This window comes from Struthio camelus, chromosome 4, assembly GCF_040807025.1.
Source record: "Struthio camelus isolate bStrCam1 chromosome 4, bStrCam1.hap1, whole genome shotgun sequence".
NCBI lineage: Eukaryota > Metazoa > Chordata > Aves > Struthioniformes > Struthionidae > Struthio > Struthio camelus.
This window is the reverse complement of record NC_090945.1, coordinates 10,222,561-10,362,991: the sequence shown is the minus strand read 5'-3', so window position 1 is coordinate 10,362,991 and position 140,431 is coordinate 10,222,561. Positions and strand designations below refer to the sequence as shown.

General features: G+C 45.6%; 4 protein-coding genes across 48 annotated transcripts; 2 read left to right on the top strand and 2 right to left on the bottom strand.

Moving 5' to 3' along the window:
* Nucleotides 1-19,229: 19,229 nt before the first annotated feature.
* Nucleotides 19,230-29,985, bottom strand: COPS4 (COP9 signalosome subunit 4). The gene is made up of 10 exons (XM_068941431.1): nt 29,607-29,985; nt 27,342-27,421; nt 26,373-26,524; nt 25,009-25,112; nt 24,050-24,203; nt 22,780-22,930; nt 22,208-22,378; nt 20,722-20,837; nt 20,253-20,337; nt 19,230-19,790 (listed from the first exon to the last, which is right to left on the bottom strand). The coding sequence occupies exons 1-10, from the start codon at nt 29,678-29,680 to the stop codon at nt 19,657-19,659; spliced, it is 1,221 nt and encodes a 406-aa protein (XP_068797532.1). The 5' UTR covers nt 29,681-29,985; the 3' UTR covers nt 19,230-19,656.
* On the top strand, nt 29,812-75,864 carry LIN54 (lin-54 DREAM MuvB core complex component). 19 transcript variants are annotated; one of them, XM_068941401.1, is made up of 16 exons: nt 29,814-30,006; nt 32,300-32,411; nt 46,552-46,660; nt 49,065-49,792; nt 56,390-56,510; nt 59,719-59,864; nt 61,432-61,587; nt 64,165-64,381; nt 65,244-65,317; nt 65,467-65,664; nt 66,857-66,948; nt 68,307-68,378; nt 70,739-70,841; nt 71,142-71,279; nt 72,144-72,346; nt 73,058-75,864. In XM_068941401.1, exons 4-16 carry the CDS (start codon nt 49,100-49,102, stop codon nt 73,257-73,259), a joined length of 2,415 nt encoding a protein of 804 aa, XP_068797502.1. In that variant the 5' UTR covers nt 29,814-30,006; nt 32,300-32,411; nt 46,552-46,660; nt 49,065-49,099; the 3' UTR covers nt 73,260-75,864. The 19 variants fall into 19 exon arrangements, with proteins under 19 accessions (XP_068797492.1, XP_068797502.1, XP_068797507.1 ...); XM_068941391.1 differs by lacking the exon at nt 46,552-46,660 and having other exon boundaries at nt 29,812-30,006; nt 56,390-56,513; XM_068941406.1 differs by lacking the exon at nt 61,432-61,587 and having other exon boundaries at nt 29,817-30,006; nt 46,552-46,650.
* THAP9 (THAP domain containing 9) lies at nt 74,024-84,388 on the bottom strand. Of its 2 annotated transcripts, XM_068941390.1 has the most exons (5): nt 83,982-84,182; nt 83,685-83,880; nt 83,051-83,348; nt 82,091-82,241; nt 74,024-81,251 (listed from the first exon to the last, which is right to left on the bottom strand). In XM_068941390.1, the coding sequence occupies exons 1-5, from the start codon at nt 84,059-84,061 to the stop codon at nt 79,289-79,291; spliced, it is 2,688 nt and encodes an 895-aa protein (XP_068797491.1). In that variant the 5' UTR covers nt 84,062-84,182; the 3' UTR covers nt 74,024-79,288. The 2 variants fall into 2 exon arrangements, with proteins under 2 accessions (XP_068797491.1, XP_068797490.1); XM_068941389.1 differs by having other exon boundaries at nt 83,685-84,388.
* Nucleotides 84,389-84,658: 270 nt separating this feature from the next.
* On the top strand, nt 84,659-132,045 carry SEC31A (SEC31 homolog A, COPII coat complex component). 26 transcript variants are annotated; one of them, XM_068941361.1, is made up of 29 exons: nt 84,703-84,761; nt 86,518-86,600; nt 87,179-87,302; nt 89,985-90,183; nt 91,444-91,539; nt 93,533-93,673; nt 94,999-95,141; nt 96,143-96,242; nt 97,694-97,855; nt 98,038-98,190; nt 99,653-99,895; nt 100,406-100,480; nt 103,200-103,250; nt 104,430-104,507; nt 106,729-106,804; nt 107,470-107,648; nt 109,399-109,525; nt 110,809-110,954; nt 112,802-112,975; nt 113,617-113,790; nt 116,487-116,579; nt 117,250-117,379; nt 118,410-118,766; nt 122,222-122,269; nt 124,036-124,094; nt 126,272-126,544; nt 127,284-127,403; nt 130,423-130,494; nt 131,448-132,045. In XM_068941361.1, the coding sequence occupies exons 2-29, from the start codon at nt 86,522-86,524 to the stop codon at nt 131,625-131,627; spliced, it is 3,852 nt and encodes a 1,283-aa protein (XP_068797462.1). In that variant the 5' UTR covers nt 84,703-84,761; nt 86,518-86,521; the 3' UTR covers nt 131,628-132,045. The 26 variants fall into 26 exon arrangements, with proteins under 26 accessions (XP_068797476.1, XP_068797462.1, XP_068797466.1 ...); XM_068941365.1 differs by lacking the exon at nt 84,703-84,761 and adding an exon at nt 85,363-85,469 and having other exon boundaries at nt 118,410-118,721; nt 122,222-122,260; XM_068941363.1 differs by lacking the exon at nt 84,703-84,761 and adding an exon at nt 85,363-85,469 and having other exon boundaries at nt 118,410-118,721.
* Nucleotides 132,046-140,431: the final 8,386 nt, after the last annotated feature.

The window sequence follows — 140,431 nt, the reverse complement described above, 5'->3', positions numbered from 1 at the left end:
GATCATCTTCAAGTTCAGAATATGACTAAATCTCAGAGAAACTGTTAACCACTGGGACCATGCAGCTGAAGCAGTCACAACTGCAGGCATGTTGCACTAGATACCCTTCTGTCCTGCCCACTCAACACTGTTTAAAGGTGTGAGCAAGCAAAAGGTAAGACATGCTGGCTCCCCTCTATAGTCAAGCAGAAAAAAACATACCATCCTCTTTCCTGGGGAGGGTATAACCCACCCATCTTGGGTCAACCATCCTCCTCAGCTGTTTCCTCCCTGAGCTAGAAGGGATTTGATTATTAGCTCTCAGTATAGTGGAACAGTTGGTGCCACATGAGAACTCGAGCTTTCATTCTGTGTCCTGCAAGGCAGCCTGGGACAAAATATTTTTCCCCCCATTTCTTCCTAATTAGGGTGGGCTAGTATTCGCTCCCCAGATTTGGGAATTAAAGCTGCAGGACTGGGGTCCACGTCCTCCCTTATCCGAATCCCTGGCGTTATGGGATTTCAGGACCGAGGTGCAGTTCTGGCCACATATGAATTCCTGGGACCTATTTGTCTAGACACGCAGGGACTTTGTGTGGCCTATCACAGCCATAGGCCACTCCTTCCAAGAGCCATCTCCAGGTTTAGTGAGTCTGAATAATTCAAACCCTCAGGGGATCCTAAATTTTTACTTAATTCTTGGTTGGGTTCTGTAAATTTTTTCTTGTCTGAACAGATCAGTACATTGCTGCTTATTCTCTTTTTAAAAAAGAATCAATAGAAGAGAAAAGACTAATTCCTGCCTCCAGGCATTGGAACAAATATCACTCAAACAATCCTGCTGAGCCTTCTCTCAAGCCTTCCTCAGAGGCATTTTAAGCCCAGAAGCTGCCACCAGGGACCAGCATAATTCAACAACTTGCCTTCCAATGCTAGAGAAATTCCTGTAGGCAATTTCCATCCAACAAAAATAAACCACCAGCTAACATGCTATGCACAGACATTTTCACAAGACATCAGGAAGATCTCCGATAGAGGAGAAATTGCATTTTGAAAAGATTTCTCAATTTACTGTATTTCAGAAAGGCCTTTTGTAGTCTCAGTTTAGCAACCTGTAGGCTGTTCCTGAGACTCCCTAACACATTAGCCTGTAGGCTCTTGTTGTGTTCAGAAACATTATGCTTCCTCTGCGTTAGTGCTGAAAATAAACCATTGCACCACTATGAATCATTGTGTCCCCTTAGGAGCTCCGAGTGTTTCAAAAGAGCAGGAAAAGAAACCAGCTACAGAGCACGTCAAGAAGGACCCATGTGACCAAGTGGCAAGGGTCTGAGAATGAACCAGGTGTTACAGGCTAGCACTGAGGTTTTTTGACAGGAGAGGAGTTGCTCTGTGTTTCAGAAACACAAGAAGAGTCTAAGAGCAGGGGTGGCCTGGAGAGAAATGGTTCCTTATGGGCCAATTCCTACTCTTAATAATGGGAAATGAGTTCAGCTCCTGCACATCTCAAGCTGCTGACAGCAGCACTGAGGTCAAAGTTTGAAGGAAAGCAAGAAGAAAGAAGTGTTTAAAAGCTCAGATAGAGGAAGTCTGAGAGAAGCGTTCATCTGTTCCTCTGTGCGTTCCCCTATGTTGGGTGCTGTGACTGCTGGCTGCTTTCAGAAGCAGTTGTGCTGACCTCATTCAGCCTTCTACTAGTCAACTGTCATAAAAGGGCAAGAACTGTCTTTGGGGAGAGGGCAGTTCAGAAATTTCAAAGCAATGCAAGTTGCTATTAGCCATGCTCAAATCAAGTATGTTATGGTATAATGAAGAGATTTGGAGGCTAGCTTAAACATGCTGAACTGAGTGCCTAAATCAAGTTAGCTCTCAAAGTTGATGATTCAGTGCAGCCCATGCACTGCTTCTCTTTGCAAAACAGCTCGGATGCATCCATGTTAGAGAGCAGCTTGCAGCATGGACACAGTGGGCCAAGATCAGTTTGAAACAGAAATTGACCTCCTGCCAGCTGACTAACACAGCAAAGTCCAAGAAGGCACCTTGCTTTGCACTGAGGGCTAGCACAGCTTCCTGTCTTGGTCTGTAGTTTGCAGACCCCATGGGAGTTACTGCTGTCCGCTGTACAGAAGAACGTGCAAGAGCAGCAGGCTGCTTCCTGCAGACATAGCCTTCACCCTTGCAGTGGAAACTTCCACTGTGGTACTCAGCTTCTCATGAAGGAAAATTACCCAGCTGTTTCACCCCTCTTGCAGGTGCAGAGCTGCAGTTAAGGTTTTGGGTAACTCTCCAGGTCACCATGCAAAACAGACATTTCCAGGAAATAAAAACAAATGGCATGGAAAACATGAATAAAACATACTCCATGCATAGCAGTAAAGAAAAGTTTTTCTCACAAGCTGAAACAGTTTTGCACATGGTTGATTCTTTGAAGCATGCCCCAGAACAACCAATCAGATTAAAAAGTAACTTTTTATGGGCTGAAGATCAGAAGATTATAGGTACCAAAACACACACCATTTTACAGCACACATTCGTACTAGCAGGTCACAGGACAGCATATTTTGACTTGATTTTTAACCTAGATTCTGCTGCATATGTTTTGTGTGAGCCATTTCATTCAAAGACAGCGCTCCTCTGCTCAGATTTAGGCCCATGCTGACGTACTTGCGTTGAAGTAGGACTAAAATACGCCCACTCTTCACAGAAAAGCCATTTCCATAGCTACAGTTCTGCTAACTCAAGCTGGGCTCTTTCCTTCTCATGGACTACCATTAGGTAACGTAGATTATGTTACACTGACCTCTTTACAACTCCATGACCGTTACTGGGGAAGATGCTGGCACTCAGAGCTGCTCCAACTAACTGCTGTCAGTCCAGGGCACAAACTGCAGCCACGTGCACTGAGCCACACTTGCTGTTTAAGACTAACAGGAAGGACACAGCATAGGTTTTTAGCTGTCCCAAACATAACAAAAGGTTTCAACATCCAAAATTCATGTCTGAGAACATGCCCTTTTCACAGAAACCTATTCACCTGGCTTATACAGCACTTCTGAGTACAGTAATTATAACGTATGCCCAGAACCAACGGTATCGTGAACCAGTTTTCCATTCGCCCACAAGGCCAGCTTGAAGAAGCCACCTGCCTCCACCAGGGCTATACTTTGTGAAATACTCAGGACACAATCTTGTTTTTCTAATCCATTGTCCGTTCTGGAAAGTATTCCATAAAAGTAGCTTAAAAAAACAGCTTTCAGCCAAAAGAGGAGCCCCACTCTTAGCTCCCCCAGACATTTCTCTAACTGCAAAGCCTGTAATGGCAGCCCAGAAGGCAATTACAAGTTGCATTTAGTTTACTGAAGCACATTGACTTCAAATTGCGTAGGAGTCCATACTCAGTGTAGAAATACAGCAAGCATTTACCTGCAGGAGAGCTACACTGGTCCTCGGCACTAACAGAAGGCTTGCACACCTGCCACTACCTAGTTTTATGTGCTGTGAGACAGGATCCGTGTTTAGTTTTTGAAGCCTTGTAAACGTGAGGTAACCAATTCCCTTTCCACAGAAATACATCTCATCTTGTGAGAATGCAATGACTTATTCTGCTAGTCCCAGCAGTTTAGGAGTTGGTTGTACTGTACTGGCGAGGAAGAAGCACTAAGCATTTGCAATAGAGTTTCTCTTATTGTAATACAAGCTAATACCACAATCAGTTCTGATAGCAGCCAGAAACTATAACATGACAACAAAGAAACAGGGTGCCTGCCAACTCTACAAATGTGGGAAACAAAAAAAACTAGCCTGGAGCAGCACATGGAACATCTTTAAGCATCTGTAAATACCGTAATTGTTCTAGACCCTCAGGAATGGGTAGCAGGTGGTTGATACCCGTCTCCTAGTAAGATATTCAAGTTAAAATAAGTCATCAGAAGCCAACATAATAATTACGACACCTCAGTGAAAGAAAGGCCCAGCAATAGCCATCTATGTGAATAAAGTAGTCTACTCAGTGGGAGCCAGAGTAACAAAACACATCCTTAACAGCCTTACGTAAAACAACGGAGTACAACATTCATGCAGAGCAAATTGATATCCCCTTTAAGCATCCGCAGCTGTCTCTGATCTCACTTCTCTTACAGCTCTTATCTCCATCAAGTAACAGACCTGCCCCTGATGCCTGCCATGAGGACAGTGAGCACAGGACAGACAGGTGGGTTTGTAACAGGAATCACTGAACACAAGCCAGAATATACATTCCTGACAAACCTCTTCCTACAATCTATCAGCCCCATTTCTGTGAACAGCAGTTCTGTGCTGACTGTCCCATGAGCTGCAGTACATTGCCCCAGTGCAGGCTAGCACACCGAGCACCTTGGCAAGGTGAAGTGCATGGTCTCAGAGTCAAAAACAAGATCACGGCAGGAACAGCCCTGTCCACGGGCAAAGAGGGGAGAAGCACTTTGAGATGAAATTAACTGCCTGCATGTCAAGACATCTAATTGGCTGGTCAGTTACAAGTGTTTAAATTGACCATCACACAAGAATTCCAAGTGATGAAGTACTACCAGTTACAATTCAAACGCTCCCCTTCAGTGGTCTCACTAACTTAGGACTCTTAAAAGCTTTGCACATTTATGCCAGGAAGCCGGCCACTGATTGGATTTTTAAGATAAGATGCACAATTTCATGACCTCTGCAAGTATCACAAACTATGTAAAGACTAAGCAAGACCAGTGCCATAGGCTTCAGTTTCACTGCAGAAAACATTTCCAAATAACTCCACCATTCTGCTAATGTCTCTAACAGTACACACACAGAAGTTAGAGAAGACTGATTTGAAAAACATCCACCTGCCTTTTAGTTTTCCCAAGAATCCTGCTCTGTCTCTCATTGGTATTAATAAGATATTATTGTTACTGAACCAGGGGGTTGTAGTCCTCACAAGCTGGCAAAGACCAGTTATCACCTTATCAATCACGTTGTATAGCTCTCCTGCAATAGGCAGCTCAATAAAAACACAGGCACATAGCTACCCAAATAGGTAGAAAACATTCTTGCCGAGTGGACCACCACAGAAAATAAACAAGTCTTTCACAGGTGGGAAAACATCTACAAGAAATTCACTGTTCAATTCAAACCTTTAAGTATGCATTTCATCAGTTAAATCTGAACTCTCCAAACAAAGTGTTACCATAGTATTGGAAAGTGCAATTTAACAGATCCAGAAGTGAACGTAGGTATTACATAATTATGTGATTAGTGCGAGTGCTTTCTTTTTGGCTACGAATTTGACACCACTCTGCCTCAAATACAAGCACCACAAAGGAAAAACAGAACAACACCCTGCAGAGAGGCTGCTGTGCAGACATCGATAATGAGATGCAAATATTTTCACCTTCAAGTCACTCGATCGATTCATAAAGCTTAAGGCCAAAACCACTAGGATCCTCATGTCTGACCTACCGTATATCAGACCATTAAATGTCACCATTACTGTGGACTGAGCTCAGTACATATTAGCTAGCTAAAACGTTTGCCAGCAAGGCAGACAGTCTGGATTTCAAGAACGCAAAGAGTGCCAATCTGCCCTTTCCCCTTAGGTAGTTAGTTCCAGAGCTTAATCACTGCACTTGGGAATTGCAGCCTTATTTCCTGATTACAGTTGTTTGTATTCAGCTTCTAGCCATTTGTTATTATATCTCTCATCCTAATTTAGTGATATCCTTACCATGGATGAAGTAGTATTGTAACTCAGCCAACTCCAGGACTTCTTAAAAACTCAATAGCATAAATTCTTCAAGTCCCCCCTCTAAAAGGCATTTGACTTTTCTTAACGTTAGTCTTAGTGTTGTGCTGCAAGTTTTATCCTATCAGCTCTGAAGAGCTAATTTTTGCAAATCACACATTCCCTTGAAGTTGAGCACCCCTCGTTCCCCCAGTTATTACACTTGCGCAATTACTTTTCCCAACCCTAGCGCTTCACCTGAAGATGTTTGCCAACATCTGTTTTCCTTTAAACCAGGTGGCCTTACACTACTACATTCCCATCCTGTAATTCCATATGGAGTGAATCTTTTTCCACCTTTGGTTTGTTTTCCCTGGGACTGCTGACAGGCTAGCAAGCCTATGGAAGAGTCCACAACTGATAAACTCCTAATGCAGCGAGTAATTTGCCTCTATTTGGCTCTTGGCACATCTCACAAAGCAGATATGAAACCCAAAGTGATCACTCCAAAGGCTAATTTCAGTTAAAGAAAATACTAACAAAATCCAATGAAACATCCAGTAGCTATAATGGAGGGGAGGGGGTAGCAGCAGGAGCTGCAGCTCTCTTTGTACAAACCAGCCCAACGCCTTCTGACCCTGCCTCAGGTCTTTCATTACTCCTATAGTACAAACCCACCTTCTCAGCCTGTGCCTATTATTAGAGTAGTCCCACAGCCTGGGTGTGCCTTCTGAGTTCCCATCCAGCCTCTGCCCACACAGAGCCTGCAGGGAGGTCAGCAGCATTCCTGCTCATCTTCCCCTCACTGTTAATCTCTGTTCTACATGACAAGAAAAAGCCTCTCATTGCCAAGGATGCCCTCAGGTTAGGGGAATAGTTATCAAGTTCCATTAAGAAAAACCCATAGGTTAAAGCCATTAGTCAGCAGCCTGTAAAGGAGGTTTACAGAGGTAGGTCTCTATTTTCATCCCTCTCTCTCTCTCTCAATGCTGCTTTAAAGAGAGGAAAATGTCTTATATCAAAGTAAGGCTTTAGTTTTATGTGTAGTTTTTGTTCTCAAAAAGAAGCATATAAAAAGCTTTTAGTGAGGAGTCACATTCTGCAGTTCTTTATTCTATACACATACTCCTTTTATCTTCATTTATTCTAAGTATAAAACAAAACTATGAACTAGTATCAAGTTTGACTACATGTTTGCTCTTGAAAATTTTAAAGCTTTTTAGCATTGGAATAACATGAACACAAACTCAAGGTCATAGCACCAAGGGGCTCCCATCTTCCTTATATGAGAGATTTTGTATTCTCTTTCAGCATCTGACCTCACTACAATTTACTGCTCAGTGTTGCCTCCTCCTTTTTTTTCTCCTATACTTGCCTTTATTTAAAGCTTGAAACTATATCACACCATACCTATGCTGGAAGTGCCTATGAACACTGTGACATGAGCGTGAACACAATAATAGAACACAGGTTAGAATGGACATCACTACCTTTTTATACTTTTAATTTTTCCTAGCTCTTATCCTCTGTCTCTGTGATTACTCAAAATGTACATACTTTAGAAGAGACCTGGTATCTTCCCTGGGGAGTGATGGTCCTCATATCTTAGGATGTTCTTCACTTTCAAAATAGTGGTGACAAACAAAAACTGCAGGCTTGGAGCATGCACATCACAAGATATTTTACCAAGACTCTGGCACTTCAAAACCCACCTCCAACTAGTCATCTGACTTTTTCCTATTTTTATCCATCACTGTAAAGCTGAACTACATAACTACAATCACAAAATCACAGAATCGTTTAGGTTGGAAGGGACCTCTGGAGATCATCTAGTCCAACCTTCCTGCTCAAGCAGGGGCCTCTAGAGCATATTGCCCAGGATCACATCCAGACAACTTTTGAATAGCTCCGGCGAAGGAGACTCCACTACCTCTCTGGGCAACCTGTTCCAATGCTCTGTCACCCTCACAGTGAAGAAGTTTTCCCTCAGGTTCAGATGGAACTGCCTGTGGTTCAGTTTCTGCCCACTGCCTCTTGTCCTGTTGCTGGGCACCACGGAGAAGAGGCTGGCCTCATCCTCTTGACACTCCCCCTTCAGATACTTGTACACGTTGATGAGATCACCTCTCAGTCTGCTCTTCTCCAGGCTGAACAGGCCCAGCTCTTGCAGTCTTTCTTCCTAGGAGAGGTACTCCAGCCCTCTAATCATCTTGGTAGCCCTCTGCTGGACTTGCTCCAGCAGCTCCATGTCTCTCTCGTACTGGGGAGCCCAGAACTGGACACAGCACTCCAGGGGAGGCCTCAGCAGGGCTGAGGAGAGGGGCAGGATCACCTCCCTCCACCTGCTGGCAACACTCTGCCTAATGCAGCCCAGGAGACCATTGGCCTTCTTGGCCACAAGGGCACACTGCTGGCTCATGTTTAACTCGTTGTCCACCAACACTCCCAGGTCCTTCTCGGCAGAGCTACTTTCCAGCAGGTCAACCCCCAGCCTGTACTGCTGCATGGGATTATTCCTGCCTAGGTGCAGGACCTTGCACTTGCCTTTGTTGACCTTCAGGAGGTCCCTCTCCGCCCACCTCTCCAGCCTCTCCAGGTCCCTCTGAATGGCAGCACAGTCTTCTGGTGTGTCAGCCTCTCCCCCCAGTTTGGTATCGTCAGCAAACTTGCTGAGGGTGCACTCTGTCCCTTCCTCCAGGTCATTGATGAATATATTGAACAAGACTGGACCCAGGACAGACCCCTGGGGGACACCGCTAGCCACAGGCCTCCCACTTGACTCTGCGCCATTCACCACAACCCTCGGAGCTCGGCCATCCGGCCAGTTCTCAAGCCACCTCACCGTCCACTCGTCTAGCCCACACTTCCTGAGCTTACCTAGGAGGATGTGATGGGAGACAGTGTCCAAAGCCTTGCGGAAGTCCAGAAAGACAACATCCACTGCTCTGCCCTCATCTACCCGGCCAGTCATTCCGTCATAGAAGGCTATCAGATTGGTCAAGCATCATTTCCCCTTGGTGAAGCCATGCTGACTACTCCTGATCACCTTCTTGTCCTCCAGATGCTTAGTGAGGACCTCCAGGAGGAGCTGTTCCATCACCTTTCCAGGCATGGAGGGGAGGCTGACAGGCCTGCAGTTTCCTGGCTCCTCCTTCTGGCCCTTTTGGAAGGCTGGGCTGACACTGGCTTTCTTCCAGTCCTCAGGCACCTCTCCTGATCTCCAGGACCTTTCCAAGGTGATGGAGAGTGGCCTAGCAATAACATCCGCCAGCTCCCTCAGCACTCGTGGGTGCATCCCATCGGGGCCCAGGGATTTACGGAGGTCAAGTTTGGACAAAAGATCTCTAACCTGATCCTCCTCCACCAAGGGAGAGTCTTCCTTTCTCCAGACTTCCTCTCTTGCCTCCAAGGTCTGGAATTCCTCAGGACTGGCCTTAGCAGTGAAGACGGAAGCAAAGGCAGCATTCAATAACTCTGCCTTCTCTATATCCTTTGTCACCAGGGCACCCGCCCCATTCAGCAGCGGGCCCACGTTTTCCCTAGTCTTCCTTTTGCTAGTGATGTATTTGAAGAACCCCTTCTTGTTGTCCTTGACATCCCTTGCCAGATTTAATTCCAAATGGGCCTTAGCCTTCCTTGTCGCATCCCTGCACGCTCTGACAACGTCCCTGTATTCCTCCCAAGTGGCCTGTCCCCTTTTCCACATTCTGTACACTTCCTTCTTCTGCTGGAGTTTTGCCAGGAGTTCCTTGCTCATCCATGCAGGTCTCCTGCCGAATCCGCTTTGCTGGACTTCTTCCTCAGAGAGATGCACTGCTCTTGAGCCTGGAGGAAGTGACGCTTGAATATTAACCAGCTTGCTTGGACCCCTCTTCCTTCTAGGGCCCTACCCCAGGAGATTCCCCTAAGTAGGTCCCCGAAGAGGCCAAAGTCAGCTCTCCTGAAGTCCAGCGTTGCAATCCTACTCATTGCCCTGCTCCCTCCTCGCAGGATCCTCAACTCCACCATCTCACGGTCACTGCAGCCAAGGCTGCCCCCAACCTTCACCTCTCCAACTAGACCTTCTTTGTTCGTTAGCACAAGGTCTAGCATTGCACCTCTCCTCGTCGGCGTCTCCACCACCTGAGTCAAGAAATTATCCTCAGTGCTCTGCAGGAACCTCTTTGACTGTTTGTGCCTAGCTGTGCTGTCTTGCCAACAGATGTCAGGGTGGTTGAAGTCTCCCAGGAGAACCAGGGCCTGTGATCGTGAGGCTACTTCCAGCTGTCGGTAGAAGGCCTCATCGATGACTTCCTCCTGGTCAGGTGGCCTGTAGTAGACCCCCACAACAGTGTCACCCATGTTACCCTGCCCTTTAAGCCTTACCCATAGGCTCTCAACTTGCTCTTCATCCACCCCGAGGCAGAGCTCCATACATTCTAGTTGCTCCCTCACATAAAGGGCAACTCCACCACCTCGCCTTCCTGGCCTGTCTTGCCTAAAGAAGCACAGAGCCATCCATGACAGCATCCCAGTCATGTGAACTATCCCACCACGTCTCTGTCACTGCAACGAGATCATGGCCCTGCTACCGCACACAGAGCTCTAACTCTTCCTGCTTATTCCCCATGCTGCGCGCATTGCTATACAGGCATTTCAGAGAGCCAGTCAAGCACGCAGGCTTCCCAGGAGCGGTGCAAGAGGAGCCTCCGTAGCCATGTCGCATGCTGTCTCCCCTGGCTGTATGCACCCGCTGGAGGCCTCCTGACTGGAGCGGTGTTTTACCGATTCCCCTGCCACTATACCACTCCCCTTCCCCCATCTTGCCTAGTTTAAAGCCCTCCGTACCAGGCTGGCCGATCTGTTGGCAAAGACACACGTGCCCCGCTTGGTAAGCTGGATCCCATCGCTCCCCATCAGCTGTTGATCTTCAAAGAGGGTCCCATGGTCATAGAAACCAAAGCCCTGTTGCCAACACCAGCGGCGCAGCCAGCTGTTAACTTGGGAAAACTCGTCTACTCCTCCTCCTGTCCTTTCCCCTCACAGGCAAGATTGAGGAGAAAACGACCTGGGCTCCCAGACCCTTCACCACCATTCCCAGAGCTCTGAAGTCCCGTTTGATGGTTTCCAGTTTGCCTTTCGTGTCGTTAGCACCCACATGGAAGATCAGCAGAGGGCAGTAGTCCGACGCGTGGACCAGCCTTGGCAGTCTTTCCACGACATCTCTTATTCGAGCCCCTGGCAGGCAGCAAACCTCTCTGGGCAAGAGGTCAGGTCGGCAGAGAGGTGCCTCTGTCCCCTGCAGCAGGCAGTCACCCACAACAATCACTCGCCGCTTCTTCCGGGGGTTCCTGCACGGCACAGGGTCTGCCAGGCCAGTTGCCTGCCTTGGAGCCATGCCCAGCCTCTCCTCAGCTTGGAGGGCGCTACACTTGTTCTTCAAGGGTAAGTCTTGAGGAGGAGCAAGAGCCTTTCTCCTTCTACAAGAGGTCACCAGCTTCCAGCCCTCTTCAACAGTGTTATGAATCTACATCAATCTACAATGTAAAAGTTTTCCAGATAATAAACATGCTAATTCAGAGAACAAAAAGACTAGTCACATTCCTGCCTCTCTTTCTAGAGGCTAAGAGGCAGCACAAAGGATTAAAGCTGGTCCGACGTTTTAACCATGTGAAATAGTTGCACCTTAGCATCTCGCTCCAGTTTTAGGGAGCCTGTACGAGAACTTGGACTGTGCGTACATAGCAGAATATTCTGGAAAATGTAGCTTTTAGGTTTCCCAGGTCTTGAAAACACTCTGTAAGCAATTACTGCCAACTATTACATGATGTTCTAAGGAAGCTCACACAGAACTGCAATACATGACACTTTAAAAGCCAAGTCCCAGCAATGCTGCACTGTTTCTTACCCGGAACTGGTCACTTATTCAGATATTCTCTGAAAACATCCTAGAGACAAAAACAAAAGCATGCAGCTACTGTCAAGCGTACAGGAGTTGAAGTGATGACTGAAGCATCCGAAAGGCAACTAAAAGATGACCGTACCAGGCCTCCCTGCCAGTTGTGCGTCTACCATGACACACACTTTCCTCAATTGTTCCCCAAAGCGCTCTACGCTCATGCTGCACTATATAATACCTTATTAACCACTTGCTTTATAGTAGACTAATAAGCCAAAAAATTAGTAAACACTTTTGATTTAACCCATGCTAAATACACTGGCACCTGGTTTCTCATTAGGAAGTCAGAACTGAAACTGTGATGGCAGTATCACTACTTGAGCACAAAATATTTTCCCCCTTACCAAAAAGGTGGGCCTGTACGCAGATTCTGCGCCAATGAAAGCGGACAATACATTATACTTTTGAATAACCAATAGTAGAAGGAACTATAGAGTTCCTAAGGTGCTTGGCTGGCTCATTTGCTGGGCTAGTTCAGGGCAACAACGCACTCAAACTCTCTCAATATAGTTGCTAAAATAAACTGCTTTGTGAGAAGAAAATAAAAATAGCAAAACAACCTGCATGCTTCAAACCTTGCTGGGAAAACTAAAATGTTACACTCCTTATAGATAAATAAATAAGCCATATCACTAGCTCTCCCAAGGGCATAAAGGGCACACGGGTAAAGACAACAGGCAGCCAAAGACAAAGCTAAAGCTAATCAGCATATTACTATCAAAAAATACCCTAAAATGAAAGAATTGGTATTTAAGAACTCTTCTCCCTTGAAAAAAAGCGCAACAGCCTCATAGGCAGCTTACATGCTAGTAAAAAAAAATACATCTCCCTACAAGTTAAGAGGAAAAAACTACTTGACTTATGTCCATAGAACAAAAAAATAAAAAAGTATAAAAAAACACTTAAAGAAAATACCTCATTGTCTTCATTTCTAAAACAAACTAACAAAAAATGGACTAACCAACCCAACAAAACCTAGGCTAACCTGGACTGCAAGATTATATAGACTCAGAGTAATTTAGCTCAAAGCCAAGGCACTGATTAACAGGAGGAGCTCATTAGCTATAAGCAGCTAGAGGAAGGATTAGGTAAATAAGCTAAGAAGATGTTTGGGTTATGTTACTGGTTGGCTCTTTTAGATGAGGTGAGTGGTTCTTTGTGTTTTGTTATCAATAGCTTAAAGGCTGTTTTAAGTTTGCTTAAATGTTGAATATAGTTGCAGTTTTCTCAAGTAGTGAAGTTCTGTTAAGACTGCTATGTTGTATTTATTTTTTAGTTGTATTAGCTATGAGCTTGTTGAAGAAAATGAGTTTTTTTTAGAGTAAAGTGCATTGTTTGCTAGTAGACACTTGATCAGGTTAGTACTTTGCAGAGTGAGGGAGTAGAGGGTGGTATAAGTACAAATATGTAATTCTTCTTAGTATTATAGCATAAAAGCTGTAGGCTGTACATAAATGTTTAAAATCTTATGTGAGTTTTTGTGTTTTGCTTCCTGTTAAATGTCTCTAGGCTATGGGACAGGGGAAGCTTGTTATTGGCAGAGAAATATTAAGTTACTTGAATACAATCCTATCTTTTTACTAGGCAGAGCACTATTTCCTGTAAGTGTGATAGGAAAAGATATGGTTATTCTAGTTGTAGAGGTTGTGTGGGGAGAAAAGCAGAGAGAGCGGTTCAGTATTTGATTAGCTGTTTGGATTGTTGGATACAGTTTATTAGTAAAGCTACATTCTTGAAATGTTTTACTCCCGTTTCCCCTAGTTAAATGGTCATATGAAGTTAAGCTTCTGCAACTTTAACTAAATTATTTGTTGTTTTCTCATTACAGATCACTCCAGAGCGACTGACTGCGCTCTAGTATAGTGTTTTTTCTGAAGTAATGTGTTCTTTAACTTTCCTCCTGAAGCACTTTATGCAGTGAGCTGCAGTATTTGATTCATAACTACTGCCAAAAAATAAACATATATCATTTCATAGAGAAATCTTTTATCACACGTAAAGAAGTGCTTCCAAGCTTTTAAAAAAACAATCAAGAAAGAGGTTTGCCTGGGTATTGTTCCTCTTAGAATAGTTCTCCAGGTCTTGGGGGCTTTACTGAAAGTTCCTGTAACCAGAATCATTTAACTAACAGTGTCTAAAGCCTTTTTTTTCTTTCTTTTTTTTTTTAACATGACATAAAATGAGCAAGATCTTGGGAATCTGAAGTTACATCCTATGCTACCTTTGATAAGTCATATTAGATAGTACTTTTAAACAGTCAGCAAAGCTCAGTGAGTGTATTTACTCCTTCCTTCTAAATTCAGGCTTCTCCTTGTACCTTATATAGGAAACTGGGAGTTCAGAAAGCGTTTGTATCACTTGTTCTGGTGCCAAAATGATCTAGTAACTGAAGTAGGTGAGATTTAAGGCACGCAGTTGAGAGAAAAGCTTCGTAACATGCTCTGAGTACAGGCTCGGAAGTCCAAAAAGCCAAGGGGCTGATTTATGCTGTTCCTCTGTACTTGCTAAGGATGAATGGCATTTAACCACACTGTAAAGCTGGAAATGTGCTGGTAGTCCTTCATCAGAGCAAGGCCTTTGCAATCATTATGTGTGCTTAGCTCCCCATCTAGTGGGAACTGCCGGTTTCTGCTCCCTGGGTTAGGGGAAGCCTTGACTAAAGCAGTACTGATACTTGGGCTGGCAGCCTGGCTCAGACTCGGAGGGATTAGGGTTGCTCCTGTTCTCGTATTTGGTTATCTAATTGCCAAAGGTCAGACGAGTTTTCAGTCTAGAGCTGGCCATCTAGGTTTCTTCTCTTAGAAATGGTCTAGTGGATCAGTTCCTTGCTCTCCAGAAGTCACTCCTGACCCACAAGGAGAAGGGATGCTGCACAAAGCAGCTGTGGACATGTCCTTCATGGCTTTCCAGAACTATGCTCTGGCTTACGTAGCAGACAGTGAGGCTGCAAATGCCCTAAATTGAGGTTATGTGGAAGGTATACATAGCACATAGACATCATAGAGAGTCTGCTCCCCAGAGAACAGGGCAGTCAGAAGTTGGTTCGGCTTGCTTGTCAAAAGAAAATTGGGAAAATAAGCAAGAAGAAAGCCAACGGGCCCTGGGGCTGATATGGACTATAACTGGAATTTCTCTTTTTAACTGGGACAAAGAATTACCAGGCTGTATCACTTTCAACAGCTACAAGTAATGTCACTTGAAAATATACCATAGAATGAGGCCTGTGTTTTGGAGGTGACCTAGCTATATGTGGTCAGTTGTCTTTTCTGCCATGAAAAGAAACACTCTTTTATGTCAACAACTTGCTCTTCTTTTTCTGATGCTGTCAGACAAGCATCTGCAAGAATTCTTGCCTAGCAAACATGAAATCACATCTGGGACTAAACTTTCAAAATGTGAATTAAGTCCTTGTGGATATGTCGCTAGCCTCGGTTTGACATCCTGAAACCTTGTGAACCTTTGCCTCCCTTCCTCACGGGACGTTTGCTCTGAAACTTGCAGGTGATAACTACTTGCACCAGCCCGGGAAGTCAAAATGTGAGGGTGGTCTACAGCGAACTGAATGGTGTTCCCTGAACAGACAACTTGGCTTTAACAATTTCAAAATTAAAATTGCCGTGGGCTGTGGTTACATCATGCGATGCAGAAGTGTCCAAGAGCACTGTCTCAGCTTAGAAAAAGGCTGTGCAGTGCAGTGCAGGTATATGAGTGTGGGTTATGGGAGCAGTGTGGCTCAGTCAGCGCAGATTAGGGTCACTGCTGTGGGCTGTACTGCTCCTGGTTCTGGGGCTAGCTTACCTGTGGCCTGCTTGGAGGGCTTTGATCCAATGCTCCTCTCATCCTGTGATCCAGCTCCACCTTGTTTCTGTAAGCAGTCAATGAATTAGAAAGCATGAAGGAGCTTGGATTCAAGGTACATGGCTAGGTATGTGTTTGCATGAACACAGTTCTCAACAGAATGGAGATTTTGATATGCATGAGCCTCTGAGGAGTCGGTTTGTTTTGTTTTTTTAAGCATCTCATCACATCAACACAGGTAACAGTCAAAAAGTATGGAGAAGCCTATCAAAACTTTGCAAATAACTACGTCACTAAGTGTATTTTGCGGACTTGGAAGAAAGTTGTAAGAGATATTTGCTTATAGCACATACAAAATCTTCTACTCGCTGTCTTTACCGTGCCAGTCCTAGTGCCAAACAAATCCTAGGTGTCTGTTTATTATTCTGGAAATGGCAGTTTTTTCCAGAACTGTTGTTTTGAAATTTAAATGGTCCTGCAGCTGTGCTCCCCTGCATGTACTCCTGCTCCTGCAGTGCATGTACTGTTTTTCTTCCCCTTAAAATATATGCAAGTGAGATGAAGGATGTGGGGGGGAGAGGGGAAAGGAACGTAACTCAAAATTCATAGATGATGGATGAAGTGTCCGTCACTGGAAATATTCCAGAGCAAAGCAGAGACAGTATAAATGCAGTGCAATACTAACAAAAGTGATACCTTGGCAACAACAAACTCTTCTAGAGAAATGAAAGGGGAACGGCAGATTGTCTCCAGCACAGCAATTAACGCAAGTTGCTCTGAGAGCCTCAAGTTGTAATGGTGTGACTAGCTAGAGTGATGGAAAATTCTGCACGAGATCAGAAGTGTTTCTATTTCAGGTGTAAAGTAAATGCCCATGCTTCATTGAACCAATAAAAAGGTTAATCACAGAGAAAATGCTTATTTTTAAAGGATACTTTTGTGTGGCTGATGCCCTAAAAGCGTATCTAATGCTTTTACACTGTCTATATAAACAAAGTATATACTTTTTCCCACCATAGTGGCCTTATCAAAGCTCACCTGGAGACAAAATCATCTCTGATCAATAGCCAAAGCCAGCTGCCAGTTCAGGTGCTGCTGATGTGGAGAAAGCAACACAGCAAAGATACAGCAGGGTCACGATTGGCTCTTGCTCAGCCTGACTTCTACTGCTATCTGCTAAAATATCACTCTTTCTCTTGACTGTAGCTAACATATTATTTAAATTAATTTGGTGTGTTAGGGCGTATTTAACAAGGCAGATGACACTCATGGGTATTCGAAGCAAGCACCCCGAGTGCCAGGCACTGACCCAGGTACACTAGTATTGAATGAAGTCAGTCTACTCTGGAGGCAGCTATCACTCGACCTCTGTTTGTAACAAGTATGTGGGAAATCTTCCACCTCTGCTCTCTTATGGGAAGATACTGTCAAGAGGTGGGCAGCTCCTCCCTGCTCCCATGGCTGCTCTGTCACAATTGCTCTTTGGCCCTGGCCCTGGGCCTGTCAATACTATTTTTCCCTGCTAAGTCTGCCCATGGCTGGTGAGAAAGGTTTGTGGGTTTTTTTCTTTCTTTTTTCTTTCCCCCCTGAAAGGGTAAAAAGATCTTTGCTGACCTGGTGGTGTTGGTCTGCCTCACTTGGACAGGAAAGGAAATGTCCACTTCCAGGAGAATGGGTGAAAGGTGCTGAGGAAGCTGCTCTTTTTTCTCAGGGACTGCAGAGCGGTGGCACTCTGGTTACAGACACGAAAGGTGTTTTGTCCAAGAAAACCTCAGTGGCTTGTGAGGAAAAGGGAGACAGTCTTACAATCAATAAAGAACGTCACTATGACTAACTGAACAGACAAGCACCTCTTTGGTTCAGACATTCCCTATGAGTGGCAACGTTTCCCGACTCTGGCACGTAAGACTACCAGGTGTGACCACTGGCGTTCTTCTCAGTGGTCTTGCCCTGTATAGCAGTGTATATGTACCAGGGCCACGGATTGAGGTACTTGCCTCAGCCTAAATAAATTCAATCAGTTCCAGCTGGTAACAAGGACAACTTGCTCAATGGAGAAGTTCAGCAAATGAATTCAGTAATCAACTAAATACAAATAGGAGAATTTATCTTGTATGGAAACAAGAGATACCTTGTTTGTGTTACCATGTATCTGAGAACAATAACGAGCAGCAGAAATGGCCTATGAGCCTAGAAAGAAATGTCACTCTTTGGGAAACTGGCCAAACAGTTTTTATAAGAGTTGACAAGTGAAAGCCTAATGAGCTTCACATTCCTACAAAGAAGACATGTCCAAACAGAACACAGAGCTGTACATCTGGAACCGGTGCAGGCTGTAAAGCTCAGGCTCCTTTTAGCCCTTGGCACTGCACTTAATAAGACTTAATTAGTACCACTACTGTGTTCTTGGAGAAACATCTGCGTTGTCAAAACCAGGATATGAACAAGCAGTAACTGCTTCCAAATGTTAAACCGCTAAAGCTCGGTTCCTCTGCCATCCATTGTGACTACAAATGACTCATGCTTGTGCCTTGTGCAGATGGTGATGCTGGTGATGCTAATGCATGTGCTTCTTCCGCGGGGCTGTAAGTTTGCAGTGACAGATATAAAAAAAGGTATAGATGTACCACAACAAATGCAGATATTACTGTTGCTGGTGAGCAGGTATTCAATATTAATTAAATAGAGACCCACCCATGTCTTCTATAGAGCCAGTGACTGCAGTCTCTGGAAGGTGTTCAGCAACAGCCTGTATGTGATCATCTTGGACTGTAAAACCGGACTTCTGATACAAAGCAGCTACTGATGAAACTTCACTGTCAGAAGAGCTGTCTCAAAACTTCTGCAGAAGATCACACAATAGCAAGGGCTGTTTATGTGGCAGACCATGAGGATGTGAAGGGTACACATCTCCAGATGAATTAACACCAGAAGAGCCCTTAAAGAATAGTTACACTTTCTGCCCTGTGTATGCAACATCATTCTCTGTTGCAGCTCAGCAACAGTGGCTTAGGAGTCATCCAGCTGCTGAGCATTATCCCCAAGCTACAAACTCAGCAATTACCCAGATGAGGTGAGGAGTCTGGGGGCCATGTCTGTGGGGTAACACAGGTATAGGGTGATGGTCAGCTCAAAGACGACAGTCATCTCCCCCAGAGCTGAAAAGCAACTGCTTCCTTGACCTTGATTTTTTTTTTTTGGGGGGGGGGGGGTGCAAATACAAACTGTAAGAGCAGGGCCACGCAGTCCTGCTTTTGTGTTTCAAGTAGGAGTTGTCAAAAAAGTCACCACAGAGTTAACTGGCTTGTCGTTGTCACCCATCCATAGGCATGCCACTTCTGCATTATTTTATGTCGGCGTTTATGTGTGAGAGTTTCAGGTTAGCATGGTGTAGCATATGACAGCTTATGCACCGCACTGGTTATATCTCATAACGTAATTAATCTGCAATGTCTTCTCTAGCCCCTCTAATTTCAGAAGCTGTTTTATCCTTTCTGGTACATAATCTCTTGTGAGCGCTGCTCTTTCTCCCACTTAATTTCAGTAGTTTTCTCTAGCCCACAGACCAGTGGAGATAGTTCTGTGCCCTGCTGTTCCAATGCAGGAGAGTGGTAAGTGTTTTCTTCAGTTGGGATTTAAGACTTCTATTTTATAGACACAGAGGGGGAAAAGGCTGTTTGTTTTTCACTTCCAGTTTCAGGGGCTGAAACTGACATTACCAAGGTAAAGTTATTTTAACTTACTTTTTGAAGGGAGGGGGGGGGAAGGCTAGTCCCTGCAACACTTGAATTAAGTGGCTCATTCTAGCCTTTATTAGAATAGTTACAACTAAAAGAAACATGGCACTCGACATTTTCACAGCAGGACAAGCACCATAGAAAGCAATGGACTACAAAACTATAGCAGTACAGTGAAAAAAATAAAATTAAATAATCCAAAACCAAAGCTTGCTGCAGACATTACAACTTCTTCTACATGGAAACCACAGCTTTCAGGACAGCAGAGTGCAATGCAGAGGCAGCAACAGCATCATCCTATGCTCAGAAACCTGGGAGACTTTCACACCAAACACAGCATTCACCTAATTGTGTCCTAAGCCAGAGTGAAAGCAGAAGGTGGGGGAGCAAAGGTGGGTTATTCATTTGGTTCACAGTCCTACTCAGGTCCCTCCCTTCAGCAGGGCAGGCGATTGCCTCTTCAGACAATGGCTGCACAGTCACTGAGCCATCTGAGCCTCCATTGCCTGGGCTGTCCATTCTGGGGCTGTCTGACTTATCTTCTCCAGCAGGTTGTTAACCTGGAAACACAGTGACTGAATCTGTTTGTCCCAAGTTGGCAAAGCTTCACGAGCTGCAAAACAACATGAAAAAACAGTAAGTCTTGGCAATTCCCTTGCCTTTCCAATTTTAACTTTCTCCTCTAATGCTGCCCTCACCTACCTCACAGAGGAAGCATTCCTTGCAGCTACAGCATGCTCACTTCTGTATTCAAAAGTTACAATGATTTTGGCTGTCTGTTACAAGCCTAACTCCTGCACTGCAAAGCAGAAGTGAGCAGAGAACTTCATGGTGAACATGTTCCTACACGGAGACTGAAAGAATAAATTCACACCTTCCTGTGGGTAAAAGAACGTGTAATCTGTTGAAGTGTGGGCCTCCTCAAGGGCCAACTCTGCCACCTCGTGGCCACAGCAAGACACAGTAAGCTTACTTGGCACAGAAATCGTTGGGAAAAATAACTTGCTGGTTATAAGACATGAATTCAATAAGCTCGTTCTGAATGGTGCTAGAAAATTAGTGTGGGCAAACTTACTCTCAAAATGAACAATTCCGTCTATCTGATCAATAAATCCATTCATGCGACCTTCGGTTATCATCTGAGAAGCTATCTTTTCTGCCTGAAAAAACAGGAAGATAAAGATGTTATTTTTCTCATTTCCAACACAAGAAAGAAATGATTAAGGTTTCCATCATCCTTATGGGTTTTTCCACTATCTCTAAAAATGTTAACCAACAGAAAAAAACCCATACAGCCAGCACTGTAATAATGCAATGACTGGATATGTTACCACTAATACCAAACTCTGCTATTGTGCGTTCCACATCCTGCACTTCTCTTCCTTCTCATGAAATGGGCTAAATATTTCATTTTCCTCATCCTTTTACTATGGAGTATTTATTAGAGTCCTAACAGTTACCAATTTTCCCTAATATTTACCATGACTATTTTCTCATGTCTCTGTGGTGCTTCCTTTGCTTCTGTGAGATGTAAAGAAGCATACCTTGGCTGCAGGAATCTCTAGTAATGCTCCAAGCTCTTCAAAGGTAATGTTGTTGTAAAGCTTGCTTGCAGATAACAAATTATGTTCAATAACAGCTCTGTCCAGAATACTGGAACCTTAGGGGTTAGATGAGAAAACAATTCATTAATGTAAGATTGGAATATTTGTTGTATATCGTAGAACAGGTTAAAAGTGCTTTCCCCACCCCCAAAAGGTTACGCATGCAGAAAGTCTAGACGCATCCCCCTTGCCTTGCATCAGCATTAGTCCGCACAGAAAAAAATGAGTAAGAAACCAACTGGATTTGGTTAATTTTTGAGAGAGGTAGCTAAGAAAGTTGGTTTCATTCTAGAACAATGAAGTGGAAACGGTACGAGGGATGAACAAATTAGACTGTGACACAGATTCAAGTTCCTTTTCTGATTTTGCTACAAGACCCAGCGTCCGAACTGAAGAAGTTTGAGCTCTCATGTCATCCGTTCCCAACTTGCCCAACGGAATCACTATTGTCTTTGTCTCTTTCTGCGTGGCTCTGAGGGTTCCAGCTAGTCTCTAACCTCCTACTCTGCTTGGAGGGTGATTAAAACCATCATCTTATTTCTCAGCTCTTGATTCAACTACCTCACTCATTTTCCTCTTAACTATCTGTCAGCTAAGGATGAGCATATTGTTATACAGCAACAGATGTGAATTCTTGAAGTTTCAAAGACAAACAGTACAGGTTATAGAGGAAGAGGAGACTGTCCCCCATCCCCAAAAGACTGCACGTTATTGTTAGGAAGAATCCTTAACTAGTTGTCATATCCACTAATATGCAGAGCTGTTTCTTCCTCACTATTTAACAAGCATTGTTTACCAGGAAGGTGCCTCATTCAGAGGTATTTCATGTTTATATATTCTCCACTTAAGCATTCTTATGTGGGAAACCGAGACTGGCAGAGTTAGGATCCCAGTGAAGTCTTAATCAAGCTACTAAGACCTCAGTGCAATGGATCAGAAAACAATTTAGAGATAACGTGAACTCAGTCATCCCTTCAGTATCTGTCAGTAGTCAGGAAAAAGTCCATACCAAGTTTTTTTTAAATTAACACAGACTATTTAGGTAGTAACCCACATGTTTTTGAGCACCCTTTTTGTAACCATGCTTTAGAACTGGGAAAGCTCAAAAAGTATGAGGCAAAGATAGAAACACACGGGGGATGTTAGTGAAGAGGATTTGTAAAAGGACGGAGAAAAATCAGAATTTTAAAAGTCAGATTCTAAAAGAGTACTTGAAAAGCTTAAGAGCTGATCAGAAAGATAAACCACAGCTAAGAAGCCTTACTACCGACCTATACACTTGAGGGTGACATTCTGGGGAATAACCTTAAAGAATCACACAATCAGTACTACATCCTTTGCTATCGCACACTTATCCGCTGCAGTTGGCAGACTTAACTCCTGTGGATGGGTACTTAGCATTACGAGGCTTTAGAGAAATAGGTACCATCAGCTGTAGTTGCCTTCTGGTGAGGCATCAGCATAGCCGCAAACTCTTGTAGTTGATTTCCACGGATAATTCTGTCTAGATACATTTTCTCCAAGATCCCATAGGCTGCAAGCTGTTGGCACCTCTCATCCTTGAAAAGCGTAGCAAGCATGCGTGAACGCTGCTGTCCTAGAAGAGTTGGGAAGAATCCACGTAAGTCATCAAAGGTTGGGTATTTATAGGTAACACAAAACAAAAATCTTTCTCTAGAGATGTATAACTAACCAACAAAGCTGCATCAGGTAAGAAATTCTATTGTGTTTGGTTCCAGAACGCTGTTTGCTTCTGTCATTTCTTTTGCTTCTTAAGGCCAGAAGGCACTACAGCACTGGCCAGGACAGTGCAAGGTATTCCAACTCCCAGTTACCCATTCACCAACAGATTCTTGATGCTGCGTTCACAGCTCTGCATTCCTCACCACATCTTAAGGATAAGATCTCTTCTCACAGGTAACACAGAAGGTGACTTTCTTCAGGGATATGGAATCTGTATGGTGGGTCTTTTATACAAAACCGTAACGTGTATTTTACCTGCTGAGGCTAGAATAGTACAATGCAAAGCATGCTTCAGTGCCTCCAGTCGCTCACTTTCATGGACTATGCTCTTATAAGAGAGCTCATTGTATCTTTGGGCTGCCTCAATGAACTTCCTCCTGTAGTCAAGAACTCGAGCATAGCAAACCTAGAAAGAAAATAGGTCTCAGTAAAAGAAAACTAACGGGGTGACTGTACAGTACAGGTGTGTATTAACTCCTGCATTACGAAGCAATAGCTCCCAGAAACGTTGCTCTGGCGCATCTTAGGCAAGTTGTGCAAGAGCTCAGGTCTGTGCCTTCAAACTCTTCGCTTGGCTTTCAAACACCTCGCTAAAGTAATGTGGCAGAGCATTGCATGGGCGTTTCTCAGCACTGTTCACATGTTAAGCGCTGTGTAAATTTCTACATGCCAGAAATTAAGTATATGAAATCTTGTACAGATGATGTACTTAATCAAGATTCCCCTTCACTACTGGCATCGAGAGTTAGCACTTGCACAGTAACTGACGCTTTCTCGAGTACTTGTTTTTCCCTCTCAAAGCCATAACAGCAACTTATTTTTCCCTCTTTCCCTTCCTTTTTGCTTTTCTAAGGCTTACAGTCAATATTGACTTTTGCAACTGAGTGCAAGCTTTAAAATATAGCATGGGGAAACTAAATCAGAGAAAGCGGGGGCAGGAAGAAAAAACAACAAACCAAAAATCACCATACCATGAACTACACCTGTACTACTTTGGTACTGTGACACTACACCGAGCACTGTTCACCCAGTGGGATAATCTTTAAGTTCCTAAAATTATTTGAGCAATATTAGTATACTAACTGTATACACAGTAAACCCACAAAAAAGCAGAAAGCTCCGTTGGCTTACTCCTTGTAGCTGCGACCTACTATCATGGTTTGCTTTTTCTATTTAAACTACCGTTCAAAAAAAAGCCTTCAGTTGTCTGAAGGTTATTTTTTACTGTTACATTTAGAGACAATGGCAGGGGACGATATTTTCAACTGAAATTCAGACCGTTTGAAGCCTAACGTTAACTCAACAAAACTGGCATTTAAGGAACCTTTACGGGCTTCTCTTGAAATTACAAGGAATGAGCTGTCTAACTATTGCTAAGAGGTACCTCTGAGACTCCTAAAGGCCACTTTGATTTTCCCTTCGTCTGTTTTGTTATTATGAAAGTTTTAGTGGCAGTGCACAAAAACACCTCAACAGGGATTCATTTCCCTTTAGAAAGGGACAGCAATAAAGTAAGTTACGCAACCTTATAATGGATTTGTAGCTGCTCGTTAGTTGATTCGTTCTGAAGCAGGGAAGCACGATTAATATAAGCTTCTGCTTGAACTGGGTCATCATCCTCCAGATAGAGCCTGGCAATTTTCAGGTAGGTCTCCAATTTATAGTCTACGTTGTATTGTCTGTAAAGAAAAAGAAAAGCGAGTACTCAGAATTGCTCTACAGCTACCCTTGTTTTTCCCTGTTCTACATACATATTTTGCTTCTGCTTGGCAGCTCTTGCTTTACCCTGCTTCCTTCTTCTCTACTCCCAAAATTAGTGCTCTCAGTTCACAGTAAGGAAATTAGAGACGAATGCAAATATAGAACTGTCTCCTACAAACGCCAGTACAAGTAACACTGCGCACTAAGACACAAATGTAGAATCTCAGTTTCCCGTAATGGATGAGACACTTGAGTCAAAAGACAAATTTGCAGTGGAACAAATGGGTACTATATGGGTAAAACGTACAGCAATTCCTTTTACGTACAGAGCCTACAGAGAAAGGGGATAGAAAGGACAGACAGAAAAGTAACAGAAAGGGTTGCAGAAAAAAACTTGTATTTGTTAATATCAAAGGTCAAATTATGTCTTCATTTCAAATTGCAGAAGCCAACATTTGCAAATAGCGTCACAGGCAGAAAAACTTCACAATAACCTTACAGAAGCACTTGTGAAAAATACTCTCAAAACAGTTATCAACCAGACTAATAGATAGTGTAAAGCTTTTAGTGCAATACTTTACACACTAGAACGCTGCTGGCTTTAAATGGCTGTCTGTAGGCTATGCTTCTGTCATCAGGCCAGTCGTTCTGGCCTGAACTACTGAAACTCTGGGAAAATATGCAACCCCACACCTCCCACTCTCTGGTCTAGGGAAGCATGAACGGAGCAAGTATATTTAAGTACATTAAACAACACAGAACACCATCTAGCGCGATATTTACTTTTGCCCCGTTTCCAAAGGGATCCCCACCAATACTTGTGCTGCGTTTCTCCAGTCTTCTTCTTTCTCGTAAATTGACGCAAGATGCTGCCTTATCGAAGCAACCTAGACAAAAAGAAAAACAATCCCAAGCGCTATAAAGTTGGTTCATTCTGTATTACCGTTCACAACATTTGCTCTTCTTATTCATGAATACCCACCTGACCAATATCCCAGTTCACAGAAATAAACCTGCACCCATACAACTCCTCCCCCATGAAGATCTTTAAACACTTAATCAAACCTTTAAGACCACGCTTTTTATGTATCACTGATGGTTTGAAGCATTTCTGTCTTTGGGCTTGGGATACAACAAAAGGCATTAATTTTCAGGGAGCAGTTACCTTTTATAAAGCTTTTAAAAAGATGAAAGGGGACTTTGAAGAAACGGAGCATCAAAATTCACAAGCCCTTCCTCCAAGTTACACCTCATACCAAGTCTGTGAGATACGAACGGCATGAACTAATCCAAAAACTTCTAATTTGTAGTGCAGCTGTCTGCAGGCAAAGTAGCAGTGCTAGAATCTGGGTTTTATAAGCAGAAGTGTGGTTAAAAGAAGTAGCCATGTGATGCCTTGAATTTAATTTCTGCATAATCACTATAACATGCAGGGAAACATATTCAGTTAAGCTTTAGAGTGAAAGCTGCTTAAAAAGACAAAAGGTCAACATGCAAATACAAATCATGACAGCAACTGCGTGGTTTTTGTCCTAATATTAGATGCAGTAAGATGTTTATATAAGCATCTTCAGTAACCACTCTCAGCAAATACTGAGGTACTTGTACAAGAAAACCAAGGACAGACTTGAAAAAAGAACTGCAACGTATTCAGCAGTTTACTGTAGAGGTGGGATTTCTAGGAAACTATTTTTTCTGGTACAACATTTCTGGGCTTAAAGAGTTTTAAATGTGGGTTGTTTTTTTTTTTTAAATGTTAAGTAGCAACAGAAGCTACTTGGTAAAATACTTCTCTTTTCAATCACTTGCCCATGCCATTAGTTGGGTAATATGTAAAATAATCAGTACCAGTCTGTATCTTGACAGCTTTTCCAGTAGCTCAAGTATTGTCTCATTGTAAGAAGCCATTTTCTGGTAGTGGAGGAATTACATGCCTCGCATCCTGATTAAGAAACAAAGACTGTATTCTTTGCACAGTCCCATATCCTCACAGCATTTGGCAAAAGTTTTGCTCGCACAAGAATGCCAAATTGGACTTTAAGTAGGAACATCTGTTTTGAACAACAAATTTGAAGACTAACAATATTTAGCAGTTACACCGCAAAGCCAAGCCTGTAAACCAGAAATGCTTTTCACTGATGTCTTACCTGCTCCTCAAATGAAATGACCCTAGGCTGTATCTTTTCCAGGGTGAAGTGGTATATTTCTTTGGCTGTGCTGTCAGGAAGACTTGGAAGATGGGTACAGAAATCTGTCAGTAACTGACGTGAGATCACTAAACTGACGTTTTCATTCACCACTGGTTCAAAGACACATGGAAGAAGAATATAAGATGGAAGAAACGCATGTCAGCACTTTCACTGTAAGTGGTCTATAGCCATTCAATCACTTGCTTTAATATTAAATTTGAGCTTCTTCAACTTTTAAATCTAAATTTAAATTATGGGCTGCCCCCGCCCAAAGATGACTTTCCTTCTCTCACAAACCGATGCTATCTGTTTACACTAGAGATTGCCAGAGATTAGAACTGAGGTGAATAGCAGTGTCTTTCTTGCTCTGATTTATCGCCTAGGAAGATGTTTCATTCTGAATCGCTGTTCTCAGCTGCTAAAACGTTTCAGACAAAGTAAACATTTAGTCTAAGTTTCACTAAGCTTACTCTAAAATTCTAAATCGGATATAGCAGATATAACTTCTTTAAGTACTCAATAAGCCAAACAACTAATACAACACCAAAAAGAAATCAAACCATTTCTTCTTGGCAATCTTCCCCATTAACCTGAAACTGGAAGGAGAGAAGAGTTGTTTCTTTAAAGACAGCTTTCTATCCACTATCCATTTTACCAGTCAACAAAGACTAGTTTACATTTGTACACAGTGCTTAGGTCTACCTTCAGACACTGTAATACTAATAGGTTTGAAAGTTCCATTAACTCAGAAAACTTACAAGTCTGAATATGCTGATGTTTGGTGCCTCTTCTAGTCATGTTTAAGTTCTAATATGACTAGAATATTATACATTTATTTAGCCTCATGCAGAGCTAACAAATACGCAATCCCACAGGTTCAGACCTTCATTTAGTCAGTGTGTGAACAGTCATACCAGACACACTTACTTGCTTCTACAAAAGCTTTCAAAGCTTCAAGTTGCTCGACGCCTGATAGCTGAATGGCTTTTTCCAATATTTGACGATATCTGCCCACAGATTAAAAAAGAAAAAGTCATATTTCATATTTTTTTTAAATTAAGTATTCCTGTTTCTGTGCTTATTTTCTTCCTTAGAGTGCTTTTTCTATTTACATTTGCTGTGTTTTCGAGGTGCGTGTTTGCCCAAGTGTTTATGCTAAAATTCCAGGAACGTTCGCCTGGAACTGGTATCTGTGTCTTTTTAAAGTTCCAGGACTAGTTTCCACCGTAACATAGTTACAAATCTGTTAGTATATCTGCAATGAAAAATGCCTTTTAAGAAAATCAAAACCCCAACCTATTCCTGGGATAGTGCTTTTCTGTCTTGCCATAAAGAGAAAGCACAGGAAACGTAAAGAACGTTATATCCCTCGCATATTAAAATCAGTAACTGGTGACAGAAGTGCAAAAATGGCAGATTCAGGGGGAACAAGAAGCAGTGGTGGGTGAGAGATGGAAGTAAACAGTATACTATAGACACTTGATGGTATCATAGGCAGGGAATATACCCTATTTTTATAAAGTATTTATTATTGAAATGTTTAAATATTAACAAATCATACTCACTGCAGCTTTCATGTAGTAGTTGTATAAGGCCGGTGCAACTCTTACTGGGCCATAATCTTAACATGTACAACATTGAAAGGAGTTACATTCATGTTGAAGCTGCATTTTCAGGGGAACGTTTCAGGAATTTTTAAATATGAAGTGCCTAGATCTGAGGCAATTCCTCTAGAAAATAAGGAATTGGACTGGTAATGAAGGAATTTCAAGTGAATTGAAAGAAAGAAACTAGGTAATATACTGCACAGTGATTAAGTCAAATCCCACATCTCATATCCAAAATACCTTACTTAAATTTAAATTTTCATTGTTGACTTTTTTAGTAAAAACACATTGGAGGAGTTCTGCACGCATATGAAGCAATTGTGGGAAAGAAAATCCCCACGGTCTATCACTTTTGCTCAGTTTTCGGACAGATAGCTGAAATCGGACAGGCACCCAGAATGGGGTGGGGTGTAGGAGTTACAGTGAAGCGGTAAGGCCCAGCACAACTGCCAAGGGGCCTGCGCTAGGACAGTGAGAGCACAGAGGCACTTTTCATTGAAAACAATAATAAAGACAAGCAGGAAAAAGAGGACGAATCATATTATTTCAAGAGCTGACCCAGAAGCACCCTACCGTCAGGGCGAAGAGCTATGCCTGCTGGCCCGGAGGCCGGGAGCCCGCGCAGCCTTCGACTTGCAGGCGACAGCAGCCCCTCCGGCGACCCCGGATGGCGCTGGCGGCGAGGACATCGCGCCCCGCTTCCCCTCCCCTCAACGGTCCCGCGGACTCGCCTCAGCAACGGTCGCGCGACTCCTTCCCTCCCTCCCCCACGGCCGCGCGGACCCTCCTCAGCAACGGTCGCGCGGCTCCTTCCCCCTCACCAACGGTCGCGCGGACCCTCCTCAGCAACGGTCGCGCGGCTCCTTCCCCCTCACCCCAACAGCCGCGCGGTCTCTCCTCAGCAACGGTCGCGCGGCTCCTTCCCCCCCACCCCAACAGCCGCGCGGACTCCCCTCAGCAACGGTCGCGCGGCTCCTTCCCCCCCCACCCCAACAGCCGCGCGGACTCCCCTCAGCAACGGTCGCGGGGCTCCTTCCCCCCCACCCCAACAGCCGCGCGGACTCTTCAGCAACGGTCGCGGGGCTCCTTCCCCCCCCACCCCAACAGCCGCGCGGACTCCCCTCATGAACGGTCGCGGGGCTCCTTCCCCCCCCACCCCAACAGCCGCGCGGTCTCTCCTCAGCAACGGTCGCGGGGCTCCTTCCCCCCCCACCCCAACAGCCGCGCGGACTCTCTTCAGCAACGGTCGCGCGACTCCTTCCCCCCCCCCTCCCCAACGGCCACGCGGACTCTCCTCAGCAACGGTCGCGCGACTCCTTCCCCCCCCCAACAGCCCACTGTCGCGCGGACCCTCCTCAGCAACGGTCCCACGACCTCCCCCCCTCCCCAACGGCCACGCGGACTCTCCTCATCAACGGTCGTCCGGCTCTTTCCCTGCCCCCCCCCCCACCAACGGCCGCGCGGACTCTCCTCAGCAACGGCCGCGCGGCCCCATCCCCTCTCCCCCCCAAAACGGCCGCGCGGCCCCAGCCGTTGCCCCCAGTCGCCGCTTCCCCGCCAAGGGAAGGAGGACGCCGGCACTCACTTGCCCGCCAGGTCCTTGTGGGAGCCACTGGAGTTCATCAGCTGCGCCAGGTCCTGCTTCACCGCGGCCGCCATCTTCGCTGCGGCGCCGATCAGGCCCTGCGGCGGCGGCCGCGCCTCCTCCTACCATAGAGCAGCCGCGGGAGGGAAGGCTAGAGAGGCGCCGCCGCTTCTGCCCCCCCCGCCGGGTGGCGCGCCGCGGTCACGTGGCGCGGGCGGGCGGGCGCCGCCGCCGGCCTGTCACGGCGGCACTGCCTGCCCGGCGCGTAAAAAACACGCCCTGTACCGAGCGGGGCAAAACACCGGGCGGCCCGGCCGGCTGTGATGGCGGCGGGGGAAGGCGGCCGCAACCGCGGCGCTCCGCATCTCCCGAAAAACGCACGAACTCATTTATAGACGCAGTACGGCCGCACCCAGCCGCATATAACATACAGAAATGCATATGTGCGCGCGTGCCGGGGGGGAGGCGGGGGTGGGGCCCGCGCCCCGCCGGCGGCGCGCGCGGGCCCCGCCCCGGAAGCAGGGCGAGCCGTGGGAGCGAACGAGACCGAGGGTGGTGGCGGTGGGGAGGGGGAAGAGGAGGCGGGAGTGTGAGGGAGCCGGAAGCGCGGGGCGGGGCGGCGTGGCGCGCGCAGGGCGCTGCGCCGGCGGTTGCCAGGGCGGCGCTGCGCAGTATTATGGGATGCGGCGGTGGAATGGCGCGGGGCGCGTGATTTTGAACAAACACGGCGGCTGGTGGCGGGCGCTGCTGCCGCCGCCGCCGCCTCCGCTCCTGCCGCCGCCGGGCGCGGTAGCGCGGGAGCGCGGCGGCGGCGCGGGGAGGCGGGGGAGGAAGAGCGGCAGCCCGGTGAGTGCTAGCGCGAGGGGCGGGAAAGCGGCGGCGGCGGCGGGGGGAGGCGGCGCGCACCGGGCCCTGCACGGTGCCGGGGGGCTGGAGGAGGCCACGGCCGGGAGGAGACACCCGGTCTCCCGGCCGCGGCGGTGCCTCGGCGCTGACAGCGGCGTCCCGGCCGCCGCCCGCCGAGAGGGCGCAGGCCCGGCCCCGCCGGCGCTCGCTCCCCGCGGCGGGGCGGGCTCCGTCTGCTTGTGGGGGCTCCTCGGGGTGGGGGGGCACTGGGTCGCCCCTCCGCCCCCGCTGCCCGGTAGCTGTCTTGGGGGGGCTCCGCGGCCCGCTGATGAGCGCGGGCTGCCCCGCTTTGGCGTCTGCAGCTGCCCGTGTCCCTCGGCGGAGGCCAGAAGCGGGAGACAGCAGGGCAGAGCCGTCATCTGTGCTGCTTCGGGCTGTCGCCCGGGAGGAAGTAACTCCGCAGCCTGCGTTGGCTTTGCATTTCCTCGGAGCGCACCGCAGGCCGGCCGCGGAGGGAAATACGGATGGAGCGACTAAAGGATGGTGTTGGGGTGGGGGAGGAAACGATGGGCTAAACGTGCCTCTCCTCGGAAGCCGAGCGAGATGCGCGCTGCCCTAACGAGCGTCCTTTGCCTTGCGGCTTCCCGAAAGAAGCCGCAGCGCAAGCGGTAGCGGAGCGACGGGATTCAAGGTGAAGCAGCGACGCCAGAGCAGCCGCTGCCGCTCCGCGCCGGTGCCTCGGGGGGGGGGGCGGGGGGCGGGCGAGCGGCGGGGGGCGGGCGGCGGGGCCGCGGCGCCGGGCGGCGGCGATGACGAGGTGAAAATGGCGGATCTTTCGAAATACGGTCGCGGCCGCTGACGGAGCGGCGGCGGCGGCTCCCGCCCGCCCCGCTGAGGTGAGGCCCCGGCGGCCGCGCGCGCGCGCCCGGGGGGTGGGGGTGGGGGGCGGGAGGGGGCCGGGGCCTAACGGTCGCCGGCGGCCGTTGGCGGGGCCGGGCCGTTCCAACGGTCGCGGCGGCGGCTTCCCTCCCCCGCCCCCCCCCCCCGGCCTCCCCTTTTTTTCCCCCGGCCGCCGGCTCTGGTTGTCGCCAAATGTGGCGGGTGTCGAGGGGAGGGGGGATCCCCGCCCCGCTGCCGGGGCCGCGCCGGGGGGTCGGCACGGCCTCGGTCCTGCTGCCCAGGCGTGTCGGGGGAGGCGGGGGGGTGTTTGGGGATGACGGGAAGCACCCGGAAGGGTGAGGGGTCCTCGGCGCCCGATGGTCGGGCAGGTGTCGCCAGGATGGCGCGTGGCGGTCCCCTCGCTCCGGCGCCGGGCGGCCTGCTCCGTAAGTTGCTCGCGTCAGGAGGCAGGACAAACTGGTGGGTGAATTAGGCCCTCGGACTCTCTCATCCCGTTACTCCTTGACAACACGTAACCAGCTCAGGTTTGGGTCGCTGGCGAAGGACTGGCTGGCCTCTCCTGCAACTCCGTGTCTGTGGTGGACTTTGCCCTCCGTGAGGGCAGGTTGTCTTTGTGTTTGGAGATGCTCGGCTTGGGAGCCACAGTTGGTCGTTCAAAACAGGTTGTGGTAACAAGTGCCCGCGGTATTGTCCGTAGTTCCTCTACCGGCTGAAGTGTGAAGGTGTACCTGTACTTTCCGTCCAAAAGGACGCATGGAAACGGAGAATCCGGTGGTTTGCAGTGAATTAGCTGGACTGTCTTGCCAAGTAGTCTGAGCTTCTCACTTCATCGTTTTTGCTTCTCGTTCGTTATGGTGTATATTGCTGGTCAGAATGTGTTGTTAATTATTGGTGGCCTTTACTTTTCTGCACATCGTGTACTAATTATGTAACTTCTGATATGGCAGCTTTGAGTTCTGGAAAGCATTGAGTGTTCAGAGCGTGTGAACTTGTCGACCTCTAGAACATAACGTGAACGCGAGAAAAGCTGTCAGAAGATGTTAACTAAAGATAAAACAGGTATTTGAATGACCTTCCATAGGTTCATCCTTCTAAACGGTTGCCTGAAACACATTAGAATTGTTATAGGAAATAGTACATATAGAAAAATAATACTGAATGTTCTTTACCAAGTTTACATAAAGTTAGTTAAAATAAGCAAGTCCTAATATACCTGGCTGGTTCATTCAGAATAGCTTTTTGGCTTAGTGGGTTATCGCCTGAGAGTATTTGGTCTTTCAGAGAAATCTTTCCTCAGAGTAAAATGCCTTACATATGTCCTTTTATTCCCTAAAACATCCAATTTACATGTGTACTACCGAGTAATAGGTGTTGGTTTTGTATCATGTACATACTTACATTTAACCAATAGAAAGAGATATGCCTGTATTGTCCATAGGCAAAGCACTGCTAAAGGTTAACTTGGAGAGTGTCTTGAAAAATACGGCCGAGCTTCTCCAATGAGTTCAAGAGGTACTTCATGCTTATGGTAACGCAGCTAGTTTCAAAAATTTCAGTTATGCAAGGTTAATTTTTCATATTACTTATCAAGAAGTGTCTGCTGTTGCTTATGTAATGGTTTGCTTATACTTCTGTGCATGTGCAAGGTCAGGTAGTTTTTTTGTTGCTGAATGGTCTAAACATCTTGTTTAACTTGCTTTCTCAAAAAGCTTCAGCTGTTTTCTAGTTGAATGCTCGATATTGCAGGAAGACCTCATGTCTTGCAGTCAGCACAGATGTGTGGTGCTTCTTCTGTAGGTTGTCTGTACAATGACACCAAGGGGTCACACTTGCCCTTGCTTGCCCTGGAAAGACAGGGATCTTTGAGCTGAACCAGTGAGTGTGATGATGTCTGTTTTCTGAATGCTATTTAAGGTACAGTGAGCTGCTAACTTGTTCCTGATACAATAAAAGAGCAGGTAACGTGATCTGAAGATATAAATCACATGGCAAAATAAACTACTTGTAAGTACTTGCGTAATGTAGCGGTGGGAGCAGGATCAGGTCCCATCCAGAGCACTTGATGCTAAACTTGTTTTCTAAACACTCTTGTTTTTGGATGTACATCATGTATCTCTATCCTCCAGAGATGCCTTATGTGGAAGCTGTTTGCTGGATCACAGATATCTTTGGTTCTTAGTTACTTGAAGGTTGGATTGTAACAAGTACCAAGAAATATAACGTATTAAACATAATAAGTTTGATGCATGCTGCTGCAAGCCGTTGATCATAAGTATATCAATGCATAGTCATTACTTGAAGCTTCACCGCAGGGCTTGAAAGCTACCAATATCTGCGAGCCGTTGGTAGATTTGAAAGCTGGTGATGGAGATTGCTTACCGCATTTGAACCTAGGAGACGTAGATACATCATGCTGTTGGGGATCCATCTTTTATTTCAGCCTTTGAATGGCAGATGATCTAAGCCCTTCTAGACTTCCCCCACCCCTTACACCTGTTTGAAAAATACTTTATGAAAAAAGAAGCAAGGCAGATTTTGGGAGGGCTTTTGATTTCTGGTTCTACAGCAAACTATTTCTTCTTGATCTGTCACTTGCTCTGATTTTGCTTCTGTTCACTTTCTGTTGTATGGAGGTCATGCTTTCCTGCTTCACATCTTGTTGAAACATACTCTTTTGGCCTAAAGAGCTCATATGCTACAGTGATGGGATTTGTTGCAAGTACCTGGGCGAGAAACTCGTTTTTTCTCCTTTGCTGCAGGAACTCCCGGTAATAAGTGAAAAATGGTTTTGTGAACTCTTGCTCCCAGGCTTTGTGTTCTAGAAAGCCTTCCGCTTGACTAGCTAGGTTTCGTCTGCTCTTTCGAAAAACTGTGAGCAGCATGTAGTTCTGAGTGGAGCCTGTGACTAGGCTTGCAAACTTCACAGCATAAGGTAACATAATGGCAATGTGATGAACCCATGTGACAATAAGCAGGAAATAATTATTTTCAATGAAATACCTGAGTTTTCTTGCTGTTCGTTAGAACGCCAATGAAGAAAAGACCTCTCAAGGTTCTTCTTACAAGTCAAGAGAAAGAGAGAGGAACTTCTGGCCTGAGCCCGTAATGGTGATGTGGGCGGGGTGCATAGCTCGATGATGTGAGAGTTCCAAGTGTATTATGTTCCAGACCTGAACATGGACTCATGACTCCTTAACTCCTCCAGCAGCTGTGTCACTCCCTTTCATGAGCTTTACTTCTGCAATTGAGGGTGTTGCTACCAGAGTGAGGGCTGTGTCCTTAGTTTTGGGCTTCTGTGTTTTCGTCTGTTGTATGAGTTCCAATACCCAATCCGTTGTTCTACTTACTGTCTGGGTGTTTTGGGGTTTTTTTGTTGTTGTTGTTGTTGTTTTCTTTTTGTTTTTTTTTTCTCTCTTGCAGTAGCAGCAGTTTCTGCTATGGACCCGGAAAGTCTTCCTGAAGCATGTTTTAAAAACATCTTTAGATAGATCTGATATTCCTGTGAAATTATTTTTCCTGTTTATTTTTGCTTGTTGTTTAAATCATTTTTATCAAAAAAATTCTCAGGGGTCTCAGGTCTGCCTACCTGCTCTTTTGCTTTTCCTTCCCCGCATTTGCATATAGGCAAATGACACAGGCCAAATTAGCTACTAAGTGAAAGCATTGCGTTATTATGAAACCTAGTTAATTCATGATCAGTATTTGGTCAGAGTCTTCCTGCACGTATTTGTAGTTTTATATTTCCCTTTTCTCTCCAGTTTTACTCTTCCATTTGTCTGGGAAGCCTAGAGAAGGATACGACGCTGCAGTAACGTAATCCATGAGCGAGTTTTGCTGCTTTGCTGCTGAGAAAGTTGGCTCTGCTCTTTCCTGGCAGGTCCTTCCCCTCCTGCGCTTTCCCTTCTCTTGTGCAGCAGAAGCACTCACACATCCACATGTACACCACATAGTAGAAGACTCGTCTGCATTAGAACTAACCTGTTTTTTGTTCTAGGGTGGAGTGAATTTGCATGGCATGGCTTGATGTAGTCTAGTGGTTTGCCACTGCTGAAAGGGAATTTTGTCCCGCCTTCCTGTTCCTGTTGCTTATTTGAACTCGTTCTGTGATGCTCCCTGAGCACGCGCTAAGCAGAAGCATCTCCCTTGCCAAGCTTTAAAAGCAATGTGGGGAATATAAACACAAAGCTGGGAATGGAGGTGAGAGGAGGGAGGTTCCTGGATGATTCCCCCACAATCCAAACCCGGCCGGACCGGCGGCTGGGGTTGGTGTGGTTCTTTGGCGCCGTTCTGGTGCTTGTAGACTTAGAGCTGTCTCAACACACTAACTCACCAGAAACGGCTCACCTCTTTGTGGAGTGGTTCTCTTCCTGGTTTAGCACACGGGCATGGCTTGACAGAAGGTCCGTTGAACACCGGTGTCAGCAGTGAGGAGAGAGCAGGGCTATGACAGCCTGTAGTTGGGCTTAGATAGCTAACTGTAACCCCGCTCTGATCCTTGATCTAGTCTGCCCTTGCAACTACATAAATGTTTTTTGGCTGGCATAGGGAGGATGGAAAATGTTCAAATGGGAATGAAAAGGCAGATGTCGAAGGAGGACAGGACAGCTTTAGCAGTACGGCTGGATTAATACACTCAGGGAATTAAAGTATAAGAGAAGTAATGCGGTTGATCAAATGCACATAATGGTCAAATTCCCAAAGAAAACTGCTTAAAAAAAAAGACAAAAAAGATTCTTCTGATCTTTTTCGTTAGAGTAAACCTGAAAATCCTAACAGATACTTGTCTTATTAGTAGACAAGGACCAGTTTTCAGACACACAAGATTTTTATGATGGTTTTCCATTTAAAATTATATTGGAAGCTGAGATTACCCAAAACTTCCTAAGGGAAGCAGGAGTCCTCATAACTGGTGGGTAGGCAAGTGGTTTTTTTTTTTTTTTTTTCCTCCAGCAATTCTTAAGAAGAGAGCTGGTAACGCCTCTGTTACGAACGTCACGGAGGTGACGTGGACTGCTGTTAATCTTTCTCTTCATTAAAAACTGACAAATAAACCTGAAAACCCATAATTGTCCAATGTAAAACTGTCTCATCCATAGCACTTGGTAACTGTTAATTTAAACACAGTAAAATTGCTCAAGTATTTATCTTGCCTATTTCTCACGTGTGCTGTACGCTATTGGAGTATACAGTCTGTTATGTAGAGAGGTGTTCACCTAGTAGAATGCAGAGTAATAGAAATAAGGTGGTGTGAGCTGAGTGAGTTGTGGTTTCCTTGGGAACTATAATTTTAAGTTTTGTGACTAAAGCCAAATTAGTTTATGGTGAAGAATATAAAATGTCTCTTCAGGTTAAACAATTATTTTTTTCTTAGTATTCCTTTTAACTGATTAAAATAAAAAAGACTGACTACTTACCCTAATTATGCATAGAGAACTTGATAAGGAGTAAGATTATTTTTTTTTCCTTTCAATAGTTTACTTTGGTTTGTATTTGAGAAATCTCTAGCTATGATCCTTTGGAAAGCATGCAGGCAAACAGCCTCCATTTCTTGACGTCTTTCAAGAGTGACAAAGTGAATGGAAATTTTTTTATCGGTAGTTTCACATGCATAGTTGTTGGTTTTTTTTTTTTTTTTTACCATGCTAATAACTATTTGCTTTTACTCTGCTGTTACATATGCAAACACAGTGAGTTTGCTGACCTATGTTACTAATTTTTGCACTTACCTTCTGTTAATCACAGCTTTGTTACAGATTCATCTTTTTTGTTTTTCATGACATGTATTTTTAAGGCAATCTCTAGCTCAGTAAGCTTAAACAAAAGGCTCTCTGTGGAAAAATGCGATGCTGAGTGATTTTGTAATTCTTTGCTTTACGACAAAACAAACCCTGCAATTTTGAAGGCAAAACGTAAAGTGTAAAAGAGTAAGAGAATGGGGAATGCCTGAAAGGAATGACGATGTTTTACCCGTTACTGAAATAGCAGCACAATTGAGGGATTGTAACTAATGAGGAAAACTTTATTATGCTAAGATTGCCTACGTGCACTCATAGTGCTTCATTTGATAATATGCCAATAGTACTGGACCAGTCCTGGGTCTACATATGCAACTGTGAAGAGTTTCCTGCCAAATGAGAGACAACGTATCCACTCTAAAGAGTTTGTTAAGACCTGCATTCTCTATCTTCACACCATTGATCTTTGCGAATTTCAGTTGCCTGGAACTGTTGATGTGTGCTTGTATACCCTTGGCTAAAAATGGGTGGGGAAAATATATCAAACAAAGAAATCAACTAGTTTGTTCACAGTTTCATTTTAACATATAAAATTACCCAATAAAATGATTGCTTCTCAAAGAGAATTTTTTCTTTGAAATCAACTTATACAAACAAGTAACTTTCACTTTTGTTTTTTTCTGTAGCTTGTTTTTGCGTTTGCCTGCGTAGGTATTAATGTCACTAGCCCTAGCAGAATATAGCAGTGTATGGAAGCTGCGAGCCATGCGTTTTCATATAATTTATTCAAGTTTTTATTTAGAGATGATGCGGCCAAAACATAACATGATGTAACAATGGGGTTTTTTGCTCTTAGAAAGGATAGCTTTGGTGCTCATGCTGCTGACTGACAGCAGCAGCGGGGTTAGCAAGGCAGCGGGTATGATGAAATGAGGAAGAGTTGTCACTTGTGTTATCTGTGAAGGAAAAATTAACAGTTGCATGTGAGCTATGGACTTTCTTGGGAGAGAAGCACAAAGCCTGAACGGGGTTAGGTACCTGTAAATGATTCCCATGGCTACCAGAATGGCTGGGAGAAGGAAGAGGTCTTGCTCACTGTTGGAGGGGGAGGTAAGTTTTGCTGTTCGGCCAGTAAGACAACAGGTTGACTGAGAAGCTTTGATCACTGGTCAGTTATCTTGGGTTCTTAAAGAAAATTCTGAATGGCGTCTTTTTTTAAGTTGTCATATTTGGTTTTGCTTACTCTTTTCTCCTAACATTTGTTTAGTGCTGCAAAATAGGCTTTATTCTTTGATGTAGAGTCATATCTCAGCTGTCCAAGGAATGAGAGCCTAGACTACTCTCAGCAATGCAGATGCTATACAGTTTTGGACAACCTCATCTCATAATTGGCCTTACACTACGTTTTTGCAGCTCGGTGCTGGCTTGGATAGGCCTTGCTAGTCTGGCACGGAGCCATTCTGGTGAATGTTCTGGGCTAGATTCTGGGGGAGCTTAGTTTTGGGGTCTGACTGGTTTTGTTCATTCAAGCGGTGATGTACCGAGGTGATGCTCTATCCTGGAGTACTACCAGCTTAGCACAGATACACCGGGGGTGGTGCTTTTGGAAGCTGATCTTTGTCTAGCTATGCTGGTTCTGGGTCAAAGCTAGTATCTCAGGTGCTGCAGAGTTCATCTTTTACCTTGGTTGCAGAGGAGGGAGGGAAGAGGTGCTGAGACACGTGCTGTTACAGGTGTATCTTGGCTATGTGATGCTTTAAGACAGTGTAGCTATCAAGTAGGACAGTTGTATTCGTGCAGTGCTGAATCTCATCAAATAACCTGCCCAGGCGCAAGTGTTTCGGCACAGTCAACTTCCGTGTCCTGTCATCTATGGTGCTGATAATTTCCAATCCAGAAAATTGTAAGTTGTCCTTCAACAAAAGCTTCTTTAGTATATGCAAAGTTTTCTTGGATGGGTAAAGAGGCAAGCTATGAGTTATGTCATCTTGCGACACAAAAGCAGAGAAGAGGCAACTACTTTTTCCATTAAGAAGCCAAATTAAGGCTTTATGTTAAATTGTTTCTTCTCTTTCGAATTCTGAAAAGGAAATGAATCATCTGGATCACTTTCAATTCAGATAGTGCTATGGTGCCTTCTCACAGTAGTATCAGTGGATGTTGGCTGTGCAAGTCGAATTAGGAAGGGTATCCCATAAGGATAGGAAACGTTACGTAGAGCACCAGCGAAAGGCACGTGCAGGGAACTGCCGTCGGATTGCCTTTGTATGCTGTCAGAAAGTGAGCATCTCTAGGGATAGAGTAAGATGAATACCCCTGTGTTGCTTTCAGGGTATTGAAAACAGAGTCTAAAAGAAATGCTGTGTGTCACTAGTCATCAGAGTGCCTTTCTCTGGCTAGCTGGGTCTGCAAGGTGTGGTGGTTGGTTGTTGTGGGTTTTTTTTTTTTTTTGGCTCAAGTTTTTAATCTAAAACTAACTTAGGAGTTCTTACATTTTATCTGCCCAGAAACTATTGAACCTTTTGGGCTATGAGTTATGAAACTTCCAAAGATCTGAGAAGCCTGCATTTGAAGTGGCCCGTGTGCTTCTGGAGTTGAGATTTGGATTTTACTCAAATGGTCATCTTGGCTGTTGATATCAATTCACCTCTTGTCTCAAAATCTTACTGTGGAATTTCACTGCACAAAAGCCAGTCAGCTCCTACGCAGTCCTAGTTGTTTAAATACGTCCTTTCCAAAAGAATATGGAGGCACTTTATGTAGAGAATAAAGGGAGAGGGAGGAATGATAGTGGTGTTGGCGTCACAACCAAGTCACAGTTTGCCTATGGACAGGTATTTATCTTGAACTTGGTCCGTCTGCAAATAAATAAGTTTCTGTACTTGTGAAGTGCTGTCATGCTTGAGGCTGGTAGAGCTGCTGAGTTCTGCGGCTAAAAGCATGTTTTTTGGCAAATTATTGCAAACGAACTGTTCCATGAGCTATTTTTCTTTCTCTTTCGGTGCTGCATTGGACTCAATACTGAAAGAAGCTGACTTAGATGTAAAGGATAAGTTCAAAAAGAAATAGCAGCCGAAACGGCTGTCATTGCTATCTGAATCTTTGAAGTGTTCCCCCAAATGCATTGCAGTTATGGCCTTATATTTTGATCTGTTTTTCATCTCTAAAATTTAATTTTGGAAAGAATCACACTACGGCATAAGACACATCAGGAATTAAACTTGTAGTACAAAATGCTCAATGCTAGCTTATTTTTGGAAGTGTAATACCCTGCTTGCAATCAGCTTTGCGTGTTTTTATTTACTTTGATTACACTTTGTAAAATAAACTGTGTAACATTTTACTTTCTGACTGGGCAATGCTGCTGAAGTATGTGTGCAATGTACTGCATAATCATTGCGCTTCCTGAATTGCAAAGCCTCAATGAAATTGCTAGATTAGATCTCTGCTGTGATGAACCTTTGTACATAAATACAGTGCTAAAATGCGCTCTTACTGAAATGGCTGGCAGCAAGCCTAATCTTAAAAGGTGCCCAATATGATAACTCCTCGTAAAAGGCCATGGGGAAATTGATAGCAAGCCTATAATGGCAGTTTCCATGGTTCTTGTTTTTAAATGTGTGTTTAGTGCAATACTACTGTATGTTCAGCTTTCATCCGTAGCGTGACATTTGAGACGTAGACATCCTAAACTTTGAAAGTAAGGCCTTTATTGTAGGTTCTTTCTAATCTATGTTTCTTGGGGCTAGTCATATGTACTTTTTGTGTTTGTGTTCGTTTTTCAGTCAAGGTGGGTTCGTTGCATGGGTAATTATTTTCACTTCAGATTCTTAATGTTGTAATTCAAAATATTGCAGAAAACTTAGTAATTTTAACTTGTTACTATGGGGTATTTCTGTTGGCCTCATTAGCAAGTTTCTATAAAACCCCAATTTAGAAATACTTCATTACATTTGAAAACTTTAGTATCTATGAACCCGTAATTTGGATTATTGATGGTTGTGAGCACCTTCAGAATGTATTTAATGATCATAAGAACATCTGTGCAGTTGGAGATTTTTTTTTTGTCTTTTGTACTCCTGAATGTCATGAAAATGACAGAACCTGGCATGCAAACCAAGGGAAGGGTAAAAGGAAACCTTCTGATTTTTGGTTTCTATTTTGTTTTCATCTGGCATGAGGTTTTGGCTGAAAGTAGAACATTGTTTCCAGTTACCAAAAAAAAAAAAAAAAAAAGCCCAGAACTGCTTTGAAGTGTTCTGCTGCAATGAGTGTCATATATATCCAGTTATGTCCTGGAAAGTTGCAGTAGGCAGGGTATGCGGTAGATGAGTGTTTAAGACTTGAACGTTAACGTGATGATGCAAGCTGCAACACTTCTCTTTAAGAGAAAAGGGGAAACCATAGATGCATTTGGAAGCTATTTCTGTGGTCAATGCGTGCCAACTTTTGAATGGTAATGCAAGGGTAATTCTCTGTTGTTGACTTCTTAACCTGGACATGCCACACGTTTATCTAATACTACACCCCTGTCGATTTTCTTTACTTCTGCAAAACATTGCACTGTTAGCTTGGCAGGCAGTGTTCGCTTAATTGTTATTGCACTTATTCTTTAGTGCATGCTGGAATTTCTTTAGCACCAGCAAGGATTAGACTCTTAAGGGGCAGGAAGTTGTCCTCAAGGAACAATTTATCATCAGTTGGCTGACCCTGGTGCATCTTCAGAACCAGATGTTTGCTCTGAGCCACTGATGGCAAATGCTCAAAGTGTCAACTGAGGATTAAAAAAAAAAAAAAGGCAAATTTGAAGTGGAGACTAATATCAGTCAAATGATATATGTTTTTGGCCCTTTCTTAATGGACCTTTAACTAGCAGGTGAGAGTGTGATGACAGCTGTGGGCCATGCGTGGGAAAGAACTTTGACTTTCAAGTGGTTTAGTCTTCTAGATACTAATAATTCTGGGACAGTGTTTGGAGGTCTTTTGGTTGTGTTTTGTTTGTTTGTTTTCCCCCCAGTGGTACTGCTTAGTTCCTCTCTCTGTAACCAATAGCGGCTAGACTGTTCTTCCTTGCTTTGTAATTTATGTACGCTTGGGCAACATATGATGATTTTCTAATGGTAAACAGTGGTTATCCCGTCATTTAGACTTAGATATCTGAGTTTCTTTCAGTTCCTGGTTTTTAGAAAACAGCTCCCTCATGGAAGTATAAAGTATTTCAGGCATTGACAGGTTGTATGGCATGTTGCTTTCATTCAAAACTTAGTTGTGTTTTTTCCCTCTCTTTCTCTCCAGCTTTTCTTTTGCTTGAAAGGTTCTCTGGGATTCATGGGGATTTTTGGTCATGTACGATGTTTGAGGATTTTGTTAGTTTGATTGTGAAAATTGTTTTTGTGCTCTGTGTGTAGTCTCATTTCCGTGGAAGCATGCTGTGATTCCATTTACGTGAGAATTCATTTTCATGTGAAGAAAACAGCTACAGCTCAGGAGTTAGCTGAGTCTTAGAGTATGTTTGCAGCAGAGCAGTTGTGGTCAAGGAGGAAGATGTGGTCATGTTGCATGCATAGCTTATAAAACTTTGTGATGCACCACAAAATCTTTAGTTCAAGTCATGTATTTTATACTAACGTGTTGGTAAAAAAATTCAAATGAGAAGATATTAGAACAAGACCTCTATTCAACTTTGAAAGATAAATTTGTTAAAGCAGGTTCGCAAAGAACAACGCCTGCTTGTTCCTCTGTGTATTTTTTGGTTGTCTGTTCTTTAAATGTTCTTGTTACTGCTCTGAAGCATTGCGCATCAATGAGCGTGGTGTAGAGAACTTAAGTTCTGTGGCTGAATAATTGTGAGATGCTTGTTCCTTCTCTCCATCCCATGTGCCTGAAGATTTGGGGGGTGGGGAAGGGAAGGGGAAGCAGGTCAATGAACTTCTACTGCAGTTTTCCCAATGGATTCTCTCTTTTTTCCTTTGTGGTCGCTTCCATCTAGTGGGTGCCTAGCCATTTGACATTCTGTCCTCTAACTCTTTAGAGGAAAGAAGTATTGAATTTTTTCAGTTCAGCAGCGTTGTGGAGTTTACAGATCGCTACAATTAGTGAGAGCAGGGGAGCGGGAGTTGAAAAATTTGACAAGTGTTTAAGCACCTAAACTTACTTTCAGCTAAATCCAATGAATCTCATCTTTCCAAGATCAGTAACTTGAAAAAAATTGCAGGCTGTAGTCTTCAAGGAACCAGTATGTATTTCACCTACTTTTTCCTGCTCTTGTGTGTGTTCTGATAAATGGGTTTAGAAATGCATTAAATGAAACTTTTTTTTTTAAACTGTTGCTAGGTAAGCAGAGTATGCTTATTTCTTACAACAATGCACAATAATTTTTTTTTTATTTTAGACCCTCAAATCTGAGCATAGCCTGTAGACGGTCCTCTTGCCCCACCTCTATTCATAGAGGAAGTGACAGTGTTGTCTCATTTTTCCCTCTGCAAAGGAAGATGCTCATGTTACCCGCTTGTTTTCACTACCTGTTAAAACAGTTCTGGGTTTTTTTGTGTGTTCTTTTTTGTTTTTTTTTTTTTTTGTGCTGCCAACATTAGCGTTTGGAGTCCATTTGACTTTGAGCAATTATTTCTTAGGTTATCCACTGTTATGCTGTTTGTATGACCCCAGTTTTCAGTCTCATCTCCCCGTGCTCTCTTCCTCCTCTCCTTCCCCCCCCCGCCAATAAATCCCTTAAAAGAAACTACAGCTATCACCGTTTTCTCTTCCACTTTGTAAGTTAGCAGGCATCTGTCCTGGTGCTCTTTAAAGCTAATAAGTTCCTCTTAACTTTATTCGTCTTAGGAAAATACTTGTGCTTATGCAGCACAAAAGGTGTACAGGGCACTTTCAACGCTGTTATTGCAAGGATTCTGAGCAAATTTTCTTTCTGTGTGTCAGTAACTGTATCCTGTTTCTCATCTCTCGGGAAGATTATTCTCATGATGAATATAGGGTCATATTTTCAACTGCTCGTGGTTAGTGATGTAGGAACTAGTTTCATATATACACTAGATGTCTCCATGGGGTTTCTCTCCTGGAAAGCTACAGCAGCAGTCACTACGTGAAGGTAGGGATTTTTTTTGTGGTGGTCTGTCGTTCCTTTTTGTACTACTTCTTAAGGGTTTGGTGGTACCTAGCTCAGGAAGTTGAAAGGATTTGCTCTTGCTGGCTCTAAGTAGTGCTACACTTAAGCACCTGTGTTTGTGTATCTTTCTAGCTTCAAAGGTCTGCCAGTTGCTCTGGCTGACAAAGATACTTGGTTTCACTTGGTGTATGTTAACACTTCTATTGGTCCCAAGAGAATCTCTGCTATTTTAAGGGCTACATTGAACTTCATGCATTTATCAAACTACTCCTTCCCCCCCCCCCTTCAAGCCAGGTGCAAATACAAAATTAACCAGTAGTTTGATCTCCCTCTTCCCTGGGAAAAGTGTCATTTGAGAAATAAGTCACCAGCAATGTTCATTTTTAAACTTTAGGGCAGGTCTGGTGAGTCTTCCTTCATGTGTATGGTTATACCAGAATCTTCACGTGCCTGACCCCAAGGCATGTGCCACGTACCGAGAGCAGCACAGGGACGTGTGGTCATCTCCTGGAGTCATGACAGGTGAAGAAGTCCCTCTGTCCACTGCTGTCATGTGATGATCTTCATAACACACAGCCGTGGCCCAGGACATCCTGGTAATACTGGTCTCGGTAGCCTTGATTTCTGAGTAATTGTTTTTTCCTGGAAAAACAGTTTTTGCCTGCACTCTGTAGCCCTCGCTGCTGGTTGCATAACATATCCTGACGTAAGTATCTCACTTGAACTGTTTGTGGCTGCAGAGTGGAAGGTTAGCTATTCTTATCCTAGTGAAATGACGGCATTTCTTGAGATGTAATAAGATGTCATTAGCTACTCTAAAATACCAGGTGGTGTTATATCTCCCTGTTGTCTTACTTGTTTGCAGATCAGTGTGTTTTATTTTATTGATTCTTTTGATTTTCCTGTTTAGCTTGGCTTTGCGTGTTTTGTCACCCAAGAGGTTGATATAATGGATCTCTGTGCTCAAGGCTGTTAGCCTGTTAGAAGTTCTACACTGATGTACTAGCGAAGGAGAAAGTTAAAAATAGCTGAACGTTCACATGTGCCCATCAGAAGCCAGATCTCCATGGCGCATTTTTGCCAGCAATCGTAGCATTTTTATCCTCCTTCTAAGTCCCCTTTAGCTTTCATAAAATTATATTGGTAGGGATATAGCCATGATTTTTTTTCTTCTGAATTGAGTTGAATGTGTGATGGAACTCTGAAAATGCTGCCATGTATACATGAATGAATAACCAAGATGGAGAAAAAACTCAGCTTCATCCGATCTTTGAGAAACACAGTATAGGATTTGGAGGTATTGGGGCAGCATTAAAAGTAGCACTCTTCTCTGTATTCTTTCTTTGTTCGTAGCAAGTGTAGATCCATGCCATGGGTAAGATTGTCAGAGGTAGGTCACTGGAGCTGACCTTCTGTCCCTATCTTCCTAAGAGTACTCAGCGTTTTCAGTTCCTGTCAAAAGCAATGCTCTCCAACATCTGTGGAAGGTAACAGAAAAGAATTCAAGGTCATTAATCCAAAACCTTGCTGATGATGTGCTTTAGCCCCTGATTTAAATATATATGTGTGTGTGTGTATGTGTATATATGTACACACACACAAACATTCATGCAGCTTGTTCTGTGTCTGAAGCTGTGGTGGGGTAAAGTTTTTGTTTTTTGTTTTTGTTTTTTTTTTTCCTCCTAAACAGATCTTCATTACACAAAGTTCTTCTTGGGCTTTTAGTTTAACTTGCTTGACTGTTATTCTGTAGGCTAGAGCGACTTATTTAGTAATTTCTTCCTAGCATCTTTGTGGTGTTCCACAGTCTAATAGTGTGCTTATCTGCTTCCTTTGTAGCTTTTTTCTTTGCATTTTGAATTAAATACACTTACTGGTATATACTGTTGTGGGTTACAGCTGTTGCATTCTCAGAGGACTCAAAGCAAAACTGCTCAAGTAAAGAAATTTTGGAGTCTTAACTTTAATAATGGTTTACTTTATCCACCCTGTCTTGAAGATCTCAAAGCTGTTAACATCGGAGTTGTAAAAGAGTTGGCATTGTTTTACTGTTAGAAATCATTATTGCAGAAGAACTGTGAAAATTTGAAACAGTACATGTTTGCTATAAAAGCCTTAGAGGAAATAAGCGGCTGAACTGTTGAAAAATCCTGGCTGAATACTTAGAAGTAAAACCTGCTGGTTTGTTAAAGCTGCTTTGGACAGCAGTAGCCTCTCCTATAGCTAGGAAGAGATTTTTATCATTTCGGTTTGTATATTTATTTCAGTAGAGTTTTCCAACAAGCAATTAAGAAATAGACCGAGTTGATTGCATTGCGTTTTTTCTTGTTGCTTTTCTTAGTGACGCTCGCCTGAATATATGAATGTAAACCAACTGTGGAAGTAGGAGACCTAATATCTTCAAAATCTTCGGATATGAGGGCGATAAGCTATTGATCCGGTAACCACAAGTAATGGTTCCTTTCTTTCAATTTATCATTTTTTAATTCCAAACCTGATGCAAAATATTTCTTTTCCTTCTGCATTCTGACATGTGAGTGGTTTATTTGAAGTCAGAATCCTATTTCAAATGCTGACTTAGCACGTTTTAATTTAACTCTCCTTTTAGTTAGATATAGGTATTTAATAACTCAATCTTTTATGGCTTGCTAGCAAAATCAAATGATGAGAATGAAGACTAAAAATACCTGTTGAGCTATATACCTGCTTGAATGTATGTAAATAAATACCTTCTAGTTATACTATTACATGATAGTAGGGTGACCTTTCTTTTGGGGAATAGAAAGTACAAATGCAAACTGAAAGTCGGTCAGTTACTAAAATAATTTGTTACTGAGTCTGCTCATTTTTTCCACTGTCTTATTGGAATGATCCCCTTCTCAAAACATGTAAACAATTACTATTTGTATTGTGGCTGACCCTGAAGAGTAGCTTCTGGATCCAAGCCCTTTGTGCTTGTCCGTACAGAACAAGATGATGGTTTCGGACCCAAATTGCTCATGAAGTGTAAGGTAAAGGGCCAAAATCCATTTACATTGATGGGGAAGTATAAGAAGGCAAGGAAAAAACATGGCTCAGCATGAGAGCTAGCGGCCTTAACATATGCTGAAGCACAGTCTTTTTTTCCTATTTCTATTTTTGTGCAATCTCCTATGCAGTTAACCAGTTTCACTTCAAAGCAGCAATGTGATACTATTACTAACGTGTCCTTAGGAGTAAGCTGTTATGCCTAGCGCTAGTTATCGGGGTTGGCATCACTGCGGGCTGTTCTGGCATTACTTGAGGAGAAATGCTTTCCAAGGAGAGGTATTTCTGGCAGTGACACCAGATAACTTAGTACCTTTAAATGCCTGCCAATGAGCAAGTTGGTTGCAAGTCTTGACCATTGATTGTCGGAGTAAGTTCTTAGACAGCCTAGTCTTTTGAGTATTAGAAGCAGATTGGTCAGATTGGTACTCCAGCAGTGAGAGGAATCGAGAGCGGATCCTTTGTGGTCAAGAAGCCCAGTGGAGTGCACCAAAGGACCCCCTGAACTCAGCGTGGAAACCAGGCAGAATATAGCAGGATCGTTTCCCGCTCCTTCCTCGTACCTTGTGGGTGAAGTGCAGCTGTTCTGTGGTTAGCTGCTGTGCAAAACCACGCCGCAGTGACTCTAGATGAACAAATGTCACCTCAGCATTTGAGGCGTGCTTTTCATGGCATAATTCCTTAATTGTGAATGTCAATGTAGTACAAATAGCTCAGCTCTGCTTTTCCTAGTAAGTTGGAAACCTGGGTTTGGGAGGATCCTGACCTCTCGCGTTTATCATGAGCACACCGGAGCACGTGGAATACACGTACCCACACAGTGTGCTCTCCCGCGCAGTGTGGGAGCACGCTGATGGAGTGAGGCAAATGGAGAAAATGCCTTAATAAGCTTAATCTGTTGTCCGCTTTTGACAGTGTTTCTGCTTTAGTGAGAATGGAAGATTCGAGCGTTTTCAACGATGTCTTTAAGGCTTCTGAAGTGGGAAGTGACTCTGGTTTTGAATCTTACTGTAGATTTTTGTATATGATTTGGCCTATCTTATCAGCTTGAAAAATCCTGTTGTGCCTTTCAGATGAGGGGGGTTGCTTGTTTTGTGTTTACGAAACATTTTGGATTAATCATAAATGTGGGCTGTATTTTTTTTTCTGAGTATTAAGGACGAAAGTGAGCTGCGCTACTCAGAAGAATTATCCGTTCGCTTTGGAAGGCAAGGCTTGGCTTGGTCCTGGGTGGGCTGCTGATTAAGCTTTTGTGGTTAATAAAACCTGTCACTAGACAGCTATTACCTTCCTGTGTTTTGTGGCTGAGATGTCTGAAATGAGGGTTTAGACACAAATGATCCCCAATGCATTTGGTATAAAGAGAAGTTCTCTGAGGAGAGGTAACTTGCTAGCAGGTGTTGACATGTGTGACAAGAAGTTTTATCCTCTGTCAGAGTTGTAGATCTTTTTTAACTCTTTATATCTCAGTCAGCCGAAATCTCTGAAAAAAGTCCCCATATCCTCAGGGAAAGGACTTTGCTTCAAGTGTACTGTATTGTCAAGCATGGACAGGAATTTTGCAGAAAATCGGTCCATTCGATGGACTTGAAGAGATGATATTGAAGAGGTTTGATATATGTTGTTATTGAAAGCACATTCAGCTAAATGTCTTGATGCACATTCTTTTCTCATGATATCCCTCCCTCCTCTGCTTGCACAGTACACTCAGTCTTCAAGAATTTGTGTCATTGTAGTTTCTTCTTGGGTAGTAGTATTCCTAAAGCTTTGCAAAATGTATGTTTCTTGGAAACCAATAACTTTTTTTTTTTTGTAATGTTGTTGCAGTACCTGCTCCTGTCGTTACCGCCACAACTGCTAACATGGAGGTGGTTTCAGCAGAAGTAAACAGCTTACTCCCTGAGGAAATAATGGACACTGGTATAACTTTGGTGGAAGATGACAGTATCGAGGCCGTTATTGTGTCATCGCCTATGGGAGATTCTATTCCCATGGAAACAGAACTGGAAGAAATAGTGAACATAAGCTCAACCAGTGATTCTTCAGCAACAACTACACCTGCAGTCACCACAGAACCAGTTACTGGGCCCAGTAATCACTCAGGCGAAGTGACAGTGAATACCACAGCTGCAAAAACTGATGCTAATGCAATAGTAAAGCCTACGTTTCAAAGTGGCCTCCATAAACTTGGTGCTCAGAGCCCTGTCACTATATCAGCCAATCAGATTATTCTGAACAAGACTGCTGACCTTAAAATAGGCAATCAGAGTATTAAACCGGATGGGCAAAAGCTAATTGTAACAACTTTGGGCAAGTCTGGCCAACCCATTGTTTTAGCACTACCCCACAGCCAACTCCCTCAGGCGCAGAAAGCCACCTCCCAGGCCCAAGGTGGAGACTCCAAGGTACAAGGCCAGCAGATCAAAGTTGTTATTGGAGGGAGGTCAGAAGTGAAACCTGTTGTTGGTGTCTCAGCTTTGACACAAGGAAGTCAGCTGATAAATACTGCAGCCCAGCCTTCTGTATTGCAGACGCAGCAATTGAAAACAGTACAGGTAAAGTGAGTTGTGCTGATGAAAACTCTTTAAAACAATTATGTTGCTGCAACTGTTGTCAGTTTCCTTGATTGACTGGCAAGGGATGGCTTTTACCCTTGGCACTTGTTCCTTGTATAGAGATATGATGTTGCTCTCAGCCTGCTCTTTCATATGTGGATTCATTTACAATTTAACGCCTTCTACGTCTAGCTACTGCCTAGAAATTTAGGGTCTGCCTCGGAAAACAAATCATTGAATTGAAAAGACCTTTCCTATTATTTTGATATTTTAAAAATAAATTTTGCTTGCTTTCAGGAGGATTGAACTGAACTCCGTATGCCTGTTGTTTCTTTATTTGAAGTGTGCACTGCTTTCCTCCTTTATGATAAAAGCAGCTCTTGCTTCTAACAGTTTGTTATAAATCGGCTATCTAAAAAAGCCTCACAGCATATGAAAAGCCACATAAAGGTATCTCGTGTCTGCTTCAAATATGCTTACGCTTGTTAGTAACTACTGATAAAGTAGACGTTGCCGTAACCCAGACGCTTCCAAGTCTGCCTCCCTAAGCCTGGCATGGAGTTTGAGATATTTGAAACCGAAGAGAATCTGATGGGATCTGAGTATGTGTTGAAAAGAACTGGATTATTACCCAGGTGGTCTGATGTTCATCTGAAACATGGTGAAACTCAACTTGAGTGACTCTGATCTAGTCAGCAGTGATGCACAAATAAGATCCCATTAAAATGAAGGAGGAGTGGGGCTCAAGGAGGGTTATGGAGGAAAATATTTATTCTACAATCTGTAAGTGAAGTGAGAAATAAAACTCAAAAGTATACAAATAAATACTAATTTGCTGCACATAAAAAATAACAAACTTGAGCAAACTGAGTGGAGTGCTAAGTTCCCCAAATGTTATTTCATAGTAAGCAAATGTAAGCAACTGGAGCTCTCATGATTGGTTGTCAGAATATCTTTTCAAGAAGCTTCTGCTCTTGGCTCAGGGCAGGAACGTTTAAGAACGGATCAGTTTGTAGTGTTCGGCTTCTGTTACTCACTGCAGACTGACAGATACAGGAAACTGAGGAGAAAATGACTTGGCTCTTGTGCTTTTGTTTGCATAAGTTTGCCTGTGCCATCAATGATAGAAAAACAGTGACTTTGTGCTTGATCCCTACTGTTGGTCAGTAGGAACCCTATAGGTTCCTTAATGTAATCTGTAACTGACTTGCATCCATTTGTGAGTCTGTGGTTGCCTGCAGTTTGATGGAATTTGTTGTGATCTCTCTTTATTAAAGCTTTGCTTCCTTTTGTAGAAGAGATTGAACTATTAATATCTGAATTTCCTTTTTTTCCCCCCCTTCTGCCATAAGAGGAGGAGGAAGTAGAACTGATAAGCAAGAATACAACGTTTAGTTGCTTGTCAAAAGTGCAGGATACTGCAGGAAAGATGAATATGTTTCCCGAACAGTACTTTCCCCTGTAGGAAATAATTAAGTTATCAAAGGGATATATGAGGATAGATGAGAGATTTGTAATCCCCTCTATCGTGAATGACATGGGAGGTAACCCACCCTTTGAGTCCCTGGCTTGGCGAATGAAGTCATGTTTTTACCCCGTTGTCTTGGAAAGGCTCTTAGCCTTCTTGGCACCTTCTGAGTGGAAAGGAAGCTGTGAGTACATCCCTGCTTCCCGAGGGTGCTGTGGAACTGAACTGATTTGCAAAGCCACGTGAGAGCTTTCAGATACAAAGCAGCACGGCAGTTCAAATTGGTGCAGAAAAGTGAATTGATAAAGATTAGCTTTAGATGGTGAAGGGCTCTGTTCTCCTTGCATTATCACTGTCGCAGTAAGGCTGTAGAGCACTAATTGAGTTTCTCTAATGACCTGAAAAGCCCCTGTGATCTAATTGTGATAATTGAAATCTCAGTGCTTCAGAAAAGGCATAATTGATAGTGTTTGGTGAGATGTCCTTAGGCTCTTGCTCCCTTTCTGACTGCAATTTTAGAGGTATGAAGCTACAGGGTACAAAATGTAGCATGACCTGGGGCTTCAACTGTACCAAGAGGTTTATTGCTGTCCCTTCTAGCATGGAGCTGGACGGCTTGTCCTGATGTAGTTGAAATCGGAGCACAGATAGTTTAAACTATATTGGCAAAACTGTTTGGTAAATACATCTGCTTTCAGCCTGAGGCTCCTGCCTGCGTACAGCCTTAAAAGCAGTGATGTGCTGGTGTAGCACAACTGCACATGTATGCTTTAAGGCAGAAGTTTGACCTTACAGATGATGTGTTTCAACCAGATGTCCAGATCCACTTCCACTGCGGTCACTAAGCCAGCCTGACTTGAATTTGTCCTGATGTGGTAACTGGCTTTGCATTTCAGCAGTTACACCTCTCCGTCTATAGCATTACTGCTACCGTGGCAGGATAACTCCTAAGTCATTGTAGTGGCTGTGTCTTGTCACAGGGAAAAAACCTCATCCACTCCCTAACCTCAGAGTAAGCCCTAATTCCTAACTCAATTTCTTCATTCTTGGTTATCTTCTCAGAAGTTTACCGTTGTCCCTTTTCATTTCCGGATTTGGCTATGTTCATATTATACCAAAAACAAATTACCCAGTGTGTGGCTACACGGGCAAGTTCCCGTTAGGCCATCTAGGGTGCGGGTTTATAGCACTTGAGCTCCTTTGCGGTAGCTGCCTGTGTACACATATTCTTATCCAGTGGTAGATGGGAGGTAGGGTGGTGTGGAGTTTTTTTTTTGGGGGGGGGGGAGGGGGGATGGGTTGGTTGGTTGGTTGCATTTTTTTTAGCATGACTATAGTGTCATTTAACAGTTGAAGACAAGTCTGATCTTAGAAGCGTGCTTTTTGGTCTTGCTTAGTGGAAGACACAGTTTGACCCTTATAAATAAAAGATGCTTGCAGATAAATCCCATTCATTCTGTAGGGGGAAAGAAGCTTGATGTGTGCCTCTTAATCTAATAATTTTCTTATGGAAGAGCTTGTTGCTCCAGGAAGTGTTTTTTGCAGTTTAACTCAAAGTAACTTGCAGGGAGTATGCTTAGCTTACAGAGGCCGAAAGGAATAGTATTAAGCTCCCTGTGATTAGTATGGGCGATGACAGAGGGCTCCAGAGAATTTGCCTTTGCTGAAGCATCAAAGGGACAGTCTGTCATCTTGATTATTTCTTATGGCTTTGCCAGTCTCTTGCTGAAATGAGGAAGGAGTTTTCCCACTGATGCCTAGAAAGCTCTTACAAGTGGTTGGAGTTGATCTGCTGCGGTGGCAAAGCCCTCGGAAAGACGCACTGATGAGGAGCAGTGAGTAGGGCAGAAGTGTGCTATCTGCGCTTGGGGGCCAAGGGCCATTCCTCTTCTATAACTGACCACCTCAGAGTTGCAGCGTGTTTTCCAAGGCCTGAGGGTCACTTGGTAGAATATGTTAGACCTCATATTTTATATGAGAAATAGTTAGACTCATATGTTAGACTTCATATTTTATATGAAAAATAGTTCACACACACACATACACACACAAAAAATTCTAAGGAGTGTATTCTTTCTGTCCCTGATCTGTTTCAGCAGTCTGTCTTGCACCCTTGTGAGTTGAATCTGACGAAAGCAGGGTTATTTGTAGTAATCGGCTCTTTTTTTGAGATTTTTACGTTTTCTGACATATTTCGTGTTAACAGATATGCTTTTGAATTACTTACGTTAAAAAAGGCTATTTAATGACTGTTACTGAAGAATGTCTGCCTTAGTTCAGAGCTTTGTGTTCCTGCGAGACATGGATCACATTTTAAGCCAGACTTTGCCCTCACTTCAGAGAGTATAAGTAATGGTAATTGAAGTACAATAATACCTTATGGCAGGATAAGAATAATTTCAGTAGAATGGAGATCATGTATCCAAGAGATAAAATGTGGGGAGTTTATTATAAATTAAAATGTGTGCAAATTTGCAAAAACTTTACTGGTAAATATCTGTTTAAAAATGGTCATCCGTCAGCTGTGTATGTGCTAAGAGAACTGAATCCTTGAAATACTGAAATGTAAAACTAAATATCAACTGAAATGTAAAAAAAAGTACTTGTAAACCATGCCACGCATGAAGTTGGTCTTCAAACAACCAGTTGTTGGAAGCTTTCACTTGATATATCTTCAAAAAGAGTGGCTTTTTTCTTCTCCGATTCATTTTTAGCCTTGAATATTGCATGCCATCTATAAAAGGGCTAGCCGTCTTCAGCAGTCTTTCTTTGGAGCAGTGTCCTTTAATGGCTTAGGTAGTTCCAGGGGCCCAGGCGAGTGGCTGTGCCCTGGGTGTGGTGTGTTTGGGGTGAACGTGCAGCTGGCTTTTATCTGTAGGCTGTCTGAGGTGGAGGTTTCCTCTGTGGAACAGCTGTCCTGTAAATGCAGAGGAGCACTCGGCCTCCTTTAAATGAGGACTGTTTTCTAGCTCTGTCTGATTGCCAAGCTTGTTGTAGTTTGCTGCCCTTGGCTGGGCACAGCTAAGGCACGCAGAGACAAGGTGTGCTTTTCAATGGAGGCTTCATTGCCCTGACAGTCAACGCAGGGCCCTGAAAGGGGTGGAGGCCGCAAGGCTAGGACGCCGTATAGCGAGGTGGGAGCTCTTGCTTCCCCAGCGGTGCTGTGAGCACGCTGCGGGGAACTGCCATGACCTCACGGTCCTGCTTGCAGGGAAGGTCACTGACTTAGGCATGTGTTGCTGCAGAGTAATTTCGAAGTTTTGGCTTTACTCTGCTGTAAAGGAGGTGTTTACAGTGAGCCAATTCTATAAATAGGGTTTTGCATAGGAAACCACAGCACCCAGCCTATTTGATTACTTCATTTAAGCACTTGCAATTTTCTCTGCCTGTTATAAGTAGCTGTCAACTCTGTACTTTGATGCATGTGAGAGACTTCTCTGGGTCGTTACTTTAGTAACAACAGTAGTTTTGCCTCTTTGAGACATGGATCCTCACATGGATGCCAATGTTGTGCTGCTGGGATGTTACTAGAGTCCTTGACTGGCACACATGGAGTGCAGCTGTGTGTCAGTGATGGAGGAGGGAGGTATGGCCTTGGGCTGCAGTATAGGAAAGTGTCAGGACTTTAGTAATGCCTTCTGAGTAGGCTCAGTTCAGCTTCCGGTGTTTTGTATCATTGAATACTCTGAAACGCGTGGGCGTCCCTCCTCGAGGTACTTCATAGTCTTTTCCACTCTCCCTTGTGCCACTTCTAGGCACGTGGAGGGGAGTTAGCTTGGAGATCCAAGGGAGCTGAAGGAGAATTGCTCTGATAGACGTTGGATGTTGGGGGAGCAGCAACAACAGAGGACTGGATAGTTTTTTGCAGGGCCAGTGAATCATGTCAGCTTATGGAAGCGTCAAGGTAGCTCTGTAGATGCTTTGAAGGAAGTTGTTGGCCTACCACTGGGGAGTAGGGAAGGTGAAAGGGGGGAAAGATCTCCCCCCTCCAGTTACTGAACAGCTAGAACAGCACAGCTGTGTGTGATAGAACCTCAATTTGGTCTGTGATTTGCCACAAAATCGATAGTACATATTTAGGGCCAAACAAGTGGGTTAACAAATACTTTGCTAAAGGTTCCTCTCTTTCCTCACACTTATGGTAACTGTCTTTCAGTCACTTTTAGTTTGCAGGGTAGCGGGAAGGGATAAAGATCCTAAGCGTAGTCACCGAGTGCAGGCAGTGTGTATAGTGAATAGGTTAAATAGTCTGAAAGAAGTCACTTAGTTGAACCCTTCACCAGCTGGATGCCGGTGCACAGAAAGTATTAAAATAAACGTGTCTGGTAGCTGATTGCTGTGAATGTGGTAAATAAGATCAAGTCTGGCTTGTCCATGTTATTAAACCCTGCTTATAAAGCTTTCCAGTTGATGTGGTCAGTCTCATCAAATAACACATACCTGTCCCTGGTCCAGCTGTATTTCAGGAGACTGAATTGGCTGTGAACTGTCACAGTTCACAGGAAGAAAAAAGATCCCCTTGCCCCTGAATGTAACCAGATGATTCGCTATTTGCCAGTGAGTGCGAAAGACATTGAAGGTCTGATACTCTAGGTTTCTGTCAGAACAGTTGCAGAAGGTTGTTTTCCCTGTTGCAAGCTGCAGGGTGCAAGTATATTACTGTGTCAGAGCAGGTGAAGCCATGATTCACAGTGGTAGTTTTCATATTTAAATCACCTGTGGAACAAGTGTTATCCTGGTTGATTGTCAAAGCACTTTTTCTAAAACTTAAAAATTGAGATTTCTGCATTCGTTTTGATATTTTTATATTGAAAAGCTGCACATGAATACTTTCAGGAGCCAATTAAGACGTCATCCTAAAGTTGAAGTATGCTTGTGCAGAGAGATGGAAAAGCTGTAAGGGATTTGGCAGTCCTGCTTTGTTCCTTTTTTGCTTGCTGGCTCTCTGCAGTGGCACTGATGATAACCCAATTCTGTCCATAGTGAGAAATGGAGGTGAAATGGGAGATGAGTGATTATTTCTTTTTCTGTGTGCGAGCGTTGCCCCCTTTCTTTCATGATGTACTTAATACAGTATTTTAGATCCGAAACACTGAAGTTACTTAGCTCTTGTTCTATCCATCTTTCAGATTGCAAAGAAGACGCGAACCCCAACTTCTGGCCCGGTGATCACCAAGCTGATCTTTGCAAAACCAATCAACAGCAAAGCTGTTACGGGGCAGACTACTCAAGTGTCGCCAGTCATTGCAGGTGGTGGTACTTTGATTTGTTTTGCTGTTCCATTTTTTTTTTTTTAAGAGATGGTTATTGTAAATTTGACATTTTTCTGTGTTGATGGTTTTGTTGTATGTTCTGTTGTAAGTACCTCATGTGATTCCGAGAATTAGCAGAGGATTTTGTAGGTTGAGGCAGATAAATGCAATGGTTGGTACACTTACACTTTGCTCATTTAGCATGATCTTTGTGATACTACAGTTAGTAATTTTGCTTTTTGTGTAAGCTGCCTCTGAATTTTGAGGGGAGAGAAAAACACCTCACCACCAGAGAAGAAAAGACTGTACACAGAAAAAAAGGAGGCAAATGCTCTTGTATTCCTGTGATCTACTTGGGGTAAACTTAAATGTTATACATGCAAATGGCAGGGAAAATGTTTCTGAGGGAAAGACTAACTGCGGTTGTCTGTTCTACAAATAGAACTGTATTGTTTCTCTTAAGGTGCTCATCTACTTCAGTACTAAGCACTGCAGAAGTGTCTAAGAAAGCAATTAAGGCTATTAAGAGTGGTTTGCCTCTTTGGAAAATTAATCAGTTTTCCTCTATTTCCTTTCTAAACAAGCAGACAACCAAAAAAAAAAAAAAGGCCCCTAACCTATTTCTTTAAGCATACTTTTATGAAGGCAGTGGGACTGATGTGCCCCTTCATAAATGGATCACAGCATGTATTCAAGTAACCTCTCAGGTGTGTAAATTATCTCAAAAGAAGGGGAAAAAAAAAAAAAACCTAGAGGAGTCTTCAGAGCTTTGAAAAGTGAGTGTTCAACTCTTCCAAAACTAACCACCTCAAATAGGCCTAAAAATCTTCTGCGCGTACTTAAACGAACATGTTCAGCCTTGACAGAACTGGGACCTCAGCTGGCTGTAAAAGAAAGTAACTGTCTCTGTTGTGTTCGTGAGTTTCATAGCTGTAGGTGAAGGGCACATAACTGAGTCATAATCCTTTCCTTCCCTCATTAGACTGCCTGCACCCATGCTTGTTTCAACTGTAATGTGGGTTTCTGTACTTGCCCAAATCTCCCTCCTGCTTTTTCCCCTTCCTTAAACACTTCTCCACCAAACTTGTAGACCTGTAAATAAGAAGATTGGTTCATTGTGTTTCTACAAGTTGGAATTAAGCTTTTTGTATGTGTGTATGGATGCGAAGAGGATGGGGCCAGGGTCTTTTTAGTGGTTCCCAGTGACAGGACAAGAGGCAAAGGGCGCAAGCTGGAACACAGGACGTTCTACTTGAACGTGAGAAAACATTTCACTCTGAGGCTGGTTAGGTGCTGGAACAGGTTGCCCAGAGAGATTGTGGAGTCTCCATCCCTGGAGAGACTCAAAACCCAACTGGCCTGGTCCTGGGTAGCCTGCTGCGCTTGACCCTGCTGGAGCAAAGGAGGTGGACCAGATGATCTCCAGAGGTCCCTTCCAACCACAGCTATTCTGTGATTCTGTATGTTTTAAAAAAAAAAAAAAAAAAACCACCAACAACAACAAATAAAAGAAGCCAAACAACATCATTTCAGCTGCAATATGTTGTTGTCTGGCAACATGTGAAAACTAGTAGACAATAAGGAACCACAAGAAATTATTATTTAGGGCATGTGGTTTCATTAGGTTTCTAAAGTTTGCTGCCCCCAGAATGTAGGGAAATGTTCATTTCGCAATATACCTAGATAATATGGACAAGTGAATCTGTTAGAAAATAAATCTTCCTAAAATTAATACTCTGAAAAATTGAGAGTACATTTCCCCAGGCCTGTGGCAGAAGCTTTGCTGGTGGGTGAAGACACTTCTATAAATGACAGGAAATTGTTTTTAAAAGTCTCCCTTCCCTCTCTTCACCCTAAATGGCCAGCACAACTTGCCAGCTCTGAGAGCCTGGCACCATTGTGGGGAAGGCATAGCACGTGTGGGGTATGTTTAGATTTTGTAGATGAGTATTTTTTTAATTGCCTGAGAGTTTTGCAGTGAGGTGGAAGCCGCATTTTTGAAGGAACTGTAAAAATAAGCAGCCAGATTCTATTTAGGAAGTTGATGCCAAGGGGCACAGAGGGGTTACAGGGAGAAGGGGAAAGCTGTCACCAGAAAAAGCAAGCTAGAAGCTTTGAATACGGTAGATGGTATAATTCCCACAGAAGATGACATATTTCGGGTTGCACGTGGCTTTAGCAGCTGCTGGTAATGTTGTGTGCTGTGACTTAGCCTTCACTTTTGTGCAGCCTATCTTAGAGTCTGTAGACCTCGGAGGAGGGCAGCTTTCCACTAGGATTGTGCTTTTTCATGGTGGTTCTGGTTGACTTAATCACCGTGTTACCACTTGATTTTAGGTGTAAAAGTTATGCTGGGTCATTTGGTCTTGTTTTGATATTTATAGTGCAAAGGGATGGATGAGAGAGAAACTATAGCAAAAATGGGCCTGGGACAGAGAGTAGCACGGGAAAGCTCAGTGGTCAAGTGCTTTTCAGGAAGAAGCTTGGAAGCAGGAAGAAAAGCTGTTCCCTTGAGTTTTGCACTGTTCCTGAAAATGATGTAGCAAGTTGGAGCTGCTTGATGCTTAAACATCAAAATGGCTTGTTTGCCGTCTGCTGTTGTGAAAGCAGATTGTACGTGGAGTTAAGCTTCCACCTGTATTTTTGAAGGAACGTTGTATGTTCTGCTAAGCAGTGAGAGAAGAGTAACCAGCACAGGCAGAAGAAAGTAAACTTAGAGCTGGATGTAGACAGAAAGCAAACAGCCTTTTTTTTGATCACCTTAATACAGCTTGTTTCTGATGGCTAATTTGTGTAAGGAGGTAGCCCCTTGATGGATTCCCAATTTTTCCACGTGTTTGCCAGCAGTCCCTGGGGTTGCTAGCAGGCTGCCAGCTCACTGGGTGTTTGTGCACAGTACAGGTGCGTGTGGAGGGCTGCGCGTGTGGAGATGTTATCTTGCTTGTAAAGAATTTTTGGCTGAACGTCTTGGAAAGCTGAATGTGAATTTTAGCTTTTTTAAGCCTGAGTCAAGTGGCTTTTTATTTGCATGAATGCATTTTGTTCCTTGTTGCCAAATATAACTTAAGGAATTCCCGTGTCCCTCCTACAAGGTAATACACTCTCAGAAGTGGGGGTAAATCACATGATATCCAGAGAAACCTTTTGCTTTAAAAGTTGTTGTGAACAGGACCACCTTGAGCTGACCATGTGTCTGTTGATTATAGGTAGGGTTCTTTCACAGTCTACTCCAGGAACGCCACCAAAGACGATAACGATTTCCGAGAGCGGAGTTATTGGATCATCTCTGAGTACAACAGCGCAACAGACACCGAATAAAATAGCTATCTCACCGCTCAAATCCCCTAATAAGGTAAGGACCTGATTCTGACTGCAGGCTCCTGTCCATCCTGCAACGCGGTCTGAATAGAGCTCTTTGTTTTAGTCTTTGCTAGAAGCTGTTCGTGATCCTATTGCTCCAGAATGTCTATAGCACATCACTGTGCTCTGCTGTTAGAGGCCTTAGTTTTTTTGCAACTGACTCTTTTTCTGTGGTTTTAGGTAAATATGCGTTACTACATTAGTTTCCCATTCCTGCCATTTCTTGCCATTCCCTGAACATCCATTCTGAGAGCAGCTGTACTCTCCTAGCCAAGTAGTCAAACAGAGTATTTTTCTTAAGCTTTGATAAAAGGTCTCAACAGGTTGTTTTCTTTTTAAGAGATGTTAATAAGTTAACACTTATTAACCATTGCCTATTGCTGCACAAACGATTTCAAATATTATCTCTGCTCTCATCTGAAATAAGTGAGATTTGCCACGGTCCTTGCCAAATACAAAACTGAAGATTGGCACAGGTAGACGTTATATAGCAAAGAGAACTTGCCTGTTACAGGCTGCGTTGCAGTCAGGTGTCACGGTGACTCTTGAACGTTAGACTTGATAAAATTGTCTTGAGAAGAGGAACATTATTGGAGAGACAGTGAGTCTGAGTGCGGGAACCCGAAGTTGAGGGTGGCTAGTTCTTGGATGCTTATGTATTTATACCACGTGCACTGGTGTAAGAATGAGGATTTTCTAAGTTTAGTCCCCCTTTATGTACCTAGCGTTATACAAACGTAGAGGAAAGGACTAGCAGAATTACACAGTTACTGAGGCAAAACATAGGGAAGCAGTAAATTAAATCTTATTGGAGCAAGGATTCAGAGGAGTGTGGTAGGGCAGGGGAGGCTCTTAGAGTTACATCTTGATTTTATTGCAGAAGAGTAATTCCGTATATCATGTAAAAACTGAGGTATTGGGTTCAGAAATAGGGAACAATAGGAAGTGGGAAGTTTAAAACAAAAAGAAAGGCAACCCTGGAAGGGATGCAGGTATTTGGAAGACTGTAACATTCCACTCTGCAGAAATCTGGTCAGAAAACAGGATCTCCACAGGAATCTGGAAAGGAAACGAGGAAATAGTAATGAAGTTCTTCTGTTTTGGCTGAATTAGTATTATATGGTGAGATTGTTACTCCTTTCTGCTCCCCTTGTTGGAAATTTCTGTTTATGCTGAAATAGTCATAGTACGACTTCTAAAGCTGCTATTTAGAAAATACATTCATGACAATGCTCAGGCTTCAGTGACAGAGTTTTCTTTAAAAAAAAAAAAAAAAAAGCCAAACAAAACAAACAAACGGAGCCATAATGGCTTTCTGAAGGCGCCTTTGGCCCTAGAAACTGTTAATGCCGTTACATTTCCAACATGCCTTTGCATGTATGTGCTCTGGTTGCACAGAGAAGTCTGTGTGAGTGTTTTGAATAAACATAGTGCCCTGGTTTACAGGGAGAGTTTGAGGTACTGGCTGAGAACTGTACCTCCCTCAGGAGGAGGGGGACATAAACGTACAGGGTATTGTTGACAGAGATTTAAACCAGCTTCTTTGTTTTGCCAAGCAGCTAACAGTGGTGTCAGTGGCCTCACAGCCTCCCAACTCCCCCCAGAAGACGGTGGGCGTCCCACTGAATGTAGCTTTAGGACAGCAGATCCTCACAGTGCAGCAGTCAGCACCCTCTTCCCCTGGGAAGGCTATAGTCAACCATACAACTGCGCAGGTACAAACTGGCTTTTGTTTCGTCTTCTAGCGTGTCTTGTGTCTTGTCTCATCGCTTGTGGGAGACCGGAGCGCCAAACTGCAAATTTGCAATGGTCTGTCCCGAGGTGTTCTTATCGTGGCGTTTGCTTAAGGGCTGGCTCCAGAATTGCCCTGAGGAGCAGATGCTTTTCCTGCCGAGGGAGTGCAAACCCATCACCACTGCGATCAAGGGCATGCAGTTAGAAAGCAGATTCCCAACCTGGAAAGTCTTGTGTGGTTCAAGTACTCACTGCTGTATATCGAATCTCCCAATTAATCTGAAAGCCTGCCTATAACACTAAGAAGAGTTCTTCAGGTGGTTAATTCTTTCACCTGTGAATAGGGTTTGTATCCCACTAACCACGGCTGCTTTCCAAGTATTTCTGAGGCTGACAACCGAGTTTGTATTCTTGTGGCAGAGGTCTGCGTAAGCAAGACATGGTGGTCTGAGAGCTACGGAATTATGAGTTAATTTCTGTGTCTCCGTTTCTAGAAAAATGTCAGGGTTTTCTATGTTAGCATGGATAAATTGATTTGCATTACAGAATAAAAACACAAAACGGAAGTCTTTCCTAAACTACGTTTCTTAATTTATCTCTCTTTTATAATCTCACGTGAATATATTTTTATCTTAATGTCTGTGTTCTTGTTTTGGGAAACAAGAACATCTTGAAGGGATGTGTGTGAGCGTAAATAAGCAGACAGATTTTGCCAGTCTTCTCTTACCTGTAAGTGGTAATTGGATTGATGTTTTGGGAACGTAGGCACAAGTTGGTTTTTTTGTTTTGTTTTTTTGTTCGGTTGGTTTTTTTAGGAGAAACTGGAAAGATTGTCTTTTTAAACCAGTTAAAACATTAATCATTCTAATATAAGCACCCTAGAAGGCAGAATTGAGATGCCTGCACGGTACCTACCCTGCACACACCACCCCGAGATCTGATCCAAAACTATCTGAAAAAACACAAGGGTTTCCCCTGTCTTCCCTAGGCTCAAGAACATGCCCTTTGAAGAACTGCCATCTACATTTTATAATTTTCCCAGTTGTCTTTGGACAGCAGCCAGTAATTCATGCGCTGGAAGGAACTTTGCCCACGCTGGTCTCCCTGTGATAACACTTGTGCTGTGACTGTGCTTACAGATAGTGCTTATTTTGAGTTGCTATGGGTTATTGAGGTTTCGGTGTATTTAAAAAAAAAAAAAAAAAGAAATCCAACAAAACACCTTTTCTAAGGTAATATCCAGTAAAGTAAGCGTAAATCTAGGTGTCATTCTTGTAGCTGCTGAAAGCTGGGGAGATGGGAAAATAGTGTATTAAACAGTGCATAAACTCTGCTAAAACTGGGTCATAGTATCAACCAAATTGAGTACTAAAATTTAATATCAATGTCAATGCTATATTTCATGCCAATATTAAAATGTCGTGAGAATAAAAAGATGAGCTCTAAAAGAAATTAGATGCAAGGAGGGAAGAACCTCTTCTTCTGAACCTGAGGAAAAACTTCTTCACTGTGAGGGTGACAGAGCATTGGAACAGGTTGCCCAGAGAGGTGGTGGAGTCTCCTTCCCTGGAGCTATTCAAAAGCCGTCTGGATGTGATCCTGGGCAATCTGCTCTAGAGGCCCCTGCTTGAGCAGGGAGGTTGGCCTAGATGATCTCCAGAGGTCCCTTCCAACCTAACGATTCTGTGATTCTGTGAAGAGGAATGGACCAAGGCTTGATGTTGTCAGCAGGAATGGAAAAAAGGGGCTTTCGTTATCAAACCAGTAGTGTTATAAATGTATATAAATAAAATAAACACTTGCTTGTTACCAGTTTGTAGTTTGAGAGAAACTGGAAAGAAGCTGTCTTGCAAATTCTGAGTAGGCCGTTATCCCAGCTGAGATAGCAAAGGTCTGCCAAACTCCCATTCCTAACCCTTTTTACTTTTTTCTTATTTTTTCTTTTTTTTTCCCTCTCCTCTTCATTATTCTTGCTTCTTTCTTTTCTTGGCCTATGCACTTTCTCATCTTTTCATGTATCAGTTTGTGCTCTGTTTCATTTCCACCTCAAGGGCTGCACAGTGATTTGTGGGTATACATCACAAACGGTCCAACAGGACGTATCTGTGTACACAAAGATAAATCATGCAGCAGTCTAGCATCTGCAGGAGCTCTTACCCCGTGTTTTTATTAGTAGTAATGCTTTTAGGCTTGTTCCTTGCTTGCTTTTGAATACAAACAGCAATGTTTTCTTTAGTCATCTGAAGTATAATTTGGCAGACTTTGTATCTTGGGAAGGGGACTGAGTCACTGCACTCGTGTAAACAAAAATTTATTGTGGAGTTTGGTGTAAAGGATTGAAAATGGAAATGAGTTTGCTTTGTTTCAAGCTGTGACAGACATTTCATGTCTTTGTGCCTCTGTTTTGCTCTGGAAAGTAAACACGGGGATAACTGGCATTCTTCTCATAGATACTAGCGGGCTAAGGAGAGTTAGCTTGCTAACAAATTGAGGGCTAAATATGCTGATGTTCTACCTTTGTCAAAAGTAACTTTGCGCTCTCTGTGTTGATTTAATAGGCTGTGAAGTCAGCAGTGCAGACCATTACTGTAGGAGGAGTGGGTACATCTCAATTTAAGACAATTATTCCCTTGGCAACTGCACCCAATGTTCAACAGATTCAGGTACCCGGAAGCAAATTCCATTATGTTAGACTTGTTACTGCCACAACAGCCAATAGTTCAACCCAGTCTGCCAGTCAAAATCCCAGTACGAATACACAGCCTCTTCAACAAGGTAAGCGCTGGTGCTAATATGTTGTCTGAAGTATCCAGTAAGGTTTTCTTGGTTTGTTTGCTAAGGATTGACGTGACTACATAATAGCCATCTTTCAAGACTACCAGATGTGCCTGGTTTTGTGGTAGACTCCTATAGATTTTGAAAGATTTCGGATTCCACTATTACCTCTGGTTTGCATGTGGAAATGCTCCGATGTCAAATTCTGTAGTGAAGCTTGAACACTTGGAGCATTTTAGGCTGCTTTCCCCTAGCTTGTCAGCTTTGTGGGTGACTCATGGCAAGTCCTCGATCCTCTTGATTAAAAGTGTGAAGTCATGAAAGGCCCACATACATCTTGCCAGGCTACTGCAACATTAAGCTCTTCAGATGCAAGGTACTTCTAAAGTGCCAGATGTTTCTACACATCTCGTTTCTGTCCACGCTTTCTGGAGCTCTAATGGAATAAAAGATCTCAAACGAGGACGTGCTTTTATGTTCTCCCGTTGACAAACGGAAATGCAGTGTTCAGAGGAGGTCTGTACCCAGACTGATGTTTAAGCTGTTGATGTGAAACACATGTATGTGGACTCCTGTGCAAATACTTACTTTCAAAGGTGTTCTTTGCACGCAGTGGTGTTGGTATGTCGTGTGTTTGGTCAGTTAATCTCAAAACATAGTTACAGTATTAAGGAGCAGAACATAATATAGTAAAGATACTAGATGATTTATCAAAAACAAATAAAAAAGCCAGTCCCAAGAGTTAGCTCCCACGGTGTGAGATGAAGAATACCTCTGCATCCCATGTAGGTGAAGGTCTGGAGGACTGAACTGTGGGTTTTGAGTGAATAACGTGTTACTCAGTCTTGTTTCTTTATCCTAGCAAAGCCAGTGGTGGTGAATGCAACCCCGGTGCGGATGTCTGTTCCCATTGTGCCAGCACAGACTGTAAAACAGGTGAGCTGAGCGTGAAATGCATATTCCTGACTTCTTTTTGCTGCAGAAAAGATATGTTCAGTCTCCAGCACTCGAACAGAATGTTTCATTAAAAAGTCTGTTCTGAACAAACAAAGATTTCATAAACATCTTTTTTTTTTTTTCTCCAGGTGGTACCCAAACCAATCAACCCCACTTCCCAGATAGTTACTACTAGTCAGCCCCAACAAAGACTTATTATGCCAGCCACTCCACTGCCGCAGATACAGCCCAACCTCACTAACCTCCCCCCAGGCACAGTACTGGCACCAGCACCTGGCACGGGAAACGTAGGCTATGCGGTCCTACCAGCTCAGTATGTCACACAGGTATGATGTTAACCTGGCGATAAGCAATGGAATAATGCTGTTATGGAACATATTACTTTCCTCTTAAAGTTACGGTTCCCCAGCGTAGGTTTAGGAATTAACTCTCCTCTTTGCTAATCTGGCTAATATTCAAAATGAAAAGAAACACAGCTGAAATGTTCCGCTGAAGGTTAACTAGCCTATCTGTGCAAAGAAGGATTCTGTCAGCTCTTGGCATCGCTGGTACCCACAACGTTTCCAGTTCATTTTTGGTTTTGTTATGGCAGCAGTTTATGTCCCTAAAGACTCTTACTGCATCCTTGCACTCCACTTCTCTAAATCTTCTCTTATACCAAACGATACAGTTTATTGGATCTTTCCTTGGAGGTTCTGTGTTCCAGATGCAGTCTATCCCCTTTGGGCTGTCTTCAGTTGGTCCACATCGTGGTATGTGCCCACCTGACTTCAGAATCTCTCCCAAAAGGAGAAAATGAGTTGCACGTAGGTAGTAGAGAATAAGATAGCGCAAGCCAGCATCATTTGGCAAGTTCTTGTGGGTGATTTCTGTTTCTTTCGTTTGATTTATTTATTTATAAGGATGAAAGATAAACTCTGGGTCCAGGTCCAAGACCTAACAGGTCTTGTTCCCCTTAGTTATACGTGTTGTGTTTTGGTTTTGCTTTGAATCATCTTTGCTGTGTTTTTTTGTACTGAAGTGATAACTCAAGCGCACAAACAGCACTTGAAGCTGTGAATATTGATGCTTTGTGCAGACAAGTTGACATGTCGGTTGTTTTATGAAATTGGGTAGTAAGTGGCTCATAGACTGACGAAGCTACTCAAGTTATTTGTGCGGGAAGTGAAGGTGGTCTATTGGGGAGGGGTTCCTTTAGGGGAAAAAAGGGGGAAATGAGCATGGTTCTTTAGGAGCTGGAACTGTTTGGTGTGAGCATTTATTTGTAGTTTCTTTGTTATCTGTAAGGCTGTAGACACTGTAATAGAGAACAAAAAAATACCTAAAGTAATGCTTTTTCTGCTAGACGGGAAGGCAAAGATTACTGCCTGGTCTTACTTCTGCAAGTTTCTAGCTCTGTAGTTAGACGCATATTACTTTTCTAACAACATATGGACTGCTAATTAAAAGGCGTACTGCAAATAACTTTGTGTCAAGTTTAATTTTTTCATGTTACACATTAACCTTTTGTTTTGTTAGCTACAGCAATCATCATATGTATCTATAGCAAGCAACACTGGCTTTACAGGGACATCTAGTATCCAGTCCCAAGCACGGCTACCGTTCAATGGGTGAGTGTTTTGCAAATAGATTTTAAAAATAAATCCTCCTGTAGTGACAGCAGCTGAATAAGCTTCTTCCTTCAGTACCGTTTAAAGAGGGGTTTTAGTGGGGGTTGTCTGGAGGGTTTCTGTTGTTGGGTGGGGTTGTTTTCAGTTTGGTTGGTGGGTGTTGGGGGGGTTTTTTGTTTTTTGAAAATCAAGTGTACTATGCTGAATTGGTTATCTCCTGCTGACTAAAGAACATGCATCTGTCTAACAGTTGAGCCAGTCTCTTTTGGTCAAAGCACTGTTTTCTTGTGTTTGTTGGTTTGTTCTTCACTCCTGTAGCAGAAAGTTGAACTGAAAGCTGCCTATTGCTTGCTCTTCATTTTGTATCAGCACCTGGAAGCTAGGTTAGGGAGCTGGACTAGCTGAGCAATTTCTTGACTTTGCTGGGAAGAGATGCCAGATAATACAAGAGCTAGGTACTCAGTACCTATAGAAATCCAACCAAACATGGAAATGAAACTAAAGCCCAAAACGGATCTTGATAAGAGGTTTGGGGTGGCTTTTTTCCACTTTTTTCCCCCCTCTTTAATATCTGTTTTTCCTTAAAGGATGAAAATAGCAGCTAATATGGATTTTTCCCACCCCAGTAAGCGTAGCTGTTCTACAAAGTTCTGCTGCGTTTTTGTTTTCTGGAAATTGTGTATGCAAAGGTAGTTTTCATTGCCGCAGCCTAAACTGTGATGCAAACTAATCCCAAATCCAGATGCAGCTACTCAAATGAATGGGTTTGATTTAATCTTCTGGTGTTATGTGCAGAGATGGCTCGATAGGGACGGACTGAGTCTCATCAAAAGTGATTAGTAACACAAAATCCTAGTTTTTAAGAGGAGTTAAAGCCAGTCTCTGCTATGCAATTTTTTTTTTTTTTTAGCTGAATGCCATGTTTTGGCTTGCTTGCTCACTGTTCTGGAACTTGTAAACTTTTTTTAATTCCAACTTGTAGAAATGGAAAGGCACACTCACGTTGTGTGAACCTTGGCTGAATGCAGTCGCTCCTGTGTTTAGAGGTGTTCTGGGGAGTCTTCTCTGGCAGTTAGTAGTTATGATCCTTTATTTAGCTTTAAGCCTTATTGCTACGTTAGGCATGCAGCCAGTTTTGCAGCAAATAACCTAGCTCTTTCGGGCCTGGAAAGGTATTCTTTATGGTGGCTACGTAAACTCAGTCAGCGAAAAACCTATCGCAAGGAGACTGTAAAGGCTTTCCCATGTTTGCATTAGGAGCCACTTATCTGAATTCAAAATGGGAAGAAGCTGATAATTGTGTGTGTGTACATAGTTATACCTCCTTTTTTTTTTTTTTTTTTTTTTTCCTTTTCCAGAATAATTCCCTCCGAATCAGCAAACCGTCCCCGGAAGCCTTGCAATTGTACAAAGTCTCTCTGTTTGAAACTGTAAGTACAGCTTGTTGGCTTCCAAGCCTTCAGTTTTTGACATTGCATGTTTATGCCAAGAGTCAGAATACAATGTTTTTAGGTATATCAAAAATAGTAGGTCTAGATTCTAATTTAAGGTCATTGCTGACAAGGTCAGTGGAGGTGGTGCAGTGCATGTACCGTTTGAATGATACAGAGGGGAAATTCTGTGGGCTTTCTGTACCCTAACATTTCATAAGTTTCTGACCTTGCAGCCTTGTGCATGGTGGAGCAATTGTACTCAGCAGCTGGACTTACACTGTTGTTACTATGAGGGGAATTAAATCCCACAGTATCATCAGTGGGCATCTACTAAAACGTGTCAGTGAAGCAATGCTGTGTTAAGTGCTTCAAAAAGATTGTGCTACGTGCTTTTTGAAGCATATGACTGGGTAAATGTTTCGTCACCAATAGGCCTGAGTCTTGCTCATCCTGATGAGATATTTTGCTGTTTTTCTCAGTGCCTTTGTAGCAATTTGGCCTTATGATTTGGGGAGATGCTAAGTTTTCTAACTTGAGGCCAAGTTAGGGTATTGACTTTGCAATAATATCAGGAGCAGATACTAAAGTTCTGACTCCCTGAATCCTAGGCAATGAAGTAGAAATCAGTGGTGCACTATGCAGGGGGAAGGTGATTCAGGAGTATCTGAATCCAAGTTAAGAAACGTGTTTCAACTTTTCAGCCTGGGTTTCTTTTTGTGTCATGCACATCGCATCTGTGCGAGGAGGTGTGCCCTGTACTTCCTAGCCTCAAAATTGCCTGTTGCACGGAAGACATGGTAAATGGGAAGATGTTTAAGCTCTTGGTTCCGATGTTTTGCAGCATATGTGACGACTTTGCTGCTGAATGGTCTGGAAACTGTTTGGGAGAATAATGGCATTGCTGCTAATGGTTTGCACCCTTCAGAATGCTATTGGAAATGAAGTTTACTTGTGATTTACTGTAATTGTATCTTTAAGAGGCTAGGCATCTGTGCAGATTAAACGGTAAATTCACTCTGGCAAAGGTGTTTTCTCAGTTTGGACGGGGAGTTAATTTTCTGCAAGTGCATATTTAAGGTAGACATGTAGCCTATTTTACAAATAAGAAAACTTGATCAGAGAAGAGATTTACTCAGTGGTGCTGTGGACAGATGTCAGCAGTGTTTTATTTTGAAACACAGAACCATTCCAGTACTGAACTTTAAACAGAACAGAAAAGAGAACTATTACAGGTTTTCATGTAGTTTGTTCCTCGGACAATGCAGGATGCTAAAAATCACCAAAATGCAATTTGAGCGGAGGGAGGATTACGGCCGACTCTGGAGCAGCCTTATTGTAGTTCTCTGTGGTGTTGTGAATGTCCTGGGTGACCCTAGGCAAGTCACAGGAAGCCAGTTTGGCAAGGAACTGAGGCTCCTAAAGATGAACATACACTCCCAGCAGGATTTCAAAAGCAGCTAAAGATGATGCTCAGCGACGGCCATTTGCTTCAGCTGCAGATAGTCCTGGGCCCTTTGAAACCCACCAGAGTTTCTCTAGGCCCAAAGTCATGTTTGAGCTGGGGATGACTTGGTGCTGCCCGATGTTAATTTCGAGGCGGGTGAGCAGAGACATGTAAGAGACAAGGCAATGCGATTGGCTTTTCCTGTCAATGTTTTGCTGGTTTTGAAGTCACATAATTGTCCCTTTCAGAAGTCTCTGATAAATACAGTTTTGTCCTCATTCTTATCTTTTTTCTAGTTGCCTCTGCTTCCAAGTCTATGAGCTGTACCACTTTTTACCCTTTTTGCAGTCTTCCATCTCTGCTTTTGCTAAATCGAACTTCAGTTCACAGTTGCAAACAACTTTTGGGGGGCAAAACTAACAAAAAAGGCTTACTGCTAACACTGCTACACCATTCATCTGCCATGTCAATTTTGTGGTTGGTTGGCACTCCAGCCCCTTGCCTTGTATTTTGGCTGTATGAAAGCTCCTGAAGGCTGGCCTGAACTGGCTGTGGCGTAGCTGTGGCAGGATGGCGCTTGGCATGGGGCAGCCACCCGAGGATTGCACTAGGGTGAAGTCTCACCCCTTCGCTATGTGCTGCTGGGATGAGAGCTAACTTGGTTGACGTCAGCTCCAACAGACACCCTCGAGCTACAGCTATGCCTTTAGATTGCAACTGAGGTGTGTGCTGGAGGATTTAGGGCTTGAAATGGAGCTTACGCCATTCCTGAGGGAGGATTTTGGCATAGGGTGGCCAAGGCCTTTATTGGTACCTATAGGTATCACCAAACTATAAACTTCTGTTACTGCGATCAGCATTAATGCTTATATAATGGTTCATGTTTACAGATAATCTGCATCTTTTCTTTCAGGTATTGCGATTGTTTTGCGAATGGTGAATTCTGCAATAACTGCAACTGTACAAATTGTTATAACAATCTGGACCATGAAAATGATAGGCAAAAAGCAATAAAGGTGAGGAGTCTGTTTTCTCTCCTCCTAAAGTCATTGAGCAGAAAAGCATGTTCCCGTTCGTACAGATTTTGGCATATTCCCGAGTAGGATTGAGATGGGTCAGCTGACCTTTTGGTTTGTCTCGGTGTATAGCTGGGATGAAAGCGGTAGCTTGCGCCTTGTAGAGCTACAGGGTGGGGTAGGGTGGGTACATAACACCCCAGTCTCCTTCCACTTGTATAGGGCTTTCCGCTCTCGCATCGTGCCTCTAAATTCGGCTCCTTGCGTACAGTGACTGATGTTTTGAGTCTGCATTGACAGGCCTGCCTTGACAGAAACCCTGAAGCCTTCAAACCCAAAATAGGAAAAGGAAAGGAAGGAGAATCGGATCGGCGACACAGCAAAGGGTGTAACTGTAAACGCTCGGGATGTCTCAAAAACTACTGTGAATGTTATGAGGTACAAAGCATTATCTTGTCTTAAAGATGCTGGCTTTTCCCTTTGGTACTGTGACTTCTCAGCTCTGCTTTGTCTCCTAAGTCCTGTTCCTCTACTGAGATTGGTTGATATTTTGACTGTTTTGCCAGCATCGAACAGTTATTTGAATAGTTCCCAGATCGCGTCTTACTGTTGCGTGCATACTTAGTAAAGGTGTTTGTATTTAGTGTGCAGCAGGGAAGTCGCTTCTCATTTTGCACTGGGCGATCTAAGGCCTCTTTTCAGTATTGCAGCAATAATTACATTTATCTTTTCTTCCAACAGGTTGCACATATAAAGCAGTGTACATTGCAAAAATGATTGCATATATATGACAGCTATGTCCCTAGCAACTTCATAGTGAGGCTTGGGTTTGTCCTTTGCTGAAGAGCATGTTTCATAAAGTTTCATAAAGACATCTACAGCACCATCTCTCTAGGAGCTCAGGCAGTTAGAATCACACACGCTGTGTGAGAAGACGGAACATATGTCTTCAGAAGCCAAAGGCAAAAATTATGTTGTGTGAGCTAAATGACCAGTTTGCGGAGGCAGAGATGGGGGCAGACTGACTTCTCTCATAGTCTGACTACTTAGAGTGAATTTCACTGAGAACGGTAGGTTTGAATGCCAGGAAGGGATGACTGTGAAACCATTGATTTGCCTTTGACTCAAGCACACGTCCTGGGAAGACATCTTGCCTTGATATAAGAACTTAGAGTAAACCTCAGCGGTTTCCTCCGGTGGATAATTGGTAACAGACTAAAACAGGAACACCTCTTCCCTGCAGTTGTCATAAAGTGGGTCAGAATTGCAACCGGTATCTCATGACCTGTTTGTTTCTTTCAGGCAAAAATCATGTGTTCTTCCATATGTAAATGCATCGGCTGTAAAAATTTTGAAGAGAGTCCGGAGCGAAAGACGTTGATGCATTTAGCAGATGCCGCAGAAGTTAGGGTCCAGCAGCAGACGGCTGCAAAGACCAAGTTATCTTCCCAGATCTCAGATCTGCTGACGAGGCCAACACCAGCGCTCAGCAGCGGTGGGGGAAAGTAAGTTTGCCGAGTCTACCTTGTCACTTGTTTCTAATGTGATTTTTATGATATGTATGACAACTGTGTCCCTGTCAACTTTGAACGCTATCAATATAAGCGTTGTTGCAGCACCGAGAGCGCTCGGGGGACTGGAGCCTTTTGTTCACGCGGCTGTGTTTTCTATGGATGCACCAAGCTTGGCTGTGTTGAAGTGTGTAACTAAGTATTGTCTTCTGGTTGCTCCTGTGCTGCTGGACAGTTTGAAGTACAAGCGTCCCATTTACCTTGAGGATGTAATCCTCAAACTGCCCTTCCTTGCAGTGAAAAACTGGAGAGTTGTTCTATATGTCTGTGCTTTTTGAAGCGTGTCCTGAAATGTACCTAGGTGGAGGCAGGCACAAAGCACAATCGCCCACCAGTTTGTTTCACTGTAACTGGCTTGTTGGCTGTCTCGTGATTAGAGGGCGTCTCAGGGCTCTGGGAAGCAGTGGGACAGATAAGCCCTCACATCAGTCTTCCTACCAGCAACTTGCTCAGTCCTGGAGTTAGGGCTCCTGGCAGGAAGGGCAGTGAGGGAGGAGCACAGAGGTTGTGAACCTTTTTCTTGCTTTGCGCTGTTTAGTGACGTTCAGGGGAACATCTGTAAGACTTGAAGCCTCAGTGCTTCAGAGGGGTTTTTGGTGCAGTGTGGATTCTTGTGCTGAGTGACTGAATTTTTATTTATTTCAGGCTGCCCTTTACCTTTGTAACCAAGGAGGTAGCTGATGCAACCTGTGAATGCCTTCTTGCGCAGGCAGAGCAAGCAGAGAAGATGGGCAAGTCGAAAGCTGCAGCAGAGCGCATGATCCTGGAGGAATTTGGACGCTGTTTGATGAGAGTTATTAACTCTGCAGGGAAGTCCAAAAGTGACCCTTGTGCCATGAACTGCTGACTCGTGCACATGAGCTACAACAAAGCGGACTGAACAGAACATTTAAGGCACAGGGACACTTTGGTTTGGGGCGGAGGATTTAATAATATTTGTTAATTTGGTGCTTGTTTTAAATTGACTTGCATAAGATTGAAATGAGAAATTCTTTTATAACCAGATGTAGAGTCTTTTAAATCTTAGCTAAATCCTCTTCTACTTATGACGATGCCTAAAGCTGAATTTTTCTTCCTAATGTTGTACAGCTTTTAACTAGGGTTTCTTAAAAGTTGGACGTTTTCTCCCCGTTCCCCCAAAATAATTGCCTGAAGGGCATATATAAATTATTATAATATATATTATTTACCGTGTATGGAGCTGCATCACGTTGTGCATACAGGAAGACACAGATGCTGACAACAAACAGATGACACTTTTGGCCGCAGGCCCGTAATACAAAGCTATCAGTGTATCCAAATTCATTCTGAAAGCAAGTGTGCAGAAATGAATATCTAAATGGAAGGCAGTATCTGTATTGAGGACCTGATACAGCACGTTCCTTTAGCGCATACAGCAGCATGAAATATGCAGGCAGTAACACAGAGGGGTTACTGACACACTTATCAGTGGGCAGGTGGTTAAGAATCTCACTGAGGCAGGGCCCGAGGAGTTCCGAGGTAAATAAAGCTAATGTTTTGTTGTTTGTTTGTTTGCTTTGAATGATAAAGTCTTTGGTGAGAGCTCGAGTGTTTTCTATGCTGGAATTTGAAGGCTAAGACGGTGGCCTGTTTTCAAAGGTGAGAAGGAGCAGCCATGCCATAACGCTAGGCTGTCTGCCCAACAACGTACGGTGTTAGCTTAAGTGACAAGCAGGTGGATGCTGTTGCTTAGGTAAAGCTTGGTGCTCAGAGGTCTTTAGCAGCCAAATTTGTCAGTGGGGGTAGGAGGACGAGCAGTCCGTTGCATTGTCTAGGATCAAGCTGTTACCCTGGAGATGTATTTGAGCCTTAGAGGCTGGGGTAACGGGATACATGGCACCACAGTTGTCTTGATGAGGACTCGAGACAATCTGCATCTAAATTGACCTGTGAACGCGTGTGGAGATCATGTTCAAGCTGGTTTGTGGATCATCTCGAAGCTGCTTCTCTGTATGTGGGCTTGATGGCGATTTATTTGGTTTAAGGTTTTTAAGTGTTGTTTAGAATGACCGTGAGAGCCCTGATCATACAGGACGCTAGCACAGAATCAAGACTGCTACCAAAACAGACATGCTGATCCTTTGAGGGGGGAAAAAAAGGAAAAAAACAAATCAACTATAGCTGTGTATATACTAGGGTGGGGAATTTTTTCAGTGTTTGTTACAGGCAATCTCAGATCTCATTTTTGATAGTGGAAAACATTTACAAACTGAACCTGGTAAGTTATTTACTGAAAAGTAGCGTAATAACCATGTTTAATCACAGGCATTTTTATTGACTGTCTTACTGCTGCCTGGAAAAGATTGCTACATTTTTCCAAAAGGGGTTTTGTATTCCTTGTGTAATTGTAAATACAGAGAGATACAGCAGAGCTCTTCCTCTGGGTTTTTGAACAGGACCAGGCTGGGACTAGGCCAACCAGCAGCAGAGGTAAGTGCCTGTGCGTGTGATGGCAGCAGGACGGGAGGATGCTTCCGCTCTGTGTCTTCGCTCTGTTCTCCTGCGCACTGAGCGAAAGGCCCTTTCTCTTCAGCCCGTGTTTGGTGCCCCTCAAACTGCTTCCCGAGGTGCCAGGGATCAGATTTGGCCTGCTGGTCACCGTCGGAAGAGCCCTGTCCTGTACTAGCATCTTGCTGAGCATAAATAGCTAATACATTTGTGCAAATCTCTGAAAAGGGAATCCATCACTCGTCTAAGTAATGCCATTTTTTTTTCATAATTAGGACTTGGATTTATTCAAAGTCAGTGCAGTAACTTTACATGTAGATAGTGCAGATATTCAGTTTACTCCTAGTGACCTAATATAGTATGTCCAGTAAGATTTGTATAAATGTAAATTAGTGTAAGTGAAAAAGGTAATACCTACTTACGTTATTTTTCAAACAGATTGGAATATGCCTTCTTTTGTTTAGACTTCAATCCATGTTAATTTTGTATATATTCTGTGTCTTACTCTACATTGCACCTTTTGTGATGTGTATTTATATACAGTGTGCAAAAGCACTTGTGAAATTTAGATTACAGTTGTAATTATGTATGATGGCATTGCTTGAGAATATTTTGCTTGTAAAGACTTTTAAGGTGCAATCAAATGCTCTTAGTTCTTCTCTTTCGTTTTGAACAAGCTTTCTCAAGCATTAAGCTTGGATTCTTCTCTCCCCTCTCCCTGGTGTAGTATGTATGAATTGGTTTTTGTACTTCCTTAGCCATTAGCATCAAACTGCTGGACAAGATTTGCAGTCAAGTTCATCCAGTTACATAAAAAATAATTGGGAAAGGGGCAAGGGTTCATTTTCTAGTTCTGTTTACATCTGAAAGTAGAAAAATTAAATTTATATTTACTAGACCTATTCAAATACACTTTTCTATATTGTAAAAATAAAAGTCAGATAAATCACAAAGAAAAATAAACATTTATACTATTCTGTAAATATGATCTTTTTGCAACTCTTTTCCTTCAGCGCTCACAAGCATGCACTAAAGATTTTCACTGAGATATCAAAATAATAAATCCGTTATCAGCAGGCAGAGTTTTGATGCAAGCACTGGCTTGACTTTTTGGTACAGGAATCCTACTGGAGATAAACTCTTGGTTACTTGTGTACTTTAATGTATAGCAATGGCTGTGAGGCACAAAGTCACTGTTTGCATAGCTTGAAAGGGGCAAAAGCTGTCGACCAGGCCAACATCAGGTAGTTGAGCCCACAGGTTAATTTATCCTTTTTTGTTTGTTTGTTTAACTCTTTCATGGGAAATGTAGTTTTTGTATGTGTGCTGGTTAGGCAAAAGTCAGGCTCAGATTGAGAAGGAAGATCTGCAAGGCTGGACCAACGGGCCTTTCTGCAGCCCCCTTGAAGACGGCAGGGTGCCCCACAGCCACTCGCAGGATCCAGGGCAAAATTTTCAGACTGAGCTTTGGTGAGAGCCTTCGAATAGTTAGCAGGAGACTACTGTTTTGTGGGAGGGGGCATCAGTCTTTTAGAGCCTTGGGAAGAGGTTTTGTGACCAACTCCATAATTCTACATTACTTGGTTGCATGAAGGAATGGGAGTCGAAAAGAGAACTTGTCCTCTCTTTTAGTACTTTTCTTTTTTGATTCTCGTTCCTCTGATTTCTCAGGAAAAGTATCAGGATGACCAAAGCAAAGTGAAAAGAGGATGAGGTTTTATACATGCTGGAAGACGATAAACTGAAAATTGATGTGGTGGCGGGGAAGCAACAGAAGGATTCAAAAAGGAATGGCATGCTCCAAGTGACTGGGGGTGGGTTTGCGCGGACCCCAGAAGGGGCATGGTGTTGCTGTGAGTGAGGATGCTCAGTGTTTTACAGGTGAACATCCAGACAAGAAACGGAGTTGCTGGGTAGGGAAAGCAGTGCCTGAAATACACTGTGGAAAAAGGAGTGGCAGGAGAAATCACCTGGTCGTACTGGTGGAGTGAGAAATACTGGAAAAACTCCATTCAAAGCTGCAAATTTCTGTCGTGTGAGTACACCTGAGACTATTTCTGGAGGGCAACAGCAGGTCTGTATGTTTTGGAAATGAATGACAATGGCTGCAGATTTCCTCTAACTACTGTCAAGTTTCGTCTGGGAATTAGATGGCTTTGTTCTTCTAATTAGATAATTGCCCCTCCCCTTTTTTTCCTTAAGAGTCTGCTTTCGCTCAAGCCTAATTCCACCAGGCACTGCAGTCCTTCCTCTGTGTATCTCCAAAACCTCCGACATAAATATTTCAGAGAATTACACAGGGATGGGTAAACTGGGGGGGAGGCAGGGGAAGGGGGTCAGCCCTGGGAATGCCTGTGGCCCAAAGTCTGTCCGCCTAGCAGGCTCCCCCGTTCGCTGATGGGCAGTGACCACACGGGTTGTGCAGATGAGAAATCCCTACAAAGAGAAGCTCTGTGCAGAGCCCCCCGCCATGTTTGCAGTGTCGCCCCCGAAGCTTGCCCTGTGGGACAAGGCTCTATCTGATCCAAATAAGACAAATTTGGTCTGATGTAAACAGGAAGTGGCCACAGGCTTACTTCCAACAGAGAAGAATTAACAGCAAGGGAGGGTCTGCTCCCCACAGCTTATCTCATTTTGCTGCTGGAGGTTTAGGCAATGCAAATGTTACAACTTGAAGTTAGTGTGGTGGCATACAGCCATGCTAATCAGCCACTGAGATTTCTGCAGCATTTTGCCAATTGTCCTAAAAATTGAGAAATATGGAAAAGAAAGAGTGATTTCCTAGAAAACGTATTGTAGCTGAAGTGGTTCCATAGCAGTTATCGATGCAGTGGTATTGCTTGCATAGGTAATTGAAAAAGAAAAAAGATTGAGAGCACTTGGGGTTTTGGCTTGTTCCTCCCAGCAGAGAACAGATGAGGAGGTCTGTGGTGGTGCTGCAGCTGCTGCTACATAAGCAGAGCTCTAGGCATTGAGTGGGCAGCTCCGCTCCCACTGTAGGGAGCATGACTAAGGGAGGGGGAAGAACCCAAACCTACCAGTGGCTGTTCTGCAAGTTCACTGGTAGGCAGAATTGCACCTTAAATATTATTCCTGCCCTGGGAAATAGTGGATCATCATATTTCATTCCATCTACAACATGAAGTTTTAAAGTACTTGGACAGCAAGAGTGATAATTGGCAAATAAATGCTCCCAGTCTGCATGGACGTAACTGTCGTTCTACGTGGCAGAGGGGAAATAACTAAGCAGCAGTTACACTGGACTTTGTTATTCCAGGTGGAGCGCTGTGTACCAAGGCAGCTTCCTCACCACAGAAATGAAATGAATGAAGAAGCCTGTTCTACTACTTCACTTGATGGCATGAAATCTATGATCCAAGTTAATAAGTGGAAATGCTGTCTGAAGAACACTGCCATGTGTCCGGGGCCGCAGGACGTACCAAACTGCAGCAGGAGCTCAGGGAGGAGAGGGTCATATTGCATGGTGAGTAGATGACCTGATAGGGCCATGTGATCAGAGCCGAAAAGCTCGCCCTGCGGCAGCACAATACTACGTGCCCAAGCCCTGTCAATCCTGCCCAGAGGGGCAGAGCAGGGCCTGGACGGAAAGCCACAGGGATCCCTGCTGCGCTGCAAGGCACGCTGGCACGGAAGCCGCCTTAGTCCTGTCCTCTAGTTTGGAATGACAACACTGTCCCAGGTTTTAATCACAACGTTCATTTTTTTTTTTTTTTAAACGTTGAGTTTTAGAGGTGTAGCTGTGTAATGCGATCCCCTTTCCACTGAGTCCAGGCTTCTGTGCAATGGCTTGCTTAGCTTGTTGATGAGGCCTATAGGAGGGGGTGAGAGCCATGTAGAACTCGAGTATCTTTTTTTTTCCCCCACATCTTTATTTTCCTTTTAAAGTAAAAGCTCTGTAAGCTCTTTTGCCTCCAACTTCTTTACTGCAGCATCTCTATGGTGAACTCAAATTAGCAGCACGCTTAATCCGCTTGCTCTGTGCAACTGCAGATGTTTTCTCCTCTTAGCAAGAGCACCCACCGCACTAAACAGCCCAGCCCTACAAGGGGACACGGCCCTGTCCCCTACCATCTCACTATGCATTTCCAGCAACTTCTCCTCCTCCTGACCTGCCACAGACACCAAGTCCAAGACGTGGCTGCTTGATAAGATTCCTAGATCGGAATGCCGGGTGAAATGACCTTCCTCCTTTGGCTGGTCTGAACAGTGACCAGACTGTGAACATGTGCACTGGCCCCACCCGTCACCATTTAACAAAACAAGTTTTGCCAGGCGAATCATGGGAAGACACCGTATTGTTCGCTGACTTGAACGTTGCCTGGATCCGGGCATAACTGAGCCTAAGTAGGAGACAACCATCCTTATCTAACAGCAATGAATGGGCAGTCATGGCCCTACGCTGGCTGGGCTCGACTGACAGTTATGCCAAGGTGATGCAAATGAATGTTTTCCCTTTAGTCTCTTCCATCTGTGCTTTCCACAATGATACTTCAAGTTTAGGTTCTTGGCATGATTTGTTCTGACACGTAAGTAACTTCGCGTTATTTCCTTCAGTAAGACTGTGTAGTGATTGTTGATGCATGACTCCCCATCGAATAAATGATCAGTGAGTGTGGGAAAGAGGGGGCTCTGTCCCAGAAGCTCACAGAAAATTTTCTGTTCCAGGAACAGATAGCATAGCTTGGAGTTCTTGTTGCAATCTCCCACTTTGGCGTACGTGCTTAGGACTTGTTCAGAAACGTTTGTGATGTGGTGCACGCTTGCAGAGGGCAGACTCACTCCACCTAACTTTTTTATGTAGAGCACTGAGCCACGTTTTGGAGCACTCCCATCTGACTCAAAGAGAGAAGCAACACAAGCCTCACATTGCAAATCAGAGGCTAATTGTTCAGCAACAAATCCAGTGGTGCAGGTGATGCTCTGTGCACGTAGCGACAGGTCCGTCAGTGCATTGCTCAGGGCCGAGTCCCGCACAAGAAGGCCTGCGCTGAAGGGGTACTCCGTTGCCAGAGTCGTCCTACGAGCTGGATCGTACTGAGAACGAATGCTGCCAAGGGTCAGCTCTGTCTGGCGGAAGATGGATATATCCAAGGTGCTCATGTCACCAAAGCCACTGCTGTGTTGTAATCCTGGTGCCAAGCTGCAGCTGGCCAGCAGTTTGCAGTAAGCAGCCTGGAACATTGCGCAGGTGGGGTTGCCGCGGCCAACGCAAGCCTGCCTGAGAGCCCGGAGAAACAACTCCAGCTGGTCGAGGCTGAAGGTGTACGTCAGGAGGCAGTGCACAGGCGCGCCTTCTGGAAGCACGTAGTTGGTATGGAGCCACTTGAGGCTTTCAGCATTGAGCAAGATACTCAGAAATCCCAGTTTGCGCTTGCTCTTTATAACGTACCTCCCCACAGAGTCTGTTAAGGTGACAAAGAAACTCTTGGCCTCACTGAAGAGGTGGCTTACTTTGCTGTAATTTCCAGCTAGCAAAGGCCCCTTCAGTCCCCTTCCGTAGGGACTTCTGCCATGGAATACATCGCGCAGACGGCTCATCAAACGCACAAACTTGATGGTACCGCCGCAGTTCTGGAATGCGGCCAGGCCCAGCTTCTGGAGGTGCTCCAGCGCATCAGCAACACCCTCACTGAACAGCTGGGTAGCGAGGTTCACTCTTAAATAGCAATGCTCCTTGCTTTCACGACAGCCTGACCTGGGTCTGCACAGCTCTAATACCCTTTTCTCTTGCAAAGCTGCCAGCTCCACCATGTGCTGCCACTGTGCTGTTTCACTGAGCCACTGTAGCTTCTGGAAGCACTGCAAAGTGTTCCTTATCAGCTGGAGCGCGTGGCAAGTGTCAAAGAAGTACGTGATACAGTGAGCAGAGCTGGGCGGATGCTGAAAAGTGCACTGGATCCTTTCAGGGTCAATACGGATCCCCAGAGCTCGGGCTGTGTCAGCCCCGTGCGCGGTGGCACCTGATGTCACAGACAGCACCGCGATGCCGATGTTGTTCAGCTTATTGATGGTCTGACGAAGCAGCTGAGCAAGCAGGTGGCCGCTCAAGCTGTTCACAAAGAAGTAGCCAAGAGGTGCCCTCCAGGGACTCGCGATGCCTACTGCCATGAGGATTACCGCTTCAGAGGCCAGCGGGGCCTCATCAGCATCCAGGACGCCTGCCCCCAAGTCAACAAAGCCCACCAGATGCTGGGTCTGGGGGTCCCACTCCTGCTGCTTCTGAAGAGCCATGTCTTGTACCATCAACGCGCAGTAACGGTAGGCCTGGTCACCCTCTTCCACCCTTTCCTGAAGGCGGATAAAGATGTCACTGCTGAAGCCCGGAGCGGCATTGTTACTAGACAGCCAACTGGAAAAGAAGAAAGGACACAATTAGGAGTAGAGATTCAGAGAAAAATGAAGTTTTATAATCTCTTCCCTTTTGCAACGCATGGTCCCAAAGTTTCCACTCTGCATAGTCCTGCTGGTTTTGACTTCCCCGCACACTGATGCTTGCCCCTGTCTGTATCGGTCACGTGCCTTCTCTCTCTTGCTCACGCGTGCACGCCCTCCCGTATTTTCTGACTGGTAAGCGGAGTGCTGCAGGTGAAATGAACTGCTCCTTTAACACCGCCTGCTGCTTCTCCTATGAAAAGGACCTTACTAGTTTTTGCTCTTTCTTCCAGTATATGGCCCATTCCCCCAGGGCTAGCTCCCTCTCAGAAGAGTATTCTACTCCACATCACAGGTCCAGGAGTATCATTTGTAGAGTACTCCTTACAGAACGTGGCAAGAAGTGGTGAAACACCTCCTCCTTTTATTATTCCTTCTTCATTCCAGTGAACGCCAAAAAAAAAAAAAAAAGATTAGATACTGTGGTATCTGAGGCCCCAATATCTAGCTTTTCCTCACTCAGGTATTCATTTGGGAGTATTTAGGAAGCTCTGTACTTCCTCAAAGTTGTTAGCGTAATAGCTGTGTTAACTCTGACGGCATAAAGTGTGTGCCTGGAGTCATACCTCTCTCTGAGATACCTGCTATTAATATTTCTTAACGCTTGTTTCCCACTCTGCTTGGTGTTTGGTGTTAGCAAAATGAAGCACGGAGAAACTACTATAGGTGAATGTATTTTCATGATAGATCTCTCTTCCATCAATTTCTAAATAAGTACCTAGAAACCCAGTCAGCATGAAAAAAATATAAACTTGCTTTGTCAGGCTGGAAGGATGAGGCAGGGGAAAAATCTTCCGTAGATAATCATAGGCCTTGTTATGGTAGAGATGGAGAACACAAGCAAATTGTTTCATTTCCAGGGAGTATTCTGTCATCTGCCTCCAGTTCTGTGACTCACAGGGTAAATCTGTTTAAAGAAGTACAAGGTCAGCCTTAGTGAAGCAAGTAAACAGTCGCTACCTTCACAGAAGGAGGGTTAACACAGAAATATTGCAGCATAGGGTATACAAGGCCACGCTACTGCCTCGGGAACAACTGAGTTACGAAGGAAGTTTGACGTGACGCTAGGAAGGCGCAAGTGCTGTTACAGTGCCTCTCATTTTCCTCAGGATAGGTGGTGGCCAGGCACTCTGTCCCCTACCGCAGCTCTGCTGCTTACGCCGCTTGACTCTGTCTGTAACGAGTCTTTCCTTTTTCCTCTCCAATGTCATTTCAAAGCTTTGAGTAGATACTGCATCCTACTTGTGGCTACTGCTTAAAATTTCCATCAAAAGAGAGAAACCGCTAAGTTATGGACTACTGTACAATTTAACTGGCTTCTTCATGTCGCATGACAGACGCAAACTGAGCTCACTTTCTCTGACAGCAGGAAGGACAAGACTGTCCTAATTAAACATCCCCCATCTTTGATTTGTCTGTCAGCTAGATGTTGGTATGAGGTGATTGAACAGTCTTGTTACAGAGCTCACCTGAGCGCTGCACTCACTTCGCAGAGAGGTGTGAGGGTACTTTATCCTTCACTGGATTGGATGTTGTGTTCCGGAACTAAAAATTTCCGCAGTTTTTACTTTGTAATTAAAGCTTATAGTATTGACCCTAGCACTCTAAGAGCCGGGGCTTACCCATGCTATACCGAGCTAAATAAAAACATAAAACTGGAATGAGGCAGTATTTACCCTGAAGCGCTCTTGCCTAGTCAAACGCCCCAAGCAGTACCTGAAAAGTGGGCCTGCAGCAAATTCACGGTTTCCTCAGACAACTGTTTTTTCTCTGCCAGCTCCCTGATGATGCTGGAAATTTTTCTTGGACGGTACGTGGGACACGTCCTTGCTGCAAGAAGCTGCTGCTTCTCAGGCAATGGTTGTACCTCCTTCCTTTCTGCCTGCTGTCCAGCTGCTGCTACAGCATCCTTTAAGCTGTAGTTGTGATCCTCGGCGATGACCTCGTCATCAGAATGGTTGAGGAGAGGCTGCTTCAGTGCCCTTGGGGATGGCCTGTTCCTGGGTCGCGGGTCCTTTAGTGGAGAAGGGACTGAGGGTTAGTGAAGTGATCAAAACGCTGCCAGGGCTTCAGTTCCGTGGAAGCCCAGAGGTGGGGGCTGAATCGGGAAGGGCAGGCGCTTCCCCATGCAGTCCGGTTTGGCAGTTTCACTCACGGGCAAATCAGCAGTGCTTTAGGGGCCGCTTGGCCTTAGCGCTCGGACCGAAAGCACCGCAGAGCGGCAGGCCTTGTCGCTCACTGCCGGGAAGACACACGCACACACCCCTACACACGGGTGAACAGCCCCCTGCCCCCCCCCCCCGGCGTCCGCCTCCCCCCAGAAGGGGAAGAAGGAGAGGGGGGCCGTTACCGGGCGGGGGAAACGCGAGGGCACGGCGCCCCGCCGCAGCTTCCGCCGCAGCCCGTAGCGCTCGAAGTCGGCCTCGGCGAAGTGCCGCGAGCAGAGGATGGCCCCGGGCCCGGGGCTCCAGGCTTGGCGGCTCCGCGGGTCCACGCGGTTCACGGCGCGGATCCACTCGCGGCGCTGCGCGGCGTCCACCGGGAACCTGCGGCACACGGAGAGAGAGGCAGGCGGGGGGGGGGGCGGTGTTGGGTCCCGGCCGCCGGGCCCGCCTCCAGCCCCTCTCCGGCTCGCGCCGGCACTCACTGGTGGAAGGAAATGCCGCGCTCCCGGCTGCGCCCGTTGTCGCGGGCGGTGCAGCCCAGCGCCGAGCAGCTCCGCGTCATGGCGGCTCCCCCGCAGCCCCTCTAACGGCCGCCGCGTAACGGTCGTCCGGCACGCGCAGCGCCGACCAACCGACACCCCTGCCCGGAAACGCGCCTCCTCATTGGCTGCCAGCGCTCCCTCTCCCGCCCCCCCAGCCTGCCCTTTTCCATTGGTTGGCGAGTCGCTTCCCCCGCCCCTTCCCGCTGGGCGCTGCTTTTTCATTGGGCGTAGCGGCTGAAAGGGAAGGCAGGGAGGTATTTCCGTCGCCAGGCTGTGGCCCCGCCCCAGCTGACATGCGCGCAGGGGAAGTGGCGAAGAGTGGCGGAAAGGGGAGGAAGACCACGCCAATCAGCGGCGGGGGCGGAGGAGGAAGCTGCCAATGGGGAGCGGCGCGCCTCGGAGCCAATGGGAGCGCAGCTCTCCGTCCCTATATATATAGCGGGCCGAACACCCACCCTCTTCTTTTTCCCGCCGCTGAAAGAGCAGCGGGTGCGGCGGGATGTGCGGGGCAGCGCGGCCGCCGCCGTGCGCACGGCCTCGCAGCAGCGAGCGGGCCGCGCGCGCCATGGGGCCGTGGGGGGGCCCGCCCTGGGCTCGGCCCCCGCCCGGCGCCTGCTGGGGTTTTTCTGAGGCGGCCGCACGCTGAGGGGCCGCGGGAGCTGGCGGCGGCGGGACGCGGCTGAGGCGCGGGCGAGGCCCCAAGCGCGGCCGCCGAGCGAGGTGGGTTGGGGGCAGCGTGTGCCAGCGCTCCCAGCGACAGGCTGAGCCGCCTCTTCCTCGGGCCGCGAGGAGTTGCGCCAGCGGCGGCGGGCTGCTGCAGAAGAGACGTGGTAGCTGCTGCTCTCGCTCTCCGCGTTTTCGCACGGCGCTGCGGAAGGCGAGGGAGTCCTGGCCTATCCGTGGTCGCTCACGGGGCTGCCCCAATAGAGCCTTTCCGCCTGGTGTCGTTTTAAGTAGCCGGAGCCATGTGAAAGCGCTTCGCCGAAGGCAGGGGTGCTGACGAGCTCCCTTTCCCTGGCGAGGCGGCGCCCCGTTCTCCAAAATACTCTTCTCCTTTCTCCACCTCCTTTCCCCCCCCCCCCAAAAAAAAAAAAAACCTCCTTCCCACGTCGCCCCCACGGGGGCGGCTGAAAGCGCGGCGGGGTCGCGCAGCCCGTCCGATGATGAAGTCTCTGGCTGCTGTTCACATCCTGACGCGCTGTGACGAGTTGCGCTTGAGCTTGCTGAGGACGGGCTGGCAGGAGAGGGGGAGAAAGGGGGCGGGGCGGGGCGGGTAGCGCCGCCGCGCCGGCGGCGGTTGGTGACCGTTAGTGACGGTTGGGCGGCCGCCCCGCCCTGGCGAGGCCGGAAGGCGGCGAGGCGGGGGCGGGGCCGGAAGGCGGCGGCGAGGCGGCGCCGCGGCTGCCACGTTGGAGCGGGCCGCGGCGGGTGAGCGGCGGCGGCGGCGTTGGGGCCGGGGGAGCGGGGAGGGCGGCGGCGGCGGCGGCGGCGGGGCTGCTTCGCGTGATAGTGTCCCTTCCTTTCCCCCCCCCCCCCAAAATATTCCTCCAGGGCCTCCGCCGCGGGCGCGGCGACGGCCTGAGCAAGGCAGGAAATGCCGGCCTGGCTCGCAAAGAAGCCGCTGACCCCTGCGGCAGGCGAGGGTTGCACAATGGGTTTGGAGCGAGCCGTCACCTAGTTGCCCCCTCCCCTTGCTTGCTTGCTCCCCCCTGCCTGCCCGCTCGCCGAGAGGGCGAGGTGCGGAGGGCCCCGCGGGAGCACCGGGCAGCCTTGGGGAAAGGCTTTGCTCTGTCGTGGTGCTGGCGCGCAGCTGCCAGCAGGGCATGGGTGCCGCTTTTTCGATGCCTGTAAGAGAAGGAAGGCGGTTCACGCGGATCTTGCGCCCCGTTTTAAGAGTGGGGAGTGAACGGTTGAAGAGCTGCGTGGGGGAAAAACAATGGGCGCAGGGCTCAAGGATGTGCCCTGAAGGATGCCAGACGCAAAGACAGTCCTGACAGGCTCTGGCCATCCCTGGGCTGTGCTGCAGGTAATCCCACAGAGATGGCAGCCAGCCCGGGAGCGTGCTCTGGTCCTGTCTGGCTGCTCCTCTCAGGTGCCATGGGATGTCCTTGGAAATACGTATCGAGAACAATTCACATGCCATTTCACTGACCGTGGCCCTGAAATAGAGTTAAATTATATGGTGAAGACCATCTTTAAAATCCAGTCCTGCTGGTTGCTGAGAGCGCTTTGCGGTGGCTTTGACAGGCAGGGTTTCATTTCTGATGATAGTTTTTCTGAGGCTTGGTGTTTGCAGTTGGAATGGGACTAGTACTTAAAGGCAGGAGCTGCTGTAAGATCCCTAGTGAAAGCGTGGGACCACTTTCCTTGAAGTGGTTATCTGTGGCTGCTTCTGTTGAGTTCTCATGCAACCTCTAGCTCCCCGTTAACACGTTCTTCCCATGTTGTCTTTAAGAGTCACGTTTTTCTTTTCTAGCAAAATGAAGCTGAAGGAGATAGATCGTACTGCCATGCAGGCATGGAGTCCTGCCCTGCAGCACCCCATTTATCTGGCCACCGGTAAGTTGTTGGGGTGTGGGCCAGCAGACCTTAGCCTACCTGTGGTGGCTGCCATGAGGTGGTTATAAATGAAAGTTATAGTAGTTAGTTCACGCCCTGCAGGTTGAAGCTGCAGTGGAGAATACCATGTAGTACCTCAGAGGCAGTTTTCCAGCCTGTGATACCCATTTATTCCTGGGTTTGATCTTTGTGGTGTGACAACATACTTGCGGCTCTGTAGCCAACAGCACCGGCTCCCTTCTTCCAGGTTAAGGCTACAGCATCCTGCCGTTCGCTGTCCCTTAGTGCTCATCTGGCACGTCCCTTGTTTCTCTGTTGTTAACTGAATTTCTCATACGTAATCAGGGAGAGACAAGCGTTCTCCTGAAGCTTCCCCTTTTGCGCAGGTCAAGAAACGCGCAAAGAGAATTGTGGGGAGGAGAATTATGTAGCGGTACTTCTAAAACAAAACAGAAATCAGACCCCATCTCGGGGTCCCTTTTGTGAGGATGATGCTCTTACGCCCTGCATGGTGCCGCTTTTGCGGTCGCTCCTCTCTGTAGCGTGTCTTTCTCATCCCTGAGCGTATTTCTTCATAGGTACATCTGCTCAGCAGCTGGATGCGACGTTCAGTACCAATGCTTCTCTAGAAATATTTGAGCTGGACTTAGCGGACCCTTCCCTGGATATGAAGTCCTGTGCCACCTTCTCCTCCTCTCACAGGTACGCAGTGGGGGTTGTGAGCGAAAAGTAATGGCTGTGGGACTCTTGTATGGGCTGTGTGCTGAAAAGCCAGCGTGTGAGGTTCGACTGCAGTTTTTCAGGAGAGGAGCAGAGCTTCAGTGCTGAGGGATGGTGTGTGAGTGCCATTGCTGTTCAGAGGGGACAGCGTGGTGTGACAGTGAAGGCAGAGAGCTGGGTCTGCAAGGAGTTGTGACCAGCTTGTATTTTGCTGCGAACCTCACGGTCTGTTGGTTGTATTGGCTCTCTGGAGGCTGCTCCAGTGGCCACTGTTCATTGCCGGTGAGCTGTAACAACCTAGCAGATGGAAGCACGGGATGCTTCGCTGTGGGTAGAGAAGGACCTGAAAATTTCTTGTTGAGCTTAGATCCCGTCCATGACTCTTTCCTGCTAGCTGCGATGTCAGTGTAGGCACTCGTCCCCCATTGACCCCTAACTTTGTGAGCGGAGGCGCAGAGAATTAAAGCGGTTGGTCAGGAAGTCAAAATGAGGCTTGCGCTCTTGGAGAAGCAATTGCAATTTTCATCCCCTCTGGTGACACGAGTGGAAAGGAATTCAGTTTTATTGTTATCCATTTTAAAATGGGAAGTTCAGGGCCTAAGACTGTTGTTCACTTTTTTACCATATGCGGTTCCTAGAAGTTGCGTGGCCTAGAAATAGATTCTAGCGACTGAAATGAGGGTTTTGCTGCGTTTGCACACGATGAGATTGTGACTCTGTTACGGGATGCTCTCCTAACGTGGGTTAAAACAGTTGCAGTAGTTTTTGCAGGAAGCTTGCTTTGTTTTGTGTCAGTTTTGAGACGGTGAATTAGTTGCATGGATGTCTTTGGGGCTGTCAGGGCTATTGTAGTGGAAGCCAGTTGGCAATCTAAGTCCTACAGTCGTGGTAATCTTGATACGTGAGGCTCGCAAGAAACAGCCGCAGCCTACACCGAACGCCCCAAGTTGCAGGCAGAGCTGATATTAGCATTCCCTAATGGCCCACCAAGAGCAGAATGAGCTATTTGATCCTTCAACGTTTCCTGGCTTTATCTTGTTTGAGTCACGGCTGAGATTTGTCAGGGCTTGCCAAGTGGCATATGCTTACTGGATGTCAAAGACGTTGCCCCGGGTTAGGATGCAGAACTCCTTCGAAAACTCTGCCCTTGGAGAGCCTCTCAGGTAGTTGATGATGCCCCACAAAATGCACGAGTTAATTTTTTTAATGAAGTAAGCAACAAATGCCTCAACTAGCAAGGTATACATCAGCCTTTATTTTGGCTGGAGGCAAGTCAAAATGGCCAGGTGTTCAATCTCAAAAAATCAGTTCTGGAACAAGTTTTATTTATGTTGTCCTACAGGAAGTATTGCACTGCTTTCATAGAGCTGTACTTTATCTTTGAAAGGGCAAAGGGCAAAGGGAAAGTAAATATACACTTACCTTATTCCTCACCCCTTTCTGCTTCCTTTTCATTTTCTTATCTTAACACCTGTTTAATTGTGCTGGTGCTGTAGTATTAGTGTCTGGCCAGCCTGTTGGTCAGTTCATTTCCTATAACCTTGCATAGTTCAGCAGGTGCAGAACTGACAGTTCTTGTAACCAGAGAGAGGGTCTGTCTGGTATCAGACTGATTTCAGTTCGTAGCGTTGTTCTTTGGCTGCGTCATCGCTGTAATTTGAATGCTGTACCAGGACAGTAGGTGCTGAGACTGAGCGGCCAAATGCCTGGCAGTCACAGTTTCTTTTACAGCGTGCGCTCTTTGTCTAGGTTTTTATCATATCGTGCTGAAATTTGTGCATTAAAGAAATTATTTATAGGTTGTCCTTAAATAATTGAGATTAGCAATAGCGTAGTGCACGCTGAAGTCATTTTTCCATACTTTCTAAACGATGGTTTGCGTTACAGTTGCCTGACAACTGATAGGTGTCAGTGTCTTACGTAGAAGAGATATACTTCCTTCATGGCTGAATATGCAGGAATGCTGTTGTGTTCATTAAACAAGCTTGTTTAGTGAAGGAAAATTGGATGTTTATATACGGACAAAAGCGTGGAATTAGCTGGAAGCACGTTTGATTCCTCTCATTTAGTCTGTAAAAGACACTGTGGTCCAGTTGACGTGTTTGTGCTGAGAATGAGCCGCTGGCAAAGCGTCCAGTGCAACAGATGAAATTCTTTATGTTCAGGAGCACAGGTGAGGAAAAAAGATTTGGAATTTTTTCTAGTTCCACCTTTTATCCGTTGTGCGAACGGCTACCCGCAAATATCAAAGGTCTACCTCCAGGTTGTGTTTGGATGGGCTTAGAGCCCTTATTTGGGTTTACTCCTGTTGGTGTACAAAAAGAAGTCTAAAGTCACGTACAGTGGGCAGATTTACTTGATTTTGCAGCTAGGAGGGGAGAAATACAGAGCGGGTTGATTCCCATGGTCCTCCGTCTTGACCAGGAGTAGCGTTTATGTGTGTCATCTTTCTGGGGCAGTGGGGTAAGCAAGAAAGGGTTAGGGCCGCATTAGTTAGGGGAAACTTGGGTAGAGCTTTTGTCTGAAGTGTCTGCAACGCCTGTTAGATGACGTGGCGGTCTGGAGGCTCCAGCCGGGCTGTGGTGGAGTGAAGTGGGGTACGTCGGCGTATGCAGAAAGCTGATGGTGGATGGTTGTAGACTACGGGGTCTTTGTGTCTCGCAGATACCACAAGCTGATCTGGGGGCCACACAGCATGACTACGGGTGAGAGTGTCTCAGGAGTCCTGATCGCAGGAGGTGAAAATGGAAACATCATTCTGTACGACCCAGCCAAAATCATAGCTGGAGAGACTGAAGTAATAATTGCACAGAAAGACAAGCATACGGGACCAGTGCGAGCGCTTGATGTCAACATTTTCCAGGTTGGTTTTCTGTTGTTGAGAGAGCTGCAGAACACTGGCCTGGCTTAGCAGTGTGTTACCCTAAATTGTTCTGTCCCTCACCTTTGAAAGCCACGAACAAAATTTGGTGTTTGAGTATTTGTATATATTTAGTACGGGAAACTGCTCTGTTGCTAGAATTTCAGTACGGAGAATGAATTTCAGGTGTCTGATCCCTTCTCATGGTCAGTTTAAATTGCCACTTCAGTGGGTCTACTCAGCTTAGGTGTAAAGCGCAGGTGACTTTCTGTGACGTTTTCAGCTAGTCTCCCTCTTTGGTTCCCATGGGCTGTACCAGCATCGCTCTGGTCACAGGGAGTATATATTTATGTACTCTGTTGCTTTGAGTGACCTTAGATGTTAGAGATCTCTTAGGGGAATGGGGAGGATCTGTCTTCATGACTTAACAATTTTGACATCAGGAAAGGGGAGACAGCAGGAAGTGCTTGGTTGTGGCCTTTATAGGCAGAAGAGCTCTCAAAAGCAACAAGCTTTCCTCCATTACTAAAGAGCATTTACTTCCTTCTAGATACAGTGGGTAGGTTTTTCCTCATCCCCATCCGCTATGTGAGAGCTTAGTTGATTTCATTTTCTAAATAGCGCTTCTGTCTGTGGCCACTTGATTTTAGCAAGGCCACCCTTTGTTCATTGTGTCCTCTCTGGTTTGCTTCCTTTCTGTTTCTGTTGGTTATGAAGTCGAGGCTTGCGTTGGCATCAGTAGCAGATGTGATCAAAGGTCACTCCGTGCCCTCGGCTGGCATCACCCCTGTCTGGCCTCTCCTGTCCTGGCCCCAGGATTGCTCCTGGTCGTTGCCCTTATTGAGGCGGTGGTGCAGTTTGCAGTGGAGAGACCACGCTACCCCAGGCCCCGCTCATGGTTGCCTGCCCAGAGCAAACTGCTGCGTCAGTGGCAGGAGCTTCTCTGTCTGCCCCTTCCCAAAAATGCCAAAAAGTGCTTTGCTCACCTGCCTGCAGCTGCACTCCTGCAGCTGCCATGTGGGTGTTCACTGTGGCTTAGAAAGACAGCGCGGAAAGCGGCGGCTTGGTTCTTGGCACCCATGCTTGGCTTGGTGTGTGGACTTTTTGCTAAGTCGGTGTTTGCAATCCTAAGAAAACTTAATTTTCCCCTGAGCTGATCTAATAAATTGACACGGTCCTACGGCTCTCACCGCTCCCAGCCTTTTGAGATTATGGAAGCTGATACTGAAAATACTCTGGAAGTCTTATTAATGTGTTTTACAGACCAACCTGGTGGCCTCTGGTGCTAATGAGTCTGAAATCTATATCTGGGACTTGAACAATTTCGCCACACCAATGACGCCGGGAGTGAAGACACAGGTACTAGATTTGTACACCTTAAATACTGCAAACCGGTAACAAATATGCACGTTGCTTAAGTTGAACGTTCACTTGAACCTTCAGTTCAGAAGTTGTTTCAAGAAAAAAAAGCCTTTTAAAGTTTAACTTGCGTAGCAAGTGTTACTTAAAACGTAGGTAACTGTGTGCAGCGTTTCTGACAATGCAAGATAACAGTCCTTAAGGTAATAAAACAGATCTCTCCATGTTAAAATAAACAAATACTCCTGTATTGTGTGTTGTTCCACAGCAGTTTTCCCAAAAGCCAACAAAAATGGGCCTCCTGTTATTTACTTTTAGTACTTAATTGACAGCGAGGTTCAAAAATGACAAATTTTTCTTCTTGTGGCAGTTGTTAGCGTCTGACCCTCAGGAAGTCGTACAACAGGAGCTGTGGCTTTCACTGCGGGATAATTTTTTCCGAATCGAGTGGCAGTGTAGGTGGCTTTCCAAATACTCATCAGTGACCGTGTTTGGAAGCGAGCGAGTTGTGATTGGACTATTTTGCCCGCAGTTCATGCCTAACCATGAATTTTTACCCAGCTCCGCAGGGAGTTGAATTGATACTGGTGCTTTTGTAGGCCCTCGAGTCCGCTTTGCCAGTAGTGCAAGCGTGCACTGCTCCACGCAGCGAGTGGCAGGCAGCGCTTCCTGAGCAGCAACTCTGCTCTTGCAGGCATTTCTTTCTAGGACAGACCTGCAGTTCTGGCTGGCTGCGTGGCAGTTAATAATTGATGTCTTGATGCGATGGGATTTTACAAAAAGAGCTGTATTTCACAAGAAACGCTAAAGTGCCCCCTTATTCTGTGGCAAGTGTTGCATTTTTTTAAGAAGCAACAAGAAATACTGAGCAAAATCTCTTACTGCACCGTTTTAAACGTTTTGTTAGCTGCTGCACACGCACTGAGTCTGTTCTAGTCTCCCTTGGCATGTTTCAGCACTGGTGCAAGTCTGCAGACGGTGAAGGTGCAGACTGAGAAAATACAGGAAAGACTAAAACCAGCTATTGAGAAGTCAGAACGTGAGGCAGTAGGTTTGACAGTGACTTCTGTGCTTTTCAAGCAAGGAATGTGTAGTTGCTGTACCTAAGCACCAGTGTTTAGCCTGTGTCTTGTTTAAAGATTTATCGGGGAGGAGGAGAGAAAGGCTTTTGTCCTTTGTGCCTTGTAAAGGAGATAAAAGAATTGGGAGAAAGTTCTTTAGGAGCGTTTGTGTTTCTGTAGTTGGTCAAAAATTGCACAAGTAGTTTGTGGTTACTGGAAAATTAGTACATTATTACGTGAGAAGTTGAAGGAAAAAGTAAGGAAATAGGATGAGAAGCAGTCTTCACTCTATAGAAATTGAGTTTAAAATGCTGTGGGTTTGGATGGTTTTTGTTGACTATCATCATATTAGTATCACGCAGACGTTTTGGAGGAAGTTTGCCTCTTGAAGATCTCAGTATAGGAATTTTCATGTCTGATAATCACTTCCCTAAAGTCTGATACTTCAGTCCACGTGCTGAACGACACCTGGAAACACAGTGCAGTAAAGAAGGCTGGGTTAGTGTTACTTTTAATTCTACGACTAAAAAAAGGCAGTTAAAAAAACAGTGACCACAGAACATCTCCAAGCAGACTTACCTTTTCTCTGTAAGTCACAAACTACTAATCACAGGCAAAAGTGCAGTTCATAAACCCAGGTAAATTTTTGTAGAGTACTTTTATGTTCTTGAAGACCGTTGTGCTTAATTTTTCTCTAAGTGACTAATGTATCAGACTCTAAAACAGGAAATGCAGACAGAGTAGGGAGGTGCAAGCCGCTTTTAAAAAGGGGCTTTTCAGGTCTTCTGCTGTACAGCTTGTGTACGCAGGAAAGCAGAACAAACGCAGTACCTGGGATGAATCTCCTTGGAGGCTAGTCGTTAGCAGTGTGTGAAAGTAAAGGGTTTTGAGGCAGTTGGAAAGGCCGTGACGGGCTGTTCTGTGTGCGATAGCCTCTCGAAGACATCAGCTGCATTGCGTGGAACAGGCAAGTCCAGCACATCCTGGCATCAGCCAGTCCTAGCGGCCGAGCTACCGTGTGGGATCTCAGGAAGAACGAGCCCATCATCAAAGTCAGCGACCACAACAACCGGGTGAGTAAGCCCTTCGAGGGCTGTGCGGAAATGCAGGGCGCTCCCTGGCGCGCCAACAGAGGTCACAGTGCCTGTTCTTAAACAACATACAGGTACTGGGGCCTGTTCCTGTCCTGTTTTATACAACGTGCTGAGTATCTAATGCTTTTTGTTGAAAGGCCGTGCTGAGGGAGTGTCACTGTTTGAAACCAAATTATCCAGGTGCAGATGGAAGCAAGGGAGAGTCAAATTTCTTATTGGACTGAGACATAGGTTTGAACGAAACCTGTACTGGTCTGAGGCTGCCGCCAAGATTTTAAGCTAGTTGAAAGCGGCGTATTTTGGCAGAAGCGTGTGCTGGAGAGACAAGGAGGCAGCTCATGGGCTGCAAGAAGTAGGCTTAGTTTTAATTTTGTGTGGCGAGTGACATCATCTCTTAACTGCACAGGCAGAGAGTGCTTCTTCCTCAGTGTCACAGGTGCGGGGAGGGCAGGGGCTGAGCCCTGGCAGGAGGCTGATGGAGCCATGATCGATGTTTCTGCCGCTCTGGACGTGGAAATGGGAGCAGGCTGCAGTCAAGGAGCAGACTTGTCCTCCGGCAGAGCCCGGGCGAGAGCAGGCCTTTGGCGGACAGTAGCACAGTGGAGTGTTGCCCATTGAGGGTGTTACGGGGGATACTGCGCTGTACGCTGCCAACCACCACGGCGGCTCTCAGGCATTGTTAATGTGGGAACAAGCCTGCTAAGCTTAGCTTGTGCTAAGCTAAGGACAGATTTGTATAATTCTATAAATTTTAGATCGGATATTGCTGTAACAAACTTTGAAGTACTACCAAGAGTTGAAAAAGATTACTTTGTTAAATGAATGCTCTTGGAGAAGCTGCTCAGTCGTTACACTCTTACTGCAATAACGTTTCTGATCTGGCTTCATCATGGGGTTGTAGTGTCCTGCTGCAGCGCTCACATGACAGTCGCCTCTCATACCGGTAGTTTTTCTTACAATATAGGTAAATATTAAAATCAATGAAAACACTTAATACAGAAGGTTTCTTGCGTTAAAGAATATTCCTAGTCTTATATTACAAGATAAGATTGGGAACAAGACAGCACAACATCATCTCTTCTAGAGGGTTCTGGGAAACTAACGGCAAGCCTTCTCATTCATGGAAAAGAAGAGGTGATCCCAATCTGAATGCAGTCAGAAATAGTGCCCAGAAATACAGCTCCCAATAGGCAACTCCCTCAGGACTGCGTTTTCCATGCATCTAGACCTATTTAGTCAGATTGTGTTGTGTTTCTTAGTGCTGGTTAGTTACCTTGGGCTGCTGCCCGCTGTTGTTCGCCCAGATGCACTGCTCGGGCCTGGCGTGGCACCCTGATATCGCTACGCAGATGGTTCTGGCTTCAGAGGACGACAGGTTGCCGGTGATTCAGATGTGGGACCTTAGATTTGCCTCTTCGCCGCTTCGTGTTTTGGAAAGCCATACGAGGTACGAGTCTCTTGTAGCCTGCTGCCCCCTGATATTTGCTCTCTTGGTAACTGCGTATCAATTTGGAGGTCTCGCTGTGTGCGCAGTTCCCTGCGAACGCTCACTCAGCTGGAAGCAGCACTTCCAGCAGCAGTCAGCGTTTTACCCAGACTTGCTAGGTAGCTGGCCCTGAGTCCTGAAAGGCTTATTTTTCTGGGGCCTGCTGGTTTGGAGGCAGTAGACCTTAAAGAAAAAGGCATCCTTGCACTGAAAAAGAAGGAATGCGAGCTTGTTTCTATGCTTTTTGAAAAGAGGGCTTTGAGATGCAAGGGGTCAGCAGTAATGGATTCTGCCTGAATAATTATGGGCTAAAAATGGACCTGGACACTGTGTCACATTGACCCATGTCACTCTCTCTCTCTCCCTCCCTTCTTTCTTACCCCCTGCCTCACAATCCCTTAAGTGTGGGTAAAAGAGAAGTTTGGTTAATTCCCCATTCCTCCTTCATTTTAGTGAAGCTTTTCATTCTGCCCTAAAAACAGCACTTATTTAAAGGAGAGAACAGCAACAAGTCTGTGTTGCAGCTACTGCCAAAACTCGTGCCAGCGGTGCTGCCGACATTAACCTTTGGCTAGTAAAATTAAGTTGTCCAATTTACTAGTCACCGATCTTACCCTACAAGTCTTGGCATGGCACGTGTTAATGATAATGACAAACAAACCATTTTGTTAGAGAAGATGTATCCAGCTTTTATTTATTTTTTTTTTCATGAGTGTTGCATTTAATTTTCAGGTAGAATGGCTGCCCTTTTCTAAGTTCTCACAGAGAAGATAAAGTATCTATTTCAATAGGTAGAGTGCTGATAACATTCAGAATTGCCGCCTCTTATAGGAAGAGGAAGGACTGAGGAGGACATTTCGGGGTGGAATGCTTAGCTAATGTAGAAACTTACTCATAAAAATGCTTCATTTGTCACCATTTTGCGTTTACGTTAATTATTTTGGTTGTGACTTCTCACACAGGGGTATTTTGGCCATTGCTTGGAGTATGGCAGATCCAGAGCTGCTACTTAGCTGCGGGAAGGATGCTAAAATTCTGTGCTCTAACCCGAACACAGGCGAGGTATTGTATGCAAACCACTTCTATAATCTCTGTTCAGAGGTGGCGCAGTGGCGCAAGCAAAGCAGTGTTTTTGAAAGCAAACAGTTTTTCTCGTGCTCTTTTGCCCCTTCTTCTGATGCTTGCTTGTGTTTTCAACACAGTGAAGGAAGAAGAGGTGCTGGAAGAGATCTGTGCTCCCTCTCTTGGGAGAGATGTTTCTGAGCCATAGGGCCGCCTATCCTATTTTCCTGTGGTTGAAGCATGTGCTTTCTAAGTTTACTGGTGATGCAGGACTCCTTCCCAGTATTCCTGTTCTACACCGTGCTAGCTATAAGGCTTTGTAAATGGCCCCACTTCAAGTACTTGCTTTGTGGTCTTCTAAATTGGGCTTGATGTGGGTGAATTACTTTCACCAGTGCCTTTTCTCCTCTTTAAGGACTTTTAGCCAAGCCAGAGGTAGGTTACTGCACTTGTGGCAGATCATGAGGAGCTGCTTTAATGCTTTCACCCCTTTCTGGGCTGGGGTAGGTGGATTCTTTATCCATAACGCTTGAGTGCTGACCCTGGGGCCACTGCGAGAGCACACTAGCTTTGGGCGTGCTGGAGGGCTCTGTGGCTGCTGCGTAAGCAAGATAATCCTGAAGAAGGTCGTGAGAAGTATTTCTAAAATTCAGACATAGGTATTTAACCGATGCAGCTGCGCTAGAGTCAGGCCACGTTTAGCATGACTGTGGGGAGAGTTGAGGGCTCAGTGACAACTTTGCTGGGGTTAGGTGAGACTCCTCATTCACGGGTAGCACTTGCTGCAGGCCCCCGTCTCTCGCTGTGCCCTGAAAGATAGCAGGCTGTGGCGCTGCTGAGTTGGAGGGGACAGCCAAAAAGCATCCTTGCTGGCAAGCGCCAGCGTAGAAATACCCCGATTAGCTCTGAACCAACTAGCACTAGTACCAGCAGCAGCCCACAGCTCGTGGCAGGCCAGATGAGTAGCTGTGACAGCACCGTAGACGTACCCTGCCTGTAGGTTGTCCTGTGTGGATTAAATAGATTTAATGGGAGGAATAGGGGAGTGCAAATAAAGCAGTGGTGTGTGGTATAATCCTCCTATTTGATTGTCAAGACTTTTCCTTCTCTCTGTGGGGACGGGTCTTCTGGAGCTTCCCGGGTGGTGGAAAGAGCAGCCCTGCCTCAGGCAGGAGGGTTGCTGGCACTCCTTGTTTGGGTTTTTGCAGGGTGGCAGACATATAGCACTGCCCTGCTCTTTCCCCTCTGGCGCAGCCTTTAGCAGGGAGTGCAGGGGTGTGTACTTTGGCTTCTAAAAACAATTAGATGAGGAGGAGCTTGGGCTTGTGTGTGGTGAGAGGTGGCCTCAGTGAGTGAGTCGGTCCCACTGCAGAGATGCTCTCCTGTCATTCCCACGGGTAGCAGTGTTTCATTAAAAGCCCTGAACTGATGGCTTTGTTTGTCTTGGCCAGGTGCTGTATGAGTTGCCCACAAACACACAGTGGTGCTTTGATATCCAGTGGTGTCCCAGAAACCCCGCTGTCCTGTCTGCGGCTTCGTTCGATGGGCGGATCGGTGTTTACTCCATCATGGGAGGCAGCACAGACGGCTTGAGGCAGAAGCAGGTCGACCAGGTATTGAGAATTGTTCAGCTGAGAAAATGGACAGGAAGAAGAAAAAATAGTGGGCGCATTGGAGGTCTCTAGTGGCTGTCATGCTTGCTGGATTATACCAGTCCAGTGTAGATAAATGCTTGTTGTCTATTTTATCAGGGAAGATGTGTCACCTCTTATTTTTCTCGCCTTTGTTTTTCAAGCTTTCATCCTCTTTTGGGAACCTTGATCCATTTGGTACAGGCCAGCCCCTCCCGCCCCTGCAGCTTCCCCAGCAAACAGTCTCACAGAGTGTCATTTTGCCCCTTAAGAAACCACCTAAATGGATCCGGCGACCTGTGGGAGCATCGTTCTCGGTAAGCAGGAGCTCTGTTCAAGTCAAGGCTGGAGACGGTTGGCCCAGCAGGGAGGGTGATAGTGGTGACACCTGCAAAGCACATGGGGAGTTGAGGGTTCGGTGTTGTGCTCTGCTTTGTGAGATCTCCTCCTGGGTGCAGGGGGGGGGCGGGAGAGGTCCCCTGCAGCTACCAGATTTGTCACTTGGTGTGTCAAGCAAGTAAATGCTCAAAAAAAAAAAAAATTCCTTGAAGAAAAAGAAACAAGGAGGAGATGTCAAAAGCAGGTGCTTGGTTCCTTTGCTTTGGGTTGAGGACTTCACTTTTCATTATATGCAGGGTTTACTTTAAAGAAGCCTGTGTTTAGGGAGAAAACCCAAATTGCCGGAGAAGTACCTGAGATTTCAGTGCAGTTTTCAGCTGTTACATGACTCGGTGTGGTAGAGAGGTACCCAAGTCAGCTCTGATCAAGTGAGCAGGGGTCCCTGTAGCAGCTCACAGGGCTAGGCTCCTTGGTGGTTGGCAGGGTTGTGGAGGAGCCAGGTGAGATGGTAGCAAGGCTCTGCTTATTGCAAGAGCAGTCCCCTCCCTGCTCTTTGCCTTCATCATTTGTTTGGTGACCTCATGAAGACTTTAGCCTGTGCACCTGAAATGGATTTCTGTGCCAAAACACTGACTCATTTTTCAGCACTGTGCCTCTGCCTATTCATTATCTCATCCACACATCAAATGCTTTTTCTGCCATCAAATAGGAGTGATGTTGCATAGCCACTGACTGTGGCTTTTTATTATTTTATAATGCTGTTACTTCCTTACTCATCCTTGTTTTCCAGGAGCCAGCTGTCAAGCTTTATTTTGGCTAGGTTTTTTGCGTCTTGTGTTGGTGACTGGGTCAGTTGTTAGACTGGCCTGTTTAAATTTCACGTTGAGTTTATAAAGAAAGAACGCAAACTCTTCTTGGCTTCTTTTTTTTTCCCTGTCAATTCTATTTCTGTCCAAATGATAAGCCAATGTACTGCCTATCTCTCAGTAGACTTTAAATCGGTATGCATCCTGCTGTAAGCAGGGTGCATGTCATGCTTTAGCATGTATTTCATGATGCATATGATTTTTTTATTGCAGTTTTATGATTTTTTGCATTGCAGTAACATAAGATACTCTGTTTGCTAGGTACTGTACAGACCCACAGCCCCAGTTCTTAGGAGGTTGTGGTCTTAAATCCTTAGTCTAAGGAAAAAGTTAAGTCCTGTTAAACCCGCACTCACTTTTCCAGCTCTCTCTTCCCTTGTGAAGAGATATGGGGAGGTGGAGAATACGCGCCAGCGGGGCGATGCCAGGAATGTTTGTCCATTGAATAAAGTTCATATGCGCGCTATATGAAAGAATATGTACAGATGCGTTTTATATATATGTATGTATGTATTTTTAATGTAGTCCCCGATGCATAACTGTTTTACGTACTGCATGTGTTTCTCAATTGCAGTTTGGAGGCAAGCTGGTTACATTTGAGAACACCAAGGCTCAGCAGCAGTCAGGCATTGATCAGCAGCAGCAGCAGCAGCGTCACCATGTCTACGTGAGCCAGGTTGTTACGGAGAAGGAGTTCCTGGCCCGCTCGAACCAGCTGCAGGAGGCTGTGCAGTCCGAAGGCTTTGTCAGCTACTGCCAGAAGAAAATTGATATGGCCCAGGCTGACTTTGAGAAGAACGTGTGGGCCTTCTTAAAGGTACCAGTATGACAGCAGTTCAGGGATTCCCCACCTCCCTAGAAGGCCACTATTAAAAACGTTTCCCTCTGCTCAGTACAGGGTTTTAGCAGAAAAGAGGCTTCGAGTGAAAACCGTAGACTGCGAGAGTGGTGCCTGCAAGCTCTGCCAGTGGAGGTGGCCCACCAGAAGCGAGAGGGTCCTTGGGGCAGGAGGTGTCTGAGGGGTTTGTGAGAACGTTGCAGCAGAAGGCAAGGCTTGTAAATCCTCAGGGAAGGTATCCCTTGTCCGGACCTCTTGGTGTTAAGAGTTGGTGAGGCAGGAAAAAGCTTTGGGACAGCTTTAGATGTGCTTTTCCCTGTTGACTCTGAATATTTAGAGGTTTCCGTGGCAAGCTGATAAGCAGATAGTTCGTGTACGCTCAGTCTTCAGTTACTAGCTCTCAGCGTTGTTTGTGCCTGTCAAGTGAAAAGCCAGCGAGGAAAATAAAATTGAATTGCAATGTATGCCTTTTAACTTCCTTTTTCAAAGGTGAATTTTGAAGAAGATTCACGTGTTAAATATCTTGACCTCTTGGGATACAGGAAAGAGGATCTAAGGAAGAAGGTGAGTGTGCTGCAAAGCTGTGCATGTTAAATGCTTTAACTGATGCATGCGTCTGTAGAGGACAGCCTGAAATAATGGCAATACCACGTATGGGTTAAAACACTAATTTACGTGTAGGACTACAAGAGCAATCACCCCAGGCTATTCGAGATAGTACGTGTTTTTATACAACAGTTTATTTCAGTGTGCTTCCCAACAGATAGTATTTGCTGTGCTGCTGCAGTTCCAGCAGCTGTAATATAGCTGTAACCTTTGTACAGGATCCTCTGTTGGCTTAAGCATGGCTAACTTGAATATTTGTATATTATTTATGTACCAAGCGTTCCTTTTTTCTAGAGAACGCTAGAAGTCTGCCTCTCCTCTTAAAACTTTGTCTGGGTAAAGAGCCCTAAGTAATTTCGGAATTCGGAAGGCAATTGCAGCTTGCTTTGGGTTCTTGTTTTTTTTTTTTATTGGCTGTGTAATCTTTTTGCAGTATGGATGTTCACTGAGAATTTCAAAGCAGCCAGCAGACTTGAGAGGCATATCTGCATCTGACTGTCCCATGTTGATCTGATTCTTGCGCGTAAAAAAGCTTTTTTACCTGTTGGTAGAAGTTAATCGTGTCACTTCGATGTGTCACATTACTACGTTGCAGTATTGTGGAATCTCATCTCTTTTTTGGCTCTCTGGTTAAACAACACGTAAACATTCTTCAGGGTTTCATTAACTACCTTAAAAGCCTAAAATATTCCTGTTTGTGGGATGTGTTTTTAGGAAAGAAACACAACCGTAAAACCTGTTTACGTTTGGAAAAGCAAAATTGTTTTACCGGGAAGCAACTAGTACCTCTTCAGTGTGGATCTTTTTCCCAAGTGTTATATTAGGGCAAAATTGGGTTTTTAGAAGCTACAGCTAGGCCAAGGGGCTATGTTTTCCAAAGCTAGTTTTCTTTATCTCCGTTTTGAAAATGAGTCACCAGCAGGTAACCAAAAAAGAAGCCAGATTTTCCTAAATAATTGGGTTGTGTTTCCATTCAAGCAAGTTGGGAAGCATCTGTAGTATGAGAAGAGTTAGACATAGACTGCCCAGCTGTTACGGTGCGGACTGAGCTGCTAGATGGTTTCATCAGTCTCTGAGTTGCTCAGAGACCAACAGCATGGTGCCATCTCCCTGCTGATACACAGGGATACCTGCTGCACGTTGTGGCTGTTTGCTGCTCTGTGCTGTGCCTAGGATCCGTCTAGATCCGTTCTGAATGAATGGATGTGAATGTTGGACTTGTTTTCATTGCATCGACTTAATTTTTTATTTTCAAAGACTGGCTCCGTAAAAATGTCATTATGTTTGTGCATTAAATGCCTTCCAAGGCAAATCTATTATGATTACGAAGAAAATATGTTTTTACCAACACTCTCTCCTCAGCTTCTAAACGTTTCTTGCATGAGTCAAAGGCAAGCATAACAAGGGAAATCCTGTTTCACAAGCAGATTGCAGTTAGACAATCCAGATGAAACCCAGTCCCACTTAGGCAGCTGGAGCGGTGGCAATTTTGCGGGGCAGCTTCATGGAGCCTGGAGCCCAGCACTGCTCTTGCTCTTGAGTTGATCTGCTGTGCCTGGGGGGGAAAAGTGTGGAAGATGAGCGTAACTGAACTGAGCAGCCTGAAATGCTGGTCTGCCCCGCGATTTCAGTATTTGAGGAACAGATGAGATGAGCTGCGAGGCAGCACTTTCACGGAGCTGTTTCTCAGCAAAGCGTTCCATGTTGAAGTGGAATCCGCGTTTCCTAATGTTAAAAAATACACCGCCGTCTTGTCTGGAAGTTAGCAACACCCACATGATAAACTCACTGAATGGCAACTTGTTTTTCATGTTATGAGGAACTGTTATGATGAGGAATGTAAAAGGGTGACAGATTTCAGCTTCCCAGGAAAAACTTTTAAGCACATGCTGTTTTGTTACTTTGAAAATCTGGAATTTTCATATGTGAGGCGAGCCCTGGATTTCTCCGTTCTATTGGACACTAATGATTAAAATGAAAAAGCGAAAACCAGCTCCTGCAGTTTGACCTAACTTGTTTTTGCGAAGATTGTCATCTAAGGGTGAAGTACAACCTGCTGTACTAGAAGCAGTCAGATGATATTAGCAGCCTTAGGAAATCCAGGTACCCACATAGTGATATAATATGTTTTCTTCCTATATTTTAAAACTTATACATGGAATTCAGATTTTTGAGGGTCTTGAAGGAATCTGAAGACCTGATCTGCCTTGAAACGCAGTAAAAACTGGGCATTTTAACTCTTTTGTTCCTTGGAAAATCCTACCCCATGTGCGTGGCTATATGCATGCTGTGGTTGAAAACGCAGCTTCCTGACGGTTTGCCTGCTCAAATGGAATTGGCACTGGTTCGTTTTCTCTCGTCAGTGTAGACAGGGTTTTTTCCTGTGTCCTGTAATAGCCTTTTTATTACTGTGGCTTCCAGCAGTTCCAGTGAGGTTTGAGGCCGAGTTAACAGTTAAACTTTTAAAGGTATAGAAAAGGCTGTCCCCACCGGAGGCTGGTGTGCAGGCGGCTTAGCAGTAAACCCATCGCCGGGTGGGGAGAGGCAATTGCTCTAGCTTACTGTTAGGCAAGCAATATATTAGCTATATGGCCGGTTTTGCAGTCTGAGATATCAGTGAGAGGTCTGTCCCTAAAATCACAGGGCGCTTAACTGACAAATCTTGGTTGCGTTTTAGATTACGTCAGCTCTGAATAAGGCAAGTCCTGCAGATGGAGAATCGGGAGAGGTAAGTAAACACGAGAGCCTACAGCTCTGTGCAGTTTTATAATGCAGTAAAAATGTGCAAAGTGGGAATAATTTTCCCTTCAGCTTGGTAACTGTTCCAGAGTCAGACAGGAGTAACCCAGCATGTGAGAGCCTCCTACGTCCAGTAGGGTGAAGGTACTTCCTCTAAATAAGCAAAACAACTTTTTCCCCTCTCACATCCTGCCGTTTCCTAGTGAAGGGCTGTCAGTCGCAAGTTTTGGCTCAGGGTCTCTTTCCCTCTGCTTTTCCCCTCTGCTCCTTGTGCCTTACCCACTTGTGAGGCTTTCAGCTGCCGCCTGTGGGGTAGAGAAGAGCCTCGCTGGCAGGCAGCTAGTGTGAGGAGCAGCGTCGCAGCCTCCATACTGGCGCTGGAAAGCTTGGGTGCACCTTCCTCAGTCTTGAAAACAAAACCACACCTGTACGTCCCTGATCTGGGAGAGCAGAGTAAAACTCCCTGCTTAGCTGCCGGGGTGTCACAGCAGCGAGGAAGTCTGGCTGCAAGTGAGTAGGGTGAGGAGCCTGGGACAAGGAGCCCTGACCCCTCGCAGCACCGGAGGGGGGTGAGGGAGGCAGAGGACGTGTTGCCTCGCAGCACATCCTGTGCACCGCGCTGGCTCTGGTTGGGACTCCTGCAGAAGCCGGTGCGGGGCACTGCTCAGGTGCATCTGGGCAGGACCAGCTGTGAGATCCCTGGAGACTTCCCAGCGAGTTCGATTGACGCTATACAGGCATTGTCTGTTGTAGTTGGAATGGCCTGAGTCCATGGCTCCAAGTCCCCAGTGCACTGCTTTCTCCAGAGGGTTGTTGTGTTCCCTCTGCGCGGCCAGACTCCGTTCCCAGCGCTGCTGCAGTGGAATTATGCCATAAAGGTTTTGGCTGTGACCAGTGGCTGACTAATGGAAAAGAAAAGATTTGCTGAATGTTTTCAGACAGCTAAGATGAAAGCAGCCCAAGGCACTGTGTAACGACAAAGGGCAAGGAGATGGAGGGCCTCTACCGGTGTTGTTGTAGTCACGCATTTATTGGTGATGCACCTCTGTGCGCTGGAGGCTAGCTCTGAGCGCTGTCAGGAAGGTCATGGCTATGATCTGCAGGGCAGAGTACTTTCTTCTCCTGGCTTTTTTTTTTTCTTCCTCATGGCATCTTCTCTCTGCTCAAGGCTCCCACAAAATCTGATGAATCTGTCCTGAAAGAGGGAGGTGAAGGCCAGGCTACAGAGGAGCAGCTTTTGGGAGAGGTATGCACTGCCCTCTAGACTAACTGTGATTTCCTGTGTATTTACTTTGCTATTAACAGCATTTCATTGCGTTTCCCTGGTGCTGAGGATTTATGAATATATAAGAGCATGTGTAGACCGAGTGAAACGTGGGCTCTTGCTAGGTTGCTTGGAGTTCTCGAATCCGCATCAGACACTGAATAGGTTCTCGGTGGCAAGAACGTGAATGAGCTCGTTTTTAAGAATGAGCTCACTTTGCAACAGGCCGGTTGGCACAAAACCCAAGGACTTCACTCGGCCCGTTCTCACTTTCTGACGTTTGCCTGACACGTACAAAATGCTCTGCGACCATAACTGTAACTTGTTCCTCTTTTTTTCCTCCCTTTCCTCATTCCTTTCTTGCTTCCCTCTAGTTGGTTATCACTAAGTCGTCAGCTGATTACTACTCTGTTTGTAGATACAACCTTTGGCGGGGAACCAGATGTGATACTGGGTGACAGGGGCAATGTTTGTTCCCTGTATCGTTCCCACTGGCTTGGCAGAGCCAGCCTGTTCACGCTTGTGCGTGACAGGCAGTACGGGAGTCCCCAGCTTTGGTAGCCGGTTGTCCTGTGAATAACCATTGCTGCAGTTCTGCCAGATTCATCTTGGACGGTTTGTGCTCTGCATCTGTTTTTTTGGTTCATACAGCTTCTGTTCGCTTCTGTCCATGTGAGCAGCGCTGTTGTCGTTGCTCTTCCCTCGAGCCAGGCACAGGGAGAGGTCCTCGGACTAAGGACCTAGCCTGGATCAAGTGAGGTTGAATGGGACTGAGAAATAGCACTATTGCTGTGCGAGCGGGGAAGGAGTATTCCTCGTTCCCTCAGGCTCCCCTGTGGGTTAAAATTTGAGCTGTTCTCCCAAAATTGCCTATTTTGTATTGTTTTCAGCATGTGCCCCCCGGTGGGGTTAGACGTGTGCTAGGTGCCTGCCTGCAGCTGCCTGAGGAGGAGAGCTGTGGTTTATGGCTCAGGCGTGTTAGAGTGGTGCAGTTGTTGGGTCTCTCTAACAGCGTGTTAAGGACACCGAGAGAGAGATGTCCCCCTAACTTGGGTGCTTGATTGCTTATTAGTTTATTAGGCTCTGTAGTGGCAGACACGTGTATGCGTTCGCACAAGGTTTCTACTGTGTGCAAGACACAGAATGCCACCGAAATCTCCGTTCTGGGAGAGACTGCGCAGCCAGACGTGATCTTAACCTAGTAGCAGGCTTGTAAATACTTGGGAGGCTTCCTGCTGGCTTATGGCAGAGGAGGGAGCTGGGGCGGTTTCTGCCCTCCAGTTTGGTCATGCCGTGAAAATTCATGGTAGAGACACACTTCCCCCTTGGTATTACACCTTCTCTAAGGATTTTGTTTAAAATTAAAAAATCCAAGTGCTTGCAGGTGATGCTCTCCATTTCTGTTTGGGGGAACTTAAATAAGGAAGCCTCTTCTGTCAGGGCTGAAAGCTCTTGTGCCACTCCAGCGAAGTGCTTAAGCCTGCGTGGAGTACTCTGGACTTCAGCGTCCAAAATTCGGCCTGTGTTGTGCTTCGTTGGTCCGGGGTGTGCTCCTGGTACCTGCTGTTTTGAGGATGAGCTCAAACTCTACGTGCAGCAAAGTGAAAACTAGGTAGCATTCCTGTAGCTGGTTCCTGGTGGGGGTGGAGGTGTGAGAGCAGGGAAGGAGGATTTTGAATTTGTTCCGCTTGAGGCGGGAGGGTGGCACACGCGTGTGCAGGCACGTGTAACCTGTGCAGGTCAGTACCCTGGTTTCTGGCTGCTGCTAGTTGTGAACTCCAGGTATGCACAACTCCAGCTCGCATAAACTTTTCCCTGCTGGAAAGATATCTGGGGCTTTCAGGCTTTTTGCCCTTTGGCATCCATTTAAAAATATGGTCAACTCTGGTCGCTCAGAACAGTGCATTTGAAAATGGTGCGTTTATCTATGTTGGAGGTCTTCAGATAAGCCCAGGACTTTCTCAGTGTGCTTAGGATTTCACTTTGTGCAGGCACCAGGGGAAGTCAATTATCCTGAGGTGAAACGGTGTTGTAACAAGTGACAGGGATAATGCTCTTTCCTTCTAAGTTAATGATCTCTTAGGGGAATGGCAGTTTGGAAGTGTGCTTTACCTTCTAATGCAAGATGCATATTTTTAAACATGTATTTATTTATCCCAAATGTTTACGCAATCTGAAAAATTGTGCCTTTCCTTTTTCTTAGAGGGTAAAGGACCATAAACAAGAAACTGAAGATTCAGTGTCTGCAAAGAAGACATTTAACATCTCTGTTAGTGGAGGTAAAAAAAAAAAAAAAAAAAAAAAGAGCAAACAAACCAAAACCTGTACAATTTCATTGTATGTGCTGACATTTATAAATATTGGTGTTGATACTGGGTTTCCTGTGAAAAGGAAACTTTTGCGCAGATTTTAAAGGATTATTATTATTAACCTCTAGCTCCATTAAGTTCCCAGCAGTCTCAAGGCACTTCATAATACAGGTCCCTTAGGGAAGGAAGGGAAGTATACAGCGCTGGCATGCCCCACCGCTGAAACGCAGCTACCCTGACAGTGGTTTCTGATGCCATAAAACAGCACGTGCCTGATGAGGCATGAGGTGTTAACCTCGCTATCTGTGCAGAAACCCGCAGGGGATCTTGAGTAACGCAGAAGCCCTTGACCCCTGTCTGCACGTCATCTTGTTTCTGGCACTGTGTGCAGGGTAGTGATTCAGGAAGGTGCCATATGTGAAATACCATCATCTTGCTGCAGGATCGAGGTAAGTGGTGCTTGAAAGCGTCCCGTCAGCTTTGGCCTTGATCTTATTGTGTTTGAGACTGGAGATGAACTTCAGCGTCTCTGTAAATACCTGCCTGGAGCAGGGCTGAGGCAAATCTCCTGCTGTTGCATCGTGAACTGAATTTTGTGCGCTCCTTTGAAAATGCACTCCTTCTTCCTGTTACAGATGTGGATGGTTTGATTACCCAGGCCTTGCTGACGGGTAACTTTGAGAGTGCAGTAGATCTCTGCTTGCATGATAACCGCATGGCAGATGCCATTATCTTGGCCATCGCTGGCGGACAAGAGCTGCTCTCCAGGACACAGGAGAAATACTTTGATAGGATGCAGAGCAAAATTACCAGGGTATGTATATTGAGCTAAAAAGGAACGCATTTACAGGCCTTTGCCAACCCCTTTGTAACGTTCTAAGTTGCCTTGCCGTCTTACAGATGTTTTTCTATGAGAACTTAAAACATGTCAGGCATGGACAGAATGAGTGGAAGGGCACCCTAGCTGGAAAAAAGGATTTCTTACTATATCCAGTGTGTTTTTTGAGCTGCATATATGATAGTAAATTCTCCCTGATTAAGATAAACGTCTTAAGCAGCACATAGTTTAATGTCTCATCTTGACGCGTTTTTCAAGTGCTGCACGCAGGCCCATGCTCAGCGTCTGTAGCATTATGTTAATTCCTGCCGGTAATCAATCACAATGAAGATTTTGCTGATGCTTGGTTTCACTGCATGCGCAGAGGATAGCGAAGTATAGCCAGGGTACGTAAATCTAATCACCCAGTGTCTAGGAGACTGGATGTCTTGGCCAGCTGCTTATTTATTCTTTTCCACTTTCTGCTATGCTAGTGGTTGACACTGCTCCTTCAAATCACTTTCCCCTGGTACTCGTATGAGAAGAGCAACAGGAGAACCATGAGATGGGAGAAGTGGCCGTGGAGGAGCATGGGCCAGTGGGTTTAGCAAGGAGGGCAGGAAGTTGCTACCTGTCACTTCACTACTCTGTTGCCCAAGAAGGGTGTTTGCAGCAGCAGGAGGCAGCCTTTAAAATGAGCCTGTGCTTAAGTGCTTTTCTGGAGCAAGGCTGAAGGTGGAAAAGCCCGGTCACCTGGGGAATGGAAGCACCCAGCACCGCAGGCTGGGGTCTGTGAGCAGGATTTTGCTGACTGTTTCCTGCAATCCAGCTTGAGATATGAACAGTTGGCATTTCTAGTATTGGAGAAGTGAAGAGAATTTGACGTGTTAAGACTCTCTCCGGAATTTCTTCTCCTCCAACTTCTTTGCCTTTGGCCAAGACAAAGGAAAGAGTTTTGTAGCAAGTAGGAACTGTGTTCTTCACTGCAATTCATCCTTTGGAAAAAAAGCATTTTTATTGAGAGTTGATCAGTTATCTGTGCCTGTGTTAACAAATGAGTGGTGAGCTTGTACTTAGAAGGCTGCATTTGTTGTTCAGGAGGCATTACAAGGGCTTTGCTCGCTAAATAAGAGCACGGCTGCCAAGTTTGTCTTTTGTGTAAAGCAGAGTAACTGCAGTTAGAGTTTGACGCAGAAGAAACTGGAATTTGGCTTTGAGGAGGTGTGGACCTGCAGTCTGGCAGGCTGGGCGTGTGGGCAAAGGGTAGGGGTGTTGTGGTAGGTATTGCTGTCACCTCGCCTTTTCTTCAGAGCAGCCTTCTGAACTGCCCCTCGCTGGCCAAGAGCTTAAAGCTCAATGAAACAGTTTGACAAACAAAACTCACTCTCCTTGCGGGCACTGTGTAGAAGGTTTATAGCTGTGTTCCTGGTAAGTCGTTTTTGTGTACAGAAACAGTTCTGAAAACCCTTGGCAGTGAGCCTGGCCTGCATATGCTTGTGTTCCTTTGCTGCATGTTTTATGGTGAGAATAATTGCCCTGACTGTATTACTTGAGCTTGTTTTCTTACTTTTGCTGAATTCCTTCTAAAGCAAAACTTAACTCTTTAGAGCTTTGAGTCGCTCTGCAGTATCTGCCAGGTTCCTGGGTACTGTGGCAATGAGTACTCTTGAACAGAAACCAAATATACTGTATCTAAAAGAAAGGATATCTTACCACGATCTTACTGGGGTCTCTCTTTCTGGTCCAGCTCATCACCGCGGTTGTAACAAAGAACTGGAAGGAGATCGTGCAGTCCTGTGATCTGCAGAACTGGAGAGAGGCTTTGGCTGCTGTGCTGACTTACGCCAGGCCAGAGGAGTTTGCAGCCCTTTGCAGTAAGGATGCTTTACAGACTTCATGGCATTTATTCTACTTATTTCTAGCAAAGCTATACTTTTTCTGTTTTCCTTCAGGTAAATTATTGTAACGCCTTGCTAGCTCCTTTGATCAATGATGCAGCTTTTGAATTTTGCTGCAGAGGAGGAGAGGAACCTCTGAGGCGCTGTGTTCCTAGCGTATTCCCTGTTTTTCTGGGCTCAGGGAGGGCCTTGTGAGCAGCTGTGTGTCAGCATTGCCCATGCTGTGCATGGCCACCAGTCTCCGTTGTTTCAAGACCAGTAACAGCGAGGTTCATGAGGCAGTAACGTCAGTTAAGGGAGCAGTCTGGAGAGCTTCGTGGGACGTGGGTGAAAATGGTGCAGAATAGTACTTGGCTCTTCTCTCATGAGAGCGTTTTGACTTGTGGGAAGGAGTCGTCTTTACTGTCGCTCCACCACAGACGTGGGAGCAGATGCGTTGCAGGGCGGACCCCGTCTCTGTGGACAGGGGTGGTTTAGGGAGTGCGTTGGAGGGACCTGTCTCTGCTGCAGCACCTCACGCTGTGCCCTCGAGGGCTGCCCGAGCTCTCCCAGGCAGCTGAGGCAGCTCACTCCTGCTCAGAGCTACCTTGTGCTTTGTAAACGTGCCCTAAGACACATGCCAAGCACCAAAAGGTAAGAAAGAGAGGAAGAGTGCTGAGGAAACGCGGCCTCCTCTTGGCAGCGCCGCCTGCTGTAGCCCTGACAGTCCAGTAAGTGTGGAAGCTTAATTGCCAGTAGTCAGGGTGTTGCAGGGGAGCTGTGTGCCTGACACCCCTCTGTCCCTCAGATGCCAGCTGTGGTGTCTGTGGAGCTGTGCAGACTCACTTCAGCATGTGCATCCGCCCAGAGCAGTCTCATAGCTTCATTGCTTGCAGTTCCGTGGCCAGCTGCTCGCTCAGGTCACCCTCTTGAATGAGGGCATGCAAAAAGTGGGCGGCAGAGAAGATGATGAAGCCCTGGTCTCCTCACCCTACTCGTGTCGGCTGAGTCTGTCTTCTGACACACCCTAAGTCTGCAGGTGCTTGACAAGTCCTTGTGCCCACTGCAGGAATTGGTCTGAAGTGCCCTGGGTTCCTGTGAGAGGATCAGTGCTGGACGCTTTGTCCTTGCAGACAGAGCCCAGAGGCAATCTCTCTCTGCACTCAGCTGAGCAAAGGCACTGGAGATGCCAGGCATTGCAAGCTTGCCCTGCCCTGGCGGTGACCAAGGGGATGTCTGGGGTGATTCACAGGGATCATGTTTGTTTGTGTTTTTCCTAGATCTCCTGGGTAACAGACTGGAGAGTGAGGGTGACAGCCTTCTGCAGACACAAGCTTGTCTCTGTTACATTTGTGCTGGCAACGTGGAAAAGCTCGTTGCCTGTTGGACCAAAGCTCAGGATGGAAACAGCCCCTTGTCCCTTCAGGTTGGTATTTGTGTGAAGAAAGATGCCGGGAGTAACAGACAGGGATCATTTGGCGTGGTGCGTGCAGAGTTGAATTTTAGATCAAGTGACGTGGTGCAGGTCTTTGCTGTCTGATAGCTGCATGTATTGCAGTATGCAAACCTTTTCCTTCTGGAATGGGTGGTTTAGTAGAAATAACATGCGAATGTGATACTGGCAGATGGATTCTGAAGCGTGACAGCCTAAGTGTCTGCTCCGTTCTTTGGGTGCCTGTGCTTACATGCTTTCAGCGTAAAAGGCGTTTAGGCAGTGACAGGAAATAGATGGTTTCAGGAAAGAGGCAGCTTTGACATATGAACGTATTTTGTGGTAGTTATGCACTGGGACATTTTTATTTATGGAATAGATGACAGATATTTAGGGGAAGAAATTAAAACAAAAAACAACAAAAAAAAGGAATTCTGGAGAACAACTCCAGAAAGGTTCTCCTGAGGGTTTCATGTAGGGGGTTGCATTTTGAGGGTGCAGTGAAATACGCATATAGGGAGTATTTTGGAAAAGGAGGATTGATGATAAGATGAGGCAATTGCTGAATAATTTATTCCTAGAATACCGCCTTAGTTTCTTCCATCTTTTCAGGGCCTTTGAAGGCGCAGTTTTAGAAGGTGCTTAAGGTAATGCTACCTGACAGTGCTGTAACTCTATATCTTTGGTAAATTGAAGGAACTGGAGTAATTTGAATTTTATTTTGTTATTCTCTTTCTCTAGTACAGTTTCAAATTATCAAAATTACTTACCAGTCTCTTGAGTGTGGTGGCTTTGTTCAAGACTTTACCTTCAGTTTGAATTTGCATTTTGATTGCATTGCTTTCCTCGCTGAGACACCGAAATTGAAAAATCATATCTGAGCTATAATTAGGCTGCTTGTTAAGTATGATATGGAATTGCTGGAAGTCCCAGAGGCTGGAAGTCCCAGTAGATTTTTTTTCTGCTGACTTTCTTAAGGTACTGATTTGTTAGGAAAAATACAGATGTATTAGTGAACGGTCAGTAAACAGTTCTTATTAGTGATGTGTTGTTGAAATTTGTTTGTGGTGTGCTCTCACTAAATCTTACTTAAGGTTTAGAAGAGGGGACTGCATGCTAATATTGAGAAATTAGTGTTTGTAATACCTTCGATGAGTAAGAAAATAGCACAACTTGAGAGAACAGAGCAGAAAGTAGTACTGTCGCTTGGTGCTAGGAGAAGACCCAACAGTGGCTCTGTTCTTGGGAGCGTGGAAGGAAAAGAAGATATGGAGGATTTCTGGTGACTGTCTGGAAGACTATCTTGGCAGTTACAGCCAGAAGAGTGTGAACAGCTGGTCTAAGGGAAGTGTTAGATCCTTTTTACTTCAGATGGTTAGACTTTACCCACTAAAATGCTCTGAAGGGACATGGGGTGCCCAAGGCTGTAATAAAAAGAGGTGTCGTGGTGATGGGAGTGATGTTTTCCATCCATGCTTTTGGCTCTCACCAAATATTTTATGGAAGAGTATTCTTTGGGTGAATGTGCCTGTTGCTGCTGGGGCCCTGAAATCCTCTTTAAATAAACTTCTTTTGACGTTGAGCTGTACACAGCACTGCTGGCTTTGCCATCAGAAGGCAATTCTGGTGTGTGGTTGCTGTTCTGTCATGTCACGTGCTGGGAGAGCGATGCCTTCAGCATCACCGTAACCATCCGGGAACCTGTGCTTGGTTTGGCCTTTACGTCATCGCAGACGATCCTGCCAGCGCTGACCCGAGGAGCAGTCCGTGCAGACAGCAGTTAGCCCGTGTCTGCTTTACCTCCTTGCCCTCATTCCCTGTTCTTTATCCTGATCTTCCAGGACTTAATAGAGAAAGTTGTGATCCTGCGCAAAGCCGTGCAGCTTACCCAGGCTGTGGACCCTAACGCTGTGGGAGCTCTCTTGGCTGAGAAGATGAGCCAGTATGCCAATCTCCTGGCTGCACAGGGCAGCATCGCTGCGGCTTTGACATTCCTCCCTGCAAACACCAGCCAGGTACATGACTCCTTCCCCCCACCACTTTGCTCCCTGCCTGTGTTAACAGGCTCACTTCAAGCAGAGATCTCTGGCTAGTGCCGTTAGCCTGCAGAATTGCCATTGAAACACCTCCGGAGGCAGAGATCAGGCTGTTGGCCTCTCCTGAGATACCCTTGCTACAAATCCTGGGTTTTGCAGGCTGGCAGTTGCGCGCCCCTTGGTTCCTCTTGTCACCACGCTCGTGCTCCTGTGTTGGTCTCACAGAACTGTGCGACCTCGTTCCCCGCTTGCATTTCACAGCCTTGTCCTGCAGCCAGTGGCCGCTGAAGCGGCACTTGTCCTTGCTACAAGCCATGAAACGTGTACCTTGATACTTGGTGGTTTTCTTTTGATTTCCCCTCTTCTGTGAGCGGGTGTTTGGGCAGGCCAGCTTGGCAGTGTTGTGGCCCAAGGTGGGAGGCACAGGCTGCATTCCAAATCACATGTAAGGCAGGTCCAAAGGCTTTGTTACTCCTGCAGAAAAGACTTGTTTCAGTTAAATGCAACTGAGCAGGTTTCTGAAATAGAGCTCGCTAGCGCATGGCCAGCCAGCGGCTTGGTGTGACGCAGCGGGTGGCAGGCGGCACGGTTGACCTTCCCTTGTGCTTTCCTGTTTGCAGCCAAACATTGTGCTGTTACGGGACAGGCTTTGCAGAGCTCAAGGGGAGCTCCCAGTAGGGCAGGAGGCCCTGAAGGCACCGTATGAGAGAGAGCCCCTGCCCAAAGCAAGAGCTGGCTCTGTAGCTGGACAGATGCAAGGGCCCCAAGGTCCAGCCCAGCAGTATTACCAACAGGTAAGTGGTCTCTGGAGGGATATTGTGCTTGGGTTCTGGAAGATGGTGGGTAGAGCTATTTGTTTTCCTTTATCTTGATCTGAGCTGTGGGTGTATGGTGTACCCACCAAGAGCCTTGCGGGTAGAATTAATTTGTGCTTCCCTGTATTCCTTACCTGGAAACGTGTTTCAAACACGTTGTCAGGTCGCCTGGCTCTGGAGATCAGTTTTCTCCCCCTTTTCATTCAGAATGTGCTTTAGTACTATGGACGATAGTGTGAAAGAGTGGTGGCATTTTTCTTTGCATGCTCTCATGATCCCTGATGTAGCCCCACCTCTGCACTCCTTGGGGCTCCTTGGTGCCACCCAGCAACCTCTTCTGGGGCTGGTTTGTTTTCCCCCCATGCAGGCTGCTCCTGGCGGCAGAAGTTGCTGAGTGGCAGCAGTAGCAAACTCGAGGCATGTTCCTGCAGTTGTTGCCAGGCTGGCCTGCGGTAAAAGCCCCTTCCCAGGGCCTGGCAGCGTGGGCAGGGGATGGGGCAGTAGGGGTGAGCTGAGCGTGAGCTGTGCTGGAAGATAGAGCTGGTGAGTACGGGATTAGGAAGGGAGCTGCGTGAGTGCGGGAAGGCAGAGGAGAAATGAGGCAGGCAGATGCCTCTGTTGTACTGCCAGACTGAGGATGGCACTGCATCGGACCACGAGGCGGGATGCTGGCCGCCACTGGAGCCCGGCGCGGCGTGCAGCCCTGGCTGTGGGTCCGCTTAAAGAGCATCGCCAAGTCCTGGAGAGCGACTGGCCTTTCTGTGCCCAAGGGTTCTGGGCTGGGTTTTTTCAGGAGCGGAAAGGTCACTGATGCGGGCCTTGTCCTTAGCCAGAGGAGACGAGCGCGTGGAGTCGTGCTGCCGTCAGTGCTGCCCTTCAAACACCCCTCGCCAGAGAAAGGCGAGCAGGAAGCAGAAAGAGTGGCTGAGAACGTGTGTGTGGTGGCGGGGGGTTGTTCTCTCCCTCTCTGTATCAACGATTGTGGGTGCCTTCGCAGGGAAACCGTGGCCTTCTCTCCGGGGTGTTAACAAGGTAGACTTCAGAAGGCACAAAGCCTTCATCCCGTTCTTAGAGCGTTACCTTGCTAACACCATCACATCTATCTTTAAATGCCTCGTTGCCAATGATTGCCTCAGCTATGCTTTCCTGTGTCTCTGACCTTCCTTCTGGTCCCTGGTGAATTCGGTTGAGAGATGATGCTGCGGATTGGCAGTATGTCCTTCCTGTTTGGCTGTGGAAAAGACAGCTTTCCTCTAGATGGCGTCATCTTAGCAATGCTTGTTAAGCCGCCGTTTTCCTTGTTCCCTATCATTTTAGAAATGGCTGAAATTATTTAAGAAAGCCCTGCCCAGGATAGAAAGCCTGGGGGTAATACAGACCCATGCGCACACTGCAAGGGAGTTACCCTCTCGGGCTCTTGGCTTTCCAGGGAACTTGTGCTGAGCAGGAGTTAGGGGAAGGGCTTGAAGGGGGCCGGGCTGTGTCAGAATGGCACTTAGCGGTGTGTTGAACCAGAAAGAAAGGAAATGACATATTTGAGTCTTAATGTGATCCTTGTTTTGTTTGATCTCCACTTAAAGTGCATATATCCGCTTGGTCAAGGCAGCATTTGCTTAAGTGCTGCTCCAAATAGGAACATGTCCTTACACTTGTTTCCTTTTGCCATGGATTTTTGCATGCTGTTTTTAGTTTGGAAAAAAAAAAAACAAGTATCAAAGGAGAGGGAACAGTCATTTAAATCACTCCAGTGCTGAGTTACGGAGACGTTCACAGCAGCTGTTCACTGCAGCATTAGCATGGCACTGAGCAGCGCTAGAAGTAGTTGTACTGAAGTCAGATGAGCCAGCCAGGATCTCAGGGTTGTGGCTTTCAGCCTGCCTTAGTGAAGACGGAGGTGTCAGGCTCCTCTTCTTGTTCGTGCTCACCACAGCCTGGGCCTGGGAGGGTATCCCACGGCCTGGCAGGGCTCCTCCTCGCTCAGGGACCTGGCAGGCGTCGGGGCGTTCTTGGTTTCCGCTCCATCAGGAAGGCAGCGGTGGTGGTATGGAGGTGAAGGGCTTCGGGGTGGCAAATAGGGAAGGTTTAGCAAAGGAGGCATCTGATTCCCGGCAGGGGCTATGGAGACCTGCTGGGTATCGTCAAGAAAGATGCCTGTGGGAGAGCTGTTTTTCAGTTTTGGACTTTTTTTTTTTTTTAACAGGCCTTAAGCTTAATTTAAAAAAAAAAAACGCCTTTGCGTGGGGCGGCGTGTTTGAATTTAACAGCAGACCTGTAACATACAAGTGGTGGTTAGCGATGCTTGGTGCCTGCTGTACAGTAGCCTGGGGGGAGCCTCTGTGGTAGTTAGGAAAACGTGTTAACCGAGGGCTTGGTTGTAGTGAGGTGGTGGCAGAGCTGGCTAATTGGCATGTGTAACGCTGCACTCGGTTCACGGCCTGTTGTAATTACTCCCTCCTCTATGCTTTGTCTTCCCTCTGCGAGTCACTTCAGTTTCAGTGCACAGTGATTTAATCTGTCTTAAATACGCTTTTCCTCCATCAATTTGATTTTATGGCTGTGTTAGAAGTCCCAGCATGCGGACCTTGTTGTGATCACGTCTTTGCATCGCGTTTTGTGATACCCTTTAGACTTTATTGTTTTGTTGTCCATGATTGGTATTTCTTTGTTCAATTCAGGTTAGAATTGCCCCTACTGTCACTACCTGGAGTAACAAAACTCCTACTGCCCTTCCCAGCCATCCTCCTGCAGGCTGTCCCTCTGACACACAGGTATAACCTTCATTATTCCTCTCTGCGAGACCCTGCTTCCCTCTGACACGTACCCGGTGCAGTCGGTGCTTTATGCAGCGTGCGGCTAGGCGGAAGGAGCGGGTGCCAAGTCGGCTCAGGTTGTGCTCCCTCTGCGTCCCACGCTGTATTTGTAGCTGTTGCCCAGATGAGTGGCTCTGAAAAGCCTCGTGCGGGAGCTTGTGTGATCCGAGCTCCCCAGCTCCGCAGTTACTGCCCCGCACGAGAGTGTTTGGAGTGTGATGATACTAGTTGTTCCTTTACCCTTTCCCACGGAAATCAGAAGTATGAGAATTTAAGTCGCTAAGCTGAAAACTGTGGCTGGCAGGGCTCTCTCTGGCTCGCTGAGTAACAGATAGTGCTGCACGACCTCTTCCTTGGGCAGGGAGTGATCCTCTGCTGCTGAAAACGCACTTAACGCCTCTGACCGTGCTTCCCTGTTGCACCGGGCGAAATGCTGGGTATCCAAAGGCAGTGGGGATGGCTGGAGCTGTTCGGTCCCTGTGTGGATGGCTCTTAAAGGGAATGGGGTTTAAGGCCTTTAAACGGGAGCTGGTCATTTCCCCACGGTTGTGCTTTGAGCACTGCATTACCATCCCCAACTAAATCCTGTCTTCCCCCCCTCCCTTTTTACTGCAATCTTGTTTTGCAGGGAGACAATCCGCCTCCTCCAGGGTTTATCATGCCAGGTGTTGTTAACCCCAACGTGCCACCTCAGCAAGCCACGTCTTCCACTTACAACATGTATTCGCAAGCGGGGGCCCGAGCAGCGTACCCACAGAGTAAGTAACAGCAGCTCCCCTCTTCCTCCCACACGTGTGGGCCAGCTGGGCAAGAAGGCCCTGTTTATGGGGAAAGCCAGTTCCCTCTTTGGGGTTGGGAGGTTTTAAATCAAACCAGTTCTGTGTTTCTTGGGCAAGAAAACTCCTAATATGGCTTCCGAGGGCTTTTGGTTCTTGGTGGGGACCAGATGTCAGGCACCATCTGCCACAAAACTGCCCTCACAGTTGAGAAGGTGTTTGCCAACCAATTGGAGGCTCGCTTTCCAGCTGGCCGCTCCTAAAGCTGTGCTGGGGTCAAACTCCCAGCGAGTCATGGAGCAATGAGACAGAGCTGGTGAGGAGGGACCTAACTCATCTGAGTCTGGACCTATGCAGTTCTCACTGGGCCTGTCAAGAAAGGAGAGGGGTCGAGGAGGAAACAGAATGAAGGCGGTGGTAGAGACGAGCTAGGAAGGGGACAGTGCAGTAGCATACTTAGAGCAGGAGTCTGGAAGTACAGGCAGAAGTGAGGAGAAAACGATTCAAGGATACAGATGGTCAGAGACGAGTTAGTGAAGTTAAGCCTCAGGGCCTGCAGTGACAGGCTGCGAGCTTGCATTGACTTCCAGAGACTGCTGTTCACTGCCTTGGTGTGGGATTTCTCCTTGTGTAAATCTGGGACAGGCGTTTTTTCCTCCTGAACGTGTCACTGTGAGGATTAGTGTTGCAGAAAACCCCCGGAGAAGCAGTGCCCTGCCCTTCCAGTGCTGCCTCGAGTGGCACCTCCAGGCAGTGAGTCCAGGGAGAGATCCAAGTCCCTGTGGCCGAGGCAGTGCTTTCTCCGACTCCCTGCTCCTGCAGCTGAGGTTTTAAGCAGTCCTCCAAGTACAAGTGGCTGAGTAGGAGTAGGACCTGGATAACCGGATAACCAGCTGAAGGGTGAAGGTACAGGAAGGGAGGAGGGTCAGATGGTAAAAGAAGCAGAGAGAGAAGAAACCTGGCCCCGCTGTTACTGAGTTACTGACTGAATCTCTTTTCTTCCCTTTTGTAGCGTATCAGGCCACACAGCAGTACTCTTTCGGGACAGGGGGACCAGCTCTCCATCAGCCTCAGCAGCCTATCGCTGCCCCTGCTTCAGCCTCTTACCCTAACCCTGCCCCTAACCCTACTTCTCCGTACCTACCATGTGCCCCTGCCCATACCATGCCCTCCCCACTGTACCCCGGGCAGCCGCAGCCCTCTCCAACCAGCTTGACTCCTGCCTCTTCCTTCCCTCTTCCTCCTTCTGGTGCATCCTTTCAGCATGGCAGGCCAGGACCTCCAGCAACTTCTGTGGCTTATGCATTACCTACGGGACCAACAGGTACTCTGCCTGCAACCAGTGATCTTCCTGCATCCCAGAGAACAGGTCTGCGCTTGAAGCGGGGGAGGGCAGGCAGGGAAGGGGGAATGTTTTGCTTGGTCGCTCGGCGTTATGTGTGTGTTTTCCTTGAGAGTGCACCATGATAAGTTTGCTTGTGCTTTGAGGTTAACTTACAGCATTTCTAAAACACGTCATCTTTCCTCTGCATCCGGCGGTAAGACAGCTCTGTCGCTGCAGCGAGTGCTTCCTCAGCAGCGTGAGCACTGGTCTTTCTCTGAGTCAGACCTCACCACAGACACAGAGCTTTTGTCCGTCTTGGCTAAGACACGGTGCTACAGCATCATGATGTTGTGAGGTTATTGTCTGCTGATGATGGATGCTGGCACAGTTTTAGTGTTGTGACTAAACTGCTGTGCGGCTGGAGAGCAAAATGCTGGGTTGCCTTGCAGAACAGTTTTGTAAATGTAATTCCTAAGTGCGTCTCCTGTTTGCAAGAGGCGGGTCAAGCCCAGGATTTGCTGTATCTTTAATTCAAAAAGCATTTTCTGTGGAATCATCTCATTTTCGTTATTTTCTTTCCCCCTAACCATTAGTGTGATGGGATTTACTGTAGCTGTGAATGCCTTAAAAGATGATCAGAAGTGATTTAGAAATGCCTTTACATGGCCTCTTTCCTGGTTGCTAATCTAAAGCATGTGTATGTTGCTAGCCCATAAGAGCACGTTGGAGCATGCATGCTAAGAGCACGCTGCCGAGGTGAGGGACGACGGCTCCCTGGGACGCTTAGGGAGTTCTTGAATGTAACTGTTTGCTGTGGTCCAGTGACCTTGCTCGTGATAGCAAACCCGTGTCTTCATGAGCAGCCTTTGTTTCTCAGCCAAGTTGGAAACAGTAGCCTTGACTATGTCACGCTGCGGAGGAGTTAGGAGCAGTCCTGTTTCAAACATGTACTTTATATCCAGGTGGTCCAGCTGGAGGGCCAAGGACCGCATCTGGTGGTAGGGAGCAGAGGGCACGTTAGCCAGTATTTGAGGGGTGTTTCAGGGCCGCTCTCTCTGCTGCCAGGCCTTAAGGAACCCACTGTCACTCCTTCTCTGGAAAGTCTTCTGGGGCGAGGCAGCGCAGAAAAGGCTTGTTACCTTCGTCTGGATCGCAGGGGTTCTGCAAGTAGATGTTCCTGCTGCCTGTGAGGCTGGGAGCCCAAGCTGCTTGTGACAGTGTTGGCACAGGTGCTGCACATGTTCTAAGAGAGCAGCAGTCTTGGGCTCTGCCCAAAAGAGGATCAGTGTGGCGTGGCAGCCATGGTTGCCAAGTAAGCAGCAGCCTTTTTTGAGGCAGTTGATGTTTCCCTCTGTGCAGCCAGACTTGGTGTCTTCTCTCTTCCCCTTTGAGATGCAGTAGTGGGACTTGTCCTGACTCCATGTGATAGGGCAAGTGTAACTTGAATCTCGGTCAGGGGCATTAATAAAATGGGTAGAGGAAGAGGTGCTGCAAAGTTTTCTAAGCCTGGGATGTGGAGCAGCACATCACAATGCAGACAGCATTGCTTCTGCGCCTTCGAATAAATGCAAGGAACAAGAAAACTGTTCGTTCTTATCCATTTTACTACTGTATTCGCGTCACTGGCAGGCACTTCAGAGATTTGTCACTTATGTTTCTTGCATTAACAGTGAAGTGACATAGTCCATATGGCGCTCCGAGTGGTAAGGTGCTCTGTTTTGGACAATAGGAATTGAGGACGTGAATGACCGTACTGGTCTATTTCGAAAACCATTGTGTAGTCTGTTTTGGCGGTGGTCTAACATACGTTTCCTAGGTCATTTCAGTAGAAGAGAAATTGAATCAGTCATCAGCATTGCCTTGCCAGATTTTATTTCAAACTTAAAAGTGGTCTATACTGTGCTTTTTATCAATTTTTCTGCGAATTACTGGTACTGTTTGCATTTTGTCCAGCAGCTGTGATGAGCAGACAGCCAGTACCAAGTGTCAGGCTTTCAGGAATCAAAACACGGCATGAAAAAAAATCTCTGGGTCCTGGCAAATACCACCCTTGGCCTTAAACACAGGGATGGTCTCCAGTGCCGAATGAGGTCCATGGCTAGCTGTGATCCGTGGGTGAGGCTTCTGAAACGCAGCTGCCTGCCTGCAGCTCAGAGAAGTGTTGAGAAAGACAGAGCTAAGACCACGCTGTCCTGTTCTGATTTTTAGATTACTCCTTTCAAAGATCATAAAGACCGGAAGAAAAACGTGCTCTTTGCTACTGAACGTACAGCGTGTGCTTAACGATCAACATATGTTTCAGAGAGACTGTGTCACTTACAGACGCCTTTGTATAGGATTATATAGAGCTCACAAAAATCTGTAGCCACGAGTAGATCTGACCTGTAACTCTCAATGTTCTGGTGCAGAGCATATAGTTAATGCTGATCTTGGCTTTGAATTGCTGGGCTTGTGTGTTGTGATGATAAAACTTGGGAACATTATGTTCACTTTGCAAATGTGATCCATTAAAATGGAGGAGGAAAAGTTGGGAATTTGAAGTCTTGGAAAGCATCTGGCCGTTGAACTAGCATGCATTTAAAAATGTACTTCAAAGACAAAGACAGTTCTGTAAGCATGTTCCCTGTTTTTTTGCAACTATATATAAAAAATGAGTATGTTAAGCATCGCTTGGAGCTTCCATCAGTAACTAAGCCTCCATTCGATTTAATTTTCAACTTCTCTCACTTTGGCGACAGAAGATTTTTGAACCTGCTTTGAAGACTGTTTTAATTTTCAGAGTATTGCATCTTTTTTGAAATAGCAATAGCACAGATCTGAGTTGAGTGAAGTGGTGGCACTGGAACTTTAAATGGATTAAAACCACCCCAGGGACCTGATTATTCCGCAGTAGTTGTCTCGCGTTGCTGTTCCTCCTCTTTAAAATGGCAGTGGTGTTCTGTTTTGCCATTTGGATTTGCATCTCAGTGTGAGCAGGCAACTTGTCTTTCCACGCGTGTGTAAACTCCTCTGTGAACATGACGTTGTTGCTATGCTGGGTGCAGACAAGAGACAGCCTTCACTCCGGGAAAAACTTCAGGTCCTCTTGAGGTCAAGTACTTTAAGCATCTCCTTAAAAGTTTTCTAGAAAGGTAAAGTGATGGTGAAGAGAGTACGAGCAATGGTCTTTCTGCTCCACTGGTTGGTAAGAACGGAAAGTGAGAATACGGAACAGGTAAGTGGGCCAGGATTCTGCAGCAGTTGTTAGAAACAACTAGAAACACTGATTTTACTACATGGGAAGAGATCCAGGCTCCTTGTCAGGGAAAGGAGGCCAAAGCAATTCCACAGGATGGGTTGGACGATTCTTTTTTCTCTAGATTGGTATTGTAGCTAGGCTTTTTTTTTCCTCCTGACTTCTCTTGCTTATAGAAACGAAACTGCTAATTAAAAATTATAGACAGGTTGTTTTAGTTACAAAACAGAAACTGTTTTTAGCTCTCTTTGCATTTTATCTGCAGAGAACCTGCCAACTCAAGACCAGGCCTCTCCCTTGCCAGGTGAACTAGGTACCACGTAATGTGAAAATCATTACAGCCTCTACATGCAATTAATTGAACAGACATCAGTAATGCATATGTACTTCAGAGAACGTTAAATGCAATGCTGTTTGCCAATTAAATTTTAATCAAATCAATTTTTAATGCCTTAATTGAAACCAATAACAACATATTTGGAGTTTTTAACCACAGAAACAAATGCTGTTTTGCCTTTTTTTCTCAAAGCAAATTTTTCCAAGAAATTAATAGTAGCAACAGTCTGGGAGGTTTCCATGATGTATTTTCATTATCAGCTCTGCAGAAATTGTTTCCTATATCAGAAATATTCTGGGAAGGTATGTTGCGGATAGGGAGGGGCCGAGCTGCTGAGACGTGGCTGTCAAAGAGATGGCACTGCCTTTGGTAAATGAAAAATCAGATGTGAAAGGGGTTTTAATCTGTTTTTCATTTACCCCTTCAACATATTCTGGATATGGAACTTGTTGAACAAGCTCAGAAACAAATGAAATTCCAAGACGAGTAATTCTGCAGTGAAGTTGCAGTCTGCTCTATGAAGTAAACTCATGATTTGCTAAGTGAAAAACACTGTGGTAAAAAAGTCCATTGAGCGGGGATTTGGTTTTGTTGGCTCTCTGTGGCTTTGTGCAATAAATCCTTGATTCGTTGGTGAGGCCGCAGTAACGCTGAGATAAAAATGCTGTGATCCCAATTAGGTGTGCTCCACGACAAGATGGGAACCATTTCTAACGCACTAACCTGAGCTTTGGGGTACAACTCTTGCAGATGCACGAAGCATGCTTTCTTTGAAGAGCTTAAGGCTTCTTTATAAGAAATACACCCCAGGCTGACAGGAAGTGATTCTGCACAGACATCCTCCTTTCTTCTTCCCGTTTCAAACAAATTGGCCTTGGTGCCAAGAGCTAGATTTTACTGGCGTGCCCCAGCAGCTCTGCTCTGCATTCAGGACACAAAGCCCTCATAAATCTGATGTAGCTGGCCAGGGAAATCTGGTTTATGGCTCCTTTGTGTCTCTAGGGTGCCTGGGTGAATCTGGTTGGAAATGAGTTCAAGCCTCCTGTTGCCTTTTATGCCTCTTCTTTCTATGTTCGTTGTGTTGCTGGGAAACACAGCGTTTTGTAATGTAAAGAGCTATTGCAGTATGCAATCACAGCAGCAGCACTCAGGAAATGTGTGCAACTTACTGGTGTTCTTATTCCCCCATCGTTTCTGAGATCTCTGCTGATAAATTTTTATGTTAACATCACAGCGATCATGCAAAAAACATTCAGAAAACAGTTCTGATCTGTTCCAACGTAAGAGCGGGGAGGAACCTTCACCAGTAACTGTGAAGCTATCTTCGAATAAGCCGTCTGGGTAGCAGAGCTGTGTTTTGGCCATGGTAGGCAACTGCCTGCCTTTTCACGGGGTTAGCCTGCTGAAAATTCTCCTCCTGCAAGAGAATTGGTTACTAAACTGGTTTTCCGCACTTAGTCCTAGGAACTTAACTTGGATGCCGGTAAGGTGTATGGTGTATAAGGAAGAGGGAGAGACAGCCCAGAGGATTTGGCTGCCTGAGTTTCCAGGAGGCCCTGGCTAGCTCCAGGGCTGGGGGGCTGCCCTTCAGGGGCAGGCTTTGCCTGGCAGTGCGAAACCTCTGGTGGTACAGCTGGGGTGCAGAGCGGTCCTGGCCGAGCTTTGAAGGGGCAGCACAGCAAAGAGGCCTTGTTCCCTTCCTCTGAGGTACTTACAGTCTCTTTTTTCCCTTCTTGTCCCAGGGCCTCAGAATGGCTGGAACGACCCTCCTGCTCTGAACAGAGCCGCCAAGAAGAAGAAGGTAGGCTAGGAAATTCTAGCTCAACGCGGTTGAGCATTCATTGTCCGTTTGAAAAGCAGTAACTTAGCTTGCTCCTGGGAAATTTGTTGACAGGAGAAGAAACAAGGGTTAGCAGCCAACAGTCATGAACAGCAATGAACTCACGAACAGCAATGGCCTTCATGCCTTTCCAATACACATCATCTCCCTCAAAATATTTAAGCCTCTACAGAGATGGTGGCTTCTCGGTTAAGTTCTTGTTAATAAGAATGACATTGATCCTGGTTTGAGGGAAGAAAATACCTTGCGCTATTTTTATCTGCAGTAAAGCAGATGCGTTTTGAAGGAGGTGATACTTAAGCAAAATGATGCTGTGCAAATTGTTACAGATTACTGACTTTGCTGGAGCTGAAAGCAATTTATCCTGATTAAGGCTCTGACCCTGGGAGATGTGGTGAGAGTAAGACAATTTTCATGATAGACAACCTAGCTGTGTAAAAAGGATTTAGATGGCAGGAGGACGGAATAGCTGGGAATGGTTGGCACAGAGCACAGTGAGCCTTTTTGTCACCTCTGCTGTTTTAGTCTAGAATATTTCCGCAGCAGTGTGGCCCGCTGACCCTGGTGCATTTGGGAAGCAAGGGTCAGTCTGGGCTATGCAGAGTTTTCAGAGGGTGGGGAGGGCGAGGGCATTGGAGCAGCAAGGTGGGTGAAGGTGGAGACAAAAATCTCATTACCTTTGAGGTTTGGTCTCGGGTTCAAGATGAAGAAGCTTTTGAAGGATGGAAAGAGGAAGTATTGCATGCTGTCTGCCCCATTTGCTTGGACGTTTGTCCCACTGCTGTCAGCGTGCCGCCTTTCAGAGGTGTCAAGGCTCTTGGGTAGGAGGAGGAACACTGTCAATGAGAGTAACTGTTTGACTTGAGAACTTGCAAAAACCCTTCTGGCAGCAGTACGTGCTGCTGCTCTATGTTTGTCACAGCTGTAACTTCGGCCATAGTGAAGCGTTGACAGTAGGTTCCTCTCTAAATGAGGAGTCATGTTGTTTGTCCTGTGGCCCTGTTGAAGTATTTAACAACCCCCCATCAGAAATGTTTGCATGTTCCTCTTAGGTCCACTGTGTGAAGGGTGGGTTTAGGCTATTAATAGATGACTTGAAACATCTGCTATTGTAATACAGAAGACTTGTATTTCAAGTCAAAGCATATTTTTCCACTGTTTTTCCCCTAAGAACTTATTATTCACCACGCACAAATTTACTGCTGTGATTCATTGCTTTTATAACTCTTGTTGGTCATGTAACGGGAGTATTTTTCTTGTTGTCCCAAACCACCGTTTTAATTCCGGCATGATTGATTGAGGGCAGTGTTCAGCGTCCTGTAATTTTTTTCCTTTCCATGCACACCCAAAGGCATGTGCTCATTCTCATGGGAGCTCTTACTTTGGATTTCTGTGTGGCTTGCGGAGACCAGCAACTCATTTAATCATCTCTTCTCTTTACAAAATATTGTCTGAATCTGAAATGCTTATGTGTAAAGACTGGCAGATGCTTAGGGATCAATCTGAAATGCACTCATAATCTGCCTTAGTGCAAACCTGTTTGCCAGAAGCTTGGAAGCCTTTCAAAAGCTTTATTGGTATCGGTTGCTAGCTGTGACCTGTATGCTACACTGAAAAGACTTTGGGGGGTGGTGGGGGGGGGGGGAAGGTAGCCTTGAAAATAAGACTTTAAAATCTGAGTATAATGACCAATAATAAGAATGGCCTTAGGCGTAGGTTAGTTTCCCATAGTGCAAACTGTTGTTCCGTTAATGCTGGTCTGCCAACCTTTGTTCTGTGAGCTGCTGATCTGCAGCGGCTGTGCTCGGCTCTTGCGGCTGGGGCAGGCTGAGCAGATTCCTGTCCTGTGCAGGTAGGAGGACAGGCAGAGCGCACAGGGTTGGGAACGCTGGAGGACGTGATTGCCCCGAGGTGTGTCTTACCGTGCAGCTCCTCCCAGAGGAGCAGGTTTTTGTCAACCGATTAAAGTCCTGCATTGCCAGCTTCTCTGTGTCAACCCTGGTGGCTCAGTTCTGTGCCTGGCAGAACCCTCGAGTGCTGTGGGTTGGGAAGACAGGCTGGACATTGGGAGCTGGGAGTTGGGTGGCTGTGATGGCAAGATAAACACAGTTCTGGTTTTTGTTTCTGTTTTTCCCCAGGTCCCCGATAACTTCATGCCTCCGGTTCCCATCACCTCCCCCATCATGAACCCGCTGGCAGATCCACAGTCTCAGATGCAGCAGCCTCCGGCTCCGCCTCCACCCGCAGGTGCTCCCAGCTTCCAGCCTCCACACCTCCCTGCAGGGCAGCCTGTGATGCAGAGCCCCTACCAGCCTGCTCCCCAGTCCTTGGGACCATGCATCGTGCCTCCTGCTGTCTCCAAAACCAGCACAGAAGGGGCCCCTGGAGCCCCAATCGGCAATGCCATCCAGGTAACGTAACCCCAGCGCTACCATTAGTTTTAGTTTAGTTAGTACAATTAGTTTAGTTTTGTACATCAGTGGCGCCTTGTGGGCTGGGATCCTGTTGGCCAGACGTGGAACAGAAGAACCTCTTCTACTACATTGAAGCCTTGTCCACAGCAGAAAGTGGCATGTTAATAACAGGTGCAGTACAGGCCAGTTAGATTTGGCGGTCCTCGCTTAGTGAGGAGTCTGTTCTGACTGTGCTTGACAGGCCATGCTCCCATGGAGGTGGGAGAGCACAGGCATGGCTCAGCAGGGTTTAGCAGAACGGGTTTTAAAAAAAGGCGGTGCAGTGACTCTGTGCTTTGTATCTGGTACAAACCAGCAGATGGTCCCTTTTGCATTCCCTGCCGGACAGCTTGTAGTGCTGTTTGCTGCTTTGAGTAGCATCCTGTACCTCAAAAGTGCGCTGCTCTGTCTTTAACCACCAGCTTTGCACCATGCTGGCCCTTAGCATCTAGGTGAAGATTTCAGTAGCAAAGTAACCCTCGGCTGTTAATACAATCACCAGCATGGACCAAGAAGCTGCTTCCTTCCACTAGTGTGCAGCTCTCCAATGGGACAGATGGCAGATGCTGATAATGTCACCTCCACACACCTGCAGGGAAGAAGGGGAGTGGCCAAGATGGCCAGTAGCTCAGCTGGTTTTAGTTTAAAGCTACGTATGGTCACCGAGTGACCTGCAAAAGCCTCATCTGTTTTTCAGCATGTGCAGGCACTGCCAACAGAGAAGATCACCAAGAAGCCCATCCCTGAGGAGCACCTTATTCTGAAGACCGCGTTTGAAGCTCTTATCCAGAGGTGCCTGCTGTCTGCTTCAGATCCGGTAGGTCTCTGCAGCTTTCCTGGAGTAGTCCTGCGTTCGGATGAATGTGCTGGTTTCTGCTGCTCAGCTAGCTATCACAGGGTCTCCTGTTGAAGATCATTTTCTATCTGAGGGCTGCTTGGAGCAGCCGCAAGCAACGCGTAGCAAAGCTACATGCGCTTAGGACGTGGTGATTTTGAGTTGGAGCATAGCCCTGCTGACAGCCCAGTTGCCTGAGGAGGTTGACTGTGGGTCGTCACTGTCTTCCATGTGGGCAAAGCAAGATGGTGCTGCTTCTGGACACAGATGGATTGCTTGCGTCACCCCATCACAACCCCCCTCTTGTGCAGCTCCGTGCTGCCCTCTGCCAATGGGGGTTGGAATTGGTTAGGGTTGAGGTTTTGACCCTGTGGTTGTTAGAGGAAAAAGGGCTCCTCTTCCTCCCATCAGGTGGGCTCTGATGAGGCATGTCGTACACCCGGTGAGTGACAGAGGTCACCTTGTTCATTGGCTTAACTACTGCTTTTGATTTGGGGCAGGAAGCAGCTGGTGTTATGCCTCATCTGAGCTGAGGCTTATATATGTGAGTACGTGTTTCAGCTTTTGATTAGTGACTAGTCATTTCTGATAACAAACTATTGCAAAAGGAAACAATGGGTAGAGACAAAGTGAAAAGGCTGTGAGCTGCAATATGACCACTAGAGCTGCATAGGAGAAAGACTTCCTGTGAAAGTCATTTTTTTGTAAATGAGCCATCCATCTCAAAGCTTCTCGTTTTTTCAGTGGTAGGTAAATAACACACTGCCCTAAAGCACAGATGCTGACTGCTCAGCTCATGCATGCTGAAAGGTTGATGATGAAACACAGGCCGGTGGTTGCAGAGGACTCTGCACTAAATGTGCTTGGTCAGCAGCACAGACCTCACGCTCCTGCCTACTGCTACCAGGAGCTGAGCTGTCAGAGGGCAGCAGTATGCTCCCTGTTCCGTGTCGTCTGTGTTACATCTACTGTACCATTTTACCTGGCTCTGTAGCTTTCACTTGAGGTGTGCGCATACTTGCTCCACCTTTCCCCTTTGGCTGTCAGCCCAGCAGTTTCTTTCTTTATGGACTCACCCACACACTCCTTTGCAGAAGCTTCTGGAGGCTGTGGACTTTTTTTTGGACAGACTCTGTACAATTCAGTAGTGTTTGATTGCTCAAAAAAGCCTTTGTGTGAAAATATGCTGTAGAGCAGAGGGATAGAAGTCAGACACTGTACAGACCCTTGGGCCTTTTCTTCCTAGGAGTGTGTTTCCCTTCTCCTCCCAGGCGTCCAGCACCCAACGAAGACAAAAGCGTTCAGTTCACGCTATGTGCACCTAAGGATTGCTTTTCTGCTCTGCCAGTGCTATTTGTTTCATTACTTGTTGTTACTGCTGTCTGGTTTTCTTAGGCTGGGCAAGCATTCCAGGCACACAGTAAGGAGAAGTGCTGCCCTGTCTGTATGTCAGTTATTGTCAGCACATACGCGGATACCGCTAGGGTATAATATAGCAAAGGGGAGAACGGCAACATGAAAGGCATTACTGCCTAGGGACTAGAAAAGGAAGCAGAGGGTTAGGACAACAAACTGCTTGCACTTTTTCCGCCTAATTTCCTTTGCTTGAGGAGGTTTCTTGCTGTTTACTGAACACGTTTATTTCTCTTCAGTTTACCCATCTGTAAAATGAAGTTAGTGTCATCCTGTCACAGGTTTGGAAAGAATTGTTTCGCAGCCATGTATCTGAGAGTTAGTTCAAAAAGCTACATCTTACCTCCTCCTCCTAGGGTATTTTTTCCTTTGTCCTTTGCCTCAGTCCTTTGACAGCATTAATAGCACTCAGGAGACTTCCACCCGTGGTCTGAATGATCCATGTGCTGTGTTCTCCTCTGTGCCCTTTGTCATACGAACAGCCTTCCCTAATTTCTGGCACAGTGGGCAGCTGCCAGTCTGTCTTCACACCTGAGCGGGAGCATTCCCTTAGGCTTTTTTACTTACTGTGTCTCTGCGATTATTTAACCCAGGGAAACTTTTCCAGTAGCCAGAGGAAATTGCACTACATAAGTAAAGATGGATTGATGTGCGTACTGATTTAGGAGAAAGTTCCAATACCCTTGTATACAGATGCATTTTTAATGCTGTTGACCTTGGTTTTTTTGTTCCCGTAATTATACCCTGGATGATTTAATGCTGTGTTTTTCTTACTATTCTGGCGTAAAATCTCCTCTTTCTGTAGCTGCTTGTAAGAACAAGTGGATGAAAAAGCATTTTTCCAGCAACTGCTGTGGCGCTCCAGGTAAAACAGAATGAGATCCTGCCCAGTCTTTCGGCAGAATCATGACTAGGTATCAGGTCAAAACCAGCTATTTTAAGAGAGCCTTTTGTGGCAAGATCTTCTCAGACACCAAAGGGTGATGTACTTTTTATAAAAAGCCATGGGAGCACAAAGGATCGGTAAGGACAGTTTGGGTTAAGGTATTAGGCTGTACGTTTTTCTGTTGACAAAAACACGTAAACTCCTGCTTTTCCTCTGAGTAGTCACATAGTTAAAAACATATTTAGAATTTGCTCAGACTGACTGAGTTTTATATATTCATTCTTCAGTGACTGCGTGCGGCCTTAAGCTCTGAGTGATGTTGCTGGATACTTGGTTCCAGTAGTGTCTTCTATCCAACAAAAACAGTGCTTTCCCAGTGAAACAGAGAAGCTAATTTCCTTCTGTAACTTGCACTTCTCTCACACTTCCCGTATCAGATATGCCACTGGGTTTTGCAAATGGCGGGTAGCTTTTGGGATATCCCTCTGAAGTTTTACTGCTCTGTAGGTAGCTGGAGGAGATGTCATCTTACCTTTCTTAGCAAAATCAGGAGTGAAAACTACAGCTACGCACAAATGATGTGTTGGGAAAATGATGCTGATCCATGTGTTGCAAAGGATGTCTTGCAATTAAATCACTTATCACAAAAAAATAGTGAAATTCAGAACACTATTCTGATTTTAGTATTTTCTTCTCTTGCAGCAAACCAAGAGGAAACTGGATGATGCAAATAAACGCCTGGAGTCTTTGTATGACAAACTTAGGGAACAGACAGTGAGTTTTGATTTTTACATTTTTCCCATAAGATATTGCAAATTATGGCCAAGAAATCCATCAGTGGTTTGGACCCCTCTCTAATGTGTAAAAGGAATTTGTTCCCTTCTGCAAGTGTGCTTCAGATGTTTTTGTTTGTTTCCATGCATTTCCAGTAATGGCTAGGTACAATGCTTAGCTCCAAGCACCTGTGCAGGCTTCAGTGTTGTGGTGTCATGTCGCTGATTTAATGGCAGCGTGTGGTGACCAGAGCTCCTTGCTTTTAGGCGTGAGGTGAATGCATCAGGAGGGTCCCTGTCCCCAGTTGCTGGCAGAATCAGCAGACAGTGCAAGCTTCCACACTTCCAGCCAGGAGCGGTAGGCACACAAAGCCTGCGCTCAAAAAAATCTTAGGAGATGTAGATGTTTGAGGCTCACTGACTTCACTGGAAGTCAGATATCTAAGTACTTTGGAAGATTTTTCCAAAGGCTTCCAGGAGGTCTGTGACAAAATAAAGGATTGGGCTTAGATCTCTAAGGCCTTGTCTAGAGGTCTAGTCCTGTCATTATAAGGCTATCTTTTCTGAAGGATTAACTTGAACCCTGTCCCAAAGACAAACGAACTCTGCATGTTTTTCATGTTCAGCAGAGTTGGTCACAGCAGGCCTCCCAGCCAGGGAATTACAGCAGGGGGCTGGCGGTGAACGCTCACAATGGTTTGCAATACTGCAGAGGAAGGTGTCATCTGGATAGCTTCCGGCTCTCTCTCGAGTATCTTCTGAAGTCGATGGTTAGACTTCCCAGTGACTGTGCCTAGTGTGGCTCAGCTGTGAAGATGATTGTTGTTTAAGAGAAGACCTAAGTCCTGCGCCTTACTGAGGGCCAGAGGTCTCACTCGGGGCACTTATTTTTCTAGCACTGGCGTACTAGCTGTTTTTCTTTCTGCTGACCTGCTTTGTCTGGCTACCTTGCAGCTCTCTCCAACCATCATTAGTGGTTTGCACAACATTGTGAAGAGCATTGAGACCCGCAACTACATGGAAGGACTGAACATCCACACTCACATAGTCAGCACCAGCAACTTCAGCGAGACCTCTGCTTTCATGCCTGTTCTGAAAGTTGTCCTCACCCAGGCAAATAAGTTGGGTGTCTGAAGTAACCCTGCACTTGCAAAGCCTGTGATGGTTGCTTTTCCAAAGAAGTGCATTTCTACAGCAAACGTGCAAGAAATGGACCAAATACTAGTCCTTACAGCATGTTACAGTGGAGCGCTGACGAATGGCATTACACTCTCCCTGCAGAATACATCATTCTAGGAGGGCCTCGGAGCCCTGGTGCTTTTCTTCTCATTTTAATCTTTCTCATCCCTCATGATTCCTGTCTACAGACAGTATATTTAATGGATGATGCCCCATATTGTCAATTTTTAGATGCATGTTGTACTGCTAGACAGTGGCTTTTAATAACAAATATGTGTTACAGGAACAAGATAGGTTGTGTATCCGACCCTAAAACAAATTCTTCTTCCCACCCCACCCTTCCCTATCCACCAGATTAAAGAGTCTGATCCTATTATAAGTGTATTTGGTCTTTCATTTTATGAAGCTACTTGTAGTTCTCTTATTATAACGTACATGTTACGTAGCTTAATTTTGCACTGAGGCAGATGAGCAAAATGAAGGCTAATGTGTTATTTTCAATAAAAGTTAATTTATTAAAATGTGTCTTTATGAAGTAGCACTTAAAAGATTTTGAGCCCAGATCACAGTGGGGCAGTTTTCCGTTGCATCCTACAGGCAAGGATATTTTTTTCTCAGGATTGATTGCGCTGCTGCAGCATTGCCTGCCGCAAGCAGCTGTTTAACGTTTGCATTGAGATACTTAGGTTTCCAGGAAAAGTTCAGCACGGTTCCGCCTGCATTCTTTTAAAAGCTAAGAGCAGAAATAACTCAGTGGTTTAAGTCACCCATACAGAGAGGGTGGATATCTAGTATGTAAACAGGGTGCAAATTGTCTTTCAGTCCCCTGAATTTAGATGTTCCCAACTCTGCTGCACTGCTTACCGCTGCGAGTGCATGCTGTGCTGTGAAACTGCAAGCATGCTTTTTGCTGGCCATTAGCTAATTGGCTTGGGTGAATTTCTTACCTGGGACAGCTTTCTGTCTTTCTGCACCACAGTTTGAGTTAGTTTCAAAAACTGGAAACAGTGTAACGTAAATGGCAAGTATGTCCAGCATAAAGAGCAGTTGGAGGAATCCTCCATTTAACATAATACTGTCTATGAGAGCAGTTTTGCATGCAAGCTTCCTAAAGTACTTATGCCAGAGGAATGTAGATGTGGCAGTGCATATTGAAAGTAGTGTTATAAATAACACAGCAAATCATGGTTGATTTCCATTACTTAAGCTGATTATGAGTTACAGATTTGTCAGACAAGGTGGTTACATTACTCTGACAAAGTTAGGCTTCATTTTATTTCCTTTCCAAAAGTTGCTCACCTCATAAGTTTTTCTAATTGAAGAAAGTAAAGCATCAATTTGGAGTGACTTTGTTTCATGAGTTTGTTTAAAAAAAAAAAAAAAAAAGTAATTCCCTTAACATTAATCCAGGTTATAAATTCCTGAGCAGTGACACAAGTTGTCTGTATTCTGTTCTTGTCATTCAGAAGCTTTTGAAGTTATCCTACTTTATCTGTCCAAGCCCTTAATAAAAATTCCTTACCACAGCAGGGTATTGTATCGGCTGAATCACGTCAGGAGGGTGAAGTACATGAATGCTGCCAGAAACCATTAATAATGGAATGGAATGAATTACCTCATCTCAGTGGGAAAAACTTTAAGGTCACCAGCACCACTACTGATTTCTGGGACTATGCTATCTAGTAAGTATTTCACAGTAAGGCTCTACACTGATGAAGAGAATTGTAACAGCGCTCTCTGCGAGCTTCCTCGTTTCCTACCAAGATTCCTTTCTGCAAATTTTGAAAGTAACGATGGCGCCTGATAATGGGCAACACAGGAGGAAAGAGGAGCTGCACAGAAGCAGAAATGTTGCCATCTGAGGTGTAAGCAGAATTCAGAGTACTTACTACTGCAATATCTGTTTCCAAATGCTGAAAGGACTGGTACAATGAACTTGGTATCAACCATCTCAGGGCAAAATCAATACTGTCAGGTCCTAGCAAACCTGCATGTCTGTTCAGCCTGGGTAGGTGAGCCGGCTTCCTACTGACTTATTAGTCTGAGCTGACTTGAGTTGCAGATGAGATTGAGGAACGCATGTTAAAGGAAAGAACAGAACAGCGGTGAGGGGAAATAAATGACCTCAGTTTTGTCAAAAGTAAACGTGGCAGGCTGGTCTGGTGTTTCTGTAAGGAAAGGAAACGCAAGGGAGCGGACCTGTGCGCTCCTGGTGAACACATGGTAAGCTGCTGCCTGTGAAATCGCCAGCGGAGTGGGAGAATGGGGAAGGTGGGGATTAGCATGAGAACTGAGGGGAGCACAGAACCGGCTGATGGGAGAGGGTGAGGAGGATTGTTTACAGCAGAAGCATTGGGTTGGGAGAAAGGGTAGTATGGCACTTCAGGATTTGATCTTGCAAATGGATCTCATGGAGTGCTTTCAAGAGTGGTCCTGGACAAGAAGCAGAATGGGGTTGTGACAGTCTCAAAGGGCATGTGGGTGATACGTGTTTTCTGTGAGAGCCTGGCTCTGTGTTAGAGGAAGAATGGGGGAGAGTTTGAGGACAGCAGTGGTATGCACAGTGGTATGTGTGCATGGTGATGGGCTCAGCATAACAAAAGCATTGCTGTAAATTTTAGTTCATCAGTTGGGAATAACAGGAGCAGTAAGATGTGACAATGTTCGCCAGGAACAGCTTGGCATGATTTGCCTTTGTAAAAGGCAAGGAAGCTTTAATGGCATTACACAAACCCTGGCAGGATTTCCATCCGTGTAAAAGAGGATCCCGAGTGAGAACAGGCTCAGCGAGGCACCCAGATGTTGGGAAACGAAGAGTTTGTTTAATGGCAAGAGATTAAATAGGCGTGGGTTGTTCATCTAGTGAAAATAAGAGTAAGAAGTAATCTGTCCACAAATGCGCAAGTTAATTGAAACTGAAGAGCAGTGTTAGCACAAGAACAAATCAGATAGGAAGTGGCCATGAATAAATGCAGGATGGAAAGTGAAGTGGTTTGAAAGGAGACCACCCGACAAGAGAAGTTATGGAGCAGCCTTCCCAGCAGGAAGAAAAGCCCAACTGTGGAGCTTGACAAATGAACGTGCAAGATTATAGACCGGTTACAGCCCCAATGCCCTAGATTCAGCAGCTCTGGAAGTCCCTTCTCAACCCGTTCCCGAGGTCAGCTGGCAGGACAAAAGCGAACCCTTGTCTTCAGGTGATAGCGTCTTTGGGTACTGTGACATTGTACTGCCAGCCTGGACGCTACTCAGCAATGGAATTATGTTGTTCTTCTCGCTAAAAGGAAAGCTGCCCTCTGCTTTGGCTGTCCTCAAGAGCTCAGAACTGGAGAGCTATGCTTTCTGAGTACAAAACAGGCAGGGATGAGAAAATCTGCTGCTTCTATCCTGAGAGCAGCTGAGACAAATAGTAATACTTCATCAGTTATGCTGCCGTCTGTTCACATCTTCTGAGGAATGCCAAGCAATTAGCCACCCATCTGATGTTATAAACGCAAATGGCCATCTTCATTTACAGAAGGCCAATGAAGCTCTGCCAGTTTACACTGGTAAAAGAATTTGGCCTCAAAGAGCCTAATTTTGATCTTACTGAGAGAGATTTATACCATGGCATTAACACCAACCAAGCTGCTTCTGTTTGCAGCCCACCCCAAAGCTGCAAAATATAAAAAAAGGGGGGAAGAATGAAAGGAATTTTAAATATGTAATCTGTGGCAGCATGTGCGTCGTCCAATGATTGCTGATGTAGGGAGAAGCTTGCTACCACAGCTATCACCATCCTGGAAATGCTGTGGGTAAGGGCAGTGTTAAGGGAGTTTTCTCATGTTGCCTAGGTAAACAGGGGATGTAACCGGGGCAGTACTACGGAGTATGCTGACTACAGACAGAAAGCAGAAATACTTGAGTAAAACCTTTTTCTGCCTGTAAATCCTTGTAATGGATTTACCTTGTTTTAGCTGGCAGAATTCCAAGGTTGGCATTAGAGATGAATGTTGGGGATTGTCTTTTAATCACTGCAGTATTTCTAGCCTGAGCAGTGTTAATGTCAGATTTTTTGGGTATGTTGTGCCTTTGGGATAATGTAGTTGCCTAACATACAGCTTGGGAACGTGGGTTACTGTTTAGTAATCATGTTTCCTCTATCCAGAAGGGAGCATATGTTAGGCTGACTGGGCTATTGAGAGAAGGAAAGGGGTTCTTTCTGCTGTAGCTAATGATTTCCCTGACTATTTGGATGGGAGGGGGGCATGTTTTGGAAAGCATGGCAGAGACACAGTACGCAGAACAATTGCACGACTCCTTAGAGTCCTGCCAACCTCCCCAGCAACTCCTGCAGCCTCCCACGTGCTTCCTCCATGCCCCGCGCCGTGCTGGTCCTTTGCTTCAGGGGCAGAAACATCACCACGTCGCTAGTCTGGCCGGGGACTCTGTCAGGCCTGAGAGGGGAAAAGGTGCCTCTTGGGTTAGCTATATCCCTCCTCTATCAACCTCCACCATTTCTGTAAGCCTGCGCGGCTCTGCAGGGCTGAGGCTTAGCTATTCTCAACCACAGTAAGCGTCTGTTGCAAAGATGGGGCAGGTTGCATACGGCCAGGCATCATCGTTTAAAGCTAAAGGTCAAAACAGGCTTACAAAGCTGAACTCCTCTGCAGCTGCCCAGTTCTCCTTCCACTGGAGGTGACGGCAAGCATCCCTTTTTGAGTCCCTGGGCCTTGAACGAGAGCCAAGGTCGCTCTCAGAGCACGCTGAGGAGTTTTATAAATAATATACTGATACAAGAACAGTCTAACCATGGCATGTTCTAAATGGGGAAGCACAGGATTAAGCTTCTAGCCTTAACTCATTGTACACTAATGTGGTTATTCACACTTTTTATCTGGTGGACCTGCAAATCAGAGACAGTCGAGTCTATTATCTGTCGCAGAATTGCCAGGCAGGACATATGCGTCTGTGTATACACACACACACACACACACACACACACACACACACACACACATTTAATGCAACCCTCACTCAGAAGAGACTAAACTGACTAAAATTCCCATAAGCTTCAGGGCTGCAAGCTAGCAGGAAGAGAGTCTAATCACTAGAGGATGTGTCCATAAGCACCCTAGAAAGGAAGTTAGAGGCCGAGTTAATCTGTAAGTTTGTGACTACCCCGGCAATGTAAAGGAGCGTTCTTGGAAATCCGTCACTCAGTCTTTTGGCCAGTAACACACAGCACACTAAAAAGGACTTGGATAGATACCTACTGAGCACATATTTCTTGTCCTTTTGATGATTTCGTAGGCTTTCTTTCCTTCTCTATCACTTGAGGACTTTATGTGAACAATGCTTTGGGTCATTGCTTAATTTTTCATTGTAAGAGAAAAGAGAAGAGATGAGAAAAGAGAAGAGAAAATAGAAGAGACGAGAAAAGAGGCTGATCTTGTAAACAGTTTAAACAGCTCCGTGCTGAAAGGTGGTAATAGCAGGTAGCATTAAAATGAAACTCACCGTGTTCTCGTGAAGCGCTCGCTACCTTTCAGTATTATTGTCCTCTTTCTTTTTTCCAAGAGGAGAATTCTAGAAGAACGTTTAAAATATATCCGAAACAATCTTGCGTTTAATTATATACTCTCTGCTGATTCACTTGCCTCAGGAGGCGTAGTTAGTAATTAATTAGCACACCACACTAATGTGCTTTGCACCAATATCACTCATAAAGTTGCTCTCCCCTGGGTCTGTTTCCCTAACAAATACACGTTAGGAAAAAAAGCGTCAGCCCAGCTCCCAGGGAGCTGTTTTGGTCTGAAGTGATCTGGGTGTCTGCTTGCATTCCCCAGGGTAGCGGTGCTCAAGCTTTTGGAAAGAGCCTCCCTTTCAATTCCTTTGTCTTTGTGCAGCTTTCTGAAGGCCAAACAGGGTAAAACTTGCAGGTCAAATATGTAAGGAAGGAAGAATAACATACTGAGTTGTGCAATGTTAAGAGCTCTGTTTATAATGCTTATGTTTCTTGAACCCTATGACACAAAAAATTGTAAAATTATTTTCTAAAAATCTTGCAAAGCCTTTTGAGCCCCTAGCAGCTTCAGTGTGAGAATACTGTCCCAGACTAAATGAATTCAGTAAGGTAAAGATGCTTTAGGTCCCACCGGCTGTGTTATTTTGCCGTTCGGTGGCATAGGCAACACCCTCATTTCCACTACAACCACTACTGCGCTCCTGTGCGCTGCCACGCAGAGTGCAGTGAGATAGGGATGGGTCAGTCACAGGTTTAAGTGGATCGCCCTGTGCTAACCTCTTCAGAATGAGAAATCAAGTGCACTTTGTTTTGTGAGAAAGTACATAACTCTCCTACAAGAGCTAGGTCCCTGCAAGATCACAATGTTTTCAACTGGAATAGGAAGGCCTGCAACATTTGGGCCTTTTGTTCACGTGTCCTTTTGTTGTTTATCTGGCACGTAGTCCTGCAGGCTGAGGGCAAGAGACAGCCATGCTGCTAATAACTGTAACCTCCCTCCTCCCAACAAGACCAAGGGGTCTTTGCAGCTTAGGGATCCCCATTCCCATCAGCTGTAGGGATTTTCCAGTGAGATATTCAAGGATTCATGTCGGTGAAGAGGATTTCTCACCTCAGTGCAGATGACTGATGAGTGTTTTCTTGCTGGTGAGGTTGGAAGATGTGCATTCATTTGCAGGGCGTGATGAAGCGAAACTCAAAGCATGTGCTTATCTGTTAAGCAGCCTGGGTGCCACAGTGCAACCAGGTTCAACAAGGTACACTTTATCCCAGTGAGAATGACATGCTTGCACGATGCCTGGGAATGGATTCAAGCCCATAGTTAAGGCCCCTTGCCCATCAGTGAGATTTGAATCCCTGTACAGCGAGAACTGTGTTCAGTCAGACGCTGACGTGGGATTTATTTTAAATTAGTTGGCTCACAAAATAGCACCAATAGCTACTTACAGATCACCAGGTGCACAGGTAAATGTCAGGTGCCTATTTCATCTGCGTAGAGAAGTCCTTACTTGAGGTACAGGAGGCCAAACTCTGAGCAGAGAGACACACAAAGCAGCAGAAAGTCCAGTTGGAATTGTCAGCAAATATAAGATGTGCAGAGGAGAGGGAGACTGCAACTTTTCTTTCCAAATACTGACGAGAGTTCTCATTTCCAAAGTGTGTGCAGTCACTAAAAGCTTTGCCATTAAACGCAGCAGACAAACCCAAGCAACGGATATTCCAAATTTAGAAATCACACTTGAGCATTTTTTATCCAGACTCGCATTCCCTTTGCCTTTAAAAATATGAACTCTGGAGTATTTACAGAGAAAATCTCCGTTTGTGTTTGTTGTTGTTCTGGTTGTAGCTCCTCAGGTTTCTTCTCTAGGTGACTCTGGTTCACTGACTTTTTTTCCAAGATTGTTTTTTACTGAGGGAGGTAGGAACCAGATTCGCAAAGGCTCTTCTTTGCATCTCTTGCTATTAGCAAGACTTCAGCCCAGTGGTCCAGATCGTCACCTGTGGCATATAGTCCTAATGACGTGACTTAGTCGGGTAGCTTTTTGAAAGGCAGACTGTGTTTCCACTGCATCACCTCCCAAAGTGTGCTGCTGTTCATGATCGCTGTGGAGAGCGTGGGCAAATTCTGAAGGTCTTCGTGAAGCTCTGTTGCCCGAGCGCTGATTTCGGTGGTCAGGGAAATGGTGACTTGCTGTATTTATGAGGGAGCGTGGATTCAAACTGTGAAATTAAACTCTTAAAGCGGTGACTTTGGTCTGGTGTGGGCTTCATCTACTTTTCCATCAGGACAAGCAGCTCCAAGAGCAATAAGGACCCCTCTTGTCACAGGTGGTCCAGATAAAACGTGACATCACCCTTTCAGTTTTCCTGCAGCACTTGACTACCTTTCACCAGCTTGGTAGGACTGCCTGCCTCTGCTAGGGCAGGAGCACCGAGTTCATCTCCTTCACGGAAGATGCCCGAAAACATTACAGCAACATCGGCAGTCCCTGCACCTAAAGGACGTCCAACCCCGCAAGAGCGCTTGCTATGTCGTTCCTCCGTGTTCATCTCATTCCGGTGCTGGGCTGGCTACCGTGTAAGCAAACTGGTATGAACTGGAGGTAAAAGTATGTTATGGAAGTTCACATTATAGAGTGCAAAAAAATCAAAATAATGAATATTGAATGCTGGCAGAGCAGCCTTTAATTCAGCAGTGAGTCCAGTTAGTTGGTGATCCTTTAAAGTAATTTCCATTTGGGTTTGCTTCTTGCCGGTGCGGCAGGCGTGTTTATTGATTGTAGTTGCTAGGTTTCATTACCAAACCCTTCGGTATGAACGCAGAAGACGTAACATCTATCTTGAGTTGTGCTTTAATAGCATGCAGAATCCAGGTCAGGATGAATGTTTTCATCCAGCCTTTTCCGAGAGATGTGCTTGCTCCCTGGTCTCCGTATTTCATCTCTGCCGGGTAGTACTCCCATTTCACTTGCTTCAAGTCCTGACCCTCCTTCATTAAGGTACTCGCAGCAGTGTACCTAGGCGAGCTGTGGAGGCTCTGCATGAATGCAGAGATGAATTTATGCCGGTGCAGTTTACACCTGTATTTGACACCAAGGCAGTCACCTGCTGAAATACCTATCTTGTTCTTGTAGCACAGCAGCAGTCATGACGTGACTAGTGTGTAAGGGATGAGGGTTTATTTCTGCTCTCAGCAGCTGAGAGATGGAAAATTAATTAAATGACAGAGCCCTCCTGCCTGCCTGCCCCCAAC

Bases quoted from the DNA above. Each gene is read 5' to 3' on its own strand.
- COPS4 (XM_068941431.1), bottom strand. From the start codon at position 29,680: ATGGCGGCCGCGGTGAAGCAGGACCTGGCGCAGCTGATGAACTCCAGT. The intron at 24,204-25,008 runs GTAAATATCGCG...TTTTCTTTACAG, and splicing joins CCTTTGGAAACGGGGCAAAA to ACAATACAACGTAGACTATA. The intron at 20,338-20,721 runs GTATGCTTCTTT...CTGTTTTTTCAG, and splicing joins TAGAGATTCCTGCAGCCAAG to GCAGAAAAGATAGCTTCTCA.
- LIN54 (XM_068941391.1), top strand. From the start codon at position 32,390: ATGTTAACTAAAGATAAAACAG. The intron at 59,865-61,431 runs GTAAGGACCTGA...TTTGCCAAGCAG, and splicing joins CGCTCAAATCCCCTAATAAG to CTAACAGTGGTGTCAGTGGC. The intron at 71,280-72,143 runs GTACAAAGCATT...TGTTTCTTTCAG, and splicing joins ACTACTGTGAATGTTATGAG to GCAAAAATCATGTGTTCTTC.
- THAP9 (XM_068941389.1), bottom strand. From the start codon at position 84,263: ATGAAAAAGCAGCGCCCAGCGGGAAGGGGCGGGGGAAGCGACTCGCCA. The intron at 83,349-83,684 runs GTAACGGCCCCC...TCTCCACTAAAG, and splicing joins CCTCGCGTTTCCCCCGCCCG to GACCCGCGACCCAGGAACAG. The intron at 81,252-82,090 runs GCAAGTTTATAT...CTTCTTTTCCAG, and splicing joins CATCCTTCCAGCCTGACAAA to TTGGCTGTCTAGTAACAATG.
- SEC31A (XM_068941361.1), top strand. From the start codon at position 86,522: ATGAAGCTGAAGGAGATAGATCGTACTGCCATGCAGGCATGGAGTCCT. The intron at 90,184-91,443 runs GTTGGTTTTCTG...TGTGTTTTACAG, and splicing joins TTGATGTCAACATTTTCCAG to ACCAACCTGGTGGCCTCTGG. The intron at 99,896-100,405 runs GTACCAGTATGA...CCTTTTTCAAAG, and splicing joins ACGTGTGGGCCTTCTTAAAG to GTGAATTTTGAAGAAGATTC.